The sequence below is a fragment of the Coptis chinensis genome, chromosome 5 (genome assembly GCF_015680905.1).
Source record: "Coptis chinensis isolate HL-2020 chromosome 5, ASM1568090v1, whole genome shotgun sequence".
NCBI classification, from domain to species: domain Eukaryota; kingdom Viridiplantae; phylum Streptophyta; class Magnoliopsida; order Ranunculales; family Ranunculaceae; genus Coptis; species Coptis chinensis.
The window spans coordinates 95,761,390-95,891,342 of record NC_141460.1 but is presented as its reverse complement, the minus strand read 5'-3'; the positions used below and the strand labels follow the sequence as shown (position 1 = coordinate 95,891,342).

Genomic DNA, 129,953 nt, shown 5'->3' with positions numbered 1-129,953 from the left:
TAAACTCTTCTTTTGACTTAACCCCTCGTTTTGGAAATCATTAATGGTTGCCCCCACTCTGTCTTTTTTGTGTGTAACAGAAGTTGGCATTTTCTATATTATCAATTTTGTCCCTACTTCAAATTTGTAAAAACTTCTTATTTTTAACATACATCTTTGACTATTAATTAACTTTCTCAAAAAATCGAAAAATTAAAAAAATAAATCTAAAAATTCTAAAAATTCTAAAAATTGAAAAAAAAAATAGCAAAAACTCTAAAAACTAGAAAAATTCAGAAAATTGAAAAAAAAATCGATTTTATTATTTGTTTCAAAAAATTTGAGTTGTTTTATTATTTTTTTCAAAATTTTATGCATTTTTTCGATTTTATTTTGCTGAAATTTTGTTCGAATTTTTTTTCCAATTTTTTTTTTTCAATTTTTGGATTTTTTTTTTTTTTATTTTCCTTTTATCAAATATTTTTTAATTTGTTTTTGAGTTTTTTTTTTTTTTTTTTTTCAGATTTTTTGAGTTTTCAGAATTTTTTTTTTTCTAATTTTCCAAATTTTTTTGAGAAAGTTGGTTAATGGTCAAAGACATGTTAAAAATAGGGGGCGGGGGTTTACAAATTTGAAATAGGGGCAAAATTATCAATATGAAAAATACTAACTTTCGTAAAAAAATATAAAAATATAAAGGACAATCAGTAATGATTTCTAAAATGAAGGGTTAAGTCAAAAAGGAGGTATACTTTTGAGGGATTAAGTACAAAAAGCCCAAATAAAAACTACACTTAAATGCTTTGGCAACATATGGAAGTTCCTCTTACAGGAGTTTCACGTGCTTTGTAATATACATAATAATATATGGAAGCTTTAGAAAAGCCGCAAGAATAATGTTTCTAGCCATGCTAGTTTTGATTTGCTTTTATGACATTTCCACTTAGATTTTGATCACTTTGCAGTAATATGGATCTATTAGTCACAAACTACCAGGTGATAAACTACTGTGTACATAAGGAAAACTTGTTAAAAAACAATAGGCATTTTATTTGATGTAATTATCATATATATATATATATATATATATTATTATATGATCTCACGTTCTCAGTGTCTATTATGAGCCTTTACATGAGAATACATAAATCAGGAAATACGCTGCAAGATGCGCTATATGTTTCGTTTTGATCCATAAGGAGAGGGTCTTCGTCACCCTATAACAAATAATCAAATACGAGACATAATTGAAGCCAACACTTCAAGTCTTCAATCTTACCTCTATCATTATTTTGTCGTTTTTTGTTTTCCCTTATAATTCATCATTCTTTCTATATATATTGTTTTATTTCGTGTAGATTTTTTCTCTCTCTCTTGTGCATTTCTTTATTAAATAAATATATTTAAGTTTTAAGTTTATGAGATGATTGACTATTAAAAAAATAAAAGGTTATGATCAATTTTTACAATAAATGTTATCTTCTAAATTCTTTGTTAAATTGAAGTTTGCATTCATATGAAATAACGTAAACAAATCCATAAGATGTAACGATTTTATTGGTATATATTAATACTAGATTGTCTTAAGCCGTCCCTGGCAGTTGCACCCCCTGAGATTAGAAAAACAAGAAATTGGGTCAAGGAGCCTCTTTTTGAAAAGTTTATGCTTAAAAGATTGAGGAATATTATTTTATAGATTTACAAATACTTACATTTTTTATATGGTAAAAACTACTTGTACAAGGAAAAAAAAAAAATTCAAAGGTGTTATCTATAACTATCCATGTTTTTTGAAAGTGGGCAATTTAGTTATTGAGATTTGTAACAATTTTATTCTTTTTTTTTTATCCTTATATAACTACCAAACTAAATATTTTCACTAAAAACAATATAAATAAATTATAACCACCTATTTTGTATTTTTAAATGCATATGCATGCACAAATATAAACCACCAATTAGGGTTGTCAATGGATCGGTTTGGGTCGGATTCTGGAAAATTTGAACCCGAACCAATAAGAAAATTGGGAACCCGAAACCGAACCAAACCAATAAGAAAATTGGGAATCCGAAACCGAGCCAAACCGATAAAATATATTTCAAACCGAAACCGAACCGACCCGAACCGAAAACTATAAAATCAATTAAATCCAAAATTAAATCGATTAATTTTAGCCACACAATTGATAAACATATACAAAATTAATCATAAATATTACTAAAATGTCACCTTATATGTTTGGGTTTATATCGGTTCGGTGGAGGGAAAACTCGAAACCAAACCAATATCTTATCGGTTTGGTTCGGTTCAGTTTGGTTTCGGGTCGGTGGAGGGTAATCCAAATTATCAAAACCCAAACCGCTTTTTATCGATTTGGTTGGGGAGGTTATCGAGTTATCGAAACCTATTGACAGCCCTACCACCAATGTAGTAAACTTATTTTAAAATACTAATGCATTTTAAAATGCATATACAAAATGTATTTTATTATTTAGTAGTTTCGACCAATGAACTACTATGAAATGCAATGAGTTGGTTTAGGGTTTAGTGTCTAGAGGTTTAGGGTTTAGGCTTAGGGTCTAGTTTATAGGGGTTTAGGATTCGATGTCTTGAGGTTTAGGGTTTACGCACTTAGGGTTTAATGTCTAGAGGTTTTTAGGGTTCAAGCTTAGGGTCTAGTTTATTAGGGTTTAAAATTTATTTTTAGGGTCCAATTTACAGGGAATTAAGGTTTAGTGTGTAGAGATTTAGGGTTTAAGCTTAGGGTCTAGTGTCAACAAGTTTAATTTGTGAATTGTGATACATAATCCACATCTTAAAATACAAAGTAGGTGGTTGGTTATAATTGAATTCTAGCATTTTAAAATGCATTGTAAAACATTGAGATCAAAATAACTGAATAAATTTTAAAATGTTGAATTAAAGTGCAATACAAAATGTTTACTTTCAAATGCATTTTAAAATTTATGAAATTTTTAGAGATTATGGGAGAGGAAATATAGTTGTTTAGTAGGTGTAAATAATTAAAGCATGATATTTTTGTCAATTGCTTTCGAAAATGGGTTAACATGAGTCAAATTATGGTTTTGATGTAGAAACTAAAAATATTATTCATATGGCTATGGAGTCCAAACAATTCTTAATCGACTCCCTTAAACTAATTTTCTGATTAGAAAAACTCCACTATTACATAATTAATTGTCTAGAAAAATCTTCAAACTATAAAGACTCACACTCCACAAAGTTTTTTGCAAACATCCACTACCACTCCCCAAAGTTTTTTGCAAAGTTCAACTACCACACTCCCAAAATTTTCACAATTATAGCAAGACTATAATCAACAAAAAAAAATAGTATGAAAAAAATATAGATTAAACTTAATGGAGTGCCTCCCCGTGAAAGTGTATATAACAAAACTAGAACCTCATCCTTACAACACAAACACAACTTGGAATTCTTTTCTAATTCCCTTACTTATTAATTATATTACTGCCTCTAGCTATAATCTATACTTCATTGATTGGTGTGAGTGATGATCGACACCTCTAAATGATTTTACTTACCCAAGGCTTGTGCTTTGTGGTAATTGGATAGTGATTCCACTGCTTCAATTTCCTGTTTGAGTCAGACTTCAATACTTCTAAAGCGTGAGATTCACTTGCTACCGGAACTAAATTTTGAGCTTTGTCAGAAACATATACAGTTGCTAGCATGCAAATAGTTAGTGTGAGTGGTTACACCTTTATATAATTTGATTTATATATACTCTATAGAAAGTTTGCAAAGAAGGAACAAAGTGATTGTACCTGCGAAATCCACTGATCGAGATTGAGGCTGATTGAGATTGAGAAGAAAGTAATATGTGAGGAGGTGTTGGGCAGTCTGGATTAGATTTATATAGCCTTGGATCCCGTGGATATATATATAAATCAAATTACTTTCTCATATATATATATATATATATATATATATATATATATATATATATATATATATATATATATATATATATATATATATATATATATATAAGGATTAATATCAATCAATATCTTTGAGTAGTTTTCTAATTGGAATCAACTTACTCTTTAATCGTGCTACTCTACAGTCAAATGTACTGATTGTATTAACTGTTAGTCGTCCGATGTAGGCTTCACACAAAGCGCTTAAAGACCAAACTGTTTTATTATATAAACTAAAATTTAACCCGTGGCTACGCCACTCAATATAAGTCATTATGGGTGCCTTTTACACCCAGTGTGTCAACACTAAAAATTACATCTAGTCTTCGTGGAGGCGATAAAAAATTACATATGTTTCCAAATAATCGTACATAATTGATCTAACTCGGATGACATTTTTACAATACGAATATATAGTAACGTGATCTAGAAATTACCCTTGTCTTCAACCTGAATGATTCTTGATTTTGTTTCTCACCATTTACTTTGTATCTAACAAAGTAATATAAAACCTTGGAATTTATTTTCTCTTTCTTCTCAGCTCATAAAGCTTTATGGATAACAGCCGATGGAACTAATTAGTTATCTCAACCCACCCCGATCAAGAGCATTGATTCCTTAGGCATCTTAATTAGTCTCCAAACCTTAAGTAGCAAATCACTTTAACATGGATTATCATTTTCCTTTCTCTATGAAACACCTACCTGCACACTTGCACTGCAAATAAAATCAGCATATTGAACATTTGCTTACACGAATTGAAATATAACATGTTGTAAAAAGTGAGTACCATTGCCTATTCGTATCATGCTCCTACAAAATTTTGAGTATCTACAAAATGTCTAAATGTTGAGATAAATATAATTAATTATCCATATCCTCAACACATAAAACCCAATTTCACAACGCTCAAACGTTCAATTGATGCTAGTATAACTCAATGACACGGAAAGAGGCAAAATGTAGAATATTTGCACCATCGAACATTCAGTTGTTGCAACATTGGTTTTCCATATATTAATATATATAGACTTCAACTATTTGTTGCAGGCATAGTCTCCATTCCCCAAGCAACTAGAAAAAAAATTAGGGTCACTAACTACATAGACAATATCACCTGCAAGATATGTAGAAAACAAAATTATATAAAATATTACAAATTCATTTGCCATCACTCACGAATGCAGAATAGGGTGCCAATAAGTTTTAGAAAACACAATCCAAGAAAAAAAATGAATTAAAGATTCTTAACTGGATGGCCTAGATATAGTGTGCTAAGTAACAAAGCATCAATTGATCATGGTGATAAAGTGATGCCTATGATAGGTCTCTCATTACTGCGGTATCCAGACTTCCTTTTGAACCCCACAGAACTAGACCATAAGTGGTAATTAACCTAACTACCATTACCACCACTTGGGAATAGAATCCATCTACTGAGTCTGAATGAAGTCAAATTCTTTATTGCTACTTTTGCAGTTGTGCTTCCACCTGAGGCTGTAAGAAGTAGTATTCTACAATCGAATGAAAATGCTTGGGTTCATGATGTTTCGGGTGGTGGTTTATGAACTTCTCGTAGCTGCACTGAGTTCTCAAAGCAATGTTGGAAACTGAAATGTGTGTACCTCTCATACCATGTGTCCTGCTGAACATGAGTGTCCCAATGCTCTCCACAACTGCTTTTCCCGTACTTGTGCACCCAACCAGAGCCATTATGACCTTCCCCCCATGTACGGTTCCACTGCACTCCCCATACTTTCCTTCCCACCACGTCTCTCCTTGCTTGACACCTTGGCTGTATTGATTGAAATTCTCATCCGACTTGTCATCCCATTTTGTCCATCCATCACCTTCTAAGCGCTCAGCCCACTTGTCAGTGTATTTTATACTGCTACCATGCCTATCGTACTTCTCTCCCCACCTGCAAAAATACAAATACGTTAACAATATTAACGTAAACAGAAAACAAACATTGTATAGATTGTGAAGTTTTACAATTCATGTAAAAAAAAAAAATAAAATACCTCGAAATAAAAAGAATACAAAGACGCTCAATCGGTAGTAGAAGTAGTTTGTGTCTTATCCATGCTGAGGAGAAAATGAAAACAATAAAATTTTTATGAGAACATGGCAGACTACAAAATATTTATAATCAATAACTTGTTGAGCAAAAAACAAAATAAATATGACTGCATTAAATACTAATCCCTAACAACAGATTCAAGGGCCATATTTTGGGGAATGTTAACTTGCTTCACCTTTTTTTTCCTTTCCTATGAACAATCTATCTAATCAATAAGTAAAAAGAATTTTTAAAATAACGATTTCCATTTCAGAAATTATTTTGATGTTTCAGGCTTATCAATTGAAGTGTTCTCATATATGGTTCCAGTGTTTATACAGGTGTACAGTGCCACTCAACGACACAAATTCTATGTGTGAAGGGAAAAAATTAATTGCTTGGTGTTTGCTTAGTCAAATAAGCCAACCAATGTTGATAATTGGAATTATGAAAAGCCAATGTAATACATAAACTTTTCCTAATAAGTGTTGATAACGAAGAATTCTTAGATAAGTTAGCGTTGGTAACGAAGAATTCTTAGATAAGTTAGTAGTAATTCCAAAGCCCTTCGTGTTTAGTTGTATGAGTTTATATAGTAAGTGTTGGGAGTTTTTCAATTGCACTAATGCACTATAGAAAGTTTGCGAGGAAGGAAAAAAGTGATTGTACCTGTGAAGCCCGCTGATCGAGATTGAGAAGAAAATAATCTATGAGTAGGTGTTGGGCAGTCTGGAGAAGGCTATGAAGAGTTTGTCGATAAGAAGACGATGATGATTAAGGTTATGGAGAGTTTGTCGATAAGAAGGCTATGAGGATTAATATCATCAGTACGTTCGAATTTAGATAACTTCAGATAAATTTAGATAAGTTAGAATTTAAATAAGTTAGATAAGTTATTTAGATAAGTTTCATAAATTATATATAAGTTAGTAGTAATTTCTTTGAGTACATTTTCATAAAGATTGTTTTTTAATTGGAATCAATTTACTCTTTAATCTTGTCGGTTTACCATCAGATGTACTGATTGTACTACTATTAGCCATCCGATGTAGGCTTCACACAAACCACTTAAAAACCAAGTTGTTCAAGATTGAGAAGAAAGTAATGTGTGAGGAAGTGTTGGGCAGTCTCGAGAAGGAGAGTTTGTCGATAAGAAAGTTATGAGGATTAATATCATCAGTTAGAATTTAGATAACTCTAAATAAATTTAGATAAGTTATAATTTAAATAAGTTAGATAAATTATTTATATAAGTTTCATAAATTCTATATAAATTAGTAATAATTTCTTTGAGTACGTTTTCATAAAGATTGTTTTATAATTGGAATCAACTTACTCTTTAATCGTGGAATCAACTTACTCTTTAATCGTGCTGTCAGATATACTGATTGTATTAACTATTAGCCATCCGATGATATAAGAAACAGACCAACGTACATGATGATGTTAAAATAATCATCTCGAGTGCATCAATATTAAGTTGTACAATGCCTTGAAAATTGAAGTACTTGCAAGTCAGTTCATGAGTTCGCGACTAAAGCATGAGGTGTGAAGATCACGATCGCGCAGCTCCACATAGTTAGAAACTTAGAATTCCTTCGCAGGGATTTTGTTTTTCAAGCAGATTCCAAAGTGTCAGATATGCTGCTGGTTTGACATTGATTCATTTGTGAACAAATAAGAACTCGACTAGCTAGACAATTTGACGTTGTAACGATAATCATGACTGACGTCATTCTTCTTATTAGGATTTAGGAATGCTAGCAAGCAACAGTTTGATGAGCTGCACTGTGCATCTCTGACTATTTTTTTTAACCATATGAGGATTTGCATTTGCCAATTACGGATTACGGATTACTCTACAATCTACAAACTTAAATGCGCCGATGGGGGAGATTTTGTTGTACGGAGAGGGATGGAAAACATAGGAGCAAAACACTTAGAAATTGGGGGCAAATGTGGAATGAATCTGCTTCCGGTCAAGGTTATTTTTAATTTTTTTTTACCAATAAATTTTGTTGAGATTATAATTCTACACATTAATTTTCAATATGATGTCAAAATGGGCTATTTCACTGGCCTAAAAAGTCTATGTTACGCCACATCACTCATTTAAAAAATTGTATACGTGTAAAGAGGCTTGTTAAAATTACAATTTTATATTGGGTGTCTAAAACTTAACCAATCAATATATATGACTGTTCCACTTATCACAAATTGATTTTAAGTTTGATGCATATTTTCAATAAATTATGGACATGGTTATAACCAATACATAGTATAATATTGATGTACTACTGTACCAATACTTTAAAGTTTAAACAGATGCCTATGAAATTTGAATAAAGGGAACTAGTTAGGATTTTTCAGCCTGGGAGTGCCAGAGTATGAGTAACCCATAATTGAACTAGAAAATGCAGTTAAAGTGAGTGCAAATACATCTAGTTATTAGGGCATTTCCAATAGAAAGTGTAAACTATATAAACTATAAAATTGCAAAATCCTAATAGCATCTAGGTGTAATTTTTCTAGCTAACTCCTATTCTTTTGGGGCAGCCTCACACCTAGCTGGTTCTTTGTGTTCCTCTGATCTACTGTATTACACTCTATCATAGGTTGCTTGGTGCAAGCCATTTAGTTTGTTGCGCATTGTTATTCTTCTTGATCGAGAGTAGTTCACCGAAAATAGGAATAATCGAGTAATTGACTGCACTGCCGTTTTGTGTAACTCAAGAGTCAAGAACTGCGTACATTGTAATTGGACTAGAAGTGTAGCAGCTCCAAGTTGGCAACGGACCACAACACGGACTCTTTCTTTCTGTTCTGATCGAGATGGAATCATGAAATATTTATGTGGATCCTTGGGACCGTACCTTTCCATAGGAGAAATACTGTACTAATAATATATATAAATGGAGGTTGGTGACTTAGTGTGTAATTGTGTAAAATCTACCAAAATAATTTTGTGGACATACAACTATTTGTTGTTTACAAGACCTCATGTGCTGATTGGTAGAGAGACTGTCCAGAAAAACTATTTACGTGTCTGAAAAAACTGTTTATTTAGTCCACAAAGTGTTTGGACCAATGAAAAACTGGACATATTGTTTGTAGACAAGTATGTTCACAAATTCGCTCTCAAAATATACTGAAGGCATTACAACCGTTTAGACATATAGTCCTGCACTAAATTGAATCGATCGAACTCAGTATCACCCTTATTATATACTTCTTATTTAGATAATTAGATGGATTCCGATTGGTGGAAGTGTGGAGCTGCGTGAGATGAACCAACATCCAAAAGGGAGTATGATGCGTGAGTTGGCTACTAGCTAGCATTATATTCCTCTACAATTACCAGCTTCTCCAACATAATGTTTTATGTTTTATATGTAGCTAACAAAATTATCTTGGTATTAAGCTTAACAAAATATAGTCTAAACTACTAGCTAGTACTGTAATCTAAAAATTTTGTTAAGCAAGATTGTGGCAAAAAGTAAAGGGTATGAATATATGATTAGGACATCATGATTACCTAAAAGAAGGAAAGATTTTAGACAACATGATTATGATAGTAATGTTTAAACCTAGTATTCGTATTAGTTAATTAATTTACAAGGAGCTTTATAGACAAGAACCTTTACTTTGCTTGTACTGGTTAATCGGTGACATCATTTGGTTGCTGAGGGCCTCACCACGTGTAAAAAGCTTGGCATATATATATATATATATAGATACGGGCTTGCTACGTCGATATACAAAATTGACATACGAATATATATCGGTTAGGCTATAATGACACTCTTATATATATAAGATGAGATTATCAGATCTAATTCTGATAAAAACTCAAAATTTTGAAATTTCAAAAATCAAAAAACAAAAAAATACGAAATTTTTGATCATCTCTCATGGTCTTCTTCTTCTCCACTCCATAAACAAATATTCCGACAAATTGAACCCTTACAAACCCTCGTATATCGGTTTGGCTAGGTGAACAGCCATAACTGAAACAGCCATCGAACAACCTATTTCAAACTGTTGCCTAAACAAAACATAGCAAATGAGAGAAAGGAAGATTGGTAGTTTTCATTTTTTTTCTCTCCCAAACAAATCAAATTTCTCTCATTAACAAATCTCAACGCCTCCGACCAACCTTTTCACTCAGCCCACCAAAGAATTTGAGCTTGTACTCCTCCAAATTCGCAATAAAATGTCAATTTTTCATACATTCTTCATCAAAATCAACCCACCAAAGAAAAAAACCGAATTTTTCTACTCCAACTTGTTGAAAAACATATCTGAACTCCAACTACTCCAATTTTTCTCTCATACATTTTTCATACATTCTTCATACATTCATATTTCGGTGAACTCTGTCAGAAATTTGCCTTGTTTCAGTTATTTTCGGTGAACTCTGTCAGAGTTTTAACTAGCATTTTCGGTGAACTCTGTCAGAATTTTGCCTTGTTTCAGTTATTTTCGGTGAACTCTGTCAAAATTTTGCCTTGTTTCAGTTCTGAATTTTGGCTTGAGTTTATACAATTTTGTCTTGTTTCAATTCTGAATTTTGGCTGTCAGAATTTGGCTTGAGTTTATACAATTTTATCTTGTTTCAGTTCTGAATTTTGGCTATCAGAGTTTTATATGGCTTTCAGAGTTCACGAAAAAATAAAGGTGTAGTAGTGCACTTGACTATCAATTTCATCTCGCATGAATCTAGGAAAAACAAATGGAAGAGGGAAAATGAATAAGTCTCAAATCACCAACAACGGGATATGAATAAGTCTCAAATCACATGTCCTAAGCAAGACGACTAGCGTCAATCCTATATATAGCTCACATCCAAATCCACAACAAAAAATCAGCCTATTCTAAACTGGAATCTTCTAAAGTTGGAGATCGTTTAACCCCAATAGTCTAATACAATAAATAAACGGCAGAGAAAGATAAAACCAATGAACACGAAAGAAAAGAATTACAGCACCAAATCTTGAATCTTTATTAGAAGTGATATATGAACACAAACTACATCCAATGAACATGTAAGATGACACGATCCACAACTATTGATTGACAAGTAGGTTATAGCCAAATCACTTGCCATATTGCTATGATCAAAATCTTCAATGAGTTGAATTACATGACAATATGACCAGAACATACAAAAACAAACTACATCCCAAATGCAGATTTTTTACGAACTCTTCTCACTATAGAACACAGAAGGATACCTCAAAAAACCTAACAAGACAATGTACTCAAATTTTCCAAAAAATGACTACAGTTCCTGAAAAGTTGATAAAACCCATAAAAAATTACAAAGAACGGTAGAGATGAAAGATTTACATCTTGAACTGCACTGTCTTACTTCTTCACTTCTCAAGAAAAAGCCCATTAATCCATTTTCATCGGATTAATGCAAAACTTTAAGCTTTTCCGTAGAAGGAATCAACTTGTAAACTGCTTGTGCAGCTTCCCAGAGATGTCGTTATTCTCCAAATAGAGCTCCTCCAAGTTCCCTTGAGATTTCAGGAGAGCTCCAAATGCCCGCACACCCTTCTCACCCAAGGCATTTTCTGAAAGATTTAGATACCTCAAAACACAATCTTGGAGGGCTGAGGAGAATATTCCTCTAGCTTTCCTACAACAATATCTGACAGGTCTACTTCCTTCAGTTTATCTTTAAGAGATAGCAAGATGGGCTCCGCAACATGAGCTGCATCAACTTAAAAGCTTCTATTGCTAAAACATATTTTAGTGTATGAATTCTCCTCAGCTAGTGGTCTCAGAAGCTCTTCAGCTCCTCTGCTTCGATGTTAACCCGCTTTCCACAGCTGAGCTTGGGTGAGAAGTAACTTTTTCAATCATTTTGCATGATCAACACTCCCTTTCAAGAAAAAAAATATATACCAACATAAATAGCATCAGTCACTTTTTCAGTAAAGAACGCCCAATTAAAACAAATAAATTAAATAATTAAATAAAAAACAAAATCAAATAATTAAATACCTAAAACATTAGTTCTTAAAGGATGATCATTTCTCAAAAAAAGCAAAAACCCCAAGTTGTTTGATAACGAGTGATATACAATAAGAAATACCTTAATTAGCAAAACCCCTAAAAAATACCTTAATTGCTTGATAATCAGAAAGAAAATCAAGTTGGAGTAGTTGGAGTTCAGATTTGTTTTTCAACAAGTTGGAGTAGAAAAATTCGGGTTTTTTCTTTGGTGGGCTGATTTTGATGAAGAATGTATGAAAAATTGACATTTTATTGCGAATTTGGAGGAGTACAAGCTCAAATTCTTTGGTGGGCTGAGTGAAAAGGTTGGTCGGAGACGTTAAGATTTGTTAATGAGAGAAATTTGATTTGTTTGGGAGAGAAAAAAATGAAAACTACCAATCTTCCCTTATCTCATTTGCTGTGTTTTGTTTAGGCAACGGTTCGAAATAGGTTGTTCGATGGTTGTTTCGGTTATGGCTGTTCACCTAGCCAAACCGATATACGAGGGTTTGTAAGGGTTCAATTTGTCAGAATATTTGTTTCTGGAGTGGAGAAGAAGAAGACCATGAGAGATGATAAAAAATTTCGTATTTTTTGTTTTTGATTTTTGAAATTTTGAAATTTCGAGTTTTTATCAGAATTAGATCTGATCATCTCATCCTAAGATCTATGGGACCAGAAAAAGGTGTGAGATAAGAGTGTCACTATTTGGCCATACAACAATAGTCCCGATATGCACGTATAAGAGCAAGTTCAATAGGGGCTATATGGGCTACTAAAGGCAAATATAGTATCCCAACCACAAAAATGTCATTCCAATGGGACTGCTAAAAAGATCTTAAATTTGAAAAGAGTCAAAAACCCAGTCCCAAAGTTAAGACCTTCGCTTCGGGAGACGGACGACATAGTTTCTGCAGTCCGTGTGTTAAATTTCGACGGACTGCAAAAATTGTGCCATTCGTTAAAAAAAAATTCAACTTAAGTTACAAAATAATGAACGGACGGTAGAAACTATGCCGTCCGTATCATTTAGCACTTCAAAATAGAAAATGCGATTGGATTGGTTTTTTTTATTTTGGAGTGCCAAATTTGGCTGGGGAAGCTAAAAGGTCTATGTGACACCTTTTAACAGCCCAATTTAGCAGCTCTCTATTAGACTTGCTCGAAGACAAAACAGTCCCCGACATTAAAGTTTGGGCCGTGCTTTTTGTCTCTTAGTCCGGATGTAATCTTCTTCTTTTTATTTTATTTTACTTATACTTCATATTTTTTTACATTAAAGTTCGATCTTCATTTGTTATCTGAAAACATTGAATTAAAATTCAAAATATTAAAATATCATATTTTCCTACCTATCTATACACCTGAATTGATTAACACAAGTTAAATTATAATATAGATATATAGTTGGGAAAAACCAAATTATAAAGAATCTGAAGTTCTTCAGGTTGCATGACAATATATATATATATTTTTAATTAATAAGAGAAAACCATAGTTTGCCGCTTGCATCATGTCGTTTCAGAACCAACTGTTTGACATGTACAACATACAATATACGCATGGTACAAAATGCCACTAATAAGTTTTTGATATATATGCCTATGTATGATTTGGCTTGCTTGATGTCTTTCATGTTTCATGTGAATGAATTTTATTTGTGAAATTTGAGTTATTGGCTTAGTTAAATTTTGTAAGCTGCCGACACAATTACTGATATTTCACTGTATATGCTGACTTATTGCTAAAAACTCGCTGATCAATGATCGATCTAATATTCTAATGGTAGATTATCAAACACTTTTTTAGGCGAACTGAACCACCATTGCAATCATGCATGAAATTTTACTGGTCTCGAAAAAATCTGGAAGATATAGTGGAAACATTGGGCTAGTCTAAGACTCTAACTGGGTGCATTCTCATATCCACAAAACTTGTCAAAATCAGCTTCTTCACAACACCCAGAGTCCACCTAAGGTTCACTATGAGCCCGACATACGAATATACGATAAAAGCACATCGTATTGTATGCGAGAAATCATTAGTTCATTACTATTATATCAGATCATATTCATTCATTTGTTAAAAGATATGAGAGAAATGGCGATCCTAAAGTGCTCCAGAGTCCAGACATGTCTGGTCGACTCGCACTAAATTTAAAGGAATCATAGCTAGTATTTAACAGGTGAACCAATATTTTGGTGGATTGGTCTTTGTTTGAGTTTGTTCTCTGGGTCAAAAAATATTGGGCTTGCTCCCAAGTCCGAACATTCCTAAAGGTTTCGAAAAACCTGTGAAAAGTCCATTGACTCTTGGAAATTTCGAATTTAAACATACATATCCAACAATACAAGTTTTGTTATACTTTTATTAATTAGGAATAAAAAATGAGCTATCAACAATTTCGTAGCTTGGAAATTGGAATATGTGGATCATACATAAACACTTTCCTAAATTCTGTTGTTTTTTATTTCTAATATGTGCCATCTCAATCTAACAATGTTAATCAGTATCCAACAAATCTTGTGCAAGGTGCTCTGAATGAATAGATGAAGTACAACTGAACTAGTTCGGAATCTTCGGATATGGTGGCTCGTGGGGGGTCATATTCGCCTTAGCCCATACAACTGGAAAATCATACCTTTCTTGGAAATCATATTCGGAATAAATCCATATTAGAGCTTACAACTTGGGTCTAAAACTCAGATCTTTTGCATTTGACCCTTTCAATTATTTACTCCCCGTGGATACCATTGGCGGCCCCCAGCCACCTTTATTTGTGCACATGTGGGGCATACAGTGGCGGAGCAGCCATGTAGAGGCCAGGTAGGGCGTAGGCCCCCCCTGAACATGTGACAAAAAAAGAAGTCGTAGTACTTGTTTAAGCCCAGTGTTACTTTGTTTGTCAATACTAAGGCTTTTGCCTTCTCAGATGCATAGCTATTTTGCTTACCATGCCTTCTCAGTGTATTGTTCTACAATGTAAAAAAAAAACAAGTACTTGTTTAGATTCCGCACTGTACTAATCACTAGGGCCCCCTGGAGACAATTTCTGGCTCCGCCACTGGGGGCATGCCATGGTACTACGTACCCATCTGATCATTTAAAAATGATTTCTCAGTTGTCACCATATCGTCATCTTCATTATCGAAAAAACCCTATTGTCATCTTTTACTATGGAGATTGGAGACCTTGTGCTGGAAACCTGAGATGATTACCAATTCAAAGTATATCAATGCATTCTTGAATCCATGTAAGTTGAGGTTATACTCTTCATTCTTCAACACCTCTTTCATCTTGTTATATTCTTCCGCTGGCGTTAGACCGTATTATATAGGTAGCATGGTAGTAGACCGCTGCTAGGTATCCATCCTTGGATAGCTTATGAGTTATGATGCACACCATGCTTTCAGGAAGAATACATGACAATAATGAATATATATTTATCTACAGAGATTGTTAGTTACATAGATTGTAGGAACCTCCCTTCAAATAAAACAAACAGCTACAGGAATAATCTTTAAGAAGGTGATAACAAACTTAACACCAAATGAAAATGAATGCAGAATGTTCCATTGTGGTACATTCGATTATTAGTAATGTCAATAGGTAGTATCAACTGAACCAACAGGAAGAATAATAGGCAAAATGAACAGTGATAGTTGGCAACTTAGCATACAGAAACTGTAGAAGCTAAGGCTGAAAACATAATAATCATGACCGGCATGTAAACAACTCAGTTTCTGTTATAACTTTGTGGAGCATGTACAGAAAATATAGAGGTGACAATCGATCTGATATATGGGAGGTAATATGGAGTGAAAATTTTGTAAAAGTGAAAATCTATAGAATGATCTTTACATTAAGAGTTTTCCAATTGTACAAGAAGAATTAGCAGAACCGGAAAACATGGAGAAAAAGGGAAAATGGTTAATGGAATACATACATTCATCAGTTATCAGCTTTTGGAGATAGAACTTGAGTTGGTGAGGCAACTAGATTTCCCGCTTTTTCATTAGACTCAATCAACATTGACACAACTTCCCGCATTGTGGGGCGATCATATGGAGACAAACTTGTGCAGAGTAAAGCAATTTTTAAGACAATGATCATGTGATCAATAGTATGGCTATCCTCATCATTCAATCGAGAATCAAGTATCCCCAGTGTCAAAGAATTTTTCTGAATATAATATCTCACCCATGTAACCAGGTCACCTCCTTGATCTAGTGGTTGTACAGGTGTTCTTCCCGTCAGCAACTCCAGTAGAACAACCCCGTAGCTATATATGTCACATTTTTCTGTAACTTTCATGGTGTACGCATATTCTGGCCAAATAGAAGAGAAAGATCAATCTTTAGTAACAACGAAAAAATGACACTTATTCTATACATAGACAAACTGTTTCGTCTCGTGGTTCTAACTATTGGGAATCCCAAGAATATGTTCAGCATCTGAAGACAAAAAACCGTCTTTAGTGCCGGCGCCTTTTTTTTTTTTTTTTTTTGGATAAGTTAGTGACTGCCTCTACGCAACTCACATGGTACTTTGTCTGCTATGAACTCTCCTGTATAAGAACTTAAGAAATAACTTTGGAAGGAAAGCTACCATTGTAAAGAAACAGAAATCCAAGACAATTAATAAATCGTAAAAGATATTAGCATCAGCATGCAAGTTTGTAAGATATAACGACATAGGAAATTCCAGGAACTTACCAGGTGCAATATACCCATATGATCCAGCAACAGCAGACATCGATTTGGATTGAGGCAAGTCTATCACCTTTGCCAATCCAAAATCCCCAACATGCGCTTCAAAGTTATCATCAAGCAGGATGTTGTTAGATTTTATATCTCGGTGGACAATCCGAGGCTTGCAGTCATGATGCAAGTAAGAGAGTCCCTCAGCAGCCCCAAGGGCAATCACATACCGCGTTTTCCAATCCAGGCTACAAACTTCCGCATGCAGCAATTCTCCCAAGCTTCCGTTTGACATGTACTCGTAAAGAAGAAGATTGGAACCCTGGTGATAGCAGAAACCATATAGCTTGACAATATTCCTATGCCTGACCTTCCCGAGAGTGGAAATCTCAGCACGGAAGCTGTCATCGACATTGTCCCCTTCTCTATTAGAAGCAAGCTTTTTAACAGCTATTACCTGTCCAGATAGCATAACAGCCCTATACACTGTTCCACAAGCCCCCCTTCCAATAACAAAACTTTCATCAAAACAATTTGTCGCCTCAACCAGATCTTGGAATGTAAATCCTTCTTTTGGAGAAAAATAGATGTCTGGGACAGCATCAAACTGTTCTTTATCCAGCACAGGGGCAAGAATCTGGACTGGACGCCTCATGAAATAGATAATTATTACAATTAGAATGAGAGAAACTCCACCAATAGAGGCTGCAGTTATTGCAACGATTTTTCCAACAGAAGCATTCGACCCCTGCCAGGTTGGTGGATTTGACGAGGGAAATGGAGATTCATTACATGTCTTAAGAGGTTCACCACAAATCCCAGGATTTCCAATAAAGCTACTTACCTCCATGTTTTCAAACAATGGTATTGAAGGTAGAGGTCCAAATAATTCATTGAAAGAAACATTGAACCCCATCAAACTTGCCAAGTTTCCAAATGAGTCTGGAATTTCACCAGTCAAATGATTATTGTTAAGCAAAAGGAATTCCAGCAAAACAAGACTTCCAAGCTGCGATGGTACCGTTCCAGAGAGATTATTATAGCTGAGATTAAGCGCTATCTGTAAGCCTGAAAGTGAACCCAACTCCGGTGGTATAGGACCAGAAAACATGTTAGCACCCATTTGTAACTCCGTTAGACGGTAAAGATTCCCCAATGCAGCTGGTATATTCCCTGAAAATTTATTTTCTGAGAGCTTGAGCAGCTCCAACTGTGAAAGGGCTCCAAGCTCATCTGGTAAAGCATCTGAGAAGCTGTTTCGGCTGAGATCGAGTCTTTGAAGCATCTTGCAGTTAACAATTTCTGGTGGTATTCGCCCAGTTAGCGCATTAGATGAGATATTGAATGTCACTAACTTAGTCAGGAAACCGATCTCTCTTGGCAACTCAGACGTAAAATAATTTTCTGAGAGATGAAGCCTTTGCAACGTATTGCAGTTCCCAATCCCCGGAGGAATAAGGCCACTGAATTTGTTCTGATCTAGTTCGACTGTAGACAGGTTAGCAAGTTTGCATAAGTCAGAAGGAAAGCTTCCTGTAAGACTGTTACCAACTAGACGAAGCTGCACCAAAGATTGACAATTTGTTACTCCGTCAGGGATATTGCCAGTCAGCATATTCGAACCAAGGTTCAACAAAATCAGGTTAGAATGTAAGCAGAGGCGACGGGGTATTGGACCAATAAAATGATTCTCTGATAGATCAACCACCCAGAGGCGGCTAAATATTCCAAGATTTTGAGGAATGCTTCCACTCAACGAGTTGTTGAAGAGCTGCAGCATGGACAACTGGGTCAAGTATTGAAATCCAACTGGAATAGGACCTGTGAGGTTGTTGATAGAGAGGTCGAGCTTGATCAAATTCCTTAGGCTGCTAAATTCATTGGGAATTACACCAGTAAGCTGGTTCTGGAAGAGGTAGAGCAAATGCAGACCCTTTATCTTACTGATCTCTACTGGTATCTCTCCAGTCAACCAATTTTCTGAAAAATCGATTTCGGTTGCTAGAGAAAGATTCCCAATCTCCTTTGGGATGGTCCCATTCAAGCCATTCCTGTACAGGTACAATTTCTTCAAAAAACTCAGGTTCCCAAACTCCACTGGTATTTCACCAACAAGACTGTTCGCATACAAAGCCACAGTTTCAAGATATGTACAATTCCCCAGCTCCTTCGGGAGAATCCCAGACAATCCATTGTCCCAAAGTATCAATTCCGTTAAGTTCACAAGCATTCCAAGCCCATTAGGTATTCCACCAACAAGATTATTTTGGGCAAGACCTAATACTTCCAAGCTCTCACATTCACTTATGTCAGCTGGTATACTTCCAGATATCGAATTCTGTCCTGCTCGGAACGTTGTTAATCTCTTAAGTTTGCCAAGTGAACTAGGCAAAGGTCCAGTCAGATTGTTACTATACGCAACAAACTGAAGCAACGAAGAAAGATTTTCAAGCTCCTCTGGGATCGAACCAGAGACTTTGTTATTGCAGATATTAAGTACAGACAGGTTATATAGATAACACAATTCAATGGGGATTTCTCCACTGAATTGATTGTTATTCAGATAGAGAGTATCCAACAGCGAACAATTTCCAATCTCCTTTGGTATACTTCCGAAAAATCCATTGAACGACAAGTCAAGGTGTGCCAAATGTGTTAAACCTCCAATACTTGGAGATAAGCTACCAGAGAGGTTCATGGACTTCAGAACAAGAGACTGGACAACTGGATAATAATCAGGCGTGCAGCTCACACCATACCACCTACACGGTGTTTCGTCACTGGAATTCCAACTATCTAATTGGTTAAACTCATCATGTAGGTCACTCTTCAACTGAAGAAGGTATTGCCCCTCCATATTAAGGCCTTCAGAAGAACAAAGCAGTACAGCTACTACTAGTACAAATTCAATATAAACCAAGGCTGAAAATCTCCGAAGTCTAAACTTTGAAAACATTCTAACAAAACCAAAATGAAAGGAAGGCAACAAAAACTTCCAAAGCTTCAGAACCTCAGGTTAACATGCAGGGAATGAGAAGATAAAGCAACTCCTATAATCACCAAAACAAACAACAAAAACCCAAGACTTCAATCATCCTTAAATCCCATCTCAATGACTCTCTTTCGGCCCAGACCAAAAAAAACGTCCACTTCTTCCGAAAACAATCTCAACAACAATGCCAAACTTCTATTACAAAATGAACTAAAAAACTCAACAAATTATCATCAAGACCAAGCAGAAACAATGAGTTTAGACATACCTTTTAAGTCCCAAAATCCACCATCTCAAACTTCTACAAAGATGAAGACCATGGAACAAATGAATGGAACCAGTAGGGGCTCTTTTCTCCAAACAGATCCAGAGACAATAAGATTTTCAATGCAGTGGAAAGATTTGTGGACGGGGAAAGATAACTTCAAGATAGACAAACTCATTCAAGGAATCTAATGATGTATACTTTTACTACAAACTCATGTGCATTGAATACATTGAATACATAACTTTTCTATCACTAAAAGTTAGAAAATCTTCTTAAGTCTATATCATCCAAACACAAAAACCCATGTCAACCTTTTTGTCCTAGACATGCAGTAAAATCTATATGTAAATATTAAGGATGGAAGTATTAGCTCAACTTCTGAAGCTATCATGGCCGACAAGGCATGCTTTCAACTTCCTATTTTAGTTTACTTATGGTACTGCTGATACAGTGGTTTAGAATGTAGCACAGTTATTTTAGTGCACACCAACATTTATATGTCAAGTGGTAATGTATTTAGGGACCACATATATATATATGGTAAAAGTTTTGCAATGGAGCAATGATGTTGAACTGGAAAGAAATGGCTTTGCCAGTTTTTTCTCACTTTTCAATTCAACAAGTTGGGTATTAAAGCATTATTAATTAGGTATGTAGATAGACTAACGTACAATAACTTTGATAAGTGAATGATTATTAATTAACAAGAAAATTATCACCATCGCCCTTATATTATCTTAGTTGTTTGTGGAAATAATAGTATTTAAATAGAGTATTATACGTGCACAATTTTTATTTTTACTTTTGTACGATCCACTTAGTTTAAATTTAAAATATGAAAATGACAATATGATATATACTTATCTAGACTTTTGGAAGTTTTATGAAGTTTGGAGGATCGAATTATACAATTGTTCAAAGTCTTTGACTATTTTTGAAAAATTTTATAATTTCAAAAATTGATTGATTTCGCAAGTATGATCTCCAAGGTGAGGATATCAATCCAAACAAATATCCAGCCATTGGCCCATTTGTTCATTGGCGCATAGCTACTGTCATGTTACGAGAAAGGAAATGTGGATAATATATTTTCCATGGTTTGTATAATAAGCGTACAGATGTATTTGTAATCATATTGATGATAAGTTTACTTATTCTTGAACCGACTATTGTTTGATCATATAAATTTCTAATTTCTAACTTCGTGGTAGATACTTTTTTCTTGGTATATTTGTGGTATATACTTTTTTCAATAACTCTTTTTTTTTTTCGATAACCTACACTTTTAAATTACAAAGAAATGGAAAATAGTCTTCTTTTTTTTTTTGCTAACTAGGTGTCCGGGAAAGAAATGGAAATAGTCTTCTTTTTTTTTTTGCTAACTAGGTGTCCGGGCCAGCTTATCCGCACCACTAATTCTACTGTTACTGCCTTGTCAGTGATTTTTGGAGAATCGAACTAGTGGCTATTGGAGAGCAAACCCAAAGCCGGACCAGTTGTACTACTATTCCAAAGTTGACACAAATACAATTTCGTATTGGGCTGGAAGAAGGCGAATAAAGGGGAACACTAAACTCTAGAGTGGTATTTTGACTATTTTCATCTTCAAAACAAACGTTCAAAATATTTCTCCCTGAGTCCCTGCATCATATATTAAAGATGGAATTTGTCTAATAATTTTGTCACAATAATCTGAACTCCTTTTCATCAAACTCATACATTTGGTCTCCATGCAAATGTTAAGAGTGAGTGCGCTCACATGTGAAACAAAGATTACAGGAGCCTAGAAGCTAGATGATTCACTGGCATTGTTGAATTAAATTACACCCTTGTTAGTGCGCTTCAAAAAGGTAGAGAAAGAGAACATGGATTAGTAAATGCCATGCCAGCAAGCCCAAAGTAAAGCTAAAACAGAACGTGCTTGCTGTGATAAAACGCAACACTCGTTATTATCTTTTTGGGCCAAATATTTCTTCCAGTTTTCTAAATTTAAATTCATTTCTGTGGTAGGTGTGAGGAAACATGACATCAGCGGTACTTGTTCCCCTTGTTAGCTGCAACATGTAATGACAGTATGACACATTGCACTTTGCCACTTTGTTATGCACTTGAGCTCGCCTTTGCAGCACTTGAACATCTGCCTCTCTGGAAAGCCAAGCTTTGGTAAAAAAGCTAAAGTGATCATAAGGATTTTCGAGGAGCTACTAATCACAAACCTACCTAGTTCAGAATTCGTACTTAGGGCGTTAGGGAAACCTGACAAAATAACATAGGAAGTTAGGAACCTCTGAATCAATGATAGTTATCTCATACAGCAAGAGACATAATTTCATGGCCCATGCGTTAACGCATTCTCACATTATAAACTTTATATAGGTGCAATTGCACAATTCTTACAAGATGTACTTACACGTCCTCAATGATGTATGTAAGAACACCTTATTTTTTAACTTTTCTTTCACTGTTTAATTACTGGTAAAGATACACAGTATATCCAAATTGGAGGTTTATCATCAACTAACTAATGATTACAATCAACAATAGACCAAAGTCAAGGGAAGATGCAACAAATAAATGAAGAAATGATGAAAGTATAATATAGCATTAGTTGAATCCGCGGTACAGATGTCATGTTAACACCAAACATCAAGAGCATTTTGGTTTTAATATTCGTCCATCCAGGGTATGCAGCTATTGCTTCCACGGCGATAGCGCAGATACAGACAAACTAACGACTAAATAAACACATTCGTTTGTTTGTTAATTCAGACTGAATAAGAAAAATGAGTAAATAAATCCTCGAAAAGAACAAAAAAAAAACTTCTACTTACTCTTGAGGAACACTTAAAGCGATGATTGTTTAAGGAGTCTTCAATTGGTTCAATACTTTATCATCCTGATTTTCAAATATATAATAATTTCTTGAAAATTGTACTAGTTAGTTGGAGTCACCACCTGCACTGCAAAGCCATTGTTTAATGGTGTATCTAGGTTGTATCAGTTGACCAAAAATAACAGAAAATTGCGGAGTCTTGAATCTTGATTGGTTCTATACTTATTCTATATCTATACTATAATAAGAAAAAAGAAATATTACTTTGTCATAGAAAATAAGATAGTATTATACTATTATAGGTAAGGTGGTTCAATTGGATGAACTAACCATAAATAGAAAAGTATCTGCAAGAAATTGACCAAGTTAATGCATATAGAGTCCAACTTAGCTCAACACCCTTTGCTTGAGGTGTTGTTAACCTCAAAGTTGTGATACGAAAACCTTACAGTAAGTGGCACAAGTGTGGGCAGTACGCCAATACCACAAGACCAAGTCTAACATTTGGACAAGACGAGGAAAATAGCCAAAATGGCAAAACACGGTACAAGAAGAGCAAAATACTGAAAATAGTGTAAAGATCTCATTTATAACTGTTTGAACTTGCAGTAAATACATATATCGGTAGAGTTTAATTCTGTGATGCAGTACACATGCAGTACACGGCTTAGTGGCCATAGGTACTCAAGAAAATCCTTCAACTTGTTATTGCAATAATAAAAAACAACTCACATACAACAATCAACTAATCAAGTGAGCTAATATTCTTGGCCAGAGCTTTCTATTAGTGAAATAATCAAACTACTATGAGTCTATGACCCAGACACGGAGAGCTCAGAACATAATCACAAAATCAAGTTCAAATGCATATTCCAGCAAAATAAAAGTTCATATGCATATGATAAATTGCTTAGCATAGAAAAAGTAAATCAAAGTGCCCAAACATTGGGAACTTTTTTAGGTTTATACTCTTCCACTATATAGGGGCCGGCACACTTGGTTTGCAGAGTCGCACTGCTTAAAACCAAGCTGCTGAATTCTAGTCCTAACTCGACCTAAGTAGCTTCAGGTTGAGTCTAATCACCTAGAACTGAGAAAAACTTCCATCAATAGAACGACAAATCAATTAAATGCAGAAAACTAGGTCCAGCATAGCAGAATAAAGTCCCTCTGCCTCACACGATATCCACTTCCAAAATAATGGGTGTCACTAGACCATAACATTTGCACAGTTCATCAGAGTCTCATGAGCTTTTCTTTCCAAACCTAGTGTTTGGCGATAATACCCTCAATTTGTCTACTGGTGACTTCTAATTTCATTATTACAAACACCTTTTCCACCCAGTGGATAGTGTGAATATTAATTCCAGGACCTTGGATATGGTCCCCCACTGCCAGCCAATATACCCACCCGGGAGGTAGAGTTAAAAAAAGCTTTGAGTGACATGTAAAAACTTCACCTTCTTTAACTCACATCTCAACACTGTACCAGCATAACTTTTTTACACTGAAATAAAATAGAGTAAATTTTGCATCATCTGGCAGTTGGAAGAACTGAAAAACACAAGTATCCTTCCAAGGCTAGTCTTACTAATTGTCTTTCATTTCAACAAAAGTCTTGATGCGTCAGTGGTTTCAACAAGAAGCTAAAAGTAATTCCTACATATGATGAAAAAAAAAACGTAATTACTACATTTTAGTAGGACTTATCGATCAGCATACCCTTTCCCCTGTTCAGTACTCTTTTACTCGGCTAGTACTGTCCCAATACAATGGTGAATACCCCTAAAGCTGGATGGAACCAATCAAATAGGTCTCTTCCCTCTTGCTGAGAACCTTGCAAGAGGCCCAACAGAAGGTGGATATAGAAGAGGTCAGCAAAAGATGAAAAAAATAAGAAGTCAACATGAAAGTGAATCTGAGAGAAACTCTGATGTTTGTTTGATTGAGTTCAGAAGCCTCCTGAGTGTGCAGACTAAGATGTTCTTTCAGAAAACACTTTTATGTAATACTGACGTCTCACAAGTATGTTCTCCTATAGAACAATGTTAGTCTCATTGTTCCACTAAACAGTCCTGTTTCTAGAGTAATACTATTTCTCTGGAAATGCCAAGTTGAGCGATACCCCTAGATCCTCCACCTTCAAGGTCACTTTTTTCAGCAGCAAGAAAAAACAGAAGAAAATCTGAAATTTATCTACTAGAAACATAAAAATTGTCCTTGGTCGTAGACAATGAAACTAACTACATGTCTCCGAATCCTAAGCAACTACTCAGCTCAGCAAAGATTTATCAACCTCTTCTGGTTTGATTATAGAAATGAGTGAACCCAGGTATCTTCCTTTCTTTATATTCATGCAATCCTTAAAAAGATGATCCTCAACGTAGGTTCCCCTGGTACATTTACGTTTTGAGGGACTGGATGTGGCTATTGCCTGGTATATATCTCACCAGGAAACAATGCAATTGATGCCAAATCTAATAAAAAAATTCTAGGTTTGAAATGGCAGCAAAGCTTTTATTAATTGGCATATTCTTTGCCATAGATTTTCATGGACTGCCTACCAAGAAACGTAATAAAGCCACACTCAGCCAATCCAAATTTTGGCTATATTTAATTACATTCTCATCAAAAATAACAGCACACTCATCTGCACCTATTTTTAGGGTATCCTGCATTATTCTGTAATTGCAAAGACTTCCGCACTTAAAAAGTTTCAGGAAAACCAATTGCATTCTATATGATCAATTGCAACCAAAGTATGTAGTAATATATGTTTCGTCAAATATTATCAATCACCCAGTCAAATCAATGTACCCTACTGTAGACCATTATCCCTTCCATCTGGGCCATAGTAACAATTTTTTAAGGCTAGCATCGAACTCACATGAGGTCAAAATGTTAAACTTAAGATCATGCAACTGAATGCAAAGGGCGCAAAATGATTCCTTTTGAAGATTGGATGAAAGAGCTCCTCTCTACACAAAGGAATCAATATCTCTTCACGTACTGATACATTGTCTCACTTGACAGGAACATGCGTTAAAAAATCCCTACAAACCAATGAGCAAGGACCACTTCATTCAAACCCCAAAGTTGCCTTCATTAAATCTGACTTCAAGGTTAGGCTTCCACCTCATTGACACCAAAAAAAATCATCATAACTTCCAAGATGAAGCGGACTTCCCACAAGCTAAAGTCTTAAGGAAAAAGAAACCCACAATATCTCCATCCTTAGTTTGGATCAGAGTGCCAGGGTAAATTCATTTTTTGCAGATGTGACATATCGCCCAAAATATATGTAACCAATTGTCTTTCCAGTATATCTCCGGCCACACGAGTCAGCGAAAAGATAAAGTCTGAACCCTGACAAAGTGGTGACCCCACGCTCAGAGAGATTTCCTCAAGAAAGTAAGTTTAAGATCTATCTTACAAACCTTTTTAGACACGTTAGGACTTATTTTTATTTGGAAGGGAGTAGAGGTTCAACAAATTGTATGTCATGAATGCTTGAAGAATCGAACTGCGGGTGCAAATGCCTAAAGTCCAAAAAAATTCACAAGTGGTCTAAGGAGTGCCAACTAGTTGAATGTCTTAGTCCATGTAACTCCTCTTTTTCCTAACTTTTCTGTGCTTTCCTAAACATGCTCACCATTCATCAACAATAAAGATACTCGTCTTCTAACATCATTCTTCTTCTAAATCAATTAGGAAAAATGAAATTTTCAACAGTGCTTTCAAATCAAACAAGATGACTGACAACACAAACCAAATGTTATTAAATTATTACCAAACAGGATGACCAATGGTTCAAATATTATTTATACCAAGTTCTGATTATATTGTTCTTTAGTACCTCACTATGATGTCTTTCTCAATTTCATATTTAGGAAGTGCAAAAACAAAACAGAACATGAAAAATCATATAACAGTTTTGCACATATATTTCAAACTGAGCCAAGTCTAGAGCTCATATAATTGTAAACGTATGTATCTTCAATCTTTAATTACTACCTAAACCAGCATTTTAAAATGACAAAAATTAAATATGGAAGAAAAAAAAATGTAACAACAAAATCTTTCTTTTCAAAAAGCGCTAAAATCCATTAGAAAGATGATAACTAAAAAACATCAATCCAATACAAAAATTCTACATTCCAAATAACACATTTCTACCCTACCTACCTCTAAATGAACTCTGAAGACGGCAAGAACATCACATCTTTCTGCTTCTGTTTTCTCATATCCAATACTTTCCTATGAGAGTTTGAATGCAGGTCACCAGAGAAAGTCGGGCTACTCGCTGGCCGATACTCTGGCAATAGACGGCCAGACTTGTACCTCACGCCACATGCATTACAAAGTGTCTTCGGGCCAAGCGGCCCCGCTCTCCATTGCGGAGTCTTTTCCGATTGGCAATGCAGACACCGCCTGCCACTCGAATTGGCCATTCCCGCCATTCTTGTCACTCCTACACTCTTCTTCTTAGGTTCATATTGATACCACCATTGTCGACCTGCAAAGTCCGAAAACGAACTCCGTCTTCGTCTTCTTCGTTTGCTTCTTGCTTGCACCGGAATACGAATTATACTGTCACTATTCCCAAGAACCGATATAGGACTCTGGTTCTTTGGGACATTGTTGTTAGGTTTCATAGGAAGAATATCAAACATTTCTATCTGCGGAAATGCGTCTTGGTTCGATAACCATTCAAGTTCTTCTTCAACTAACAACTGCATTAAAAAAACAAAAGTAACATATCAAATACTCACTCAAGCATTATCACTGAGTTAACTCACAATGGGGCATCACATTTTCACGTAAAACATATAAAAATGCAATCTTTTTCTAAGTTAAGCTACACATAGTCTCAAAATAAACGATTTCACTGAGTTATCAAACAATAATGTAAACAAAATGAGTAAACTCAACCGAGTCTAGAGTCAACAAGGTGTTTGCAAAAATGTGTGAGTGTTAAAATGAGAAAGGAAGTGAGTATACTACTTACATGTTGGGGGACCGATTCAGAATGAGTTAACTCAGTGTTGTGGTGGTTGTTGTTGTTATTTACACCCAAAGGGTGGTTGTTTTTGTTGTGTTTATCGTCATCATCTTCTTCACCAATATCTGAAGAGAAGTCAAGAAGGTTGTCAATGGAAAGCGCCGCAGTCTCCATGAAAGAATGAATGAACAACAACAACCAAACAGAGCGTATACAAATATAAGGCTAGGGCTTTTCAGACTATATATTATTATTATTATTATTATTATTATTTAAGACACCGAAAATGGAAGAGAGAGAGAGAGAGGAAGGGCCTCTTTTTTTGGTGCTGTTTGGTTTATATTTACCAAAAAAAAATGATGATTTCAAGTTGGGTGACATTTTACTTATCCAGTTTCTTGGGCTTGTCAAATATTGACATGTGTCAGTGTCTTCATTTTCCTTTTTTTTGTGATTTAAAAAAAAAACACAAAATAGAAAACGTACCAAACAAACAATATCGATGTACAAATAAAATTCAATGCAATATTGCTCTATTTTTCTAAACACTAGCCAATTAGTCCGCCTGCGGCCGGACCTGCTACATTGATAGTTCACCTTATCAATTGCAAAGAGAAAGTATCATAAAGCATAGAAAAAACACCGTCCAAAAGTAAATATTTTGTATCTGTGGAGTTTTATTTTGTAAAATCCAACCGCCCTAGAATGACTCTAATTCAAGTGAGTGATTATAACATACAATACTCTAGTTGAATTCTTTTTCAGTTCATCACTCATTTTATACAAACTTTCAATGTAACTCAGATTTGGAGGTTTAATATAAGCTTTCATATGGCATTTGAATGTTTGTCGATCACTTAGTTCATCTAAAGCTATTCAATAATCCTACTATTATCGCTTTATCATCTATTGTCTTACAAAGAAGTCTTTACTTTTATCTGAAGCTATCTCCCAAAACACAGTATAATCCATATTGTAGCAAGCTGATTTAGACTACATATAATTTCAAAAGAATTAGCTTATTTAATTTAGAGACATAATGTACTGATACAAAGGGTATGTAATTTAATCATACACTTCTTATGCAACTCTATAAAAAAAAAATTATATGTGTGGTTGGAAAACACACCTGGCCCTCTGGGCTCTTCTTCATCCTCTGAAGAAAATAGTCTTCCAGTAGTTTCCCCCAATAGTGCCCAACCTGCTAGCCCTCTTGTAATAACCAAACCTGACCAGAAGAGATGAATGCTTTAAATTTTAGTAAATGCCTACTTCATCACTTAACTTCCTAGAGTATGGAATTTAAAGGCTAGTGAATATTTTTTTGTATAATATAAGTTACAAATGTTGATTAAGGGAATTGGATTTTGAGATTACATCACACATTTGATTGAAGCGTTGGTTAATTCATTTGGAAAGAGTGAACATACTCCTAATTCATATAGTTGTGTAACTTTTTTTTTACTGAAATTTGATAAATATAGTTCCCAGTAGCATATCAAACACATGAACTTCGGTTTATTAGCAACTTTGAAGGTTGGCCAACACTAACCAACAAGACTACGCTTTGACATATTTAGATATCAAATCTGCACGCATGAAATATGACCAATTAGCCAAAACATTCTCACATTAAAACCGACACAAATATCAAAACATAATGAGTGGCCATTAACTAAGAAAGAAGGGGGATCGCGACCAACTAATATCCTTATTTTCACTATACTTGGTACAAAAATTCAAATCTTATGAGCATTCAAGTCATTTTTTGCACATTATACATAGAGATTTCTGATCCCCTCTTGTCGAAAGTCTTCATGCTCATTATCTAAATGATCATTCCGACTGCATTACCATAGCAAAATTCGGGCTCATTATCTAAAAGATCATTTTGACCATACCATAGCCGCTGCCACTTGCACCACCACTAAAAAAATTATCACTGCTACCTCAAGCAGCGGCACCATACTCCCCACCGCTTCCACCATAACCACCAGCAGTAGCACCTCCATCAAAATTGGTTCCACTACCATAGACACCACCTCCACCACCACCATAACCAAGCTTGGACAGATGGGTTTCATGTTAAGTCATAGAATTTACTCACTTTTAACATGTAATTAACTTTCAAATTGATCTTGAATGTCTCATGTTGACCTGAGCTCGTACTTGCACTTTTGTAGTGGTTAAGTACTCTTCAGTAGAATACGGCTTCTTCGTAAGTGATAGCATCTCAATACATTGCTAAATAAGATTTAATAGAAAATTAAAAGACACAGGTTAGAGGCAGAAAACACATTAACCACATTAGCAAAAACCTTAATAAGCACCATAATGTTCTGTTTAAATTATAAATATTCCAAAGTACATACCAAAGTCACATCTACAGAGCCAGATAGCCAATCTAGGCTTTGGCATAATAATTTAAAAAGTGTGTGCAAATGCAAATCAAATGTAGGCTTCAGTCTGCCTATTTATAAGATTAATCATAAACTGGATTGTTTATGGTATTAGCTAGAAGAACTTACAATGGTCCATTTGATCTTAGAGTTAGAAAGTGAAAGCAATCATATTGCGAGGAGTATGTAGACACGTATTGAGCCTTCATCTTTCTTCCAATGATCAGTGTAATGCAATTTTTTGCTGCAAAAGCAAAAAAATAAAAATGATGAGCAAAGACACCAAAAAAATATAGATGAGTTCTAGTGTTCAAACCCTTTTATCCTTCTTTAAATTGGGGAAGAAAGCGGAAGTATTTGGCAAGAAATTGGATTTATCAAAAGCGGTGTTACTAAAAAATGAGAAAAGGACAGTAAAAAAAAATACACTACTGGAAACGGCATCCACTTCCAATCATAAAAATTTTGATATCAATTTTAGAGCACTTACTTGCAATGAAAAATATAAATTAACATGACAAACCACAAACTCATTAACAACTACTAATGGGAAGACTTTAAAAGAGGATTAACTACTACGCACAACAACACTAAAAGGTTAGTTGCACGAAGCTTTCTGACTCGGATTCCTATATACAATGTAGCACCTGATTTTTTTACACAATTGCGTTTTGTTGCCCTTGGTATTTTTTTAAACAATAATTGTTTTTCAAAATAGATGTGTAAATAATTTGCAAGCAATGACATATTGGTGTAATTTTGCTTGATTATTCCTTATGGTCAAAAGTAAAAAAAAAGTTAAGACTACATAGTACATATATAATTAATGGAGTTGATTGCAAATTAATCGCAGATTGCAAAATCATAAAAAAATAAACATTCGAAAAATCCCAGCATCACCAACACAAAGCACTCATTTATATACATATGTTAAGTCATGCATATCATATACTTAAACTGAAAAAGGTGAGCCAACACAAAGCCTATGAAGCTTACCAACTGATGGTCTTTCCTCCTGTGAAAATTTCTCCAGAGCCTCTCGATCTTTGATTGTTGCCAAAGTAGATACTTTGAGCTGGTACCATTGTTTATCGAAAACCCGCAAAGTGATTCAAGGTTTGACGATACGTTTTATAGTGCTGCAACAACAACTATTTCTACAATAATAATTTGTTAGGAAGCAATTTATCAACCTTGAATTCTTGCTTCACTTTCAATGAAACATGATGATTGCCAAGTACAATACACGTTCAGTGAGCAAGACAACTGGTTCCTCTCGCTCACTGCAAGCTTCCTCTCAAGCTTTGCATCAGACACATTTCTTCTCCATTTCTTGGAAAATGTGAGTAGCTACCATATATGAGAGAGTTTGAAACCAAAAAATCGTGAATAAATAGAGGAAAAGGATAAAAGAATAGGAAATTAATAATGATAAGCCATAAACCAAATAATCCGGGATAAATAGATAAATCAGTAAAAATATGAAGTATAGGGGAAATAAGGATATTAAAAACCACACAATCAAATAAATATATACAGTAGGCTCTCAAACAGGCGTACTTATATGGACCAAGAGAAAAAAGTGGAAAGTTATCATGTAATCCAAGTCATGAGTTTGGTCAAACAGAAAAACTCTAATAAAGCCAACGAAGGAAACTCACTCTCTCTCTCTAAGAACCAATAGGTTTGCATCAGAATTGAGGATATATATATTCAAGTAAATAAGTTAATGAGTGTAGGGAATATAATATATATAAATCTATGTATAAATAAAGTAAGAGAAAAAAAAGCATCAGAGACAAAAAAAAAACCCGGAAATCAATGTAAATGTGAGAGCGTTTAGAGAAGAACAAATGGTGATGGTACCATAGTAATGAAGTTATCAAAAAGAAATAGCACGCCTCATCTACGTGAAATCAAGGATGATACCTTAAGGCTGCTGGATTCTTTGGATGAGAAAGACTATGCGATATATGCTGTCGTGTAGATGCTATTGAGGATGATTAAAGTCGAGCGGGTGTATAACAAACTCGTAGAATTCAACTGAAACCAAAAGGGCGTAGATTTAAAGCTAAAGATAATCACCTAAAGACAAAGATTTACATTGTGTACATATTTAAAGCTAATTATTGAGCCCGCATTAACCAAATTTTGAGAACATCGCGGAAACACCACAAACCCGTTTGTTATACTCACTGAAATAAAAATTAAGAGAACACCTAATTAACCATAGAAGTATTACTTATATTGACGTTGAAAAAAAAACAAAAAATAGTTGAGCGATTGAAGAAAAACTATTGCAAGAAAAGCATACCTTGCAATAGAGCGATTGAAGAAGGAGAAAAGTGGCAGTAAGTCACTGCATCCGATATTGGTGCAAGAGATTGAGCAAACGTTAGGAATTCCATCACGTAAAAAAATAGAATCTCTAACACTCAAATCAAATGTTCCTACCTTGCATCTTCCTGGAAGCAATCTCCAGTATAGTCGTCTCAGATCTTCCCTTAACGCAAGAGATATTCAAGCTGATGATTTCAGCTTGTTGGCGGAATTTGAAGCACAACAACAACATCAACATCAGCCGCTCCTCAATGAATTATCATGTTTCTCTCAACCACGGCTAATTCCTACATCTGCCAACCGCCCCATTCATACAAAATCTCTAGCACCATCAAATTTGTAAGACCTCTTCAATCAAGTGAGATGTCCTCATCTCCCCGGTATTCTAATCGGGCTATGTCATCTAGCATGTTTTCAGCCATTACACAAATCACCGTCATCCCCTCAATCAATTCCAGCAAAGAATAGAGCATGCTTTCTCCGATAAACACAAATGTATTCTCCACCAAAAATGTTGATCACTCTCTTTAAGGCTCCGGTCATCTTGTAATACATTCTTGCGAGCCATAAATTAATCGAACTTCATTAGGGATTTGTTGATATATCATTGTAGTATTGCAGGATGGATTCAAGTCAAGTATAATAGGAAAAACAAAACCCCCACAAAAATATCCCACATCCTTAAAAATAAGGAAGTCAAATGAGCAAATGATACTATACTTTAATCTTTTCATGTAACAATAAGGAAGTCCTCATTTTCTTTCTCAGCCATATTTGTACTTAATATAGAATTGAGCATTTGGTGAGAACCTTACCTCGACAGTCGACACGCTGCCAAATACTATACATTCCATGCAAGGACATCTGTTGGATTTCATCTAATTTTCTACAAAAAACTATAACAATACGGCTACATGCAGATAGAATGGATACATCAGTTAATTGATTGGCTAAAAAGAACTTTAGGATTCGTACTATAGAGTAACTATGTTCTATGATCTAAAAAAAAAAACTATGTTCAAGTTGGAGTAGTTTTTTTCAAAAGGGATGAAAAATAAGTTCAGGCTCCAGTCGTCTTGTAATACATTCTTGCGAGCCATAAATGAATCGAGCTTCAGTAGGCAATCTTGATATATCATTGTACTATTGCGGGGATGGATTCAAGTCAAAATATAATAGGAAAGCGGCCAAAGGATCGAAAGTGAACGGAGTACGGCGCAAAAGAGAAGTTTGTATAGTCCTTCAAGCATTCCTATTCTTGCACCCTCCCCTTTCCTTCCTTACGTAAGCCGGAAATCAAACAATTATAAGTCGAAACATCATCATTGCAAACATCTCTTGCTAATGACATTGCACTATGCAACAGAACCGCTTCCTCCATTTTCCTATCCTTGCGGTATGCATCAATCAAGGTATTATACGCACAATTGTTGGAGTAATACCTTGTCCCGCCATACTATGAAACAGCTCGTGAGCTTCTTTCAACATCCCCTTCTTGCAAAACCCCTTAATCAGTGCATTATATGTAACAACATTTGGCTTTACATCCGAAACTAACATATCTTTCTGCAACTCAAGTGCCTCCATTTATAATATAATTATAAGTAATCACATAAGGTCCGGAATCCTTCCGATTCTTCAACTCCTCAAACAACTTCATAGCAGCACCAACCCACATGCAGCAAAACACATTCACCGACTCCATGCTTGCAACAAACTATTGCCAATCCTCGTCATCCGATTTTTCTACGCCGCGAACAAAGAAAACAATGAATGTACGTAACAATGTTTTAAAGGAATAGCAATAAGTTACAAAAGAAGTCCATTTCCCCGAAAGTTTTGTGTCCGGGCATCTTCGAATTATGGCTTTGAAATTGTTGACTTGAGATAATTATATTTTAATGACATTTGTAGCTTATTAAATAAATATCAGATTTTATCTTAGATGCAATATAGGAGGTCGTAAATAGAAGATATCAATGAGGATAAATTAGGACAAACAAAAATCCGAAGGTTACCTAAGGGGGTTTTCTTTATAGAGGAAAGATTATATTTTCTGTACTATTCACATCCACAGGGAAAGATGTACCATGCTTAGTTTTTACCAACTAACCGCCAACTCTCCAAAAAATTATAGGTTGCGAAGAAGCACGCCTTGCAGGAATAAAGGTTTTCTTAGCATCAGAGTCTGAGTCGGAATCAAATGGATTAGAATTGGACGAACCAAGAAATCCAGATTCAACTGAATTTTGTCCTCAAAAATTGCTTGAACTAATCAATAGGGAGTTGATGATAATGAAGCTGACGTTTAATTTTGACATCACTCTATCATTCTTAGTTTAATTTTGGAAGAAGAGAAAAATAAGAGAGAGGGTTTGAAGAGATGAATTTTTTTTTGGAGAGTTCGGAGTGTTATGTAGAATTGAAAAAATAGCGTGGAGAGAGGTTTTTATCTATTTTGGGTTACGAACAATTGAAATCCGCAAAAAACGGCGTAGAATTTCTTTTTTTATGAAAAATCTGATGTGTCAATCTCAGAGAAAAAAAAAGAGCTGACGTGGGTCACTGGGAGTATTTTCCACTACTCAGTATTAATGGTCTTTGATAACGAAGACTAAGTAATTGTCATCCGATTTTTTAAGAGGGCGACTATAATTTTCCAGCACAAAAAATCATTTTCGAAGTCAGTTGTGATTGGCTAGCTAAGAGAGAAAAAAAAGACAGAAAATTTGACTCATTATTTTATTGCAAAGCAACCAATCAAAATCGATTTGGGGTTTTTTTTTGTGCGTGGCAATGTGTTAGTTCTATCCATTTATTAAAATATGTTGACAATCAATTCTTTGAAAAATCAGCTTTACAAGCTTAGTCAAGGCTTGAAAATGAAACGGCCAACATCGCACTCCATTTGCCAAGATAATTTTCTTACATCGTAATTGCTAATAAGTGCACTATCCATCGTGATTTTTAATTCACGTTACTAACTCAAACATATTCTCATGTCACAGTCTCACAATGTGTGCGGATGGTACATCGAATTTTATGACAATATCGTAATTTCCTCCTTATTAGTGAAATACCCATATTGGACTACGATGATTTGTTTTCCTGTGTCTATTTCCATGGTCGACTTTAGGGGTGATTTTGAATCAGATCGGATAAAAGGCTTTCGGAAAAATTTATAATTTTGTTCGCATTATCCTTTTCAAATCCGATCCAATTATTTTCAGGATGATAATTTTTTTTTCAAATTCAGAAAGTTCAAAAAATCGGAAATTTTTTAAAAATTTTAGAATCTACAAAATATGAAAAGAAATCGAAATTTTGAATTTTATAATCGGATTATCTTAGAATAACCATTTTTTATCCAATTAATACATTCATTTAACAATTATTTTGAAATGTATTAATTCTAAAAAACAACTTAGACCTTTTAGCTCGTTCATTTAGCAAATATTTTATTCATGTTAATGCATTAATTCAATAAATAGGGATATGAGATAAATTGAGACATGTATTAGAATGAAAAAATTGATTTATTGAAGTTGTGAGAGATATAGTATTTTACTTCTCTAGGGGTTTTTATTTGGTTTGTAAACTATATGTATTTTAATTTAATAACTATATGAAATAGACCAGATATGTTAAAAATTCGAAAATTAATCGGAAATAGATCCAATTGGATTTTGAAAATATATCCAATTCCAATCCAATATTTTTTTGGAAAAATTGGATATCCGAATTTCGGATATCGAAACACAAATATTATTACCAAATTCGAAAGAATATCATATAGGAATTCGGAAAAATTGGGTTTTTGGAAAAGACTCGAGATCTCTACAACCGGTTACAATCTCTGTAACCGTGTTATCTCGCCGTTGATCTGGATCCGAAATGTGTATGTGGTACAGAGATCAATCTCCATACCTGGTTATAGAGGAACCGGTCTCTTTGGAAAAGAGAGACCCTAGTCGACCTCGAGTGTTCGACACACGCTAAAGTGACTTCTGATCCATCAAATAATTACAACCGCAAATCAACCAGAAAAAAAGTTTAACTCATTTTATCCATATATTTACACGTGGCAACAGCCCAAAGCCACCACCCTTTAAATGTCACGAAAAAGTCTTTTTATATCTTTCAGTTCATCACTCTGTTTTTCTAGGCTGACGAAATTTTCTGAGCATTATAGAAAAAAAAATATTGTAGAGTGAAGCAAAGATGCAAGGGAGAGTGCTTCATTCTCCTGTTGTTCTCTCAAGAGGGAGACTTCCCTTGTTATCTTTCTTTGATTCTTTGCCTAATTTATCAACAACTAAAACATCTCCTTCATGTAAGTGTTTTCAAGATCATATCTTTATTTGTTTTAGTTATAATTTGTGTAGTGATTTTCTTTTTCTTAGTGAGATACAGGAAACTATCGAGGTTGAATTTAGTTCGGGGCACAGTTAGAGCTCAAGCGTCTAATATTAGTATTGGGTCTGGGGGATTTGATGGAAGAGAGGAAAACGAAAACCAGAAGGGTTCTGGCACTCTTCCTGCTAAAGATATATCTAAACCGTAAGTCCAATCTCCAAGTTTTACCTTTGCGTTTGTTGGCTTTCAATCTGGAAATCGACTCATACAATGGAGAAATGTATATAGAGATTGTCATACGTTTGCTTGTGGGAATCATTTGTTTTTGTACTCAAATGAACCTTACTCAGACACACTAATGTTTTTGCAGGGAGAAGCCTCTCATACAAGTTCCATATTTTGTTTCCATAGTTATTGTATTACTTGGATGTGCTCTAGCATTTTCGCTGATTGCTTTTGCAAAAGGGAGTCCTTCAGCAATCTTAGAAGCAATTGCAAAGTCAGGTTTCACTGCCGCATTCACATTGATTTTTGTTTCTGAAATCGGGGACAAGGTGATTAATCAACCTTGCTGACCAAATTGTGAGGTTTCATGGCTTACTTGTATTTTGATTTTACGATTGCATGATCCTGATGACTGCACCACATTATCGTCTGAAATCCTTTGTGTAAATAATCTTTTATTAAATTATCAGACTTGGCATTTGTTAGCTATGTTAAATTCTCTTAACACTCTTTGTTTCCTTGAACAGACATTTTTTATTGCCGCACTGTTAGCTATGCAGTATGAGAAAGGACTGGTAATACAATCTAATCCTTTTGTTTTACCAATTTTTACCATTCCCATTCCACAAATAGTCTATATTTTTATTTTATTCGAGTCGTCGTAGATGAGATTGTATTTGCATGTGTAGAAGAATATGTTTCTATAACTGGAGGTTTTCTTGTAATATATAGAGATATTATCAGGATCTGAGTCGACTGGCCACTGGTTATGACTTAAAATCGTGGAGCTGAATGATGCTGGTCAAGAAATATGTTATAATGAACATAAAAGAGATAGAAGTTTTAAATGGACCAATGAAAACTAAGAGAGATAAACATAGAGACTAGTGCATATGTAAAATGTTGGAGTAATTCTAATTTCTAACCGACAGTTAAATCCATTATCCGTAACTGTCATAAGCCTGAGAAGCTAGTGCCAGGTTTTAGTAAAATTTTTCCTCAGGACAGAGAATCTGATAGTAAGGGAATCTGAGCTGTAGCTGGGAGCTAATACATAATAGCTTGGCAGTCATTACCACATTATACATGGAAATGAGAACTATCATGCCGCCTTAAACTACATAAACCTAAAACCTTTATGGGAAAAACTTGCTTCAAAATGGACATACAATTATACATTTCTTCTGACATAATGTATTGCTAGAGTTAATAAGACTGATCACGAAAATGCTACGTATTACTTACACATATATTCATCAGCGCTTTTCCATGGATCCAGTGGACTGTGCGTTTAGTACTTTCTTTGTTGAGTACTCATGGATTTGTTATTCTTCTTTTTGTAAAACTTCGGTACTGCCTTTGAGCTCACTGTCAAGATTAATTGAATTACATGACATTCATATCGTAATTGCTCGGATGGACAGAATTTGGTACCTATTTGATTCAAGTACATCTATTTACAATTGTTCTTGTGATCTGTTGAATTCACGGAGCAGGTCTTGTTGGGGTCTATGGGCGCTCTCTCGCTTATGACTGTCTTGTCCGTGGTAATTGGAAGAATATTTCATTCAGTTCCTGCACAGTTTCAGACAAGTAAGTTTAGTAGTATATAATAGGACATACATTTATATCAGAGAATTTTTTTATCAAGTGGTACCATGTAACAAGGTCACTCTATTTCTTAAGAACGTGTCGGAGACCATCTCAACGTCTCGTACTTCTATTTCAGACACATATAGAAACTTTAATGGAAAGTTGGTTTCAGGTTCACGTAGGTCAGTCTGTCGATTGCTTTGTAACTTCCTACTTAAACACATATCCATGTAATCGTTAAGTAACCTTCAGTGAATGTCTGGGCAAGATGCTGTAGATAAGTTTTAGTGACTAAACACACTGACAATGCAACATCTAATTTAATTATGTAGATAAGCTTCCTATATAACCTATTGACACACTTCAAGTTCTGTTCGATCTCCGATGATTGGGTATCAATTGGTCTAACTCTTAAGTTCACTTGTCCTTGAGCAGATTTGAGTACTGCTCTGCTGCTATTATGGCACATTCTTTTGCCAAGTGACTTTAACCCATAAAGATGCATATACTTGTCTTGTTCACCACCCTAAAACGTATGTCTGTCTAGGTTCGTTGAATAGATACTTAAATTATCAAAATTCTACTGTAATTTCATGGTCTGAAATGTAATTGTGTGTCGTCTCTTGAGCAGCTTTACCTCTTGGTGAATATGCCGCAGTAACTCTTCTTATGTTCTTTGGTCTCAAATCCTTAAAAGCCGCATGGGATCTGCCAATGAATGTTGTTAAGGTTGATGAAAAAAGCCCTGAACTTGGAGAATATGTTGAAGCTGAGGAACTTGTGAAGAAAAAGGTCAGCCCTTCTAAGCCTGCTTTATTAAAAAAATGGCTTCTGTTGTACTTGTATTATCCTTTTGTTCGTCTAGAGTAGTATTTTCCAAAGCGAGGTTTCCGGTCCACCTTTGTATCCATGGCACTGAAATGAATTGTTTTATGTCTTTCAGATGGCAAAGCGGCTAACAAATCCACTTGAAATCATATGGAAGTCTTTCGGCCTTGTGTTCTTTGCTGTGAGCACTTCTTATCCTCGTTATGCAAACATTTCTAAACTTCAGCATGCATTCCGATTAATATATTTGGCACTTTGGAGATCTTTGTTTTAAAGAAGGAATAAATCATCTCATCGTAATAGTTTTGATCAATAGTTCATTTATAGTAGTTTTTAACTGAAATATAAATGATACACACTCTTTAACAATTGTGCCTGGATGTTTTTAGGATCATTTTAGATAAGGTCTGATATGACTGATTTACTGAAATGAAGGACATGGTGTGAAAATTCACATTTTAATATTTTATTGAAGAAGAATCAGAAGAAAAGGCAAGGGGAAATAATTAGATTTTCACTTGACCCTTTATAAAGTTGCAAACATTTTTGGTGTGGAAGTGACCCGACAACGCAACATGTAATTGCCAAACAGAAGAGTTGTTGCATAGACGAAAATAAAAACAAGAAGAAAAGTCATTGCAAACACATAAGGCACCTTGTAAAAAACAAGAATATCCTGATAATTTAAAAATAATATATTGCACAAGAGCAAAAAAAGGTTATCGTGCATAGAGTATATATTACCGCTTGATATTAGCACAAATTAGATTTGCATGAATAGGGGGCTGGCGGCACAGCCTACATGGCAATATGGCATCTACATCTGAAAAAGAAAAGATGAAGTGCCAGACAACGGTTACAACATATACTATAATGTCCGTCAATCATGATTTCACAATATGAATAGATCACAGATTAACGTATAACAATCAATAGCTATGTAACATGGACACGCTATATTTCTAAAAAAATCCGTGTAAGATACGTATCCATGTGTCCGTGTCGGACACATATTGTATGTGATATACCTCAATTTTTTATATTTCGCCATGTCCGACACTTCACGCATAGTTATCAATATCGTGCTTGTAGAAAGCAAATCAATACGTATCATACTAGTGTATCGAAAGTTTTATGTATCATACGATATAGGGACAATACACAATACATTCCGTATTGAGCGATACGCTTCAAACACATGAAATATTAAAAAAATTAATGAGTTTTTAAGATTTATTTAGTTTTTCCTTCTCCTTTCTAAGCCTTAGAAAACCATCTAAAGTTTTAGGATATGATAAACAACAACTATAATGCAAAAGCAACAGCTAGCTTACTCATCTAACAGTTAGCCTATCCCATTATGTCTAATACTAATTTGGGCCTAGTGGTTGAAAATGATGACATTTTGTACCATACACTAATAGTATTGTATGTGATAAGACTATTTTGTACAAAACTTACATACACATGCACGAACACATATAAAACCATAACCATGAGTCTTCACTCTTCAATCCTTAATAAACTTTCCTGCAAAGTATGAATTTATTGCATAGATATATATATACTCAAATAACTCTTTTATATATATACCGTACACGATACATGATATGATACGATATATGATTTGACAACTATGTCCGTACGGACACACCTATCCCGCTATCCGTGTCAATGTAACTTAGGCCAATAGTATGAGCATCTGAATCCCATCATTTTAAAGGAAGATAATAGAAATAAGATTTGGCTTTTCCAGGAATGGGGGGACCGATCTATGCTTGCAACAATCGCTCTAGGTGCTGCACAGGTGCAACTTCATGAACTTTGAATTGGAGAAATAGGTTTTCGTGTTTTTTACAAAATCTGTGTTTGCTGATGCCATTACTTTCTCCTCTTTTCTTACGTTAGTCTCCTTGGGGTGTGGCTGGTGGAGCAATTGCTGGGCACCTAATTGCAACTTTTGTGGCTATTCTGGGAGGAGCATTTCTTGCCAAGTACATATCCGAAAAACTGGTAGGAAGCTCAGAATCTATTACTTCTGAAATATTGTAATTAGCCTAACATGTTCATCCTTTCTCAACAGGTTGGCTATATAGGCGGAGGGTTATTTATTGTTTTTGCAGTAGCCACTTTTCTAGGAGTTTTCTGATAACCTTTCAGAGCAACCATGGAAGCATTCTCTAGACAACCATAGAGGAAGACATTTTGCGGCTTCACAATAAGACTGCACTAAAGAAGATTTCCAGTGCCACTGTAGATGTTGAGCGGTCATTACTACCAACCCTAAATGGTTGGTAGACTCTGTGCTTAAACATTAAACTTGAGCATCAAGGAAATATTGAGTCTGTAAATTTTAACGTAAGAGTAAACATCGACTTATTACATAATATTAATGTGTAGATTAATTTAAATGTGTAGATTTGTCTATACGGTGATACTTCGGTCTGAATGATTTCTTCAAATGGGATTCTTGTTTATCCAATTGCGGATGTTTGAGGTGTTATATATACATTACCAATATAGCAGGCTAAACGATCGAAATAGAGTATTATGCATGATTACTAATTTAAACATTTTTTTTACATAGTTTGTATGTTTCTAAAAAAACATGCAATTTTATTGTTGGTAAGTTTGATAAGAGAGTTGAGTTTGAATTTTATTGTTGGTAAGTTTGATAAGAGAGTTGAGTTTGAATTTTATTGTTGGTAAGTTTGATAAGAGAGTTGAGTGATAACAAACTTGAAATGAAATTGCATGTTTTATTACCAAGCAACAATCAACACAGCAATCTGATTTACACGAAACAAATCTAATAAGCCCGTTTTGTTTTTACTGGGACACTTGGTCTAGATTGTACCTTATGAAAAGACATAGATCTCTCAACACAGCAATCTGATTTACACACGAAACAAATCTAATAAGCCCGTTTTGTTTTTACTGGGATACTTGGTCTAGATTGTACCTTATGAAAGACATAGATGTCCGAACTGTATGAAGGGGATTATAATGATACATTTTCCATTAGTTTCCTCCAATATCTCTATGCCATTACTCATATTTAACAGTTCCAAAATAATACAAATTGAAAACCTGAAGCTTCTACCAAAACGGAGATAAATTTCCAGACTTTGTGATACAAACTGTTGAAATCGGATAGGTATGTCATCTGAAGTGTTGAGATGCTGAATTTCTAGTTTAAATTTCAGACATTAGACGAAATTGATGTCTATGATTTTTCTTGTGTATGGCAAATTGACAATGCACCACTGCAGGAATGTAAAATTGTCAAAGAACAATTATATATTCACCAGATCTCCCAATTCAACCAGCAAAATTTCATTGGTATGCATAGCAAACGCATTGAATGCCATTCTATTTTGCATGATGAGCACCGTTTCTATGCCCGACCTAACTAAACTTCGAGTGTGGTTCTCATGAAGCTAATCCAGAAAAATCGTGTCTGTTGCCCGCAAGAGCCCTGGAATTGGACTACCCAAAACGTTTAACTAGGAGAGGGAATTTGGCTGCGAATTTAACCAGAAAGATCAAATCATCTGACCTACAAAACTTTTGCACACTCTACATTATACACATGCTTTTGCACGTTGATAGCTCCAACCTGAATTTGGTAACTATGATTTCTATTAAGAACAAGTTTTAAGAGTAAAAAATGGTTCCCTGTATCAAAATAATCTTAATTTGAAGAGAGTTGAGACACATTGCCAAGGAGAAATGAGCAACCCGATTACATTTACAACAACTTCAATTTGAATCAACCAAATGCAAATAAATATCACAAATTGAGAACTCCAAATGAGTGCATCGGATACAAAATGAATTTGCAATTTTTAGCGTGTCATTGGTATATACATTGTTGAGAGCGGAATGTATCATTTGAGAGCAATTCCACTAAACGCCTCTCCAATCTTCTAGCACCTGGACCAGGCCTTAGAATGTCTCTGTCTCCCCATTCTGTACATGGGTCCTCATCAGACTCCCCTAAACACCAACCACCAGGCACGATTTTTCCTTGTTTACGATTCAGGACCTTTTGATCTATGTGATCTAGCACGGGATCATCTGGGAGAAATTTCGAACCAAAGGCAGCTCCGCTCTGAATCATACTACCAAAGTCATTCAAACCAAGTGTGATTTGCTCTTTTTTGGGAGCTTCAATTGATGACACGAAGTGCAGGTTATCATTGATGACAGTCTTGTTGAACTCCCTGGCATTACACAGAACAGTCTGGAAGTAGTTTGCTTGTGATGAAGGCATGTTTGACAAGTACATGAGAATGGTCCTTGGTAAATTGTTTGAACCAGAGATGCAAAAATCAACAAACTCACGACTTAAAATAGCAGAAAAAGAACCTGCATGGGAAAAAAATTCGGTAGACTAATCAACATCTCCACTCTTGCAACAAAATCAGGCCAAAACTGCAACATCTTACTCCTTAATATAGCTGCTGTATTAAGTGGTGTATGATAATTGATAACTTTCCAACGTCGACATGAATATCATGCATTAAGAAGCAGGTCAAACCCATGAACCGGAGGTCTAAATTAGACCCTCTATGTCAGTCGGGTGAACCTAACATTTACGCTTTAAATATTTAAGAATACGCTGGTTGTACTTACATCTAAGTAGTCCACATTGAATATTCACGATAAAACTTTGAACTCTACAACACAAGACTAGCTCGACAAAGCTAAGAAATCCTATAGCTCTCTCAAGGCCTACCTGCACACTAGTTTGAAAGGAATCATAACTGGGAAAACAGCAGTGTCTGCAAGAAGAATTTGAAAATTATGAGCACTACATGCATGACACAGCAGTAGTCAGTATGGAACCTAATAGCATTGAAAGACAATATTCATTTTAATTTGTGTCCCCTACGAATGAAACAGATTGGTTCAGTTAATCAGGCAAAAGAAAATGGAAAGGACTCGTGGATTGGCACCCTCTCTTTTGAACCAATGACCAGCAACATTGCACTTGAAATTTGACAATAACAAGAGAGGTGGAAATTACCTAGGCTTCATAAGGTCTTGGATGGACATGAAGATAACAAGACTGCAACATAACTACTAACTCTCCACTATTTCACTCTGCGATAATGTAACCATTCATTGGCACCACTAATCCAACAAGTTGGTTCAGCTAATCAGGCAAAGTATTAATACATTGGCACCAGGCCCTCTCCTTTTGAACAAATGACCATGCAACATAAGGGAAATGAAAGGAGAGAGATCTGAGTTCCCTAGGCACCATAAGGTCTTGGCTGGACTAAATCTTCTTAGCAATGAGTTAATGCTTGCAGTATGATGCACAACCTATTCTCATCAATTGATCTCAGACTTCACACAGTTTCTCAATATGAAGTGCCGTCAGTATTCCTTGATTCCTTCTTGAGATGGAATGGCCACCACTCTCATGTGTACAAAACCCAAGTTCAATTCGGAAATTTTCTCCAGTAATGATAGGATAAGGTTAGACAATTTAGCCTTGTTCTTAGTCAACCAAAGCTCTCTTCCTTTGTTTAGGCCTTCTACAGTAGGTTATGTTGATTAATGTACTGATACAAAGACACTTTATTTCTGCTTAGTCCACCAAGAGCCCTTTACTCTTAAAAACTGAATATTGTAGTGAAAGGCTTTGTCTGTAATAAATTCTTCACGATTGCGGACACATCTTTATATATCTCTATTAGTATAGTATACCATAATTAACATGGACTTTTAAATTAGACCAACTTTTTTTCTACCATGAAATGCCCTTAATAAAAAATTGAAATCCATTATTCAATGTCTTTAAAAAGGACTACTTAGTCATTTTAAAATTTACTACTATTTATATCCTTAAAATTATATAATAACTTAAGGACGTAAGTGTAAATTCAAGTTGAAAATCAACTATACCCCCTATTCAATTGTGCGCGACTTACCCATCATTGATTGTCCAAATAAATACCTTTTATGAAATTAAAATCAAGATACCAACCGTCTCTCTTCCACTTTACGACTTCCCCTCTTTTGCAAACAGAAAATGCAATGATATCAGCCACTCTCTTCCAATTGAGTTCTCCCACAAATAATCGGACGTCTCAACCAAGCCTTTAACCAATCCTTCAGGCAAGACAATTCGTTCCTTTATAGTTCTTTTAGATTATTTGAGGAGTCAACAACCAATCCATCACTACTTCTTCCATCAGGCTCTTCTTTCTCCTTTTCTTCTCTCTACTACATCATCACTTTTGTAAAAAAAGATTGTTGTTTGATGTGTTACTGTTGTTATTACAGAGTTGATAGATCGATGTATTGGATCGAAAATATGGGTTATAATGAAAGGAGACAAGGAGCTTGTTGGTACTTTAAGAGGTTTTGATGTTTACGTCAACATGGTTCTCGAAGACGTTACTGAATAGTAAGTTTTCTTCTATTTTTTTTTGCCCCTAATCTTATAATTATTAAAAGTACAAATTATTGGTAGAATGAGTTTAGTATTGTAGCTCTTAGTTGTTGCACAAGGAGAGAGAATTTGTTATAATGTAGTGACACTGAGACATAATGTGTGTTTAGGCGAATAATTGCGTGTTTTAAATAAGTGTGTCAATTTTTAGGGCTAGCCAACTATATTTTGTATTACTAGAACAAAAAGAAGATAATGGGGTAGAATGTTTAGGAACTAGCACATTCGGTAGCTAGCAATAAGGTGGTAAGAGTTACAATGGAGAAGTTGAATAATAAGGATTCAGAATTTACACCACATTAGAATTGTGCATTCTTCTGCAAAATACTGTTGATATAATTTAGGCTTTATAAGTCTGAAGCCTTTTATCCAATTGAACTTTAACCATCTTTGTCTCCTCTGCTTAGGTCCGCAGCTCTGAGAATCTGCTAGATGGCTACAACTCCTCCCCAACTTTTGATGTTCATCGAGCCGAATGTTTGAAAGAGCTGGAAGTTCCTTGATTGATGGAAAATGATAAAAACTGTCGAAAAGGCCGAAGCGTATACAAAGGAGCTTGAAGATGTAAGTAACCTATGTACTTTACACTGGTTATAATATGTTACTAACGGTCTAAAGACATCAAGTATTTGACTAAAAAAAAAAGATAGATAGGAGTTATTTAAGAAAAAGCTGACAGAAAGAACGACTCTGGAACACATTGTTGCAAAAGGTATGGTGGTCGCAATCTTTACTGGATGGTCAACTTGATGGATGCGTACTTGGATGGTTTAGATAATGATAGAATGTAAGTGAGTTTTAAAAATGATCAAATATGGACGTCATTGAAGTTGCTCTCCAAGTACTCGACGCTTTTTGTACCGGTTTGGTCATATGGTGGCGCCCGTGGTTCGTTGTAGAACCGCCCAAAGAAACTTTACACATTGTAGATGTCAATCGTTTTCAATAACTTTCAAATTTTAGAACGGATCGGCGTCAATCGCTATTTGTCACCGCAACGATCCGGTACGGGTTTGAGGAAAGTAGCCGCAGCGTTTTCAACCGCTATGGATGTCGCTTAAATTGATCTCCACGCCCCGCGTTTTTTTATCCATATTGGTCGGCTTAGTGGTGGCACTTTGCTTTGGCGCCAAAAAATCCCGTTTAAGCTCATGGGGAGCTTCTAATTGAAGATGTCGGTCGATTTCTCAAACAGATGTTTAGCATTAGAGGTTTTTTCCTAGATTTATCAGTACAAATGGAGCTTGGAGTGAGATGTATGTGCAAGGGAAGGAGGCTCAAACGGGGGTCATAAGGCCATAGACACCACTTGCTACGAGTTATTCTTCTTCGGCAGCGTCAACTTAAGTAACCTCTCCAGGTGTTAGGCCTGAAAGCACTCTGACTTAGACGGCCTACAAGTTTGGCCAATCTTCTTAGTTGGACTCAGCTCTTGCTTATGATGAATATGATGTTGGATTTGCCTTTTATAAAGCCTCACCAGTTGCTTATCATTCTAAATAAGCCCAAGGGACTTACGTGAGATTAGAAGAAAGGGTTATGAAAAAAGTACATGTCAGTCAAAAGCTTTATCAGATTAATTTCGGGACTGTACAAACTCCTAGGTATTATTTGTATGTGTGGCTGATACCTTCACATTTGCCGTTCAAGTTCAAGCCCGCAAGGTTCATACTGAACTTAAAATAGCAAGTTATGGGTGAAATTGATACAAAATCAATTGAATCGGTTCAGGATGCACTATCTTTGTTTGGGCCGGAAGATGGTCAAAGACCGCATAGGTCGAAAAAAAAACACCGAGGTACAATTTACAAAGTTTCATGTTAATTCATGGTTAACACTTGGTTGGACCCGTTTAATAAGACCATTAATGTGCTATTAGTGTTACCGGTTCCACGGATGTCGGTCTACCCAATATATTCGGATGTTGTTTAATGATTAATGATTTTAGCCAATAGATTTTCCTCATTTTTCGTGGTAAGATGAGGTCTTACAATCGAGCTCCCCGCTAACAAATCTTAGCCAACCGAGTAACTATATATGAATATGTAATTTTAATCTTGAACAGCTTATATGTAGAAACTTAATTTGATTTTCTTTGTCCCCGAAATAAGATACCCGGCTTAATAGTTGCTTGATTAGTCCACGTAACCGGCTCCTTAATGTGTTATCATAGTTTTTCTATATTCTTCTCGCTCTGATACCACTCTGCTTGGGTTTAAATGGGTAACTGTTTATTGTTGTGCAGATAGCAAGAGCATCCTTAACACCGTAAACAAATTACATTGCTAAGCCCTCGCGGCATCATGGCTCGATGATTATCTTGTGTGGATGTCTCCGAAGCTTTTGGTTGCCGCAGGAAAGTTTACGAATGAGAGTTCTTGCCACCGATGATCAGTCACGAATTATAGTGTGCTTACATGTATTTCAAACTAAGACTTAATCAATTATGTTGTCGTCATGCTATGAGCAGAGCAGTTTTTTTATTCATAATGGAACTGGCTAGAGTCGCATAGTATACATTTTCTAAACTGAGATCAACCTATGCCCTCATGATAATGTGCCGCATGTCGCTTAAAGGAGTCCTTATGATCTACTAAAAGAGATTTTTTTTTCGTTTTTTCCTCTTTTCTCTAGAATGGCACATAGGTAAACTGGTCTTTAGATTCTTCCTTCTTTCCTTATAGTAAGCTGTGTTTTATGTGGTGTTGTATGTGCCCTCAAGTGTCTTAAGAATTTTTAGAGTTGTAAGAATATTCTGTTTTTCACTATTTTTTTTTTCTTTAATACCCCAACAAATATTGATAGTTCAAACTATTATGACCCTCCCAAGTAAGTGAGCATGACTTTAGAACTGCTTTGCTCATATTTTGTCCGTAAGGCTTTAGCCTACTTTGCTCATACTTGGGCCATAAACAAAAACTGATTAAAATGACCAACTGTATAACATAACTGTAGTTAAATTTTCAGAACTCCAATTGTAAATTATCAGGGTGTTTATTATTTACCAAAGTTGAATTTCCTTTATCTGCAGAAACAAGATGGATTCAATCGGAGCGTATGTGATGAAGCTTATTGGCCATTTGGAGATTGTTGGAATAGTTAATATGCAAGTGTTGGTGGGTTTAGGTACTACTTTGCGAGATTTTGATTAGACATTCTATTAGTATGATCATTCATGATTGATGTAGGCCCCTCATCCTAGCCAGTGTAAGATCTGCGTGTGTTCCATTTGGAGATGACAGATCTAATGAGGACGTGTTTGAAGCTATATCAAGTGCAGTTTTTAATCCAGCAGTTCCAGAAATCTTTGCATGTACAGTTGGGCAGAAGCCAAGCAAGGCCAAATATACTATTTAAATGGCCCAGTTCAGGAGTATGCTTTAAGTGATTTGCAACCAACCTACTAGTTCTACACTCAAATTGCATCACTTAAGAGTCGAGGCTTCAAAAGGGTTTCATCTCTCACTGTACTTAGCAACCGGGTAAGCTCTCTTCTCCCCGTTCTCGATTTCAATTAATTTAATTTTCAATTCAATTAAGAGGAAGAAGTACTACAATAAGATTTTAGAAGATTTGTATTGTAAGCACACACTTAACTAACTTTGGATACAAAGTGCTTTAGTATATTGTAGACCTAAGCCATCTCTCTTAATAAACTCGGATAACATGTCTATTTTTAATGAGCATTTTTTTTTGCTTGATTAATGATTATTTGTCACAGATATCAAACACATTTGAAATTGATGAGCAAGCACTATATAGTGATTGGTCTGCAATATATATTTTGATTGGTTCTTATGCTAGGGTACAAACAGCAGAGCAACGACAACCTTATGTAAAGGACATGATGGACGACTTCTAGGTGCAATTTACAGCAAGTTCAAGTGTCATAATGCTATGCAAGCAGAGTTTAAGGGAGGAGAATTAGCAAGATCAAGTTAGCAAAAATATTACATACAGCCAACACAGTGGTAATAAGTGATAACCAAAAGCTCATGAAGGCTTTTGCAGTAAGGGATGGCAATCTGACATGGAGATTAGAATACCACTGTAATAGCATTCAAAAAGCAATTGAAGAGCATTTTTCAAGTGATTTTATGGTTTTGAGTTTTTTGGGTTCAAAGTAAATCTAATTATAACCCACATAGTATAGCTAAATGGGTAGCTGGGTATGTAACTCTGTACAGCCTATGTTTAATTTAAGTTTAAAGCATCAATGCAAATTTCCTGATTTCATATCTGTGCTCTTAAGACGTGCATGCACGTGCATATTGCTAGTATATATAATAGCAGTCCCTTTTCAAGCCCTCTAAAGGTGTCCACGTCAACAGAGAGATTACTAAAAATTTGGAAAAAAAAAAAGGAAGTTCTCCACAAAACCCGACTTTCTTCTTCACGTTGGAAACCAATAAATCAGGACAAAAAAAATGGAAACAAAACCTACAAAAGAATTCACATACACTATCTAAAACCCATCGCACCTTTTTCCAAAACCAAGCAATGTGCTCTCCCTTCTGTTAAAACGCAAGTCTACAAAGCAATATTCCACAGGATCTCACAAGCCATTGATGCAACAAGATTGTCACAAAGTTTGGTACATCACTCCACCATCTATCAAGAGATTGATACATGTATAACTTCTCAACTGTTTGGCCAAAATCCTCTTCAATCTTCGGTAATTCAAAGGTAAAACGGATTTTACACTTGCAGATTAGAATGTAGATTTCCTCACCGCATAGAATCCGGTAGTGCATACAGCTGTTAGGCGTTAAATTTTGTCACCTAATATCAGATGTACTCAAGTAGTACCTTAATACAGTTGTTGATAATTTTCATGTTCAACTAATTAAAACCTTCCATCGGGTGTTTTGTCTCTTTTCCAGGAGGTGCAACTGATGGTAGAGAATTTCATAATATGATAATAGCATCTCTACGTGGACATATCACGTGTATATTTGCCTACACCATTCTGAATTTCGCGAAAAACCATTTGGAAAACCATCTCCAATGTGGAGGTATCACCTGTTTAGCTGCATTCGCAAATGCAGTTTCGGATGTGGATGTCGCGTGGTAGTGACAATGTCGCATGGGTTCTTTTTTTGACTTTTTCAATTTGGCGCGACCAGTGGAAATGTCGCGTGTTTTTTTTTTTTTTCCAACCTGGGGCGATATTGGTAATGTCATGCGACAGTATCAAAGTCGCGCAGGTAGACCCTATTCTAAATTTGCGACTGTTATTTGCTTCCACATAGAGTTGGTCAAATTTTGCAGATACTTATCTCAAATTTCGGTCTCAAACATGCAGGTGATATTACCACAACCTAGAGATGCTCTAACGTGCGTCTTTATTATTATTTTTTTAAAGAAAAAGTGTTGGTTTTTATTTTGAAAAATATAGTGATTTTCGTTCGTAATTTGTTAGATAGAGTTAAAGGACGATAGTTTGTCTGCAAATATATTGTTTTTCATGGGTTGCTTATAGTTGTATCTTTTTTCTCTAAACCTTTCAATTTAAATTTCATACCTCTAACTATAAACTCAAAGCATATTCAAGACTTCATATGAAACAAAAAAAGAAGCCTACAAATCAATTGACTAAAAAATTTGAATCAAAGTTTTCCTTCACTATATGCTCTGAACCTAAAACCAACTGAGTCGTGTATGTATTTAAATTCCAAACATAATTTTGTTAGCCAAAATTCAATAATAAATTTTGAAATAAAGAAATAAATGTTGTTCAAATTCAATTTGATGCACATCTTTATAAAGTACAAAACTTTATCCATAAACCTCAAACCCTGAACTCATATATACCTATAGTGTAGTGGAGAAGATCATAAAATAAATATGTAACATTTAATGATTTTCTAATTATTGTCTTAAAATCAAGATTTTGTCACCCAATGTCAACCAAATTTTCGTTAATTACTAAAAGTTGACCAATTTTGACCAACTAAATGGTTCATATTAGCTAACCAAAACGAAAGAGGTTAGTCTGGTCGAACCGTCTGTATCTGAAATGGTTGGTGAAATTGAATTTTGGTCCACCCATCCAATGTATAAAAGATTAGCCTAATCTAAACATCTTTTATTTTAAAGTAGATAAACCGTTCTTAATGCAGGACCAACTAACACAATCTTCTCTCTTTGTAAGATGGTCCAGTCCAACCATCCAATACAAAAAAGGTTAGCATAATCTGAATGCCTTTTCTTTTAAAGTCGATTCCAATAAACTCTAACTACTTTAAAATTTTGGCAAAACATTTTAGACCAATACACATAAACAATGAAAGTCGAAACATCAATTTAAACATATAAAATGTTTGGTTCCAAAATATATAAGAAATTCAATTCCATTCTATCAAAGTCTTTACAAAAATTATTCCTTGCAAAAAATATTTCTTTCATGTATCATCTGTAAAAGTAGAAAGTATTTCAAAGTTCAAACATCTATTTGTCAAACTACATTAGTCAACAAAAACTGGATCTCCTTCAAAAGCTTCCGCTTGAGCAACCATTGGAATGCTACCACATGACTTTTCACTAAAATTTCCCAGCTTTTTGCTATTCCTAGACTATTCCTGCTCCAAAACAATACTCTTTTTGGAATTGGGCAACCATCTTCCAAATCTAGCTTAATGTAATGGTTACTATTAACATAACTGATCCCAAGCACATTAACATTGTTTAGATCCATGAGAAAACTTGAAATGATACTTGTAATTACCAATATTACATGCAAGGGGAGGGGATAATGATATACTGTACAATTCTGGCCATCCTAAGTCAAGCAGCCACAGGTTTGTTTCACCTCGTCGCATATGTACAAGGAATTCTAAGCACTTTCCTCATCCGTATACCATACAAACATACAACACTTCGAGATCAACGACGTTGGTGATAAAGCTAAAATTCTACAAAGATGTTTAGATCCTTGAATTACTTCGACACTAGGCATGTTGCAGATACAGGGGTATTTACTCGATCACAACTCTGCTGCAATGTGAGGACTTGGAGGATAACACCCTAAGAAGTTCACACTTCTACAATATAAGGCTCTAAGCATAATGGGAGAGGAATGGTTGCAAGATCTATCTATGAACTGTATGGTATTGGTACTCGGGCAGACACATTTTTTTCTTATAGCTGTTAAACCTAACATCCATGTAACTGGACGAATCATCAAACTAAATGGATTGGAAATATATATCTACATTTTATTCTTTCTTCGGCTATCCACCAATCCTTCAAACAAAATAAAACTTCTAATGAACTTGGAAGTAATTATCATCTATATTTGAATATAATTATTTGATGTGATTTAAAAATAGATGGACTCGGAATGAACTATAGACACATGATCACGTGCAATTACTAAAAAAATTGAAAATCCCGACATAATTTTTTTTCATAATCCAATATATTAAATAACTCATCATTGTAAACATGAATGAGATTATAATCCAAATATTTATCTAACTCATTATTTTATATGAGATTAGTAGTATGCAATTGAAACCGAATTTGGGGTTCGATTTCGGTCTGGGTTCGATTTCGGGGTTTTTAGCCCTTTTAACGGGTTCAGGACTAAATTATCGGGTTGGGCTCAGGTCGGTCCGGGTTTAGAGAGTGTGACCAAACCCTACCCTATGTATTTCAGTTCGGGTTTTGTCAAGATTCGGACAGGGTTCGGTGCGGGTATTTTGTTCGGATTTTGGGCGGGTTTCGGGTTTCAGGCAAGATGGACATCCCTAAAATTGCCTACTCGACAGTGGAGAGGGGTTCCTAAATACCCGGCTATCATATAATTACTTATATGAATATTTAAAAAATGACTCGTTCGTGCGGTATTTTTGTGTTTTTAGTACACATTTTTTAATAAAACTAATAAAACATAGTATAAATAGTAAATATCTTAAGAACCGAAATGAAAAACTAGAACGGTAAAATTAAATGGTTTTTGTTTCTTACAACACTAAGAACCGGACCGTTGACACCACTAAATACACCCTAGTCCAAAATAATTTAGGTGGTATATGACAAGAAGTAGGTGTTGTACTAGGCTGCTAGCCTTTGTTTAGGCAGAACCGCAGAAGTAATATAATTATTTTGGCCTGGGCTGCTACGAGAATATCCTCATAGGGATGTAGATAAGCTTCCTATATAACCTATTGACATGCTTCAAGTTCTGCTCGATCTCCGATGATTGGGTATCACTTGGCCTAACTCTTAAGTTCACTTGTCCTTGAGCAGATTTGAGTACTGCTCTGCTGCTATTATGGCACATTCTTTTGCCAAGTGACTTTAACCCATAAAGATGCATATATCTTGTTCGCCACCCTAAAACCTGTGCAGTTAAATCGCTACTCGTTTGAAGAGCGAGTAGCGAGTAGGTGTAATCGGTCGGGGATTAATCAGATTAATCGGACGATTTTTATAACACTATATTTCTTTACAAATAATTATTAAATATATTTAATTTTGAAATACCAACATAATGAAGCCAATGAAGAACCCAATCAATCAATAAACAATTAAAACACTCAATCAACTAAAATAAATATGATTAAAGTGTATAACTTTACAAAATTGAGGGTTGGTCGAATCGGCGAAATGTCGAGTTCAAAGTTTAACATTGAGTAGTGAGTACAATTACTCGGCTAATAAACTAATCGGGCCTAATCGGCTGAGTACTCGGGGAGTTTTTGAGCCCGATTGTGATCGGGGATTAAATTGTTAGTCAGGTCGGCTAAGCAGCAAGTAGTGAGTACTCAACGATTTAATAGCCCAGCCTAAAATGTATGTCTGTCTAGGTTCGTTGAATAGATACTTAAATTATCAAAATTCTATTGTAATTTCATGGTCTGGCATGTAATTGTGTGTCGTCTCTTGAGCAGCTTTACCTCTTGGTGAATATGCCGCAGTAACTCTTCTTATGTTCTTTGGTCTCAAATCATTAAAAGCCGCGTGGGATCTGCCGATGAATGTCGTTAAGGTTGATGAGAAAAGCCCTGAACTTGGAGAATATGTTGAAGCTGAGGAACTTGTGAAGAAAAAGGTCAGCCCTTCTAAGCCTGCTTTATTAAAAAAATGGCTTCTGTTGTACTTGTATTATCCTTTTGTTCGTCTAGAGTAGTATTTTCCAAAGCGAGGTTTTCCGGTCCACCTTTGTATCCATGGCACCGAAATGAATTGTTTTATGTCTTTCAGATGGCAAAGCGGCTAACAAATCCACTTGAAATCATATGGAAGTCTTTCGGCATTGTGTTCTTTGCTGTGAGCACTTCTTATCCTCGTTATGCAAACATTTCTAAACTTCAGCATGCATTCCGATTAATATATTTGGCACTTTGGAGATCTTTGTTTTAAAGAAGGAATAAATCATCTCATCGTAATAGTTTTGATCAATAGTTCATTTATAGTAGTTTTTAACTGAAATATAAATGATACACACTCTTTAACAATTGCGCCTGGATGTTTTTAGGAACATTTTAGATAAGGTCTGGATATGACTGATTTACTGAAATGAAGGACATGGTGTGAAAATTCACATTTTAATATTTTATTGAAAAAGAATCTGAAGAAAAGGCAAGGGGAAATAATTAGATTTTCACTTGACCCTTTATAAAGTTGCAAACATTTTTGGTGTGGAAGTGACCCGACAACGCAACACGTAATTGCCAAACAGAAGAGTCGTTGCATAGACGAAAATAAAAACAAGAAGAAAAGTCATTGCAAACACATAAGGCACATTGTAAAAAACAAGAATATCCTGATAATTTAAAAATAATATATTGCACAAGAGCAAAAAAAGGTTATCATGCATAGAGTATATATTACCGCTTGATATTAGCACAAATTAGATTTGCATGAATAGGGGGCTGGCGACACAGCCTACATGGCAATATGGCATCTACATCTGAAAAAGAAAAGATGAAGTGCCAGACAACGGTTACAACATATACTATAATGTCCGTCAATCATGATTTCACAATATGAATAGATCACAGATTAACGTATAACAGTCAATAGCTATGTAACATGGACACGCTATATTTCTAAAAAAATCCGTGTAAGATATGTATCCATGTGTCCGTGTCGGACACATATTGTATGTGATATACCTCAATTTTTTATATTTTGCCGTGTCCGACACTTCGTATCTGTACACATAGTTATCAATATCGTGCGTGTAGAAAGCAAATCGATACGTATCACACTAGTGTATCGAAAGTTTTATGTATCGTACGATACAAGGACAATACACAATACATTCCGTATTGAGCGATATGCTTCAAACACATGAAATATTAAAAAAATTAACGAGTTTTTAAGATTTATTTAGTTTTTCCTTCTCCTTTCTAAACCTTAGAAAACCATCTAAAGTTTTAGGATATGATAAACAACAACTATAATGGAAAAGCAACAGCTAGCTTACTCATCTAACAGCTAGCCTATTCTGTTATGTCTAATATTAATTTGGGCCTAGTGGTTGAAATGGTGACATTTTGTACCATACACTAATAGTATTGTATGTGATAAGACTATTTTTGTACAAAACTTGCATACACATGCACTAAACACATAAAACCATAACTCTTCAATCCTTAATAAACTTTCCTGCAAAGTATGAATTTATTGCATAGATATGTATATACTCAAATAACTCTTTTATATATATATATATACCGTACACGATACACGATATGATACGATATATGATTTGATATACGATTTGACAACTATGTCCGTACAAACACACCTATCCTGCTATCCGTGTCAATGTAACTTAGGCCAATAGTATGAGCATCTGAATCCCATCATTTCGAAGGAAGATAATAGAAATAAGATTTGGCGTTTCCAGGAATGGGGGGATCGATCTATGCTTGCAACAATCGCTCTAGGTGCTGCACAGGTGAAACTTCATGAACTTTGAATTGGAGAAATAGGTTTTTGTGTTCTTTACAAAATCTGTGTTTGCTGATGCCATTACTTTCTCCTCTTTTCTTACGTCAGTCTCCTTGGAGTGTGGTTGGTGGAGCAATTGCTGGGCACCTAATTGCAACTTTTGTGGCTAGTCTGGGAGGAGCATTTCTTGCCAAGTACATATCCGAAAAACTGGTAGGAATGATTATATCAATTTAGCTCAGAATCTATTACTTTTGAAATATTGTGATTAGCCTAACATGTTCATCCTTTCTCAACAGGTTGGCTATATAGGCGGAGGGTTATTTATTGTTTTTGCAGTAGCCACTTTTCTAGGAGTTTTCTGATAAACCTTTCAGAGCAACCATGGAAGCATTCTCTAGACAACCATAGAGGAAGACATTTTGCGGCTTCACAATAAGACTGCATTAAAGAAGATTTCCAGTGCCACTGTAGATGTTGAGCGGTCATTACTACCAATCCTAAATGATTGGTAGACTATGTACTTAAACGTTAAACTTGAGCATCAAGGAAATATTGAGTCCGTAAATTTTAACATAAGAGTAAACATCGACTTATTACATAACATTGGACATGATACAGAATTTAAATGTGTAGATTAATTTAAATGTGTAGACCATACGGTGATACTTTGTTCTGAAATGGGATTCTTGCTTATCCAATTGCGGATGTTTGAGGTGTTATATATACATTACCAATATAGCAGCAGGCTAATGATCGGAATAGAGAGTATTATGACATGATTACTAATTTAAACATTTTTTTTACATAGTTTGTATGTTTCTAAAAAAACATTCAATTTTATGAGTCCGAATTTGTTGCACACTGATAAATCAGTGTGTTTGTTAACACTTTTTCTGATTGGTCCAGATATTAACTTCTTCCACCTCAGCATTTGAATCAAACAAAGAGACGAGATAATGAGACTCATGAGACGAGAAAACGGAAAAAAAAAAAAGGAAACAAAACTTTCTCCCTCCGTCACTTTCCATTCTTCAATTTTTCGCACTCCATATTTTTCGCGAGAGACATGTTTTATGGTCAAATATATCATTGTCTTCATATTGCACCATATATTGTGAGCTAGAGAAGTCGAGTTTTTAACGATTTGTTTAAACAAAGTCTGATAAAAAAATTTAGTTCTTGATGAAATATATCATTGGTAATGACCAAGACTTTATTTGAAAGTGCAAAATCTGATTATGTCACTTCCTTTCCCTTGTCGCTAATAGTCATGCTTCAATTGCTCACGAGCTTTTAATGATTTCGGAAAAGACGGCTAGTGATCTTGTCGATATTACTGTTGCTATTGATACTGTGGTTCACTAGAGAAGCGGTTTCTACCACTGTTGTCAACCATTCCTTCGCCGTTACTAATGATGCAGCTCCATTTGTTGCTCCCAATGAGACTTCTACTGCTATTAAAACTCATACTTCCAATGTTTCCAATGATGATCTAGTTTCAGTTGGTAACTATCCTGATCCTTTAACAACTGTTTTATGATGAGATTTGTTTTTTAATAAAATTGTAGATGGCGTACTAGTACCCGCTTGCTATGCCAACTTGTATCGTCAAATTTTTATGAAGCATGGGCATTTAGAGACCACTGAAATTATTGAAGTGAGATCGGTTTCGAATGCTTTACTTGTAAAGCTTCTCAGAGTTATTTCTGCTACGAAGAAGGTACATTTTAGTGGATTGACCATTGCCATTCTCAATGATTGGGAAAGAGTTATTTCTGCTGATATGTTGGCTAGAGGGAGTTGTTCATACCTAAAGAAGGTATGAACAATCCGTGTTCATACAAAAAAAAAACATGAATCTATAACAAATATGAACATTGATTGTTCATACCCAAAATATATATGAACAATAAATGTTCATACCCAAAACAGCATACGTGAACATTAATTGTTCATACCCAAAACATATATGAACATTGATTGTTCATTTTTCGAGTAGCGCCAGCAGCGTCGCTGCCGGGAAACGCGGGCATACCCATACCCTTTGTATACAAGTCCATTTAACTTCTTTAACCATCCCTGATACATTTCACTTGAACATGACGTGCACTTCATTTCAGGCTTTCTAATTCCATTGTCTTTTCTCCTTCAAGTTCTTGTAATCTTTAAGTCTGTTTAAAAGCATAATCCAAAGCCGTCTTTTCCTACATAATTTACTCGCTAATAAGCCCATAAAGAATATTTGTCGTTGGAAAGCATGGGGTGTGTGACCATTTCTTCATATATTTTATCACATATATAACTTCTCAATCAACTATATAGTTGTTCTTCATCAACTGTTTATTAAAACAGATATGAACAATAACTGTTCATACTCCAAATTATGAACATTAGCTATGAACTATGTTGCATGAACACGGATGCGGACGCGGACACTGACGTAGACGCAGACACTGACGCAGTGACTCGGTTATATCTCAAAAAAGTAGGACGCGGACGCGGCAAAGGACGCGGAAACTAATTAATATTTATAATCTTATTTTATATAAATTAAACATTAAAAACTTAATTAAATGTATCAACATTCATAAATTCAAAACTATTAAAGATAAATAGCCACAAAATTAAGTTTAATATTTCCTAATCAAACTTTAAAAACATGTTATAAGTCTTAACAAAACAAAAAAAATGAAAAAATTGAGTTTTTTAATATTATTTTGATTTATTTTTTATTTTTTTAGGTCAAAATCCGCGTCCTGACCATGTTGACCGCGTCCTGACCATGTTGACCATGTCCGACGGGCCCATGTTTGCGGCGTCGGTGTCCATATGTGACGACGCGGACACAACCTATTAGGAGATGCGTCCGTGCTTTAGAGGCTATGAACAATAGGTATGAACAATAAATGCTCACACCCAAAAAAAACATGAACCCAAAACAGACATGAACATTGATTGTTCATACCCAAAACATATATGAACAATAAATGTTCATACCCAAAACATATATGAACATTGATTGTTCATTTTTTCGAATTAAGCGCCCAGAAGCGCCGAGGTCTCGTGGGCGTGGCGAGGGAAAAAACTTCAAAGATTGGTGGACGTTTTTCTTTGATAACACGAGGTCACATTTTCAAATAAAAAAAATATAATAAAATGAGATAGGACAAATTTGCGGTAGACACACCTCGGCACCCTAAGGCTAAACAAAGATCAGTTGATCATGGTACTAAATAGGGGTGTTCATGGGTCGGTTTTTACTGGTTTCGAGTTCCATTCTATTTTTAATGGTTCCTATCAGGTTTGGTTATTTTATTTTATTTTTAAGAAAACCCGAAACTATACCCATTAATTAAGTTGGTTTCGGTTTTTTCTTGGATTATATATTATTATTACTAAAATTACGTTTTTAATTACATAACAGATATAAAAGTTAGTTTTTAGTGCGACAATAACACTTATAATGGTCATAAATTCGATAATCTTTGAATTTTTTAGAAAAACTTTAAGTACAACTCATAAATTGTGCGTACACATGTATTAATTTCCATTTTAAATTGAACAAGAGTACATTATACTATACATACATACATACGATCTATATAAATATATATTACACACTAAATTTTAACATATATAGTGTATTAATTAATTCCAGTTCGGTTTTAATTCCGCTATTAACATTTTTAAACCCATAACCGCTATAAACAGTTCTAATTCCGATTCGGTTTCGGGTAATTAGATACCCATACACACTCTAGCTCCCAAACATATATAGGATACTCACAAAGTAATATTTTTTTTGCTTGGGATTAAGAAGAGATAATCAAAAGCTCCTGCACATAACTGCAAAGTTTGGTGGATGTTTTTGTTTTGTAGCAGGTGGACACATTTTAAAACAATAGAATTGAAAATTAAGAAATGAGATATGACAAAGTTCAGGTAAACACACCTGGGCAACCAATGGATAGACAAAGATTGATATGTGTACCACATAATGGTTATGAACAATAGGTATGAACAAAACAGATATGAACAATAAATGTTCACACCCAAAACAGATATGAACATTGATTGTTCATACCTTTTTTAGGTATGAACAATCCGTGTTCATACAAAAAAAACATGAACCCAAAACAAATATAAAACAACATGCTGGATTGCAGAGTAGATAATGGAATGTAAATACAAAAACAATATTCCCCATCAATGTTTACACGACAATAATTATATTTTTTTCACCAAAAACAAAATTCACAAAAGTTTACAACTTAACCAACAAATACTAGCAGCACTATCTTCAAAAAATGCATATTCCCAAAAACTTTCTTTGTGCCCCATATAATTTTTTTACCAAGCCATTTACAAAACACTCTTTATATAAACCATGTACTAACGTATTGTACCATCTATGGTATCGATGAATCTAGAAAAGACAATCGTCGAGCGATTCGTTGAGCTTCACAAGAATCGCGTGAAAATACTTGCCTACAAAAACATTTGAAGCATAACTTAGTCATTGAGATGGAGAAGCTAGCCAACAAAATATAAAGATGTAATGTATTTGCTATTTTGGATACCTGTTGAGATGTGGAATAGTCACTAGGAAATAGTAGCATAGAATGACAGACATCATTCGGTGGGAAAAGGCCAAGAAATGGAGGTACTTGATTTGGGTTGTGTTCATATGAAGGTTGATGTACCAGTACTTGTCGATACATGTCTAATGTTGCGCCCATGTTATTTGAAATTTGGCTATGTGATTGTTGGTGAATCTGCCCAAGTCCCAATCTAAATGGATCCTACACAACACATATGTCAGAATTCATAATCATCTTCTATATATTGATATACTACAATGGACATCAAAAATACTTACCACCTGCACAACTTGATAAGCATTTAATGTTTCTCCGATATTCCATCTATTAAAGTTATATTGTTGTTCATGTGCCTCCCATACAAAAAGAAATGACTTACATGATATATCATATATCTTAAGATCTTGAGCAATTCAATACTTTAAAACTAAGAATAAAGCAATACATACCATAGTTGGGTTAGTTGTGTTATCCACATTTAATTCCCCTTCTATGTCTTCTGTAATAGGTATTTCCTGTGTCTCTTGGTTACCTATATGATACACTCACATTCAAAAAAATAGAGCAAGTCATGTAAGTTACAAATAGATAATTAAAATATCATTGATATGTAAGCACAAACCCTTTGGTTTAGATGAAGTTCTCCTTCTGGATGGTCTAGTCTCGAAATGGACCTTTTGCTCTTTTAGCTGGGCCACGACTTGGTTTTCTTTTTGGGTCTCGAATTTGTGCATCCTCATTCATGTCGGGTAAAGAAACTCCATGTGTATCAGGTGTGTTCTTTTGAGATCCTTGTCCTTGGTTCACATCTTTAATGGCTAATGCATCCAGTTTCGCCTCGACTTGTAGTAACTCTGACTTAGCAACTAAGCACAAATCACTCGACGTCGCACCCTTTGCAATAATTCTTTGCAAAATATGTGACAACTCACTATATCGAGTTGCAGCTTCCGGATCAATGTCCCTTAGGATCGCTTCTCCATAATGAAATCAAAAACAACTTCATCAATGACATTCTTTGTCCATCTTTTCAGATAATACTTGGAGAGCAAACTACAAAAATTCAAGTCACGAAACAATTTCAAAGCATGGGAGCAAAGTATTCCTTGAAACCCGAACTTTCTACATGTACAAAACACTGACTTTTCTTATTGATTATATGTAAGAGTACGACTCCTTCTCTGACTTCCTATTTCCTCCACTCTATATTTACAAACATCTCCGTCAGTTTCATCCAATTCCATTCGAAGATCAAGAGTTTTTTTGTACTCTTCTTGAAATATATAAAATATTTTTCTTGTATAAACTTCGAAGCTTCACGCCCACGCACCAATTAGACCACAAGCTAGGTGCAGTTTATGGTCCTATAGTCCTCTTCCTTTTCAGATTCACGACAAGTAGCCATAGCCTTGGCATATTGATCTACAAACTCTTGAAGAATCATCTTACTTCCAAAGAATGCTTTCAAAAACTTGTTTATACTTTCACTCCTTTGTGTCGTGGTTACACCTGCACAAAAATGGATACGAGCATACACTTGAGCCCATTTTTCGCGTGACTTGTATAACCCTTGCAACCACTTATTATCTTCCAAGTTAAAATCTTTGAGAAAATCAGCCCAAGTCTCTTGAAATTCTTCAATCGTTTCTCCTTCATATATGCATTCTCTGAAACGGCGATTAAATTCATAATTGCACTTGCGAAACATGTGATTCAAGTTTGTTAATGCATTATTGTAAATGTGCCAAAGACATAGTCCATGATAAACACCAGGAAACACATCACTGATAGCATTCGAAATCGCCATAGCTTGATCTGAAAAAATGGCTTCAGGTTTTTTTCCTCCCATAGCATTCAAGAAAGTAGTGAACAACCATATAAAAGACTCAGTTGTTTCTCTCTCTATCAAACCACATCCGAAGATAGTTGTTTGCCCATGATTGTTGACACCAACAAACGGTGCGCAAAGCATGTTGTAGTCATTTGTTCTAAATGTTGTATCAAAACTCATTACATCACCAAACAACGCATAGTCACACCTTGACAATCCATCACAGAAAAAGACCCCACAAATTTCATTATCATCATTGGTTCGAATAGAATAATAAAAATGCTTGTTCTCCTCTTTTTTTGCTCTAAAATAATCAAGTAGAGATAGTGCATCACCTCTTTTACGAATTTCTGCATGTTGTCTTTGAAAGAAGTTATTGAGATCAGTTCTTGTGAAATTAAGATATTCAAATCCTCCCAGCTTCTTCAATTTGAAATATTTGAATATATCCGATTGTCGAATTCCCGAAGAATACATTTTACTAAAAAGTCTGCTTGTGAAAACATAACACTTCTCTCACAGACCTCATCAAATGTGCACTCTTAGTCACTGCGACAACTTCATGAGTGTGTTCTGCAATAAACTTGACCAACTCATATTTCCCCTTTTTGTTAAGCTTAACAACAAATTCTGCTTTACAATTAAATCGTCTTTCATCTCTCTTTTTTATTGGAGTTTTGATCTTAGTATAAGTACCTTCACAAGAACAACATAATGTATATCTCAATATCTTCTTTCGATCAGCTGCGCTTTTATTTGTTCTCCGTTTTCTAACACTAAATCCAACAACTCTTGCGTAGTGATTATAGTAATTGTACGCCTCTTCTGTAGTGTTAAACTCCATACCAACTTTGGGATCTTCATCAGCCAAGATGCTACTTTCTAAGTTATACTCATCATGCTCTGCCATATCATCATCAGACCCCAACTGTGTTGGGTCGAAAGCCTCCGAACTATTATCATCAAAATCAAGGGAATCTAGGACCTGGAAATCTTCACCATCCATCTACAAAAGAAAGGTAGTATATCAATATCAAATATATTTATTTCATTTACATTGACATTGAACAAGTTTAAACAAGAAAATATTTATTAAAAATAAAATCTGTAATGTTGAGCAAAAAAAACAAAGTTTACAATAATGATCACTTCAAGAAACTAGCTTGAAAAAAAAATTAAAAGGTGATGTTTTAGTAGGAAAAAATTGAAGTAGTGATCCATTAATTAATGTGGACAATAGTTTTGGAGGTGAATATGGAATGTGAATTGATGAGAGTTGGAAATGGTGAGTGGAGATACCTTTAGCGATGAGAAAGAGTATTGGTGACAATTAGATTATGCTGAAACATAAATTGAAGAATGGAAGAATGGAAAGTGACGATACAGAGAATGGAGGGAGACAACTTTTGTTTCTTTGTGTTTCATTTTCTCCTCTCATGAGTTGTGAGAAACTTTATCTCGTATTTTTGTTTGATTTTAAAGTCAAATGCTGAGGTGGAAGAAATTAAGATGTGGACCAATAAGAAAAAGTGTTAACAAGCACCCTGATTTATCAGTGTGCAACAAATTCGGACTCCAATTTTATTGTTGGTAAGGTTGATAAGAGAGTTGATAATGGTACTTGGTCAAGAAGTAAAAATTCACTTCTTTATTTGACGCTTGAATTTAGCAAGTAGGCAATCAAAACAGCCAATCTGATTTACACACAAAATTAATAACCTATTAATTACTGGTTTGGTTTTTACAGTTGGGTCAGTTGGTCTAACAGTTGGGGCACTTGGTCTAGATTGGCCCTGAAAAGAAATAGACCGGCTGAAGTGTATGAGGGGGATTATAATGATACATTTTCCATTAGTTTCCTCCAATATCTCTGTGCCATTACTCATATTTAACCGTTCCAAAATAATACAAATTGAAAAACTGGAGCTTCTACCAAAACGTCGATAAATTTCCAGGATACAAACGGTTGAAATCGGATATGTATGTCATCTGAAGTGTTGAGATGCTGAAATTCTAGTTTAAATTTCAGACATTAGACGAAATTGATGTCTATAATTTTTCTTGTGTATGGCAAATTGACAATGCACCACTGCAGGAATGTAAAATTGTCAAAGAACAATTATATATTCACCAGATCTCCCAATTCAACCAGCAAAATTTCATTGGTATGCATAGCAAACGCATTGAATGCCATTCTATTTTGCATGATGCGCTCACCGTTTCTATGCCCGACCTAACTAAACTTCGAGTGTGGTTCTCATGAAGCTAATCCAGAAAAATCGTGTCTGTGGCCCGCAAGAGCCCTGGAATTGGACTACCCAAAACGTTTAACTAGGAGAGGGAATTTGGCTGCGAATTTAACCAGAAAGATCAAATCATCTGACCTACAAAACTGTTGCACACTCTACATTATACACATGCTTTTGCACGTTGATAGCTCTCAACCTGAATTTGGTAACTATGATTTCTATTAAGAACAAGTTTTAAGAGTAAAAAATGGTTCCCTGTATCAAAATAATCTTAATTTGAAGAGAGTTGAGACACATTGCCAAGGAGAAATGAGCAACCCGATTACATTTACAACAACTTCAATTTGAATCAACCAAATGCAAATAAATATCACAAATTGAGAACTCCAAATGAGTGCATCGGATACAAAATGAATTTGCAATTTTTAGCGTGTCATTGGTATATACATTGTTGAGAGCGGAATGTATCATTTGAGAGCAATTCCACTAAACGCCTCTCCAATCTTCTAGCACCTGGACCAGGCCTTAGAATGTCTCTGTCTCCCCATTCTGTACATGGGTCCTCATCAGACTCCCCTAAACACCAACCACCAGGCACGATTTTTCCTTGTTTACGATTCAGGACCTTTTGATCTATGTGATCTAGCACGGGATCATCTGGGAGAAATTTCGAACCAAAGGCAGCTCCGCTCTGAATCATACTACCAAAGTCATTCAAACCAAGTGTGATTTGCTCTTTTTTGGAGCTTCAATTGATGACACGAAGTGCAGGTTATCATTGATGACAGTCTTGTTGAACTCCCTGGCATTACACAGAACAGTCTGGAAGTAGTTTGCTTGTGATGAAGGCATGTTTGACAAGTACATGAGAATGGTCCTTGGTAAATTGTTTGAACCAGAGATGCAAAAATCAACAAACTCACGACTTAAAATAGCAGAAAAAGAACCTGCATGGGAAAAAAAATTCGGTAGACTAATCAACATCTCCACTCTTGCAACAAAATCAGGCCAAAACTGCAACATCTTACTCCTTAATATAGCTGCTGTATTAAGTGGTGTAAGATAATTGATAACTTTCCAACGCCGACATGAATATCATGCATTAAGAAGCAGGTCAAACCCATGAACCGGAGGTCTAAATTAGACCCTCTATGTCAGTCGGGTGAACCTAACATTTACGCTTTAAATATTTAAGAATACGCTGGTTGTACTTTTACATCTAAGTAGTCCACATTGAATATTCAATGAGATAAAACTTTGAACTCTACAACACAAGACTAGCTCGACAAAGCTAAGAAATCCTATAGCTCTCTCAAGGCCTACCTGCACACTAGTTTGAAAGGAATCATAACTGGGAAAACAGCAGTGTCTGCAAGAAGAATTTGAAAATTATGAGCACTACATGCATGACACAGCAGTAGTCAGTATGGAACCTAATAGCATTGAAAGACAATATTCATTTTAATTTGTGTCCCCTACGAATGAAACAGATTGGTTCAGTTAATCAGGCAAAAGAAAATGGAAAGGACTCGTGGATTGGCACCCTCTCTTTTGAACCAATGACCAGCAACATTGCACTTGAAATTTGACAATAACAAGAGAGGTGGAAATTACCTAGGCTTCATAAGGTATTGGATGGACATGAAGATAACAAGACTGCAACATAACTACTAACTCTCCACTATTTCACTCTGCGATAATGTAACCATTCATTGGCACCACTAATCCAACAAGTTGGTTCAGCTAATCAGGCAAAGTATTAATACATTGGCACCAGGCCCTCTCCTTTTGAACAAATGACCATGCAACATAAGGGAAATGAAAGGAGAGAGATCTGAGTTTCCTAGGCACCATAAGGTCTTGGCTTGACTAAATCTTCTTAGCAATGAGTTAATGCTTGCAGTATGATGCACAACCTATTCTCATCAATTGATCTCAGACTTCACACAGTTTCTCGATATGAAGTGCCGTCAATATTCCTTGATTCCTTCTTGAGATGGAATGGCCACCACTCTCATGTGTACAAAACCAAAGTTCAATTCGGAAATTTTCTCCAGTAATGATAGGATAAGGTTAGACAATTTAGCCTTGTTCTTAGTCAACCAAAGCTCTCTTCCTTTTTTTAGGCCTTCTACAGTAGGTTATGTTGATTAATGTACTGATACAAAGACACTTTATTTCTGCTTAGTCCACCAAGAGCCCTTTACTCTTAAAAACTGAATATTGTAGAGAAAGGCTTTGTCTGTAATAAATTCTTCATGACTGCAGACACATAATTACCAATATTACATGCAAGGGGAGGGGATAATGATATACTGTACAATTCTGGCCATCCTAAGTCAAGCAGCCACAGGTTTGTTTCACCTCGTCGCATATGTACGAGGAATTCTAAGCACTTTCCTCATCCGTATACCATACAAACATACAACACTTCGAGATCAACGACGTTGGTGATAAAGCTAAAATTCTACAAAGATGTTTAGATCCTTGACTTACTTCGACACTAGGCATGTTGCAGATACAGGGGTATTTACTTGATCACAACTCTGCTGCAATGTGAGGACTTGGAGGATAACGCCCTAAGAAGTTCACACTTCTACAATATAAGGCTCTAAGCATAATGGGAGAGGAATGGTTGCAAGATCTATCCATGAACTGTATGGTATTGGTACTCGGGCAGACACATTTTTTTCTTATAGCTGTTAAACCTAACATCCATGTACCTGGACGAATCATCAAACTAAATGGATTGGAAATACAGATCACTGTGAAGATAAACCTTGAAATCTACCTAATATCCATCACTTAATTGCAATGTCGTCAAGGCGCAAAGAGGCGCGAGATGCGGAGAGGCGCACTTTAGTGCCTCACCTCAACCAAGGCGTGGGTGCACACATAAGGCGTGTACCTTTTTGTGCCTTTTGTTGAGGCGCGCGCCTTATCATCATTTGCAGTTTTTCTTGTTTTTTGTACACTTTTAGCTATATGTGACACATCCACACTCAATCCAATAGTTGTATGGTACAATAAAACATACAATTTTTTATAAGTTTTATATTAGGGTACACTCTAAACTTGTATTTTTACAAGTTTTTGTTAAGATGAATGGATTGAGAGAGAGACACAAAGATGAATTAAATGAAATTTTATGAGTTTCCAAAATTTGAATCATGTGTTCTATTTTGTGATGTCCATTTGGTTCAGTTCAATTTGTTTGCTCTTTTAGTTTATTGACGTTGAGCTAGATTGTTTTGAGAGATACAATTTTCATTTTGCTATTTAATTGTTGCTTACGCTTTTTTCTTTTAAATGATCAATTACTACCTAAACGATTCGTGATTTTTACGGGTGTTGCTCAATAGTTGACAAGTTTACAATCCCATAGAATTGATTTTATTGTTTAGCCATGCAAATCAATGATAATTCATGTCATATTTTATTTTTTTATTTTTTATTTTTTTTTTTTTTTTATTTTTTTAATTATTGCGCGCCTCACTTCAATAAGGCATGTGCCTTGCGCCTACGGCACAAAGGGAGTGATGCGCCTTAGGTGCGCCTTAATGCCTTGACTATAGTGCTTAATTGTTAGTAAATATAGACATTCACAGCTATAAGCATTCATACCAATGACAATATTACTAATTATTAATAAGATATACATCTAACATTGGAAAATATCATATAAGCATTTGCTATTTAGTTAACACCTTAAATTCCAGCATTTACAATGTGAAATAATTCATTAAGAGTTCATGAATATACTGACCAGTAAACAACTTATAAGCATCAGGCAGCTCCCGCTTTTGCGTGGCGTAATATATTTCACTCTTTGTCGATAGATAAAGCCCTGGATCGACAGTTATATATTTCATTCTCCGATACCTGCAAAATCCATCACATTCATTATCTCAAATTCACAAACTAAGTAAATGAAACTAAAATTGAGTGTCAGTCAAATGTTCATACTCTCTCAAGCCAATGTCACTACTATGATTCATAAAGTTGAATTCTTTTGGTAGATATGACAATATATGTAGAAGATCTGCAAAAAATAAAATGTGCCCCCGAGTTAGTAAACTAGTATACATCATTAAAACAATGCCCAAGTCAACTTATCAAAATTGGAACATACCATCTTGCGTGACAAGTGGGTAATCAGAAGCAGAGAGATTAATAAACCAATCCCAAGAAGAAGAAACAAGGAGAAGAATAGAAGCACCATGAAGAGTAGAAGAAACAGAAGAAGGACCATTATGGTAAGCAAAATCAGCTTTACCAATAACTTGTACATTCTTCATTGTTTGAAAAACAGGAACAGATTGTATAGCAAGTGCAAGATCTTCACGTTGTGACTGAGGAGCAGTAAGTTCTAAATGAAGAAGATATACATTTCTAGGATGGTAAATGGAATAAAGAAGACGTAGAATTCTATGAGTATCATTATTTGAACCAGAAATGAAGTAAGCAATGGAAGGTGGGATTGGAGAATGAGGTTGGGTTTGAGTAGATGATTGGCTTGGGTTGTTAAAGAAGAGTTTTTGACGGTGTTTTGGGATAGTGTATGGTGTAGAAGATGAGTTGTGAGTTGAAAAAGAAGAAGAAGTGAATGAGAGAATGAAGATGAGGGAAAAAAGTGAAGTGAATACAAGACAGTAAAGATTTCTGCTTTCTTTTGTTGTTGGTGATGGTGGTGTTGGTGTCACAGGTGATGGTGAACTCAGCATTTTTTCTTTTCTCTGTTTTTATCTTGCTCTGTTTTCTCTGTTTTTTTTTTTTTTTTTTGGTTCGTCTTTGAAGTGTTCAATGTGTAAGGGATCAGCAATAGAACCTGGTTACGGGCCTTTATCTCCAAATTTAACGGACCCTAGAGAAAAAAACTGCCTCCAACGCGCCCATGAGAGCAAGTCCAATCGAAAGTTGTTAAATTGGGCTGCTGAAAGGTGTCACGTCACATATGCATTTTAGCATGCCCAGAAATCAAAAAATCATTTCAATCACACTTTTTAACAGCTGTTAAGTTTGGATAACAACGGTAAAAACTTCGGCTGTTTCTGTCATCTGTACATAAATAACCAATAGACGGCAGAAACTATGTCGTCCGTCTCTCAAAATTTATTATGGCAGCTGCTAAACAAGACTACAAATTTGGTTGGGTTTATGACACCTACCAAATTTATGAGCCTCTAACAGCCCCATTAGAATGATATTTTGGTGGTTGAGGTGTTATATGACCCTTTAGCAGCCTATATAGCACTCCATTAGACTTGTTCTAAATGGGCCTCAATTTAATCATCCTGCGTCAATTGGCATTTTGATTTTTGCACCCATACCCCTTAGCCCAACAACGTTTGCTCTGCTCACTCAATTAAAAGTGTTAATCGCTAGTTTCACTTGTGAACAAATATGTACAATTTCATAAAGAATTATGGATAGCATACATGATGACAATGCATAGTAGGTGACTTGTGACCATATCTTATTTTTTTAGTCTTTAATACACCTAAGGGTCTCGATGGGTACCCATTTAACTGGAACCAGAATCAGAACCTAAACCCATAGAAAAAAAATCATGGTTCCGGTTCTTATTTTTAGGAACCGTTTAACGTTTAACAATCGATACTAAAAAAACTGGACCATATAGAACTGGAACCGAATGGTTTTTAAAACAAAAAAATCGGACTAGAATCAGAATCAGATCGAAACTGAACGTTATCGTACTTTTAACATAAAAATATTGAAATAAATAACATAAAAACTCAAAACGTTCATTTATATATTATATCTTCTACTATACGCACAATAAATTTTGGTTTTATATATTACTAAATTTTATTTATTAGTGTAATGTGTAGTTTTTATAGTATTTAATATTATAAATAATATAAATATATAGTTTACAATCTTAAATATATAGTTTTATTTAACTTATTATTAAATGATATAATTACTTACAAGTATGCAAACCATGCTGCGCATTGGGTTTTTTTTTTTCTAAAGTCTTAAAGCCTTGAAACCGTCCCTCGAGTTCGATAGTTAATATGATTTTTTTGGATTTTAATTGTAATTATGTTGGAAAGGCTTATCTATTTTTTTAATAGAGAATAATTATGTTATTTAAGTGATATTAGAAAGATTTTTCTAAATTATTAATAAAAGAGAGCTTGTTCTAATATTAGCGAGGGAAATTGGGGATAATTATATAATTTAAGTGATATTAGGGAGGTTTTTCTAAATTATTAATAAATAGGGGGTTTGTTCTAATTTTTGTGAGGGAGGTGTTTCGAAATTAAGCAACTATGGAGATTACAAATTGCGGTAGGGATGTCCAAACGGGTACTCGACCCGGTCCGAATCCAAATTTTCGGGTTTTGAACGGATATCGGATTATCCAAACCCAGACCGGTTTTCAACAGGTCGGGTTCGGAGTCGGGTATTTTGTTGAGAAGTGTGACCAAACCCTAACCTAACCTTATATTTCGAGTACCCATCGTGCTCGGATCCGGGTTTCGGGTAGGATAAAGCCCGGTAAAAATTAAGAAAGAAGACAATAAGAAATTTTATTTGAAATATATATCTACATTTTATTCTTTCTTCAGCTATTTACCAATCCTTCAAACAAAATAAAACTTCTAATGAACTTGGAAGTAATTATCATCTATATTCGGACATAATTATTTGATATGATTTAAAAATATATGGATTCGGAATGAACTATAGACACATAATCACGTGCAATTACTAAAAAAATTGAAAATCCCGACATAATTTTTTTCATAATCCAATATATTAAATAACTCATCATTGTAAACATGAATGAGATTATAATCTAAATATTTATCTAACTCATTATTTTATATGAGATTAGTAGTATGCAATTTAAACCGGATTTGGGGTTCGATTTCGGTCTGGGTTCGATTTCGGGGTTTTTAGCCCTTTTAACGGGTTTAGGGCTAAATTATCGGGTCGGGCTCAGGTCGGTCCGGGTTTAGAGAGTGTGACCAAACCCTACCCTATGTATTTCAGTTCGGGTTCGGGTTTTGTCGGGTTCAGACAGGATTCGGTGCTATTTTGTTCGGGTTTCGGGTTTCAAGCAAGATGGACATCCCTAAAATTGCCTACTCGACAGTGGAGAGGGGTTCCTAAATACCCGGCTATCATATAATTACTTATACTAGTAAACGGGCACGTGCGTTGCACGTGCTAGGAATGAATAATGGGGCGGAAAAAATGAAAGGAAAGAATTATGTAAAATGTAAAATATTACATATTAAATTTGTCTGAATGAAACTTCAATAAGAAAAAAAAACACTTTAAAACGCTAGGTGTATTCTTTGTTCGATTCGATTTTTTATGCTCTGTAATGTTGCGAATACATATATTCGAAGAGGCATTTAACCACCTGTAATTTAGTAAATATATAATTATTAGTGCATATGTCACAAACTAATTTAACATAAAAATAGGTATTGGGAAAAATGCTAGTGTTCTTCATAATAAAAAAATTGTTGGACTGATATTAAAAACTCTAATATTGCTTGCAATAGATGGAATTTCTGTATGTCAGAGGTGTCATGTTGAATAAAAACCTCATCTACAAAATTGGGGTGGAGAAAATCAAAGGAATGAACGCATGTAATTAAATTAGAATACTAACACATTACATTTGTTTGAATGGATTATGTAAAATGTTTTAGAATAATACAGGCCGGTTGAGGTCTGACAAAAAACTTAAATAAGAAAAAAACATTTTCAATACGCTAGTTGTACTCTTTGTTCGTTTCGTTTTTTGCTGCTCTGCCATGTTGCGAATAAATATATTCGAAGAGGTATTTAACCGTCTGTAATTTAGTCAATATATAATTATTACTACATATATCACAAAATAATTTACCAAAAAAATAGGTATTATGTTAATGAAGTTAACCTTTGTGCTGCTAGTTGTGTAATTATCTTGTCGAGCATTTATATGTGATTGAGGAACATTGTTGGATTCATATGAGTGTACTACCTGTAAGATATAAAAATATTATATCATGGTGTGCAACATAGTTGTTATTCTACACTGGAGAATAAAATATTTAAAAAAAAATGCAAGAAGAATAACATTTTTTTTATCATTGTCATCAAAATAATCTAGCGAATCCATTAACTCTTTTTTTTTGTCGGTTTAAATAAGTATGTAGCTTGGAAAGAGAGAATTTGTAGCTAGATAACAAAAGCAATTTTTTTTTATTATTATTATTTAGAAACGAACACATTGGAAAGCAATTAGAAAAAATGCATTTGACACTTTTAATATTTGTTCTATATATCTATTAAGTCGGATATAATATATAAAGTGAATTGAATCTGTAAATAATAGCTTTTCAGAAGATGGCTATGTGGCAAGTTTACAATTTAAAAGCTTTCAATATAATGTGGATCTTATTTTATGTGTATGGAGATTGAATGAGTCAAATGATAGAGTGTTGATTTTTTCAAACCATCTGTATGGAGTTGACAAAAGGACGAAATTATAGATGCTAGCTAGTTGCATCGCTGAATTACATTTGTTTAACCCAATTGACAATTTGACACTCCCAATTGACTACAGTAGTTCCTTCAGTTAAGGCTTTAGTGACACATTGATTGTCTCCAAATAGGTTTAGTTGTTGCAGTCCTAGCCATTGTGCATGGTTCATGTACAAATAGATTTATATATAGCCTTTTGGGCACGCTCGTTGAGCGTGAACTGGTGAGGTGGTTTTGAATAATTGCTTTTATTTGACTGAGAACGTTGGCTCTGGTATTTCACAACATCGATCTGTTGACATGATGACATGTGCTGGAGAACGTAGACATAAACAAAAATTTGAATATTTAAACAAAATCTTCTTTGTGTATCTCAAATACATGGCGTTCAACTTTATTGTTGTTGTATTGGTGTGTGTTTGCGCTAGAAAGCGCGAGAAGAGAGACAGAGAGCGGCATCATTGTGTTTCACTTGTACTATAAATCTTATTATAGAAAAGTAATACATACCAATTACATTAAGACATGTCTTGGATCTTGATCAATCATGAACTACTTCCATTAATAGTCGCAGTTTTTTGTCCTGGATTAGGAGCATTGAAGGCAAAAGCTCCAAGCTAAATAGATACTGCTTGACTAAGTATGAGCCTGAATTAACCAGTACCACACACCTTCAATCAGGAAAAAAAAATAGCTAAATTGGCACACCTATCTGATCTAGCCCCCTGAACCTCTTAGACATACATTATCTTGAGCGATAAAACAGTACAATTGTCATTCATCAGTTACTTTCCAGATCCACCCACTACCACATAGCCCTTGCCTTTGCCTTTGCCTTTGCTTTTAGAACACCTATTAACTGTGGTGGAAGTGCCTGCATTATGCCTTTGAAATCCCCCATCATAAGTGATGTCCAAGCCAGCATGCTGTGAACTCGTAATACGGCCATCCTGACTGACCTATAATTGTTGGGGAACAACAGGATGAGTCCCGGGAATTCCTGAAGGTACACCTTGAAGATTCAAATCATTAACAATAAAAATTTTCAAACACATTACACACCTGAGAGCTTTGTTCAGCATATCATTGTAATACTGGAATTTCATATTACACGAAAGACATCCAGTCCAGAAGGTTGGTCGGTCTTGTCCTGGTCTGGGCCTGTTCCATCCTCTCCGTATCCACTTCAACGTCTTCTGGATCCAAAAACTCCTCTATTTTATATGTGTTTTTCATTTTGCAATTCCGACTGTGTTTTTCATTTTGCAAAACCAGTTGGCTAAGGATGTGCACTACATTAATCCTGGCAGTCCTTTAAATATTAGGTACCATCCCTACGTCAAGGATGATGAAATGAGGTCAGCTCGAATCAATTTCAGCTGGTTATGTATTCAATTGTGGGTTGTTTTATGAGAATAGAACAATTTTTTGTTGGGGAGATAAGACGGCTAGTAATGTTATCAGCTTGATTCCAAAAGAGATAAGGTTCAGGAAGATTTCTTCTGGTGGTTATCATGTTTGTGGAGTTGTAGAACGTAAGGATTCTAGAGTGTTTTGTTGGGGAAGGAGTTTGGTTTTGGATGAAGCAATCTATGTTGTGCCCTCTACAGGTGAAGGCAATAATGTGGACTTAGTTCCCAAGGAACCAATGGTTTCTGTTATAGGAGGGAGGTTTCATGCCTGTGGAATTAGATTGTCAGATCATGGGGTTATTTGTTTGGGGTTTCAAGTAAGTAAGAGCAGCCCAGCCCCAAGCGAAGTTAAGGTGTATGAGCTTGCTGCTGGGGATTACTTCACTTGTGGTGTAACTGCTGAGCAATCTTTTCATCCTGTTTGCTTGGGTCTTGGTTCCCCCTCTTCTCTCCCCATGGCGGTCTCACCTGGCATCTGCACGCCTTACCCTTGCAATCAAGGTTTCTATGAATACACCGATAGCAAATCTTGCAAGTCTCCTGACTACAGCTGCACAAATGAGATGTATCAAACGAAGTTGTGCATGCAAATGCCTGATCGCCGTTGTGAGTTCAACTGCTCGAGCTGTATATCTTCTCAGTGCATGGCCAATTGTTCTTCTATTTCTTCTTCTCCCATTACAATGGTAAAGAAGAAGAATGAAAGGTTCTGGTCGCTCCTCCAGATGCCTATCTTTTTTGACAAACCTGTAAGTCTTTAAAATAAATATGTAGAGATATCTTTAGCGACAGGCAGCCTTGACAGAGTTCCCCAAGCATTAGAAGCAAAGTCAATGAGCTGGTCCAGCATCGTCATAGGCAAACTACGACATTTTATGGTTTTGGGGGCAACATATTAATTTCCCCTTCCTCTTCTGCGAACCAAAACTGGTTAAATTGCCTAAAGAAGATTCCATCTATTATTCTGCATTTTGTGCTAAAACATTTAAAGAAAATCTAGTACCTTGCATTTATATCTATTGGCACTGCTTGCAGGAATCACACAGTCGTGGAACTCTAAAGGAATTTTCGACTTTAGCCTTTTGAGTTCATCGGGGAGTGGCACAATGATCTGTTCCAATTGAGAAGGTTCCATGGATTCATATAAGATATAACAAAGACGACAAAATATTGTGATAAATTATTCATTGAAAGAAGTAATAAGTGCACCAACCTGACATCCTCTTCTGCACAGTGCTAAAGCTAATACATAACATGTTTTGGTAGTATGTCCTGCCATGAAAACTTGTGTGGCTTCTTCACGAATAGCATTTGACACAACCATTTTCAGTATTCAGTTTATTTAGAAACACCTTGTCCTCAAGGTTGAAAGAGTGGAAATCGCTCTTTAAGCTATTCCCAAACCTCCCATGTTGCATCTTCAACTGGAGCATTTTCCCATTGAACTAAAACCTCTGTAACAGCACGAGTACCCTTCTTTACCATCCTCCGTTCAAGTACAACATGTGGCTGAATTTGCAAAACACTGTCATCGGTAATGTTTGGGAGTTAGATACTTGAACTGCATGAGTTCCCAACTTCTTCTTAGTAGGGAAACATGAAAGACAGGGTGAATTTTGGCTGAAGCAGGTAAGGACAGCCGGTAAGCAACCTTTCCAATCTTGTCGATAACTTGAAATGGTCCATAAAATCGGGGAGAGAGTTTCATTGAAGCTCGCACCACAACTGAACTTTGTCTATATGGCTGCAACTTTAAATATACCCATTCACCAACTTGAAATTCCTGTTCAGAACGATGTTAGTCAGCTTGTTGTTTCATTCTTGATTGGGCATGATGAAGATTTTCTTTTAGCATACGGAGTTTTTGATCCTTTATTTTAAGTTCATCCTCCACATGAGCAACTTTTGTTGATCCAGATGCATAGCTCAGTAGATGAGGAGGCGGTTGTCGATATACAGCTACAAAAGGAGTGGTTTTTGAAGAGCCATGATAAGTGGTGTTGTACCACCATTCAGCTAAGGGAAGCCATTGAGAAAATTTCTAGTGGATGATACTGGTACTGTTTCAAAAGTTTTTTTAAAAAGTAACATTACCTGGTAGTGGCTATCACGGGCATTGCAAGGAATGCTGACACATGGAAAGTCATTCAAAACACTTATCCCGGACTTCAAAGAATTAAGCTTTGGGCATTCAATAACACCATCAACATCCATGGGTGTTGGCCTATCCACTGAAAAAACAAAGAAATGTGTTAAAACTCCAATTTATTTATTTTCAACTAACTAATGCACTATGAAGTTTAGAATCTGTTCCATACATAATAAACATTCTAAAATACATAATAAACATACTAAATTTCGTACACACACTTCACTTTATAAACATGCTTAAAGAAAACAACAATGCTGAGCAAACCTGCTGAAACAGAAAAGATATCCAAAATCCCCAACTAAACCCCATCAAAGTGCAGATCCAACATAGCAAAAATAAACAACAGACATCAAACCAAACAAATCCAAACTTGATAAATAAACCTAAAACTCAAGGCTTTGAAATTTCTGTCAAATCTTGTAAGACCTTACTCAGTTTCCATAAACGTGGATGAAGAAGATTCAACGTCTACATCAATTTCAATTCCCCTAAACTGATATAATTTACGATCCCCAAACTCAGAAGCAGCAAACAAATACACATAACGTACATGAACAAATACACATAACTGCAAAGTGATTGTCAAAATACTTGAACTTCAACTCAGAAAAGCGGTCATTATCATGCTCCAATGGTCATCCTATTCTTATCCCACCTATCGATCGAAAATATTGCCATCCCACCCCAAGAATCCCGGATTTGAGTCTATTCCGATTTTGCTATGAACAGGCACTGCATCTGGGACATCCGGAACGGAATCACAATCACTTTGCAGTTCTTCATGAAACGGATTTATCTCAAAGAATCGCCTCTTTGATGCATCAATCGATTATGAAAAAAAATGTAAAGGCGCAGAGATAGAGAGTTGAGAAAGAGATTGGTTTAGAGAAAATGACCGAACAGTTTAGCTTTTCTAATTTTGGTAAACTGCTTGAAGCGGTGCGTCTGTTTGGGTTATTTTTCGGGTGACAGCTAATTACAAATGTACCCTTTCAATGAAGAACAAAAAATAAGTGGCTGTCTAACTTTCCGGTACCTTTCCCATTAAAAACCTTGGTATAAAACCGGGAATACGGGAACTAATTGAGAAATCTGGTATCCGCTTTATATATAAGATGAATATTTAAAAAATGACTCGTTCGTGCGGTACTTTTATGTTTTTAGTACACATTTTTTAATAAAACTAATAAAACATAGTATATATAGTAAATATCTTAAGAACCGAAATGAAAAACTAGAACGGTAAAATTAAATGGTTTTTGTTTCTTACAATACTAAGAACCGGACCGTTGACGCCACTAAATACACCCTAGTCCAAAATAATTTAGGTGGTATATGACAAGAAGTAGGTGTTGTACTAGGCTGCTAGCCTTTGTTTAGGCAGAACCGGAGAAGTAATATAATTATTTTGGCCTAGGCTGCCACGAGAATATCCTTGTAGGGATGAGGGTTCCGAGACTCTTGGATGTGTGATCCAACAGTCTCGGATCTCGTCCCTATGAGGATATCCTCGGGCAGACCAACTCATTTATTTTTTGGTAAAACAGAAGCACAAATTTACCCACGTCAACACCTGGAAGCCGTAAGATAGAAGGGTGGTGACACCGCACGGCCCTATCTTCTTTTTTTTTTAAAAAAAAAGATTAGCGGGTTTTGACTGACCCTAACTTGTATTCATTTAACTCTGATATAGAAACATCTGTTAACATCTTCAGCTATTATTCTAGATAGCTTTTGCTCTAGTGGACCTACACATTACCTTTTCATTTCCTTAGTTACAATATTTAGCTACACAATCTGCTGCTCGATTTCCTTCTCTAAATATATGCTCCACCTTTAGCGCATTGAAGTGTTGCTTGTGGTTCCTGATTGCCTGCATAATATTTAGAAGGGAGTAGCTTCTGTCTCATTCACGATGTTAACTGCTCTCTCAGAATCTGAATTAATCACCACCTGGCCCTATCTTCTATATACTACAAATAGTACTTTTAATAATTTCCCATCTCTGGTACAACTGTACAAGTTTGGCATCATGCACAATCGCACACACACCGCTTCATGCTCTAAAGTTCAACCACCACGAGGAGAACTTACCCATTCACACGATTCAGCAACCAAAATCAACCACCTTATTACTTCGTTCCTTTTATAGCTACATTATTATTCGTAGTATATAATAGTCCTTGAATCGAAGATCTTATTAAAACGGTTCACTAGAGCAAAAGAGGATAGATATGGACAGTGCAAGAGAGCTCCATGTAGTAATGTTCCCATTTTTTGCATTTGGGCATATAAGTCCATTTATACAACTTTCCAACAAACTTTCTTCTCATGGTGTTCAAGTCTCATTCTTTTCTGCTCCTGGAAACATCCAACGCATATCACTTTCACTAAATACTTCATTACCTCATGTTCAAATCATTCCTCTTAAAATCCCAGCTGTTGATGGTTTACCTGTTGGAGTCGAGAGCACTGCTGATATGACACCTACGATGGCTGAATTACTTAAGAAAGCTCTCGACCAAATGCAACCTCAGGTTGAATCTGTCCTCGCAGATCTCAAACCGCATTTTGTTTTTCACGACTTTGCTCAACCTTGGCTTCCCTCCATTGCTGACAAACTTGGCATCAAATCACTCTTTTTCTCGGTTTTCAGTGCCCTTTCATCCGCGTACTGTACTGTTCCGGCTAGGAAACCAACAGGTATGCATTAATTCGAGAAGATCGTAGATATATGCTATGCAAAGTCTTTCAAATTCGTCCAACGTTGCACACTTGCACCACTAGTCCCCTTGAAAACAGTTTTAATTTGGCATTAAGACAATAATCCACTTAAAGTGGATTAATGATCAAAATATTGTTTTTGAGGTCATGCGTACGTGCACGGTGCACTGTGCTACATACGCTTTGCCAATGTGCTTTGTTTGGAACTTAATGAGTCCTTGATGAATGCGAGTTATACTGAAAATATGAATTACTACTCAATGGAGAAGCACTGCACTTAGTTGCGCTTGAAAAAAAAAACACGAGAATATTGTATTGTGCATTTCAAGAGTTCGAGGTGGAACTCAATCCGATCAATTCCCTTTGTTCCCGAAATTTACATAAACAAAACTACACTGTTACAAAGAAGCCCTTAATTCCACACGTGAACACCATCACCTGTATTGTACTTTTTATAGGTGAGTTAATCGGGCACTCATTAAATTGTATTGGGCAGCCTCCGACCCAAGTCTGACAACTAAGTCCAACAACAATAGCCCAATACACTCCCCACCTCAACGTATACTGGCTACTGCTTTTTCAAACTTTTTTTCTGGTATCATCTCTCTCGAGAGGCTGAACCCAAAAAAAAAAAAACTTCGAGTTTTCTGTCGTGTTTATACTTCGAGTGTTGAGTTGTGAATTAACAATGGGAATTGAAGTTGGTGATTTCACCCAATTCGAGTCATGTTTTGTTTGAGTATATACTCAAACTTGATTGGATTGATTAAACTTGATTAGGTTGATTAAATTTGATTGAGTGGAAAATTGGGTTGATTAAACTTGATTATTTCAAACTTGATTTTTTTGGAGTTTGGGTGAAAGATTGAGTTGATTAAACTTGAGTTCGAGTTTACCCAAGCTTGATGAAAGTCGTTTTGAGTTTGAGTTCAAGTTTGGGTTGATTAAGTGAAAGTTAATTTTTAAAATAAACATCGTGACAAACAAACCGAATTTTTTAAGTCTAAACGACCCCACCATGTCGCCCAAGAGAGTCCCAAAACAACCCCGTCATATTGTCTTGGAGACTGCCTAAATGATCCCGCCATATCGTCTAGCTAAAAACCAAGAGTTTTGTCTCAAATGACATGCACACACCACTTGAGTGTACGCTCAAACTACATGGCTAGACCGCTTGAGTATATACTCAAACTACATGGCTAGACCGCTTGAGTATATACTCAAACGACATGACTAGACTTGTAACGACCCGAATGTTTCGTTATGACGAGATCAGTTGGATTGGGTGTTGGGCACTAGGGCCTGGAATTTGATAGCAAACTTATAATATAGCAAATTTGTAATTTTTTTTTTTTTTTTTTAATTTGTCTAATCCAAATTTGATAAGTGCCCAATACCTTTTATAATGTGATTGTGCTTTGATCGAACCCAAGACTTTAAATTTTGACCAACTCAAATCACCATCAGTCCATCACTTTAACTTAAAATCTTAAATCACCATAGGACCATTTTTTTTTAGATAAACGGACACATCACCATAGGGACCACTGTGACAGTGTGATAAACTGTTTGTTTGGTAAGATATACTATTATACTGATGACTGTTGAGTGTCGGCAATGTGAGTTAATAATGTAATAACTATTCTCTCTCTTTTTATCTAGAGGTTTACCTCCCCCGAAAAATCACGCTACATCTAAATCAATTGTTATCAATGCATGTAAAAAGACTTTATTGTCTTTTGCCCTTTTAATAGTTTTCTAGCTTTATCCTCCAGAACTTAAGCCAATTAGTTTTATCCCATCAGTTTTTTTATCTAGAAGTTTAGCCCCCCAAGACCACAACACATTCAAGTCAACTGAGTTTGACCGTAATGTTTTTGGTCAAGATAAATGAAAAGACTCTAATGCCTTTTTCTATGTATAATTACATAAATACCCTGTGACTTTGGCAAAAACAAAATTAGAATTCAAATCATCTATGACACATGTCATGATCTTGTGAACTCTATTCGACAGCCATACACCATCATTGTAGTATTATTTTCTCAAAGCCATACACCACCACCACATAAAAAGATTTCATTGCCCTTTCACGGTTGGTTTTCTCCTAGCATACATGTAGTTTTTAACAACCGTGAGGTTAATTATGTAATTTCATAATGTTAAGGGTGTGGATGTCATTTGATATGGATTGGTGGTAGTCGTCGGATAGAGTTCACAAAATCATGACATGTGTCCTAGATGATTTGAATTTGAATTTTGTATTTACCAAAGTCATAGGGTATTTATGTAATTATACCTGAAAAAGGTATAATAGTATTTTCATTTGTTTTGACCAAAAACATTATTGTCAAACACAGCTGACTTGGATGTGTTGTGGTATTGGGGGGATAAACCTCTGGATGAAAGAACTGGGGGGATAAAGCTAATTGGCCTAGGTATGGGGGGTAAACCTCTAGATGAAAGAACTATGGAGATAAAGCTAATTGGCTTAAGTTCTGGGGGGTAAAACTAGAAAACTACTAAAAGGGCAAAGGATAATGACGTTTTTTTACATGCATTGACAAAAAAGATAACAGTTGACTTGAATGTGGTGTGATCTTGGAGAGTAAACTTCTAGATGAAAGAACTGAAGAGGTAAAACTAATTAGCCTAAGTTCGGGGGGGGGGAGTAAAACTAGAAAACTGAAAAAGATAGAAATACACAATACTTTTTAGAATAAGTATCCGCACCACCTTCTTCATTTCTCCCTTATGTTAAACTAGCCTCTTTGTACGTGTCTCCGCCACGTTAACAATCTCCTATTTTATTTTATTTTTCATTAATTTATGGACGTGAAACTACCATTTTATCCCTGCAAAAAGACAAAATAAAAAAAAATAAAACAAAAAATAGCATGAGCTGTAATATTCGTGTTTGGCAAGAGGCAAAATTGGAAAAAAAATTAATGGCGTGATGAATTTACTGTTGAAGCCCTCGTTTTCTTTAAAGAAGTTAGATACTACAAGTCCATCCAGATTCCAGAGCCTTTACAATTTTAAAGGTAGTTAAAATTGGGCTTAACCCATAAACTTTTTAAGGGGGACAAAAATGGTAAACAATCACCCCCAAATGCTAAAGGTTGAATTTGGCTTCATCTTAGCCCACCATTACATGCCAATAAACAACTATTTATCTGCATTTGTTTGAACTTTGAACCATGCAGGTGAATCACCTACGCTCAACGATTTGAAGAAGCCACCCCCAGGTTTCCCTTCAGATTTCAACAAAACGATGACAACACACCAAGCTCGAGACATGCTGTACTTGTTCAAGATCTTCCATGGAAACTATAGTGTGTATGATCGCGTTGTAACTTGCATGAAAGCATGCTCAGCAATTGTCATCAAGACTTGTAACGAAATTGAAGGACCTTATATAGAGTATGTCAAAGCCCAGTTTGGAAAGCCAGTTCTTTTATTGGGTCCACTCATACCGAATCCACCAACCGGAGTCCTCGAAGAAAAATGGGCCGAATGGTTAGACCAATTTCCAAAAAAGTCCGTGATATTTTGCTCTTTTGGAAGTGAAACATTTCTGGAAGATGAGCAGATTAAAGAACTTGTTCTAGGCTTAGCATCAACGGGTCTACCATTTTTTGTAGTGTTGAATTTTGAGGCGAATGCCAAAAAAAGATTGGCGTCCGCCTTACCAGAGGGATTTGAAGAAAGGTTGCAGGGTAAAGGGGTGGTGCACACAGGGTGGGTGCAGCAACAACACATACTGGCACACGATAATGTTGGCTGTTTCGTGTGCCACTCGGGGTTAAGTTCGATTACTGAGGCGCTAATGAATGATTGCCAACTGGTTCTTTTACCACAGAAAGGTGACCAGTTTCTGAATGCAAAGTTAGTGGATGAAGATATGAAGGCCGGGGTGGAAGTAAGAACAAATGATGAGAATGGGTCTTTTAAGAAGGAAGATATCCATAAGGCTGTTAAGACAGTTATGGTGGATGTTGATGAAGAACCTGGTAGGACTATTAGAGCAAATAATGATAAGTGGAGGAAGTTTATGGTAGATAAAGAGATTCATGAAGGATTTGTTAAAGATTTTGTGAAGGAAATGAAGGAGATGGCCTTGGGGTGATAAAGTTTCCTACCAAATGTGATCAAGAAAAGTGGAGGAAGGTTGAAATGTTGTTGTGCTTTGTTTTTGCGTGTATGGATATGTTAAAAGGCTTTAAGCCATCTAAATTGTTGCTATTTAGGTGAGACCGTGAGAATAATGCTGACCGGCCATCAATAAATTCCTTTCTGAGCATGGTTTTCTTTTCTATAAAAGTTCAAAATTGCTTATCAAGGGACGTGCATCAGTTGTTTTGTTTAATTATATTATGAATCAAGATTTAGGCAGGACATAAATCCATTGAAAATATGAGAACAAATGTAAAAATGTGAGATCATATTGTTGAGCTGTTTTCACCTTAATTTAACAACTCTACTTGTACACTAATTTATAGATTGCATATATCCCAATGGAGAGATGTATAATTGACATGCATGTGCCCCTTTTTGGTTATGCATCAAGATCACAAGGTGAACACCGCCCGCAGCACTTTTCTAATCTTATATATAATCTTACCTGCTCATTCCGCTCGTTAATGGCATATATGCTGATATGCTTTCTTATCTTTACCTTTAATTCGTACTTCTTTGAGTGAAATTCAATTAACTAACTGTACATGGCTCAAGGTGAATTGTTTTGGATAGTCATTGTCATCCCTTAAATTTTTTAGGATTTGTACCATAGCCTATGTATTTATCATTTTGGTATCTTGACAAAGTCTATATATATATATATATATATATATATATATATATATATATATATATATATATATATATATATATATATAAGATACCAAAATGATAAATACATAGGCTATGGTACAAATCCTAAAAAAATTAAGGATATATATATATTCTAACAAAAAAAAAAAAAAAAAAAAAAAAAAACTGATGAATTACCCTTATGCTAAGTGGAAAACCAGGGATCCTGCTATGTCTTGTCGCTCATCAACATACGTATATACAAAATTTGTGTAGGAATGGATATCTTGTTTTAATAATTAAAGTAAGAATGAATATATACAATGTTTTTTTTGGAGACTTGACTTTACAATCTGTCTCTTTTCTCTTCTACAGCCTTAACCTATTATATACACAATCTAAATATTCTCAAATTTTCATTTGAAAAAAAGAATATAAAAAATTAAAAAATCATGATATGCTTTGGAATGGCCTTCCAATGAATATGAAAGGTCAATTCTTGTAAACACAATTTCGATCTATCATGCAAGAATTTCTTCATCAGCACGCTGCTTTAAGCGATCGAAGGCTTTGTCAACCTACAATAAGATTTTCAGTGGTGATTAGCTTTTAAAATTAGCATACTATTAGATAAAAGGAAAAATAATCAAATAGAGACTTTGCTTACTTCTTTATCCCAATCTGTCGTTGCAACTACTATGACCAGAACTAAAGTTTGTAGGGAAAATCCAAGTATTACTCCCCACCAAATTCCCTGCACACACAACAAATTTGCAATCAAGATCTAATAAGGGTGAAAAGAACTCCTACATAATTGAAGGACTTTAATAGTTGTAGCTACTTACCGCTACACCTAAATATGTCATGAAGCCAAGAGCAAATCCCACAGTGAGACCGATGAGGTAGTAGTTACATGCGTAAAAACATACAACTAGCCCAGGTCGTCCAATCCCAGTGGCCACACCTATAAAACAAAACAGATCGAGAATGTAAGAAAGATATCTCGAGTCCTTAACTGAATATATTATTAATCATAATCATGGTAAAATTAGCGTGAAAAATGTGAATGTAAAAGAATACTTTACCTGAGAGGATTGGTTCAACTCCGTTCAAGAAAACTGAGATAGCTAATAATGGAGTGAATTCTGAAACTGCCTTAATAACCTCATCATCACCAATGAAAGCTTTGCCTAATGTGGTGCCACATGCAATAATAATTGTGCTTAAAATTATACTGATGAGGATGCTAGTTGCATTGACAACCATAGCTGAGAACCTTGCAACCCTCGGGTTAGCACATTCTATTTCAGTACTGACTCGGATGCTGCAGTCACAGAAACAATGAATTAGACAAGCGTTTATATAGGACATAGAGATGAAGAGAATGCCAACTCTATACAATTATACCATGTACTAAATTAGCTTGCAACTTACATGGCGGCTGTACTCATGCCCAACATGAAGGTGAGGTCCAAATTCAAGTAGTTAATGCTGTATTGAAAGCGAAATGGTGTAAGTAAATAAATTTTTATTCCTCAAGATTGAGATAAAGATATAATTGAGAAAACTTGAAAAGAGGTCACTAACATACCAGATAGCAAAAGAAGCCACTGAAACTGTTGTATTAGCAAAGTAGGCCGACGAAAGCACAATTCCCAAACTGTACCATGATTCAAAACTGCACATAAACATGACCAAAAGCTGATCAGCTAACTTTTGCATACGTCAATTCAAAGGATTGAAATCAAAACTGATGATAGAAGAAACTTTAAATTAATTAGTTGAGGTATACCTCAACATGAAAATAGCTGAAAGTGCCAGTTTTGAGTAGGCCCACAATCCTTTGAAAGCATTTGTAGAGAAACCTGTCCAAGATTTCTCACAAGAAGGGCTTAGAATTATGTAAAGCCCAGTAATGATGACTAACAGCCACCAAGAGAAACCCAGTGTGAGAGCTGCTCCCAAAAGCCCATAATTGAACACAACCACGACAAGCCAAGTGAGAGCCGAATGAAAGAGCAAGACCCCAATAGCTGAGTATGCCAATGGAGTTACTATGTTTTGTGCTTGAAGAAACCTCTGCATTGGGAAACTGAGGGCGTAAGCATAGAGTTGAGGGAGTAATCCTCGTGCAAATATCTGGGTTTGATCGGCAATGGCTGCCCAAAGGCCTAACGTTTGCAAAACTGTGCCCGAGTACCAATACAAAAATGATAGCATGACTGCTGCTCCCAATTGCACTATCACACCTTGTTGGCAAATAACACCAAGGGAATCATATTTCCTCGTTCGATAGGCTTCAGCACATGAAGTTTGCACCGCGATAGCCATTCCAGACTGGTGGAAATTGATAAGATCGAATTAGTTCATTAGAATGAATTACATTTACAGATCGAACTCAAAAAACATGCAGTTATCATGAGATTGTAAATGCCCTATAAATTAATTAATTACCATGACAATGAAAGCAAAGCCTTGAACTTCAAGAGTTGCCATGGATGCACCAGCAAGCGCCATAGTTCCAAGATGGCGACCAACAAACATCTGGGTGACTATACTAAGCATGAGATTGAATATAGAAATAACGATGTAAGTTCCACAAAGACTCCACATTTGTCTCAATTCCCAACCAACAAGTAAAGCCCACCATTCACTAGGTATGTTCTTCTGATAAGCAAGGAACTCTTCAATGGCATCAGAAGATAGTTCTTGAAGCTTATTCTTTCTCGAATTAGAATCAGCAGAATGGCGTTGCAACAACGACTCCGATAAATCAACAATGACGATCTCCTCCTCTGGTGTAATCATTTTTCTGTTAATTAAGTTTAGCTAGCTAGCCAGAGAAGTTCTATATATGGACGTGCAATTCAACAGGCTAAGTTTCGAACAATTGTTTATGTATATATATGTTAGAATGTTGGAATGTGTTGGAGAATAAGATATGGTTCAACGAGTGCTGCTTCCTTGAACTGACTTATATATACACACCATCAATGACTACATATAACATTGCAACAGAAAAATGGATAAGTTGAGAAGGAAAAAAATTCACTGTTTCAAAGTTGGTTGGCCAGGAATGACAAGTTCAAACCTGACGTATAAGACAAGGAAGAAAATGGTTATGTGTTTCGAATTTAAAATCAGTTTTATAAAGTTTGGTCATTGAATTGAATATGATATTTATGTTCATTGCTTTAACGACTCTCAGTCTTAAGTAGTTAAGTCTCAACTCTTAAGTTCTTACTCGCGAGCTTTTTCCTTTTCTTAGTTGCCAAGTCATAAGAGAAACACATTTAGTTTATTCTCATCCGAATAATTAAAGTGCCTTAGTGATGAAAGAAAGAGGACCAATAAGGTAGCTTGTATGACCAGGCATTCAAATGAAGAAATTGGTAGGTTACTTTTACTATATACTACTAAGATTTTATAAGAAAATGGATTATCATATCTTTCCTGATGCCTTGCTTCAAGTCTAAATGAAGTCACTCTTAGTTAATTACTGTTTTAAAATACTCTGCACACAAAATGTTAATTAATTAGTTGAGCTAATTGACAACCCGAATTAACAATTCTCTTGAGTATATATGATATGATGCTAGCTAGCTGAACTTTTGGTACACCAATTTCTTAACCATTGACTGATTCCAAAAGCATTGGGCCAGCTCTTGACCAAGGTCTGACTGATAACTGTTAGCCATGCTGATTTTGATATTTGGGCTCACTGTGACAATTTCTACAAAGCCAATTTCATCCAAATTAGGTCTTAACTTTAGTAATTACGAAGGTTATGAAGGGTGGATTGGAGGAGGCCGGGGGAATAGTACTACAACTAATTTTGATTGTGTCGAAAACTTTTTTTTTACAGCTAAAAAGGGTAACATATGTCACGAGTGCATATATGGCAACTAAAACAGTAAAAGGGTGATGAGTTATAGTGTCCACACAGTACTAAATAAAAATTAAATTTGAAGTAGAATTGTGACCAGAATTGCGTGGCTCTCTCTCTTAGTTCGTGATTCCGAACGAAACTTCAGAATTTCGTTTAAAATTTTGGTTTTTCAAAAAATTGGAATTCCAAATATAAAGTCAAAATATCTGAAAATTCAAATTATCTGAAATTCCAAATGTAATTGGAGTTGAAATTTAATGAATTTTGGTTTTAAATTTGTCAGAATTCAAAAATTCCAAAATTTCAAACTATGCTCTCTCCACAGTACTAACGACAGTCGGCATGCTGCCTTTAGACACTAGGGATATACAACATGTCAAAGGTAAGCCATCTTTTCGATGATGCTTATGAAATTTCGTATGGCTCTGCTGCTCCGCGACACTTCCTTATGTTTGGTACCAATCTCGCTCCTTCTGTGAAAATAGGAGGATAGTTTCTCTCAGCCGCGAATTAGAGCAAGTCCAATGGAGGACTGCAGGCCTTTTAGCAGTCCTAGTCAAATTTGACACCCGAAAATCTAAAAACCAGTTTAATGAGACTTTTTCGCAGCTGTTAAAATTGGGATACGGATGGCCGAGTTTATGTCGTCTCTCTACCGTCTGCATAGTCCAGACGCTAAAACACACAATTCTCTTATCTTGAAGTACAGACGGCAAAGTTTCTGCCGTCGTCTGTCCATTTAATTAAAATGGGAGACAGATGGCAAAGTTTCTATCGTCTGTCCACAAATTACCAACAGACGGCAGAAACTATGGCGTCCGTCTTCCAAAACTTATTATGACAGCTGATAGCGAATTGAAAGTCTTAACTTTGGCTGGATTTATGGCTCATTCCAAATTTAGGAGCCTTTTAACAGCCCCATTGGAAACACATTTTGGTGGTTGGGGTGCTATATTTGTCTTTAGCAACCCATATAGCACCCTATTAGACTTGCTCTTAGACGTAAAATTCATCAAGACACCTATGACCTCTCGATCTTCTGTTTCGTTGGTTATAGAAGATACGGCAACTCTAATATTGATTTGTGCTCCTCTAGTCCTCTCTTTGCAATTTTCGTAGTAATCATAGACAAGAATTTCAAAGTCTTAAAGTTCTAACAAGCTCAGGTCCAAAATTCAAACCTACGTTTTGTCACTCTTTGGATACATTTCAAAACACACACACGAAAGTGAATCCATATACCTTTTCATAACAATTGCGAGCTATTCAACGTAATGTGTTCCCTGATTTTAACATACTTCAATTAAGTAGATTATTACAATCTACAAACACAGGGTGTCAATTATACCTTATTGATAGGTGAGTTTTTTTTTTTTTTTTTTTTTTTTTTTTTTTTTTAATGTAAATTTTATTGATAATGATAATTGAGTTTTACAAATAATTCAGACAAGCGTTCTGTTTGGTTTTGGTTTTGGTTTTGGTTTTTTTTTTTTCAGATATTTATGCAGATATATGCACAAGATATTTGTGTGACAGGATAACTAAAAAGCGACGCAAAAGGCTATGATATGTGCCTGCCAAAAAGACAAGTGACTTAGAAATGTTATCCTGACGATGGCCTTTCCTTGGGCATGGACAACAATGTCAGCTTCAGCAGCATTTAATTCCTATTAATTCCCCGGACCCTTGAATTTGGATGCTTGGAAAAATTGTTAGAATTCAGCACATCAACCTGAAAAATAGGGACTTTTCTCAAGCTGCTGGGGTCTCGTGGTATTGGACATTTGGACTTGGGCCTGATTCAAAGTATTTGTCATCAACGGGTTTGTCAAAAATAGCACAAGTCATTGAGTGGAAGATCACTATCCCGGACTTCACGTGTAATATGGCAACTGCGCAACTGGTAGCTGGTATATTGTTTGAGCTACCTATAGTTTTACTTTGATGAAGATTAATCATTAATATGAAGTTATGAACTAACTAATTATTACTGATTCCAAAATCTTTAAAATGTTAGTGATATATAACAGTAGAACACCATACCCATTATACAGTTTCACCCAGTCTTTTAGAGCATTTCTTACAGTTGGCTCCATACTGATCAAATTCTGCGGTGCTTGACAAACAGAAGGGCAGAAGGCCCATACACTAAAAAGGGCCTTTGTAATACAGTATGACAGTGACGCCTCCAATTCAAAGGGAAAGAAACGAAAAATCAGAAATTATCAGAGCAAATTCCCAAGTTAAAATGATATACGTTATACCTGATATCCATTGATGTCTTAGCCTCTTAAGTATCTACAGTCTACACATCCGTTGTATCTTTTGAACACTTGCTCTATAGGTATCATTAGAACTTTCTAAAACTCCACTCACATACCAACACAAATTAAGTTCCGGGATAACAATTAATCAATAGAATGTGGCTTACCTGTGATTCATCAAACGGTAAATAAATCTACCAACTCTTTGGATTAAAAAAAAATCTCAATGCATGACTCATTCTAATAAAATGTTTAACATATTTGTAGGTTTATATATAGATTGTAGTAGTTGTTTCCGTATCCTTTCTATTTTAATAATCGACATTCACATTGGCAAATCACCGTACAATGAGTATTTTTGACCAATAAGATTTGTAGAGAATTTGCTTACGTTCCAACTTCCAATTACAGTATGAATTTCGATCTGTGAAATCAAAATCAGCAAATTAAAGCGGGATATTTAAACTGTAATACAAATCTCTTTTAGAAAGAAAAAAATAATTGAGACTTTCAGAGTCACCTAGCTTGTATTTGTAGTAAAACAATACGTGTGAACATGGCTGAAGAAAAGTGTAGGAGAAGTCCCATAATCAATCAACAAAATGGGTTGTTTAGTTGGACCTTGTCAAATACGTCAGCCTTTACTTTGCAAAAACAATGCAAATTCTACAACAGTACTCAGTGACTAGTATGGCTATAGTGTCTGGTATGTGATATTCGCATTCAAAATTTCCCATTTCCACCTGAGAAACTATACGTCACTTTCATACAGTTAAGTTATTTTTTTGGTAATTCATACAGTTAAATTCTCCAACAGTATAAGTTATAAGAAATAAATATTAATTATTACTTGTACTTTAAACGTTTAAAATTTGTATAAAAAAGGACCACTTCAGCATATATCTTATTGAATGTGATTCATATGGATCAAATTCATATCTTTCATTGTTTGTCGTTTTATTCTAATATTTTTAGAGAGAAACCAAAAAAACACTAAATTTTTTAACCAAACCAAATACAGAACCAAAAAAATACCAACCAACTTCAAGAAAAACATTAAATATTTGATATCAAATCACGCGGTTTTGGATAAACTGCGCCATATAGTTTACACGGCTTTCTCAAAATCACGCCACTGAAATCCATCTTAAAAGTCCAAGCTCATGCGGTTTTCCAGAAACCGCGTGATGTATCCCATATTAACTTTTTTTTTTTTTTTTTTTTTTTTTCCAAATTGCTCGCGCGGTTTTCGTAAAACCGCGTGATTAAAGCTCACACTCTAGCCCAATCCCATGCGGTGTTAAAAAAATCACACGGTTTTGAAAACCGTGAGAGAAATTTGATACAACACCAAAACTGAAACTAAATTTTAGCCGATTTAGTATTTGGTTTGGTGTTTTTTTTATATTTTCATTAACATATGTCTCCTAAAAATAAAAAACACAATTGTTTTAATGCTAAGATAGTTTATGGCCTAAAGATATTCTTAGTCGTCTCAAAATCCTCCTAAACTAATTAAACACGTGTAACAACATGGGCATGCACAAAAACTTGGGTTATTGGGTACTGCCGTACTGGCTCTAGCTACCTTGCGGAATGCAATGCCATTGTATTGGGAATTGAAACTGCTATTGAGAGGGGGTGGTTATCTGTCGCGTGCAAAAAAATAACCCACTCAATAGTAATTGGGTAGTACCACTGTACCACTTCTTCACTCTCTCACGAGTCCTGAACGAGAAAAAAATATATATTCCCTATCCAAATCCCTTTATTATCCCTGCGGCCCTGCCAAGTCTAACCATATCTGTAAACAGTTGAACTTCTCTAACCCCACGTCACCCTCTCTTCTTCCCCGTACATGTTTCGTGCAGTGAACCAGGGAAATAGCATGACCAAAATCACATTCGACAAGGATTTTTGTAGTCTAATTTGTCAAAGGATTTTTATTATGATAAGGAATTAACATTCAACATCTCACCAAAATCTGGGCCGAATGCTTAGATTTGTCTGTAGCTAGACTATGACTAATTGGTTTAAGCTTCGGGTTCGAGTATTCGTCCTAAAGTAGTTCAAATTTTGGTGCATATTCTGTATTTCTAAGAATCTAATGTATATAGTTGGATTTACTCATTTACCAGCACAATGAGTAGGAGAGTGACTGGGTGAGGCTTTGAGAGAGACGAACAAGGAATCTGTTTTGTTGCACATGAGAGACAGATAGTCACGTCAGCCGCTCATAAAATACGGTCCAAATATTTCCTTGAGAGGGACAAAATTTAATTTCGTTGGACCTTTGTTTATTACAGTTTTCAATAGACTCGAATGCATTCAACTCTAGGAAGACAAGGATTTCTAGTCATTCTAGCTTAACCTTTATTTTCATGAAAAATATACAAAACACAGGCCAAATTCATTAGAACACGTTTGTGGAGGCATTATTCATCAAATTCTTGTCTACCATTCAACGCTTCTTTGTCATTTTGTAACTGATGAGGTTGAATGCAATTTATCTTCAGATTTTATGACTCACACCTGATTTTTCTGAATTATTTTACACACTATATTTATTCCTGTTTTTTAACAGCTAAAAAAAAAATACTATACGTGATATGATCGGATTACTGATGACTTCTTCTCAAACTTACTCTCTTTGGTTGAAGAAGATTCACATTAAAGATTCTTAAGACCCGATCTTTAATTAGCATAAAATGACATCATACCACTAACAAAAGGACCATCAATAGATGAGGATTATTACACAATGTGCAAATGACACACATACTAAGTCAGCAAAAATTTCTAAAACTTGTTGTACTAATCAATACCAATACCAACATCAATATATTAATATTAAAACTCTCATAATGAGTATTTTTTTAGCTCTATGAAAATTCAACGTCATCAACTCTTATTAAAATGAAAATTCATCTCATATTGAAAATTAAAACGGGATCTCTCTTCCGATTATAAAACGGATTTTTAAAACTTAATTAAAATAATTTGTTAAGAAATTAAAACTGGTTTTTAAAACTTGATCAAAACAATTTGTCATAAAATTAAAATGGGTTAATAACAAAAATATGAATCACGATTTGTTAAAAAAAATTTATGTGTATAGTTATGATTGTTGAGCAAGCTTTTAAAAGAGCTGGTGCTTATGCACGGGGCTACTTATAGTATTAATATTAAAGCTCCCACAATATGTATTTTTCTAGCTCTCTTAAAATTTCACGTCATCAATTCCTATTAAAATGAAAATTCATTTTCTATTAAAAAGAGAAATTATAGCACTTATAATTAAAATGGGAATAATTCTCCTATTATAATGGGAATTCCGTCCTCCCCTATTGAAAAAGAAAAATATAACACTTATAATTAAAACGAGAATCACATTTCTAAATTAAAATGGGATCCCTCCCTAATTAAAATATGGGATTTTAAAACATAATTAAAACAATTTGTTGAGAAATTAAAATGGGGGTTTTAAAACTTGATTAAAACAATTTGTTAGGAAATTAAAATTGGTTAGCGTTGAAAACAGGAATCACAAATTGTTAGAAAATTTCTACATGTATAGTTATGATTGTTGAGCAAGTTTTAAAAAAAACAAGGGATTTTAAAACATAATTAAAACAATTTGTTGAGAAATTAAAATGGGGGTTTTAAAACTTGATTAAAACAATTTGTTAGGAAATTAAAATTGGTTAGCGTCGAAAACAGGAATCACAAATTGTTAGAAAATTTCTACATGTATAGTTATAATTGTTAAGCAAGTTTTTAAAAGAGCCAGTGCGTATGCATAAGTCTACTTTCTAGTCTTAATATTAAAGCTCCCACAAATGGTATTTTTCTAATTTTCTTAAAATTTCACGTCATCAACTCCTATTAAAACGGGAATTCATCTCCTATTGAGAAAGGAAAATCTAACATTTATAATTAAAACGAGAATCATTCTTATATTAAAAACGATAATCACAATTCTAAATTAAAATGGGATCCCTCCCCCCAATGAAAAAATGAGCTTTTAAAACTTAATTAAAATAATTTGTTGATAAATTAAAACGAGTTTTTAAGACTTGATTAAAACAAATTGTTAGGAAATAAAAATAGGTTAGTGATGAAAACATGAATCACAATTTGTTAGAAAATTTATATATGTATAGTTATAATTGTTGAACAAGTTTTTAAAATAGTTGATACGTATGCACGAGTCTACTTTCTACTTCAATAATAAACTTTGTTGAAGTTTGATGGTCAAAATAGTAGTACGGTGTGTTCAATTTTATTGCTATATAATTAATTGGTTGGTAATGTGTTCTACAAAATATGTAAGAACAAAAATAATATTAATAGAAATAATAATAATAATAACAAATGATTGTAAAATCAATAGCCCAAATTTTATGAAATTAGGAGTAGGATTTATGCAAGTATTTCCCAAAAGCCAAGCCCCTATTTCTCATTTTTCGAAAAATATTAATCTAGCATATTTTGCTTTGCCCAAACTCGAGACTTTAATAACACGATTGATGTGAATAGAAAGGTTATAATGGATTGGCTCATGCATTTGATTATCTCCTTTGAATTTGAAGAGATTGATTTTCCATGTGGTTCTTTTTTTTTTTTTTTTTTTTAAATTAATGCTTAGGTAAGCTCAAAATTGAATTGCAATCCTATATGGTCGAGAAATGTCAAAATAATTTTTTAAAAGAGCATCGTGTGTCGTGTTATTGTTATTATTGCATCATTATATAACATCATCATATCTTCTTCCAACTAATATTGATTATCTGTATTGTTTAGAGGTGCAACTTAGAGAAATCATCTACAGAATTGTTCAAGTGACATAATGTTCCTACCTATCCACAGAAGAGACGGAATCGGGATTTGATGGTTGGGTGCGGTAGTAGAACTTTGGTAAAATTATTGGGGGTGTGAGTCAATCAGTACAGTTTACATTTTTCTAGTTAATTACTAATGCAATAATGGTGTTTTTATCCAAATCATAGGCACCCGCTGGTTCCATCTATACCTATCCATCATGAAAAGACAGTAAAATACAAGTAATAATAATAAATGTGTGGGCAAATCTGTTTTAAAAGAGATCAGTAATTCAGTTGTGTGTAAGGGTTCAAACTCTAGACCTCTGGTTAAATTCATTTACAAGAGTTTCTAGCTCAACTGGTTGTGTATCCCTCTTCTCATGGGAGAGGTTGCAAGTTCGAATCTCACCAAGTGTGCTACGATTGGTGGACCGAGGAGCAAAAACAAGTCTTCATAGACAAAGTAGAGGTGGTTGGGTCTACTCAAAATGGCGTATCAAGACCCTTCGGGCGGGCGGAAAAATGGCGTATCAGCGAGACCCTTCGAGCGGGCTAGGGTCCTTCAATGTAACCGGTAATAATAATAAATACACATAACTCAGTCAGAACTCATAAGTCATCGAAAAGGAGATATAGAACTCGTAAGTCATCGAAAAGGAGATATAAATGATAATTGAGTATGTAATTGACTTAGGTGTCGAGAAATTGATAAGAATATGGTTTTATTGATGCTTATTGGTTTTTTTTTTCCGATAATCATTGATGCTTATTGGTTACAAACCATTAGACCCTTGTAGGAAATATATAGAGAATTACATAGAATTGATGGATAGAACTCAAGTAGAATAAAATCCCTGAACTTTTCTATTCTAGAATATATTTTCCATAGATGATATATTTTATATTTGACTAAGTATGTACTAATTGATATTGTCAAATTAATCTTCTATATTTTCCACCATTCCATTATTTATTGATAACGATTCAATGCTCCTCATTTCACTGTATACTTCATCACTCCTAACCATTTAGTATGAATGTTTTTTTTTTGATAACCAGAATGAATGTATGATACGTCAAAACACAAGAACATCAGGAATACACAGATACACATTTTTAATTCGATCTGTTAACAAAAAATCGTTGTTCTAGGATTAAAATTTAAAATTAAGACCAAATCAACGAAAGTGACCGATGATTTCAACAATTTTGACTTGTAGACTGTTGATTTCCAGTTGGTTTGGCTAACTGGTTGATTGTCTTAGGCTGGAATGCAAATAACACGAGAAACACCGAAGTGGCTAAAAAATGCAAGGAACATTCAGCTCATGGCAAAATTATCCTCTGATGTACGTCTTTGTGTACTATGTAAATAAGTGTTACCCACAAGACATTAAGAAAAAAAAAATACATATATTCTTTTAGAGAATTAGAAAGTTTAGCTGCTGTACGTAAATAATGTTGGTAACTTGTTCTCGTTTACTTATCGTTATCGTATGTTTCTTCCTCTCGCGTCACAACCTACCAATATGCGTCTTATTATCTATTCTTTTTCTCTTCCAAGTTCCAACGATTAACATTAGGTATGCCGTGGTATATACTGCATGTTTTTTTTTCAATCAATTAGTAGTATTCAGAGTGAATTTTACAGAGTTTTCTTAAATTGCGACATCCAATTATAACATGACGTACTAATGATCTTTGAAATCAAAGAACCAGCAAAGCAGGATATATAGACCGGAATGCAAATATCTGGGGAAGAAATGTAGAAGTTGTGGAGAGTGACATTCTTGTCCTAATACGTGGGTATAAGGCTAAGAAACTTGCGTGGACTGGCACTTGTACGATTACCTCTCTTTTACAAGGCAACATTGCACTATTACAGTAAATCTACAAGATTAATGCGCGCATATCGTACATTATTGAGTTGCCATGGAATGACAGGGAAGCCTAATTAAAACGGTAGCTGGATTTCGTTTTCTTTTATTTAATGCTCCATTATGCATGGACAAAATTCTTGTTTCATATCTGAATTTGTTCTTTTCGATCATACATACTGGCCTCTTTCTAGTTACTTAATGATTTTAGATGTTAGCTAGATTGATATCTTCTATCCATATATAAATCTGGCATTCTGGCTTCCACACGTACATAACTAAGTCTGAAACTACTTGATAATGTTTAACGCAAAAAAAAAAAAAAAATAAAAAATAATAATAATATCAAATTTTGTACTTTTACAAATGAAAACTCTTGAAATACATATATATATTTTCAGTTTTTCTCCCTCATTGAACATTTCCTCCATAAAAAAAACGTATATCAACAATTCAACATGAGGCTTCATATATTATAAAATTCTTGTTTCAATGTGCGCCTTCATCCTTGAATTAGAAGGTGCGGGCTAGGATTGAACAAAATGAATTATGTTGAAATTAAATTATTGTAATAGCAATTAATGTATGATAGTACTATGGACAATTATTTGATCTTCACCAAAGGTCTCATTCTGTTTGTATGTAGGTCTTAAGATCTCGTAGGTCATATACTCCACAGTTCCAGCCTTCCAGGATGGTAGCTTGAAATAGATGGTAGATATATAGTAAATGCGTAGATATGGACTTCTATACATGTTAGCTATTCTTTAATTCTGCATAGTAGACTAGACTGAAATTTTCAAATGTACCAAAGCAGCAGCCAGCCAGCTTTGACACATGGCAATTTCTAATGAAAGAAAAGCTGATTTTAATTCTCAGCTAGCATATGAACAGCACTCAAAGGTGGTGTATATATATATAGGTGTAAGCTCGTAAGTAATTCTCACTCATATCCTACATTATAGGACTAAAACATAACAAGTTCCTATATATTCTTTCTAGCTTTGCATGCTTTCTTGCTAGCTAGCTAGTTGAAATTGGAATATATTTGAGTTCTTGTTTTGTTCATTTGAGAACTTCATTCTCTCGTAATTAGCTGAAAAACAATCACTACATACCAATGGGTGAGAGTGTCGTAAACTTCACAGAATCGTTATTGCACCACCATTCTGATGAGACTGCCTCTCAAAACAAAAGGCTCAAAGACCTGTATTCTGATTCCATTGAAGAGTTTCTTGGTGAGGACAATATACCTGGTGAATGGTGGGCTTTACTTGTTGGTTGGGAGTTGAGACAACTATGGAGTGTTTGTGGAATTTATATTGTAGTTGCCATTTTCAACTCAATGCTTAGCATAGTCACCCAGATGTTTGTTGGGCATCATCTTGGAACTATGCAGTTTGCTGGTGCATCCATGGCCATTCTTGAAATTCAAAACCTCGGACTTATCGTTATGGTATTTAAATTATTCTAAGAACACATGTTATAAAATGTGAACCTTAGTTATATACTGTTAATGTCTTTATCATTATTTTTCCCTTAATTTGTTTTCTCTGTTTTTATTGATTTCCACCAGTCTGGCATGGCTATCTCTGTACAAACTCTTAGTGGTGAAGCCTTTGGAACAAAGAAGTACGACACTCTTGCTACCATTTGCCAAAAAGCTATCATTGTGCAGTTGGGAGCAGCAGTCGTACTCTCCTCCCTCTATTGGTACACAGGCACGGTCTTGGAATCATTGGGCGTATGGTCAGCCATATCTGATCCAAGTCAGATATTCGGACGCGGATTACTCCCACAACTCTTTGCCTATGCCCTAATTTTCCCAATGCAGAAGTTCCTTCAAGCGCAATACATTGTCTACCCCTTGGCTTATGCAGCTGTTGGGATTTTTGTCTTGCATTCGATTCTCACTTGGTTGGTTGTGGTTGTCTTCAATTATGGGCTTATGGGAGCAGCTCTAACACTAAGCTTCTCTTGGTGGCTTCTAGTTATCATAACTGGGCTCTATATACTTTTAAGTCCTTCTTGTGAGAAAACTTGGACAGGCTTTTCTACCAATGCTTTCAAAGGGCTTTGGGCTCATACCAAGCTATCACTTGCATCTATTTTTATGTTGAGGTATATATATCTTAATTTTGAAATTTTCACCCTCTAATCAGTATATATCGGTGTCCATCATTTTTCCTCAACTGATGTATTTGGTTATTTGTGAAATACAGTTTTGAGTCATGGTACAGTGTGGGACTTGTGCTTTCAGCAGCTTATTTCTATGACCCTGATGTCTCAGTTAACGTTGCTTCTTTTGCTATATGGTATTTGATTATCTCTACTCTATGGCGTTTTTGCTAATTTTATCTCTATGCTAAATTCAGCTGGTTTTTATGCTAATTTATGTATTCTTCCGTACGCAGCATAAACTACTTGAATTTGGACCTCACGTTCATGTTGGGCCTGAGTACAGCAGCCATGTAAGTCACAAACTATTCAACTTGTCTTTGAACAGATCGTACATACCATTATTTTGTTAATCTGTGTGGTTGTTCTTCCTGTTTCTATACATATATTCATCTCTTTACTTTTCCGCTTGCAGCATTAGAGTGGGAACTGAGATAGGAAGCGCTCACCCAAGGGTTGCGAGGTTCTCAGCTATCGTTGTAAATGCAACTAGCATCCTCATCAGTATTATTTTCAGTGCGATTGTTTTGGCATTTGGCCCTGCATTAGGCAGAGCTTTTATCAATAACGAGGAGATTCTTAAGGCAGTTTCAGATTTCACTCCATTATTGGCTATCTCAATTTTTCTGAATGGAGTAGAGCCCATTCTCTCAGGTAACTAGTGTGTTTCGACTTGAGTAATATGTACACTGTACACATCTTCCATACAGGTCTTCATATATTTCCTACCGTCACTAATTATTCCATCTTTCTCTGTTATTTTTAAAGGTGTGGGAATCGGGATTGGACGCCCTGGCCTGGTAATATTGTTTTATGGATGTAACTACTATATTATCGGTCTCACTGTTGGATATTGTCTTGCCTTCATGACAAGCTTGGGTGTAGCGGTAACTATCTAAAGACTCGACTCATTGCATGCAGTACACCTTCATTCCATATTTTTTTAGTATGATTCTTATGTATCTCTTTGTGCAGGGAATTTGGTGGGGAGTGATACTTGGATTCTTAGTACAGACTCTAACTCTGGTTATATTAATTGTGACAAATTGGAATAAAATGGTAAGCTACTGAACATCCATTATGCTCATCTCATTCTCTAATTAAGCTTCTTTATTTTTACTAATCACTTGGTTATATGCTTATGTAGGTCAACAATGCTTTTGATCTGTTAAAGACATATGATGAAGAACAAACTCTGCCATGATGAGTCAAGTCATGACTAATATGATCATGATAGACGTTATTCAGATCAATATTGTAGGATAAATTGGAAAACATGGATTTTAAGCTTGGAGATTGTCAAGTCATATCTCTTAGTAAGAGAAAATTTTGTGTTTCTCGTTCTTTAATAATTTTTAGCAAAGCATTTTATTTAGAAAATTGTCATCGGTACTTACCGACAAGTGAGTGAAGAGAATTGTCTGTTTCAGTAGAAAATACTGAACTCACATACATGTATTCAATTTTTCAGCAAAGAATATATCAATTGAGAGAATTTTATATAGGAGGGTTTCCCTTTTCCTTTCTTTCTTTCTTTTGAGGGAAAGTCAATTGTTGAGTTCATTAATTTGACTGTGTGCAACAAAAGGAGTTCAACAACTTGGGCATTTCGGCAGCTGCCCAAGCATGAATCTGTGTTCAAGCGCTGTATATATAAGACCTCAGAGGCTAAGAGCTTGGCAACTCTTCTTAACCTCTTTAAATTGTGATTTTGTAAATTCTTCCTTTAAAACTTAAGGGGGAATAATACAAAACCGATGAGGCAAACATTTTATAGTTTATAGTAATTAGTATTCAAGCAGCACTTTGATTTAGCAAGCAAATAGTACAAAGAAATGCATGTTAAAAGATAAACAACACAGAATCCAACTCGACATGGAAACTTCTGGTACATCAATACACGAGGAAATTAACACGAACAACAACTCGCAACCACTCACTCAAAAATGCAGATAGTTTACCATAGTGAATAGAATCATTAGAATGAACTATACTCTCTGCCTTCTGGGGTACTAGAAATGCAATTTCACCTCATTTTGGAAACCGTGATCCATGAACATCTTGACTGATCTAATTTACCAACACATGCAATCTGGTCCCCAAGTCGCAGCCAAGGTGGAGGCTTCAGTGCTCATATCTCTACCAGATCGAACAGCATTCTCACTAAATAGTTGCTCACTTTGCCCTGTTTCGCTGGTTTTAGCTAGATTACTCTACGACACCACGCTGCACAATTCTACTGCAAAAGTGCTTTCCTACATCTCAATGTTGGATTGTTGGCTTCCTTTCTCCTCTTGTTCAACCGTAACACTCTTGATTCATGCATGTGTCCTGATTTTGGACAAGAGAAAATGATGTAATCATGTAGATTGTAGAGTTGTTCCAAATGCCTTTGAATAAGGGCAAGTCCAATTGGTTTTTGACCCCAACACCAATGAATGGTCTGCGTTGCCTTGTACACTTCCTTTACGGAAAAGTGAAGAAGATGTTTGCGTCCTATAGTAGTGCTGGCGTCTGTTGTTTTCACGTTGTTACTCAGACATGGGAATGAAACGTGGAGTTATCCACCTGTGGTTGTTGGGGATGGCTTTTTGTTGTGGATGGGGACCACGAATTGTTGGCTTGCGACTTTTAGTTCCCAACAGGAACCAACATGGTTTTAGTGTATGTCTGGTTTAGAGAATGTCCTTCTGTGCCTTGTTTGGACTTCCTTCCAGGATATTACGTCACTGTAGAGAATTCATACAATATCTCCTAACAGTCGAGACTTGTTTGCCGTTGATGCTTATTCGAACCCTTGCTTTAATGCCCATTTCTGGTGATTTGCTTCAAAGATATGATATATTTGCATCATTCTTCTCTAGGACTTCATTCATACAGAGCAATTTATCTTTGAAATATCATGTTTCTGTTATTATATATATCTTCTAGTCAGAATCATGGCGCTGAACCAATTACATTGCGTGGTGCTTGGAAACTGATAACACGATATGAAATGGAAGTCTCAAATTGATGTACGTGGAAGCGTCTTTTGGGCTGTTTTAGTAGACTAAAGATGGCTGTTTGTGTATTATAATAGACTAGAGATTGCACGTAATGAATCTGATTTCATACATTCATCATCATCATCGTTATCATCCTTAAAAATTTATGTAAATTTGATCAGGAACATGGATGTTTTGAGCTAGAATAGCGTTGTTTCATGGTACGTTGTTGATATCTGTTGAGCAAAGGCTTGTATTGATTGGGCCTATATGGCCAAGGCTCACATATAAATAATACAGCCCAAATAAGTATTTCCATATAAATTCCAGTCCTCATTTCACCTAAAACCCAGACTTCACTCTCTTCTCTTCAGAGCTCTTATTCTCCAGTGCCAGGTAAATTTTTCTCATTTTTTGTTTCTTCATTTTCACTTAGCTTTTTGCATTTAGTAAAGTTCGAAACTTTGTCAAAATTTCTGCAAACAAAAGATAGCCTTTGTTAGAAAATTGAATTTTATTGATTGGGTATCTTTTTTTTGCTATTCAGAGGTTTAACATTCTGTGAAGATTTAGTATAAGTTTCGGTAAATAGTTTATAGAATGCCGCTAGGAATAATTCAAGGGATAGGAAGGGCGATGAGAAGGAAGAGAACATCGTCGTTAAGTATTCTGTCATCTAAAAGAGCTCCCAGAGATTACTACAAGGGAAAGAATTGCATACCCACCGGTTTCCATACGCGCAAAGGTACATTCTGTACATCTATTGCCAAAAACAATCTTTATCACTTTATGCGTAGGGTGAACTGAAATATTTGATAGTACCATAGTCTTGATACTTTAAAGTCAGTTGCAATTTAGAATACTCGTAAAGGGTTCCTATTGTGCATTTACAATCTGTTAATCCACAGTGAAGATTGGAACCACAACTTGGTAGCTTGAATGGAAAAATTTGTAAGATATGAATGAAATATGCATCATTTCATTGGCCCTAGCTGCTAGACATTTGAGGGGTCCTATTTGGCAATTTTCTATTACTGACTTACTGTATCATTGACACTTAATACACGGACTTTGCAAATCATTCCTGGATTGTATATATCACGTATTACTTCCTCGCTATAGCAAAGTACTCATAGTTTCACTGGTAAATATGTCTATAAAAATCTTTCCCTTTTTATTTTTATATTGCTTATCTCATATGCACTAGTCACGTGTTAACGCTTACTATGACATGTTCCTTTGAGCGTACAGAACTATTTCGTTTGTAATTGCTGAATATTCTTGAGATTTTTGAATTACTATCATTTTTACTAGACCATGCCGAACTGCTAACTAGGGGAGTGAGAGGGGTTGTGTGTTTGCATATGCAGATGATGTTATGCTTTAGGGAAAATTCATATCTTACACCTGCTATTTTAAGTTTGTTTTCACTTCTGATGGGACTGATTTTAGAAAATGATTCACAGCCTTTCTTGAGTTGGTAATTGTATTGATAAAGTTGATTGCTAAGTAGATTATCATCTTTTAATGTCTCGGAAACATAAGTTTCTCAACCTTTAAAATGACTCTGGTTAGTAGACAAATAACAGGATCTGTGCCTTCCTCCTTATTTGACCAGAACATTTGGGAGTATCTTCATTGTTTAACTCAAGTCTCATATGTGGCATAAACTGGTTGTTGATGATACACTTTTGCATTTTGGTGCAGGTGGGTATGTTTTGGTGCAGGAAAAACTGCCAAACTATGTTGTTCCTGATTTGACTGACTTCAAGGTACTCATTCCTCTATTAACATAGATTTGTGCTGCTTCAGTGTGTTACTTGTACTAATGTCAAGGATATCCACCGCTGAAGGAAGTTAGTCAATAGTAACTAGATCTAATTACCTTTTGTAATATTTCTTCTTTTAACCATAAAATGAAATGCTGGGAAATTTCTGTTTTGATTTATTTTTAACCCTGTATAAGTCCTGATTGATGGAAAGGCAATATCCATTTCCAGTTTCCACTTCTTCAGTTAGCATAAAGAAGTTTAGTCTGCTAAGGAAGCTTTATTTATTTTTGAGCTTCAAATATGAATCAACTGCCTGAAACCCAAACCAGAAAATTTTGTTTCATGTTCCATCCAATTGCACGTCTTTTGTGGTTACTTTGTGTTGGAATTCATCAACTAATCAAGGTTTGAACAACAAATATATCCTGCACATAGTACTTAAATCGAAAATAGAGCAAATACAAAGCTTATGGTGGTATACCCTGAATCAATGTGCTCTCCATCACCAAAAACTTTTAGTTGTTTGAATGACTAGATAACACTCGCTGTTTGATTAAAACTTTAAGTGTGTTCTTTTTGCTATCTCCTTCTATTTATATATGTATTGATTGTATATGCAGCTGAAGCCGTATGTTTCGCAATGCCCTAAGGAAATGAAAACTACAGAGACTACCGAAGAGGCTAACTAAGATGAAGAAGTCATCTAGTACCTCATTGACTGCTTTTGTTGTTCAGCAACTGTTTACTGAATGTCTTTTAGTTTATTGCTCATAGCCTTGGTTACCCTTGTTTTTATTTCATCTGCGTTTTTCATCGTATTGAAAAAGAATATGTTGTCTTCAGTCTTTGACAAACTCACAAGCCGACAGCAGAGAGCTAATGAGAGGATATGCCAATATTCGGCTTCAGCATTTAACAATATTGAAATACCAAGTGTTTTTTCTCAAGGATTTGAGGTTACAGTACATGCACCATCTCCATTCTTAATACCAAAGATGTCTGAATTGATTTCAGAAGTTCAAAATTCATGCTTGAACTCACCAACTTGCACATCTGAGCTCAATAAGACAATAATGGATAGTAGGGATTAAGGAATTTGGAGTAAGGCACAAATGCATACAAAAAAAAGCACTTCAGGATTGAATGCAGCATTGCAGTGAATACACAGTTATTCTCTGCGGCTGTTTCTGATGCAATTGTTCAGAATACTGTATATATAAGTCGAAGTTCTGCGCAAGTATGTTATTCGCCTAATTTGAGGTCTGCCTTTGCGAAAAAAAAGTACATAAACCACCGGAACCAAATGATAAAATGACTAAGGTGCATTGTGGTATTGTCTACCCAAATATGAACCACTGTTATCTAGTAGCTATTCAAGATATGCATCATAATGCAGAGCTGTAGATCATATTGAAACGAGTCCCGACCATCTTCTCCTAAGATCTAGATGGACATATCGTTTCCTCAACTCCTCGAATAGACTGAGTTTTGTGGTAGGAAGGGAGAAGTCCATCTGTCCAAAGAGCAGATGTTACCAGATCAACAACTTCATTGATTTGAAAACTCCATACAAGCCTTATTGCGTGGATTATTCATCTGGCAATCAGGACTTCTTACTGCCCCTACGTTCTGTTTCTGCATTTTGGAAACACTCTAACGAACATCACTAAAGAAGGCGAACATACCTTTGTCATCTCTTGTATGTGGAACATACATTATACAAGAAAAGCGGCTTAGCATATTGTAGTTGGTTAGTTGGTGAAACACAAGAATGTCCGATTAAGACTTTCTGTTGCCATACTGTAACAAACATCACTAAAATGAAGGCGAACAAAACTTTATCATTTCTTATATGTGAAATATACATTATACAAGAAGAGCGGCTTAGCCTCATGAAGTTGGTGACACACAAGAAGAGTGCGCACTTGGGAACTGCTTATAAAAGCAATAGTGAAGAGTAAACAGGACCAAACGAAGGTAAATAACTCAATTTCCAAAAATGGAATTGTGGTACCTCCTCAGAAGCGCAGTCTACTCATCACTTGAGTTGCCTAAGCTACCTTTAAAGCTATTCTTGAAGAGTTGGAGGCGTATAAAGTTACAGGTCCTAATATGGGAAATGCAAGGTCTAAATCCGAAGCTTGTTATCCCAAATGCCAACGATATAACTACTCTTTATGAGTAGTCATCATCCAGCCTAGAGAATAATAGATCCCCGTGTAAAACCTATCCTGCTCAGTGCATCTTCAAAGTCGTTATGAAGTCATTATAAAGTATCTTTAAATTTGTATTCTTAACTCTTTTATGTCATACATCTACTTTACTTCGTTCCCAGATGAATTCGACTGTTCAGTTTTCACTTGTTTTTGCTTAACATCCTTGAGCTACATAACACAGGCTTCATCATTTAATTATGCTTTTCATTCTAGTGGCAAGTTGGCAACATAAATAGCTCAATACTTCAATCAACAACTCAATCCCAAAACGATATTTAGACCTAATGCGAAATGTTTTGCAAGCACTATTCAACTTAGATGGTCAAGACTCTCTGGCTCGGTAGTAGAGCCACTTTGTTGGTTTCTAAATTCCAATTGGTTGCTTCAAATTTATAGTCAACATTGAAAGGTTACAAGTGTAAACTGACAAAACCAATTCCCAATCACCGTGCAGTGCCTTTCATACACACAAAGGTAGAATTCCACAAGTTTGGTCTTTTTCAGGACATGGCCATAACTTCTTGTAAAACAATGGTTTTGGTCTTTTGGAGATTCAGTCCAGACAGAGGCACAGAGCAACATGAAAAGTGGGATACTTAAAAAAACACAACTCTACCCTTTGGGGGGGTTTTATCTAAAAAACCATTTCTTATAACATTGTGTAGACTCAGGGTCAAAAACCCCTTTCTTATAGCAACTGAATACAGATGGGGCTTCTATTGGGAACCCAGGATATGCAGGTGGAGGATGTATTCTCAGGGATTCAGCAGGTAATTTTATAATGGGAGCATCGATTCCAATTTTCTTCGCAACCAACAATGAAGCGGAATTTGTAGCTCTATTATATGGACTTCAAATTGTGGCAGAAGCTGGATATATGAAGGTTGAGGTAGAAACAGATTCTCAATTGCTGTTTAAGGTTTTAACGGATGAAAACTTAAACTGTCATTGGTTATTAGCTAGAACTGTTACTCAGATTAAGATAGTGCTGACTAAATTTCAAGAAGTGCATTTCAGTTGGGTTTATCACGAAGCAAATGGTGCTGCAGACGCGCTAGCCTCACATGCGGCGGCTCAAGTAAAGAATTTTCGTCTGTTGGGGCAATCAAATGTACAATTCTCAACTGGGCCTGTTGGAGACTTGGCTTTCCTTCCGCCATACTCGTCTGTATGGTGGCATCAGGCGCCAATGGTTGTAAATATGCAAGTCTTTTATGATGTACTGGGCATATGTAAATTTCGTTTGGTTTAATAAAAGGTTTACATTTACATCAAAAAAAAAAAAAAAAAAAAATACAAGCATCAGAGTCTACACTTCGTTGAGGTCTGTTCCTTTCGTTCTCGTTGGAACTAGTCTGTGGCCACATCCCGAGTATGTTTCCGTCAACTTGGAGGGATCTGATCAGCCGTTAACCCTTACAACAGTTTACAGTCATTTAGAGCTCGTTAGTGTTACTCCCTTAACATTTCTCCAGGCTCTAGGCTCTAGCTAAAGCGTGTCATAATAACTTTCTACAAAGAGGACAAGTAGTTTTTCGATTCTTCAAAGTTTGTCCTTTCACCCATCTTTCGATACAGCTGCTATGGAAAGCGTGATGGCACCCTGTCTTGCTTGCTTCCTTACCGTCTTCAAGCCTATCCAAACAAATTGGACAAGCTTCCCCACTAAGTATGTGCACCTTTGTAAAACCTTGAAGTATTTTTCTTACTATCAATTGTTGTTCATACACCGGTACTTCAGAAACATTGGGTGTGAATTGTTGCAAACTCCGACGATACTCTCTCCCCGTCATACGACGAATAGCTAGTGTCTGAGTACTCATTGCTGAATATTGTGTATGTATGTAGTAACTCACGTTTTTCTTTGTCTTTATATGAAGAAGAAAACTGGTTGTGAGCAGAGCAGCAGGGAAAGAATGAATAATGTGATGTGATCGTTCAGCCCAAAATTTATTATATAGGCTTTGGTAGTTTCTAAAACAAAAGTGCACGAGTACTTTCCTAATTCGGTGTCTTAGCGCGTGAAGACTTGAGTCAAGAAATAGAGTGTTCTCGGATAGTTGTCAAAGTCATAACCGGATTCTGGATTTGGAAAGATTCTCTGCCATGTAAATACACTGCTTTGGTTGGATTCTTATTTTCTATCATCAATTATCACTTGTCGATCGTCAACGGTTTACAGTCACTTTGACGCAACACAACGCATAAAGGTTCCTATTGGTGAGATGTATGTTTAACTGATAAGACCCCTCCAAAAGGTAATAACACAACGCACAACGCAACACAATCTAATAAGAAATGGTTTTTTGGATAAAACCCCTCCAAAAGGTAGAGTTGTCAATGACAAAAATATGAATGTCAGAGAAACATCAGTACCAATGGGGTTAAGTGTCAAAATTTGAAGGGTTCAAAATTTGTACCAAAAACTTTTGCGGGGTTTATCTAAAAACACTTACCCCTTTGAAAAGGCAATTTGTCACCTTTTATATACAAACAGAAGTCAACATGTGAATATTTATGCGTGATCACTAATGTAACGAATTCAAGATACTGAATTTTTACCGACCCAAATATCTCAGAGAGATGACAATGTCAGCTAGACAGAAATCCTATCCACGTTACAATTGATATTGCACATCATCCGAGCCATGTTCATAACTATATGGTTGAGCTCTGCTTTCAAATCAAAATATAAATCACTGATGCATATGATAACCACACCAAGACAGATAACACAGAAATAGTTTGTCATATATCCAAATTATGCAAACAGGCAAATAGCAACCCACAACAAAGTCAGGCTGGATTACCAGACCTACCAACTAAAAGTTAGAAATACTTAAAAATGTGCTTAACACCACAATTCACAAGTACAAAGATCACTGTCTTAAGGAAAACTACAATAATAGAGAACCAGAACAAGTTCATGAGTTTCAACTAATCGTCCAAGACCATTATCGCCTGTCACTGCACCAAATCAAGCCCTCTCACCACGAATTCTCCTAGCAAGCTGGATGTCCTTAGGCATGATTGTGACACGCTTGGCATGAATGGCACAAAGATTTGTGTCTTCAAAGAGTCCAACCAAGTAAGCCTCTGCTGCCTCCTGAAGAGCCAAAACAGCATGGCTCTGGAAACGCAAGTCCGTCTACACACCACACACAAACCACAAAGAACCATTACACATCAAAAGTACACAGAAATCAAGTACAATGAATGTGATAACAAAAATCCAGCATATAATTAAAGCTTCCTTTCTAGCAAGTGAATGTCATTCACCTTGAAGTCCTGGGCAATTTCTCGGACAAGCCTTTGGAATGGCAGCTTCCTGATCAGCAGCTCAGTGCTCTTCTGATATTTGCGAATTTCACTGAATAAGACAAGATAAACAATGAAAACTCATCATCACACACAAAATAGCAAATCCACTGAATGCAGAACAAAAAACTAAAAAACACGGAGCTCCAGTAGACTCCAACAACCTACCGAAGGGCAACAGTTCCAGGACGGTATCTGTGGGGCTTCTTCACTCCTCCAGTGGTTGGAGCAGACTTCCTAGCAGCCTAGTATACAAAACATAGATAACAACCACATCACTAACCAACTTTATCATACCAAGCAATTCTGATTCAATTTCCTAAACTGGTAGAAGAAACAAACCTTTGTGGCAAGTTGTTTCCTTGGAGCCTTTCCTCCAGTTGACTTACGAGCAGTCTGCTTGGTACGAGCCATCTAAAATAGCAAACGGCTCATCAAAATTAACACTCCGCACAATCTCAACATTAAATAACTTTTGACAGAAAACACTAATCACTGAATATTACAGTACACAAACAATAAACGCAGAAATCCATGAACATTATGACATAATGAGATACACACATTATGCTTATAAATATTTATTAAATCAGGAAAGGTAACAACTACTCCGGGTCAATATAAAACACAAATGATTCATACACAGTAGTTACCGATGTAATTACGCAAGGCCACAAGGTCTACCTATACATATAAAACACTGATAAACCTCAAACGAGACAATACACCCATCTCGTTTGTTCAACAACAAATCAAATGATAAAGTTGAAATAAACTACAACGTTACAAAAACTAACAACACCCACAAGAAATTATACATGAAATCACTAAAATATTAACAAGAGATGAAATTATACATGAATATGTTTAATGATGAAATAACAGCAAACCCTAGATTCTCATAAAAGAACACTTTAACAATATTATTAAACATGGGTGAAATAATACTCATGGAAATTTAGAGGAAGATTAAAAAAAAAGTTTACCTCTCTGTTGATTTCAGAACAAAAACGAAGAAGGAGAAGAAGAGAAAACGAGAGCTTTTCTGTTTTTCAAGTTTTGTGGAAAGAAAATGAATTAAAGCCAGGTGATGAGTTCCTATTTATAGCGTTCTCTCTCTTAAGACCTTCATTTTGTGATCTGACGGTTGTGATTCATTTTATTTGGTTGGATTGGACGGGTGAGATTGCAGTTTTATTAATAGTGTGTTGTTGTACGACGGTTGAGGTGTCGTCAAGGCAACAAGATAAATTGGAAATTAGGTATAGGTACACAAACGCAAATTTTTTAAGTTTAGAGGAAATAGCAAACTTTTTTTTTATTTTTCCTTCATAAAAATTGAAATTTAATAATATCTGTTTCAAATTTCAGACTGACTTTTACAATTTTGACCTCTTTTATTAGTCCCAACTACTAACAAAAAAAAACTACAAATTAAATTAGTTACCAAAAGAGTAGTGGGTTAATCAAAATAACTAAAATTCATCAATCTACAAAATTCTAATTAAAAGTGAGATGAATTTCTGGAGAGACCAAAACAATGTGGAAAACATCAACTTCAAAACGGAAAAAATGTATGTTGATTCTGTTAATTTCAATCTGAAACTTTAACAATTTAAAATACATCTCGATAATTTTGAATAAGATGTTTAAGTTTGATGTAATTCAAATTGTGAAATTATAAAAAAGACAAATGGTTTTTTTTAAGACAATTGTATTATTTGATTGCAGACATCTTGAAGCAATACACACGCACCCTTGCAAACGGCAACATTTTTGTATTATTTTATTTAAAGAAATTGGCGATTCTGAATAAAAGGGTAAAAAGAGAAATAAAAAGTTTTAAAACAGTTAATACACCCAAAAAAGTGACGTGTTGTCGTCAAAAGATAATATTGGTCTTTCTCTAGACAAAAAACACACTAAAAAAAGTGTCTAAAGTCCAATTTCTAGATTGTTTTTTATTATCCCCAAAGTCCAAGGAAACGGCCACGTACCAATTTGAGTGGGCCTAAATTAGTACTGGTCAAATATCACAGTAGTAACTTAACAAGGACACTGACAATAACTTTCTAATATATATCATGGTAAAGGGTACTTATTGGCACATTTTAAATGAGCATAAATTGTCAAAGGATATGAGATCCAAGATATTAGCAGGTCATTTGCGCAAACCACAGACTTCTTATCAAAATTGAGACAGCAAAACTAAAAAGCAATGACCTTAAGATTCAGCTCATCTTTATTTGAAATGTGGGTAGAAAAAACTCAAAAGGTACCCCTGTATTTGCAGTACTAAAATGTAATAGCTCATTTCAATTCCCTTCACTGCTTAATAACAAACCAAAATTAAAAAAATGACAAAATGAATGCATAAACCAAGCGGTGATTGGCATCAGCGCTAGTTTGTCTGATCCTCTATATAGATCTGGTGTGGCAACAACAAGTAAGCAAGATGTTTTATTAACTAAGTTGTTTAAATAGGACTCTTCCTGGCGTTCATGAATTCTCCATTTCAGAAACGCCTCCTGAGAAGTATCGCGTCAATTGCACAGCTCCTCAATAATATGTTTACAAAGGTCCTGGAAACGTTCCATTCTCCTTTGCTCGTTCCATCTGTCTACCTGCATTATAAGAGTGGCAAACAATTCTTTCAGAGAGGTGAACTTTTATAGACCGTTTTGAGCAGGAACTACACAGGGAAAACAAAACTTTGGGGACAAATTGGCCAAAAAGTTCTGAACTACGTAACAGAAACAAAGTCTAGATCACGTTAGAAAACTATTCTAATGATCATAAACATACTTGTAAAGTTGTATAAATGGATCAGGGACCTTGGCCAAATTATGATAATTCTGCTGAGCAGTGATTGTCAAAGACTGTCATTACATACAACCAAGTAACACAATAGCGTAAACGTGATGTCCTTTCCTAGGGAAATCATTAGTGCCATTGTCGACATAATATTGTAAACTGAATTACCCTGCCATTCTATTTCAGTAATATACCAGATGTATTTTCTTTTATTAACTTAATATTTTGTTCCAAGCATGGAAAGCTTTTCTAAAGTTCTTACATATCCCTAAAAGCGCGGGAACTTTTTTTCTATCCTCAACGTTGATTTAGTTTCCTTTTACATATGTGAGGCAGAGGAAAGAAGAAACACATTCATGCTAATTGTTGGTGACCCACGCGTCAATTATAGTTATTAGATCAAAATCCCGGTGTTTTGCTGAAACTCTATACTCAGCAAAAGCTTTTTGAATGTAAATTTCCCTATGGATGTGCATGGTTCTCTCAGAATTTCAGCAACGAAATATACTAATATAGAACCTGATTTAGTTAGATGAGTATAACAAGACACAACAACATAGTTCTATATGTGCATCAAACAAATCTGAAAACAACAATACTCTGTGATCATCAATGGCTCATTATACGTTAGTGAATGTGTGTTGTTAAATGCATATTTTATAATTATACGTTAAACAATTGTATCATAGATTGTTAATAATAATGTCAACGTGTATATTATGAGTTAACTAATATATTTTATATTTATTAACTTATGCACGTGTATATTTAAATAGGATACACATGCTTTATATATTGTGGTACACACACTTATTATAAACCAATATATAGTGTTCATGTTAAAAATTATTGATGAGATGTAATTGTAAGATGCATGTACTCGCATGTTCGATTTAAAATGCGAGTTAATACACGTGTACAAATATATGTGTATGCACGTAAAATATATCAATGTAACAAATATATGTGATTGTACGTGTACATGATCGAGTTAATACAAGGAAACAAATATATGCATATGTACGTAAAAAAAATAAAAATTATAAAGTTAGATATTTGATTATTTTAATTTCTATATCAAAGGTTTAAATTATCACATGAATAGTAAATGTTTTAACGTGTATAATTGATACATATTCATAAATTTATGTAAATATGATTGTTGATACATCACTAATTATATATAAAATATTATCATGTAGGAAAATAAAAAAATAAAAATAAAAACAATGCAAGTTTTAGTATTTAAATGATTGAAATTATTTAATAATTATAATAAATAATAAAGACCCGAATTAGAACTGAAACCGATAAAAATCCATGGGTTTTTATGGTTTTACTTGCATGGATATCGATGGTGGATTACTACGTTCAGATCGGGAATGGTTGCCAGTCCATTCAAAGTTGATCGACTGTCTTGCATTTGCATATGACTATTGTCCCAAACTGTGATTTTGTAATTATGAAGCTTATAGTTGGATTATAAACTATTCATCATAACAAAGTTCTTCACATCCGCTTGAAGAATGTGGATGACGTTAATAGGTCCACCACAGCGCTTGTCCTCGGAAATTGCTAACTTCACCAAGTCTTTTACAAATTGTTCACATTTTTCTCTTGATGACTTTGGACTGATAACAAACGTACGGGTGAATTCGGCTCCGGACCCAAATCGTACAGAGTTTGGAACAATTGTTGCTTTCCCTTCCTCTATAATGTAGATGTAATGCTTATCTTCAACTGGGTTGTATCCAAAAATTATCACTGTACACCCAATTTTTACTGGTTTTTTTTCTTCATCTTTGTACGCAGGATCAAGAAGTTCTTTTTCTACAACTTGTACAATTTCTTGAATAGATGGATGCACTTTTGTTGTTTTTGAAGTTTGATCACAATACTTGGTCAATCTTGAAATAAGCTTGTATGTGCAATTGCGAGCTCCCGACTTTAACAAATAACAATATGGAGTCAATTTAATACATTTCTCAGAATTATCCCTGAAAGGTTTTCCAATATATTGTGAAGGTTTTGATGCGCGTGAATCGCACGCAGCTACAATACCCCCATCGTTGCAGTAAGGGGCACATATAATTGTGCCATGTTCATCATCTTCAAGTGCCTATACAATAACGTAACAAAATTCAACTATCCACATAGAAAAATTAAACTTCATAAAAAGTAACATGGACGAAACAAAAACTTTAGTTAAAGGTTTTTATCAAGGCAATAACTTATAAAAAAAACACAAAAAAAAAAAAAACGCGTTTCAAATTCCAACCGTATGTTTTTTTGGTTTTTTTCGGCTTCCACTTTTAGGCCTCAGTAATCCAGTATAAACCAAAGTATTTTATGGACAAAAATGCGATATGATTCCATAAATACTGTGAGAAAGACACTGCAAAAACAAAAAACAAAATGTGAAAAAGAAGAAAACAAAAATGAAATTAAAGTACTCTTCAGAAAGATGCATGGTCCGTTCCATATTGACGTGAAAATATTTTTTTTGAGAAAAAAGCATGTTCCATATGTTTGGTGAATCTTTCTAATTCTTATTTGAAATTTGGGTTAACTAGTCACGAAAAAAGTGACCAAGAGTCACACTTTTTTTCATTATAAATTCACTATTGTTGAACTGTAATTAGGAGCGAGATTTTTAAGGTAGTAAAGATTTGTTTATGTTGGAGTAAAACACAATCGCATATTTCACCACTAAAAAATATATATAAAAATAAATAAATAAATAAATAATAAAAATCGCATATTTCATTATTTTTACCGATTCAAACCAAAATAGTGAAATACTCATATTACACTTAAATACCAATTTGAATCCCTTGAATACCCAATCTATCTAACCCCAGTACACCCTCCATTACTTCATATATCCAAACCAAAATACGACAATTTAAACTCCAATTTGAATCTTACCAATCTTGTCGAAGTTGAAGCATTTGCTGGTATTTTATAGACAAAAATGCGATATGATTCCATAATTACTGTGAGAAAGAAACTGCAAAAACAAAAAACAAAATGTGAAAAAGAAGAAAACAAAAATGAAATTAAAGCACTCTTCAGAAAGATGCATGGTCCGTTCCATATTGACGTGAAAATATTTTTTTTGAGAAAAAAGCATGTTTGGTGAATCTTTCTAATTCTTGTTTGAAATTTGGGTTAACTAGTCACGAAAAAAGTGACCAAGAGTCATACTTTTTTTCATTATAAATTCACTATTGTTGAACTGTAACTAGAAGCGAGATTTTTAAGGTAGTAAAGATTTGCTTATGTTGGAGTAAAACACAATCGCATATTTCACCACTAAAAATATATATATAAAAAAATAAAAATCGCATATTTCATTATTTTTACCGATTCAAACCAAAATAGTGAAATACCCATATTACACTTAAATACCAATTTGAATCCCTTGAATACCCAATCTATCTAACCCCAATACACCCTCCATTACTTCATATATCCAAACCAAAACACGACAATTTAAACTCCAATTTGAATCTTACCAATCTTGTCGAAGTTGAAGCATTTGCTGGTATTTTATGGACAAAAATGCGATATGATTCCATAATTACTTTGAGAAAGAAACTGCAAAAACAAAAAAGAAAATGTGAAAAAGAAGAAAACAAAAATGAAATTAAAGTACTCTTTAGAAAGATGCATGGTCCGTTCCACATTGACGTGGCGAATCTTTCTAATTCTTGTTTGAAATTTGGGTTAACCAATATTACCCCACCCCACTAGATGGGAAATTAGGGTCTCCCCCCTAAATACACAAAAAAAAAAAGTCAAATTGGGTTGACCGATTTTTTTTTGTGTGTATTTAGGGGGGAAATCCTAATTGGCTCATCTAGTAGGGGGGTAACACTAGTTCACCCTTGAAATTTTTATGCGAAGTATGTCTTACTTCTCATGGTGTCTCTTAAAAACCTTTGTCTGGGTTTGTCAAAGTTTTTCCTCTTTCATCCAGTTTATGCTATGATATCAAGTCCATCTTTAGGCATTCAACAACCGAAGTGGAGACCGTTGCTGATATTTTACATCATTATCCAGAGTTTAAAGCTCTGGAAGATGAGTTGGTGAAATATGCACATAATGATATTGCTACTGATTGCCTTATTGATGGCTTGACTGATGGTTCAAGCAATTATTTAAGGACTATGGAGCAATTGTTTCTATCAGGTAATACATATATAGCTGCATAGCCTTATAAATGGATTGCCGTATACATAGCTTGCTTCATACGTACACTTTATTGTCGAGTCTGCTTGTGCGACTTTTAGATGTTCTTTTTGCTTAGGGAGCCTTGTTTTGCTCACACAAGATTAGTTTGTTTGAACTAGTTCTAACTTAGTTGTTTTTTATTTAATCCTAGTTTATTTCTTTTTAAGGCATTCAGATTGTGACTTCATTTTTTTGTAACTAAGAATTAAATTGACCTTTACAGAGGAAAACACACCTTCCAGCAGCCTCAAGTGTATTCTGCTCATCTTGAAGGAAAGGAAATAATGATACAACTCAGCAATCATACCTCGTATTCGGGATTTGAAACTAGATTTAGTGAGTTCATTATGCATAACCTAGAAGCATGTGTGATGTAGGATTACTAGCCCCTCTTTCTAACCATAATTCCTTCTTTTGTGCTAAGATTATTATTTTCAAAGTATGTAGAATTATTATTTATTAGGAATTTGGAATATTTAGTATTTTCTATTTAGAGTTTAATTAGTTTTAGAAGTGTAGGTTAGATATAGAAGTTTAGGTTTCTTGGTTATCAAGTATGGCTTATCTATATAAGGAGGCCATTGTAGTTTAGTTTAGGAATTGAATTATCAATTATCAAACTATCAAATCTCCAAAACCTAATATACTTTTCTCCGTCAACTTCTACAATTCTTCTATTCAATCTTCTTCCTTCTTAAATCAATCCTCCCTTTTGAAGATCTCCGCATCTTTTCTTCTAAATCTCGTTTATTCCGCATCCATTGGTATTAAGAGCCCCACTTTTTAGATTCTGATCTAGAAAACGATCCACTACCACCACCACCACTTCCGCAAACCACCAAATTTTTTTTTCTCTCAATGGCTGAATATGTTACGAAGAAAGAACTAGTAGACACTATCGACGACACTATCTACAAGCTTAAGTTCGAATTGAACAATGATTCAAAACTTGAAGCTTTGGAGACGAGACTCATGAATATGTTCAAAGAAGCATTCCCTTACACTATAGCTTTTACAAACCCTAACACCACAACTTTTACAAACCCTAGCATCTCTACAATAATCCATAAACCTTTGTTCCTATATTCCCACCGAAAAATTTCCTCACCACTCCAATTATACCTCAACCAACACCAGTCTATACTCTTCAAGAAGTTGAAACTATGAACAAAGAAAATGTTGTTTCTTATGTTGGTTCTTTACAAGTTACAAAGAATACTCTACATATTGCTTATGAAGATTCCAACTTTCAAAGTCTACAAATTGGACAAAAATGTGAGATTTTCAAAAGATAGAGTTTTTTCAAGAAGGGGAGTGCACACCAACTTTTATCTTTCCATCTTATGAAGATCAGTTTGCGTTGTTCTCTTCTCCAATGGTTACATGTTATTTGAAGAAGCGCAAGAAATATTGTAACAAGTGTCGTCGAAAGAAATTCATTGAAAGTACGTTTGAAGCTTCTTTTGGACATGTATTTACTTCAAACAAAAGACTACGGAAATTTCACCCAAGAAGTCGAAAGAAGTGTTGGAAAGATTGTGAAAATATTATTTTTGACAAAACAATGTTATTTTTTTTTTCTTATCATCAACTCAAGACCGAGTTTTTCAAAAGAAGGGAAGAATGATGTACGATTACTAGCCCCTCTTTCTAACCATAATTCCTTCTTTTGTGCTAATATTATTATTTTCAAAATAGAATTATTATTTACTAGGAATTTGGAATATTGAGTATTTTCTATTTAGAGTTTAATTACCTTTAGAAGTGTAGGTTAGATACAGAAGTGTAGGTTTCTTGGTCATCAAGTATGATTTATCTATATAAGGAGGTCATTCACTACGTCATAATAGCCTATTTAAGACATCTTATATCTGTTGAGATTGCTCAATATCGACGGCTACTGACTGTCTCATAAGCTGTCGTAAAAAATGGTGTTGATTTTATTCTCGACTGTTAGTAGTTGTCTAATATTTAAATTAAAATGACAGCTAGAAGCCGTCGATAAATGTGTTTTGTGGACGGTTAAAGGCCATCGTTTAGTGATTAAAACAACAGTTTCAAGCTGTCTAGTGCTATGTCCTGGTCCATCAACAGTGTTTCAATTTCTTATTATTGACGGTTCATGCCTATAGAAAATAGATCCAGACCACCTGCAGTTTTAATATGATTGGGTACCAAAATAATTTAAATTTAAACTGCACTACAATTAAGAAACCATAAGAAAACTGAACTACAAAACATCTTTATATCATTCCAAAGAGATCTCCATTCCAAAATGTATACATTGAAGTATACCATATACAATAACCCTGCAAGTCTAACATATATAGTACCAAACATATATAGTACCAAAGTACTTGAACTCTTGTTACAAGACAAGCATTCAATTGCAAAGAACCAAAATAATACACCATGTACTTGGATTTACAAGGCACACCACAAGAAGATACATTCTTATCGATTCAGATCATTTCTATCTCCATGATAATATATATACATTTCAACGGTTTCATCAATGAAAAATCACGTAATTCTGTGGCCAAGTAATGATGTCACCAAGCACAATATCTCCAAGTTTTCCATCTCCTTCATACAACGGTGCAAAATCATCAAGTATCTCATCGATTTGGACATTATACGAATTTGGAGGTGTCGTTAAGTAGGTGCAGATTTCTCCAATTGCAACAACAGTCTTTGTTAAGAAACTCTTCAAATGACAAGTTGTAGATTGAGGTCGGATATCGCGTGAATCATCACGAACTGGTGATTGTTGTATTTCCTAAGAAAAAACAATTAAATTAATGTAGCGTTACTCTTTAAATAGCTTACTGAACACAAGAACCAAAAACACCCAAGTTTGTTTTTCCTAAAATTCTTCAAACAAATAAAATCGAACACATGTAGCAATAGGACCCAAAAAAAAAAATCAACATAGCAAATAGGACCTGGACAGAAAACCTAAAAGAACACTAGATATGATTATATGAATACTTGAATGTAGTTGTTTCGTTATCACAATGTGCACATTTGATAATATATTGACCATTGAACTAGATTTAACATAAGTTATAAACTTCGGTTCCATGTAGGATTGTTGCAAGCGTTTTTGGTATACTTCCAAGACACTGCTCAGCCTTTATGGTGAATACATATCCACTGGTCGATATAAACTCCTTGAATCAGAAAAACACCCTGTAATGATCATACCCTTGGGTACACTAGAAAATTTGTCAGAGTGAACACTGTGCTAGCCTACTAGGTATTGTCAAATGTGGTCAATATTAGGAATGATCATAGTTATACACCACAAGCTATGTTTCATGAATTTCCAAGTAATAGAATTTACAACTCAATTCTCATCAAAGAAATTAGAAATATAAGAAAAGGGGTCACCATTACCTCACTGTAAACTATTAGGAAATTGGTAAACCAATACTTATTCAAAATCCCTCAATACAGTTAGTCATACATGTGAGGGATACACCCATGTCATAGAAATAGAGATAATCTATAACTTGTAAGAAAAATGAATGAGTACACAGCTAGTATCTCATCACACTTCAAATTTCTCAAGCTTATATTTTGTGGATTCTACAATAACCATGAAATATATGCAAGAGGGATAAAGTTCCAAAGTATGAATATCATGGTTCTTGGCATCCAAGAAGCTTGGCATTGACACCAGGCACAATCATATATGTTCTTTGCCTTCCATCTAACATAATCAGTGCGAGAGAACTTTAATGAAACCCCACTTCCTCACAAGAAAGATCATGATAGACACCAAATTGAAAATATTTGCAACCTTCCATGTATCTATCACTGAGCCAACATCACAAGTGATGAAGGCTGCAAACGTTGGTTTAACGTTTGTGCCAGACCACATCCCTAGTCATCTAATTAAGGAGACTGAATCCCTATTCATGCATTGACTAATTCTAAATCGTCGCAACAGGAATGCGTTTACCATCTCCCAAAAATATTGTGAAAAAATAACTTACATGCATGCTATACGTACATAAAATAATCTAAAACTTGCACCAGAAACTCCAGTATCATGGATATACTAAATATAAGGAGAGTCCCCATATAATCTTACCTCGGCTCTGAAAATTGTGGCATATGAGGCTGAACTAAAATCCTTTACAGTGATCTCAGTGGTTTTGGCCCTCACTGTCAAGTCATTTTCAAGTGATGCAACAAATCTACCAAAGAAACAGTAAAGGTTAATACTAATCTTGAGAAATAAAAATAGCACAAAATTGTCCCCATCAATAAAAGGGAGAAAGATGGCTTATATTGGTTTTAAACAAGAGGATCCATAGGCCTGTGTGTACAGAAGATACAATAGGGAAGAAGAGAGAGGAAGTATGAATACCTAGAAACTGCTGGGCAATAGAGATGCAACAAATCTACCAAAGAGAACTTCCTGCACCAAGAAGTCATTTAGTTTCATATGGCTACAAAGTCGAAATGGAACTAATTCCAATCCCTAATATAAGCATGCTAAAGGTAAAATCCCAAAGCTTAGTAGTAGAATTATTCCGGACAAACAATTGAGAATTTGCAATAGAGACTTACATGACATTAGATTTTGCGGGATCTGTCTCTTCACTGTTAAACATATCAATGCCTGGCTTTGCAGTTGATATATCTGTGCAGGCATCAGATTCCTTTACACTCTCACTATTTTCATTTTCTCTTCTTGAAGAATCTCCATCCGTCTCATCATTTTGCTGCACATTTTTTTTGCTAGGTTGAAGTTTCTGGTGGGTTGCACATATGTCAATGGTTCTCAAAATAAATATATAATCTAGGAACAAGAGAAAAATACTCTGTAAAGGCTCCATCAATCACTCAAAATCACACACCATCAGAGAGAGTTTTCTCTTTATCCTCTTTCTAATAATTTACTTTACCTTTGTAAACTAGTTATCACACTTAAAATTTTAAAACTCAGCATAGCATAAGAATGTGATTTAATGCCATCACTAGCACAAATACAATGAGATGAGTAATTGATGTACAATTGGGAGACAAACACTTCAGAAAGTACATGATGAGCTCCTTAAAAATTTAACTGGTTTCATATCTTTATTGGTCAAGTATCTTGTTTTTCTTTTCTACGTGTGCAGGCATAAAACATTTTCAAACAAGAGGAGATTTCAAACAAGAATCCAGAAGCTGCATCCCATAAAACATTTTTAATTAGCAAAATTTTTAACAATAACAAAACTACGTGTGCAGGCATCTGACACGGATATGAGGTGTCTAACATTCAGACACTATCAAAACACAAACTATGATACAGCGTTATCATCCTTTTTATCTTTCTAAGGCCTACTATGCATGTATTTCTATAATTAGTTCTCTCATGCGTCAAGGTGGGGGCTACTCGAGCACCTCATGTCACTTGAAAAAATTACACTACCTTGTAATTCAAATACATAAGACAAGAATAATGCATATGTAAGTGAAATAAGTATATAAAAAGGTGAAAATATATCTAGCTGAGCTGAAAACAGGGTTTGTTTAAAACTAACAGTGTTTCAAGAGAAGTACAAGAATGTGTGGGGAATTAGCTTGTCCACCATAACCTTAATTATATTTTAAAAAAACCTAAGAAAAATGTCTTTGTAGTTGCTTTCCCCCTTTGCCTCGCCATGCCATTAGATCCATAATGACCGGCGAATTGGAATGTGTACAAATACAACCGGGAGTGCCAGACCGGCCTATTGAAGAAAGATATCAAGCCTACTTAGCCATACCGTAGGGCAGGGAATCTCAAGAACAAAGGATTACCACGGATCTGCCCTTTTTTCGTCTATCCTAATCGGAATAAAAATAAAAGAACAGGTCAAGCTCAAGCATGAATGATTCCCAAATTATTTTAATAGAGAATATCAAAATTACCTCAAAAAACCTTTGCTCGGTGTTTCGCCATAAAAATAAAAGGTTCTAGTAAAGCATAAAGCTTTTCATAGAAATTCGGATATTCTAGACCATGTTGTGTCATGAGAATGTAAAGGCTGCTAAGAACCATGACACTTGTAACACCCCCAACGTCATATGATCTTGTTAAGAAGTCGCTGCATATTTCAGATTTAAGTCAGACTTCACTCGGGTTCTAGGGATGCTAGAACATAATATAAATACATCGAAGTGCATATACAATTTTACCATAGCATTATCGGACTTGACAAATGAGGGATAATTGTCTGATGAAGAGTGACAAGAACCTGCATTTAACAAGAGAGGTCAGACAAAATACATTGAATTGAGATATGAGGTATTAATCTGTGTCCGTAGGAGGAGAGATATAAATAAAATATAATGAATAATAACCATACTCTACATTATATAACTTTTAGGGAAAAGTGATTGCTCCAAAATATAAAGGAAACACATAAAAAAAATCATGCATGTTGTCGGTCTAGCAAGTCAGGGGTGAGTTGGTAGTTCACCGCCTTGGTAGAAGAGTTGTTATTTTTCTGGATCATGAGTGTTCACTACCTTTATATGATTTTCTTTTCTTTCTTTATTTTGATACTCAATAATATATATTTTTGATTGAAAATATATATATTACCTTGAGAACACTAAAATCAAGTAGCAAAAGTTTCTTCAAGTCTTTTGTACAGTAAAGACTTAAAGAAACTTTGGGTTTGAATCAAAAACTTTACTTTGACATTTTGAGAAGTTAAAAATTACCTTTTATATCTTAGTTATCTGATAACATGTGCGAGGGCATGGTCTAGTAGGAAAACAACAATGTCGGATGAAACTTAAAGCAAGATAATAATCTTTCCAATAATATCATTCCAAAGAGATCTCCATTCCAAGTTACATCTACTTCTATCATCACGTAATAAGATTTTGTTCATGTACCACATAAAAGAGCAACAACCAAATCAACATCTAGTTCTTAATTTAAATGTTACAAACAAAGAATAAATAAAGTTAAATTATTTTATACCTAGCCTTAGAGAAGCAGTGAGAAAGATTCAACCTTTCCTTGAAGAAACAAATATTAAGCCAAACAATATTTGTTTACTTCCCGGTAAACATACCAGTTGATTCAACTACGCATTCAGCTCCAGTCTCAGTCCATGGAATCTCCTTAGGGTTCCTGACCAAACAATAAAATCATCCAACTGCCAACCTAAATCCAAAACAATCAACTCACACAGAGAGACGCGTGTGCATACCTAAAGAAAAACACATGCAGTGGTTTAACTAAGAGTGTAGCTCGCAAAACTCTTCAACAACTACAACACCCCATAGCTTAAATTCTTGAATTAATCGAACCCCATTGACAATAAACAAAGAGAAACTTCAGTTTAAGTGAGAGAAACTAATTTCAGTGAGAGAGAGAGAAGTGAGGCACCTTATTTTTTCTTCGCAAAAAGAAATAAGTGAGAGAAAGAGATGGTATATGGGTAACATGGAGAATTGAGGGGGAAACACAAAATTAGCTCAATTGTTTTGGTGGGAAATGGTTTTAGCCGCTCAAAAAGAGAAAGGGTGGCCTCAACAACGTGCTTAAGGTGGACATAGATAGACGAAGACCGACAAATATACATCGACTGATAATGGATGTCCAATACTAGAAATTAGCCATGGTTTATTACTAGAATTACTGCATAGCAGTGGGGAAGTGAGCGTAGCAAGGGTAGGAGATGAGAGGAGGTGGGAGATGAAGAGAAGGGCGGAGAACAAAGAGAGTGAGAAGAAGAAGATGAAAAGAGAAGCATAAAAAGAGAGAAACTATAGGGGGAGGGGCACAGACAGAGAACAGCCAAGTGTCATTTTACACCCTCTCCAAAAAAAAAACCATAAACTATGCAACTTCTCAATATAAACCAAAGGTAAATATAAACAAAATAAAATAAAAATCTGCCAACCTGTTAACACACTCAACCTATCTCAGGCTTCTAGTCCCGCTTCTCTGAATATGTACTAGAACATAATACATCTATTCTCTCAAACTTCAGAAGTAGTAGTAAGATGTCGAAGCATCTCAGCAGAAGCATAGAACTTAATTGACTCAGAACACACAACTTGCACCAATGAATTCCATACGGAAACCTCTGGGCAGTTGCCTTGGCTTGCCATCTCTTCCAACCACAACACAACTTCATAACTCCTACCCTCGGAACACAACCCTCCAATGAGCCTATTGAAAGCAGTAGCATATGGCCAATATTTGTGCCCCAACATCTTTTCAAAAACTTTACAAGCTTCAACAAATCGACTTTCAAGACACAACCCATCCACTAGAACATTGTGAATCTCTTTGTCGGCCACACAGCCCACTTGCTTAGCCATCTTGTCCAGGTATCTAATCCAAGCCATAAACTTCCCTTCATCACAGAGGCCCTTCACCATTATTTTATAAGTGTACACAAGCTTTGTCAGTTCATATGTTTCTAAAGGCTGCACTTTATTAGCTCCTTTATTAGCTCCTCTGAATGCATAAGGTATTTATTTTTTTCCGTATAGGTAATTGCCTATAGCGCTAAATTGAAGGGTATGCAGAATTGCAGACTACATTCCTATAAGTAACTAAGTAAGACCACCTTAATGTTACACAGAGTATCATATCCATGGAAGTTTAGACAAATAACTTCCATTATAGGTGGAGGGCCGACTGTTATGCTTTAAAAAACAAAGAAAGCTTACCATTTGCAGAGTCAAACGAAACCAAAAAAGCCAGTTTTGCTCAGTTTATAACTGAGCATGTTTTCAATCTAAACACTAATCTAACAAAGTTAGTATTTAATTCAAATGAATAAAGAATGGGGTAAAGGGGAAAACCCAAAAAAGGAACAAAAAGCAATGGAAAAGTTACTGATTACCTTTAGCAATAGAAAGTAGAAACCAAACGGACAAGAGTCATTTTACACACTTAAAAAAAAAAAAAAAAACTCAGGAACGCTCTCGCATACGCTCACTTGAAGAATGTTTATACAGTTAGGCTCACTAATGTTTATACAGTTAGGCTCACTTGATTATACAGTTAGAAGCCGTCTTATTCTTATTCTGGATGTCATGCCTGTCATAAAACCTCTGTTTTTACTTAGTGATTGTAGTTTAGTTTAGGAATTGAATTATCAATTATCAAACTATCAAATATCCAAAACTTAATATACTTTTCTCCTTCAACTTCTACAATTCTTCTATTCAACCTTCTTCCTCCTAAAATCAATTCTCTCTTTTGAAAATCTCCCCATCTTTTCTTCTAAATCTCGTTTATTCCGTATCAATGTAGATTGATATCCTATTTTTTAGGTGTATGATGTGTGTATTTATCATATCAATCACAAAGTTGAATATTTCTTAGATATATTATTTATATGCCCTTGTTGTGTATAGATATTATCCCACACCACAAACGCTATATGGCAACAATTTTGATAGACTTTTTTTACAAGAGCAATCAAACATACTATCAAAGGCTTTTTTTCTAGTAGTGAAAACTAGTGATATATTTGCATTTATCAACTATCTTGTTTCCGTCCATTCCCTTTTGAGCAGATGATGATGCCAAGATAAATTTGATTGCCCATGATTTTGCAGCTGATTTGGTTATTAATAGTGATTTTGGTAACCTTTCTAAATGCTAACATGTGATGAGGAAATTGTTGTTGAGTATGGTTGAACATCATCAAATGATCAGGTCGAAGTTTCTAAGTTTTCGGTAGGAGCTCGTTAGTGGAGTATGGTTGAACATCATAAAATGATCATGTCGAAGTTTCTAAGTTTTCGGCAGGAGCTCCTAACTAACGGTATATTGTTTACATTTTTATATTTGATTATTTTTCTTGATTTTTTTTTTGTGTTTTGGTCTCATGATTGTTCTCTATGACACATTTTATTCATGAAAATTGGTTAATCTAGATCACGAGTTCTATGATATAATGTTGTACGGTACGGGTTTAAAACGGTGTATTTGAAAAAAACTTAGTTCGTGTTTTAAACGGAACGTCTCGGGAAAAAAACGGAAAAAAAAACGTAAAAAAACGCGGGGCATAAAAAACGGGTTTAAAACGGTAAAACGGGTTTAAAATGTATAATACGTAAAAGAAACGGTAAAAACCGATAATAAAGAATATAATAAATAAAGAATTTGATTTTTTTTTATAAGAGTGGGAAAAAAAATTGACACATAAAATAAAAATAAAAATAATACAAATGAAAGAAAATTCAAATACATGAAAGTATCAAATTATCATTACTCATCCAAATATTAGAAGTTTTAAATTCAATACCAAAACACGACTCTAAATAAGATACTACTAATTACCAAACCATAATGGCATAATCAAATTCTACAAATAAGTTAATTACTTTAAAATTTCTAAATAATTATTAATAGTCCAAAGCAAAATAGAACTATCTCAATAAGTCAATCTAACGCACACTCTTCAAAAAGGTAAACTCCAAAACCCCTTTTTCTTCTTTGTGTTTTCTTTTAGATTTAAAAAAAAAAAAAAAAAAAAAAAAAAAAAAAGTTTTAAACGGGAGATTTTTAAAATCTCGGGTTTTAAACGTTTTTTAAGTTTAAAACGGGTTGTTTTTTTTAAAAACCCGGGTTTTAAACTGGAACCAGACGCCTTGCCAATATCTCGGGTTTTAAACGTTTTTTTTTCAAAAAAATGTCGAACTTGGTGACAATGATTATCACCATAACTAATAACTAATATATAATATAGTATAGTGTAGTGGCTGCACTTTTGCTCAAAGCTGCCTACGTATCCAAATCTTTCAATATTGGAATCAAGCATTCGTAGTTTTTATCAGCCACATAGTCAATATTATAGTTTTTCCTACATTCATCTAAATGACATGTAACTTAATTATTTAGAAACTAGGGTATGTAGATATATTTTTCATGTAGAACTCGAAGTCCCAACCTTAGCCCATCTAGAAGAAAATTTAGGTCGAAAACGGTAAAAATCTTAATCTTCAGCAAACTAGATTTCTGATGGACTATTTTCCGAATGACACAACTCTTTCCACAGGTATCCAAACGAATCGAGGCTTTTTGTGTTGAAAAGCTGACACACAGAACTTACTTTATTATGTTTTACAAAAATACTCAATCTCATTCTAAATATTTGAAAACTAGGTTCGAACACAGTGCGCAGAAACTGATTTCTGACGCACTGTTTTCTGCCAGTCAAACTTCCAGACACCATAATTAATTCCCCGGGACTTTGAATGCGATGAGGCCAATTGGAATATAAAGCAGACTTCCAAATCTTACTTTTTCATGTTTTCATAAAAATCTAGTTCAAACTCTAACTAAATTACAACTGGACTTGAACACTGTGTAAAAACTTATTTCTAACGCACTGTTTTCTGTCAACCAAACTTCCAGACATCATATCTACCACCACAGACCTCGGAATGCGACGAGGCCAATTGGGTTCGAAAGAAGACTCATAAAACTCACTTTTTCATGTTTTGATGAGAGTTTGAATCTGACCCTAACTAGGTGAAAACTCGATTCCAAACTAGGCACAGATTCGGCCCAAAACAAACTCTAACCCAAAGCCCATCTAAATTAATAGAATCCGGTCCACTTAAAATAAAAAGGACCCGGCCCACAAAAATAATAGAAACCAGCCTAACAACTCAAGGCCCAAAACCATAAACTACTTAAGCCCAAAAATTTATAAAAACAACTCAAACCCACCATTCAAATTCGGCCCAAGCCCAACTGAAAGAAACTAAAACCCAGCCCACTTCAAGTCATCTTCTACCTCCCTCTTCTTCCCCAACAGCCCACACCACCACCGAAACAACCACCACCCCTCTCACTCACCACCACACCAAAACCATTCGGTTTTGATCCCACTCAAAAACCTAACTTTTTGCCATCTTCAAAACCCAATTCCATCACTTAAAAAAAACAACCTCGACCCCATTAATGACAATATGGGCGACTTCAACAGCCCCACTCGACATCAACCAACAAATCTCACATTCTAAACAAACCAACAGTTCCAATTAATTACAAATCAACAGTTCACACAACACAATCAAAACCATCAATCAAATCAAAATCAACCCATTCAAACTTTTAAACCCCCCAATCAACAGTAATCAACAATATATATATATATACACAATTTGAGTCTGTTAATATTCGAATTCTTTTTATTTTCATAATTAAATATTTGTTTCAACTGTTACTCAAGAATAAAAACATAACCTCATGGTTTCGATAGAAGTTGTAAATTATACATAAATTTATGGTTTGGACAAAATACGCAAATTTTAAAGAAACTATCATAAGTGTCGATAATTTCAGTGAAAGATAAAAATATCTACTCACCTGTGATACGCTCCTGCTATC

At 35.1% G+C, this 129,953-nt stretch overlaps 12 protein-coding genes, 6 long non-coding RNA genes and 1 pseudogene across 39 annotated transcripts; 6 read left to right on the top strand and 13 right to left on the bottom strand.

Moving 5' to 3' along the window:
• Nucleotides 1-10,982: 10,982 nt before the first annotated feature.
• Nucleotides 10,983-12,612, bottom strand: LOC147500495 (uncharacterized). The gene is made up of 2 exons (XR_015194685.1): nucleotides 12,136-12,612; nucleotides 10,983-11,894 (listed from the first exon to the last, which is right to left on the bottom strand). It is a non-coding gene; the product is annotated as an uncharacterized LOC147500495 (long non-coding RNA).
• Nucleotides 12,613-15,835: 3,223 nt separating this feature from the next.
• LOC147500494 (uncharacterized) lies at nucleotides 15,836-20,384 on the bottom strand. Of its 2 annotated transcripts, XM_086562112.1 has the most exons (3): nucleotides 19,971-20,384; nucleotides 16,726-19,760; nucleotides 15,836-16,338 (listed from the first exon to the last, which is right to left on the bottom strand). In XM_086562112.1, the coding sequence occupies exons 2-3, from the start codon at nucleotides 19,664-19,666 to the stop codon at nucleotides 15,962-15,964; spliced, it is 3,318 nt and encodes a 1,105-aa protein (XP_086418238.1). In that variant the 5' UTR covers nucleotides 19,667-19,760; nucleotides 19,971-20,384; the 3' UTR covers nucleotides 15,836-15,961. The 2 variants fall into 2 exon arrangements, with proteins under 2 accessions (XP_086418238.1, XP_086418237.1); XM_086562111.1 differs by having other exon boundaries at nucleotides 16,726-20,384.
• A 1,203-nt stretch (nucleotides 20,385-21,587) lies between these two features.
• Nucleotides 21,588-28,163, bottom strand: LOC147500493 (GATA transcription factor 1-like). Of its 6 annotated transcripts, XR_015196398.1 has the most exons (5): nucleotides 27,812-28,156; nucleotides 26,989-27,536; nucleotides 22,802-22,925; nucleotides 22,191-22,226; nucleotides 21,588-22,115 (listed from the first exon to the last, which is right to left on the bottom strand). XR_015196398.1 is itself a non-coding variant. In XM_086562109.1 (4 exons), exons 1-2 carry the CDS (start codon nucleotides 27,977-27,979, stop codon nucleotides 26,991-26,993), a joined length of 714 nt encoding a protein of 237 aa, XP_086418235.1. In that variant the 5' UTR covers nucleotides 27,980-28,156; the 3' UTR covers nucleotides 21,588-22,115; nucleotides 22,191-22,226; nucleotides 26,989-26,990. The 6 variants fall into 6 exon arrangements, 4 of the variants coding, with proteins under 4 accessions (XP_086418235.1, XP_086418234.1, XP_086418236.1 ...); XR_015196397.1 differs by having other exon boundaries at nucleotides 21,588-22,226; XM_086562109.1 differs by lacking the exon at nucleotides 22,802-22,925.
• A 1,512-nt stretch (nucleotides 28,164-29,675) lies between these two features.
• LOC147500492 (uncharacterized) lies at nucleotides 29,676-31,304 on the bottom strand. The gene is made up of 3 exons (XR_015194683.1): nucleotides 31,201-31,304; nucleotides 30,334-30,448; nucleotides 29,676-30,049 (listed from the first exon to the last, which is right to left on the bottom strand). It is a non-coding gene; the product is annotated as an uncharacterized LOC147500492 (long non-coding RNA).
• On the bottom strand, nucleotides 31,303-32,900 carry LOC147500491 (uncharacterized). The gene is made up of 3 exons (XR_015194684.1): nucleotides 32,659-32,900; nucleotides 32,519-32,563; nucleotides 31,303-31,554 (listed from the first exon to the last, which is right to left on the bottom strand). It is a non-coding gene; the product is annotated as an uncharacterized LOC147500491 (long non-coding RNA).
• A 3,676-nt stretch (nucleotides 32,901-36,576) lies between these two features.
• Nucleotides 36,577-57,604, top strand: LOC147500487 (protein PAM71-homolog, chloroplastic-like). 2 transcript variants are annotated; one of them, XM_086562103.1, is made up of 10 exons: nucleotides 36,577-36,877; nucleotides 36,948-37,104; nucleotides 37,271-37,454; nucleotides 37,653-37,700; nucleotides 38,622-38,718; nucleotides 39,350-39,510; nucleotides 39,662-39,727; nucleotides 41,303-41,353; nucleotides 41,455-41,559; nucleotides 41,630-42,049. In XM_086562103.1, the coding sequence occupies exons 1-10, from the start codon at nucleotides 36,766-36,768 to the stop codon at nucleotides 41,693-41,695; spliced, it is 1,047 nt and encodes a 348-aa protein (XP_086418229.1). In that variant the 5' UTR covers nucleotides 36,577-36,765; the 3' UTR covers nucleotides 41,696-42,049. The 2 variants fall into 2 exon arrangements, with proteins under 2 accessions (XP_086418229.1, XP_086418230.1); XM_086562104.1 differs by lacking the exons at nucleotides 39,350-39,510; nucleotides 39,662-39,727; nucleotides 41,303-41,353; nucleotides 41,455-41,559; nucleotides 41,630-42,049 and adding exons at nucleotides 54,913-55,073; nucleotides 55,226-55,291; nucleotides 56,880-56,930; nucleotides 57,032-57,136; nucleotides 57,223-57,604 and having other exon boundaries at nucleotides 36,667-36,877.
• On the bottom strand, nucleotides 43,202-45,241 carry LOC147500490 (uncharacterized). Its single transcript, XR_015196396.1, has 2 exons — nucleotides 44,185-45,241; nucleotides 43,202-43,917 (listed from the first exon to the last, which is right to left on the bottom strand). It is a non-coding gene; the product is annotated as an uncharacterized LOC147500490 (long non-coding RNA).
• On the top strand, nucleotides 45,709-48,351 carry LOC147500489 (uncharacterized). Its single transcript, XR_015196395.1, has 4 exons — nucleotides 45,709-45,758; nucleotides 45,847-45,970; nucleotides 46,423-46,579; nucleotides 48,261-48,351. It is a non-coding gene; the product is annotated as an uncharacterized LOC147500489 (long non-coding RNA).
• On the top strand, nucleotides 48,429-50,253 carry LOC147500488 (uncharacterized). Its single transcript, XR_015196394.1, has 2 exons — nucleotides 48,429-49,497; nucleotides 49,820-50,253. It is a non-coding gene; the product is annotated as an uncharacterized LOC147500488 (long non-coding RNA).
• A 5,268-nt stretch (nucleotides 57,605-62,872) lies between the features above and the next one.
• On the bottom strand, nucleotides 62,873-63,835 carry LOC147500486 (protein FAR1-RELATED SEQUENCE 5 pseudogene; annotated as a pseudogene).
• A 2,004-nt stretch (nucleotides 63,836-65,839) lies between these two features.
• On the bottom strand, nucleotides 65,840-70,425 carry LOC147500485 (beta-glucuronosyltransferase GlcAT14A-like). Of its 2 annotated transcripts, XM_086562106.1 has the most exons (5): nucleotides 69,740-70,425; nucleotides 69,574-69,649; nucleotides 69,374-69,489; nucleotides 66,931-66,976; nucleotides 65,840-66,554 (listed from the first exon to the last, which is right to left on the bottom strand). In XM_086562106.1, exons 1-5 carry the CDS (start codon nucleotides 70,329-70,331, stop codon nucleotides 66,527-66,529), a joined length of 858 nt encoding a protein of 285 aa, XP_086418232.1. In that variant the 5' UTR covers nucleotides 70,332-70,425; the 3' UTR covers nucleotides 65,840-66,526. The 2 variants fall into 2 exon arrangements, with proteins under 2 accessions (XP_086418232.1, XP_086418231.1); XM_086562105.1 differs by lacking the exon at nucleotides 66,931-66,976.
• A 4,126-nt stretch (nucleotides 70,426-74,551) lies between these two features.
• On the bottom strand, nucleotides 74,552-78,727 carry LOC147500484 (uncharacterized). 14 transcript variants are annotated; one of them, XR_015196388.1, is made up of 7 exons: nucleotides 77,947-78,727; nucleotides 77,625-77,761; nucleotides 77,182-77,313; nucleotides 76,744-77,055; nucleotides 76,534-76,641; nucleotides 75,181-76,285; nucleotides 74,552-75,077 (listed from the first exon to the last, which is right to left on the bottom strand). XR_015196388.1 is itself a non-coding variant. In XM_086562102.1 (5 exons), exons 3-5 carry the CDS (start codon nucleotides 76,852-76,854, stop codon nucleotides 75,995-75,997), a joined length of 510 nt encoding a protein of 169 aa, XP_086418228.1. In that variant the 5' UTR covers nucleotides 76,855-77,489; nucleotides 77,625-77,761; nucleotides 77,947-78,727; the 3' UTR covers nucleotides 74,552-75,994. The 14 variants fall into 14 exon arrangements, 1 of the variants encoding a protein (XP_086418228.1); XR_015196385.1 differs by having other exon boundaries at nucleotides 76,744-77,489; nucleotides 77,947-77,980; nucleotides 78,109-78,727; XR_015196383.1 differs by having other exon boundaries at nucleotides 76,744-77,489; nucleotides 77,947-77,980; nucleotides 78,114-78,727.
• Nucleotides 78,728-79,402: 675 nt separating this feature from the next.
• Nucleotides 79,403-84,709, top strand: LOC147500483 (anthocyanidin-3-O-glucoside rhamnosyltransferase-like). The gene is made up of 2 exons (XM_086562101.1): nucleotides 79,403-80,385; nucleotides 83,613-84,709. Exons 1-2 carry the CDS (start codon nucleotides 79,917-79,919, stop codon nucleotides 84,533-84,535), a joined length of 1,392 nt encoding a protein of 463 aa, XP_086418227.1. The 5' UTR covers nucleotides 79,403-79,916; the 3' UTR covers nucleotides 84,536-84,709.
• Nucleotides 84,710-85,485: 776 nt separating this feature from the next.
• Nucleotides 85,486-88,292, bottom strand: LOC147500482 (protein DETOXIFICATION 41-like). The gene is made up of 8 exons (XM_086562100.1): nucleotides 87,673-88,292; nucleotides 87,011-87,555; nucleotides 86,810-86,896; nucleotides 86,653-86,709; nucleotides 86,304-86,542; nucleotides 86,064-86,182; nucleotides 85,886-85,972; nucleotides 85,486-85,796 (listed from the first exon to the last, which is right to left on the bottom strand). The coding sequence occupies exons 1-8, from the start codon at nucleotides 88,024-88,026 to the stop codon at nucleotides 85,740-85,742; spliced, it is 1,545 nt and encodes a 514-aa protein (XP_086418226.1). The 5' UTR covers nucleotides 88,027-88,292; the 3' UTR covers nucleotides 85,486-85,739.
• A 10,749-nt stretch (nucleotides 88,293-99,041) lies between these two features.
• Nucleotides 99,042-101,751, top strand: LOC147500481 (protein DETOXIFICATION 41-like). The gene is made up of 8 exons (XM_086562098.1): nucleotides 99,042-99,527; nucleotides 99,648-100,192; nucleotides 100,294-100,386; nucleotides 100,486-100,542; nucleotides 100,665-100,903; nucleotides 101,018-101,136; nucleotides 101,225-101,308; nucleotides 101,397-101,751. Exons 1-8 carry the CDS (start codon nucleotides 99,192-99,194, stop codon nucleotides 101,451-101,453), a joined length of 1,530 nt encoding a protein of 509 aa, XP_086418224.1. The 5' UTR covers nucleotides 99,042-99,191; the 3' UTR covers nucleotides 101,454-101,751.
• A 1,765-nt stretch (nucleotides 101,752-103,516) lies between these two features.
• On the top strand, nucleotides 103,517-105,952 carry LOC147500480 (uncharacterized). The gene is made up of 4 exons (XM_086562099.1): nucleotides 103,517-103,629; nucleotides 103,781-103,978; nucleotides 104,941-105,005; nucleotides 105,626-105,952. Exons 2-4 carry the CDS (start codon nucleotides 103,834-103,836, stop codon nucleotides 105,692-105,694), a joined length of 279 nt encoding a protein of 92 aa, XP_086418225.1. The 5' UTR covers nucleotides 103,517-103,629; nucleotides 103,781-103,833; the 3' UTR covers nucleotides 105,695-105,952.
• A 3,997-nt stretch (nucleotides 105,953-109,949) lies between these two features.
• LOC147500479 (histone H3.3) lies at nucleotides 109,950-111,756 on the bottom strand. The gene is made up of 5 exons (XM_086562097.1): nucleotides 111,526-111,756; nucleotides 110,882-110,953; nucleotides 110,708-110,784; nucleotides 110,501-110,591; nucleotides 109,950-110,369 (listed from the first exon to the last, which is right to left on the bottom strand). Exons 2-5 carry the CDS (start codon nucleotides 110,951-110,953, stop codon nucleotides 110,199-110,201), a joined length of 411 nt encoding a protein of 136 aa, XP_086418223.1. The 5' UTR covers nucleotides 111,526-111,756; the 3' UTR covers nucleotides 109,950-110,198.
• Nucleotides 111,757-114,833: 3,077 nt separating this feature from the next.
• Nucleotides 114,834-116,816, bottom strand: LOC147500478 (uncharacterized). The gene is made up of 3 exons (XM_086563648.1): nucleotides 116,800-116,816; nucleotides 116,282-116,363; nucleotides 114,834-115,472 (listed from the first exon to the last, which is right to left on the bottom strand). Exons 1-3 carry the CDS (start codon nucleotides 116,814-116,816, stop codon nucleotides 114,834-114,836), a joined length of 738 nt encoding a protein of 245 aa, XP_086419774.1.
• Nucleotides 116,817-119,930: 3,114 nt separating this feature from the next.
• On the bottom strand, nucleotides 119,931-124,718 carry LOC147500477 (uncharacterized). The gene is made up of 6 exons (XM_086559344.1): nucleotides 124,566-124,718; nucleotides 123,770-123,828; nucleotides 122,171-122,325; nucleotides 121,968-122,018; nucleotides 121,689-121,794; nucleotides 119,931-120,368 (listed from the first exon to the last, which is right to left on the bottom strand). Exons 2-6 carry the CDS (start codon nucleotides 123,770-123,772, stop codon nucleotides 120,102-120,104), a joined length of 582 nt encoding a protein of 193 aa, XP_086415470.1. The 5' UTR covers nucleotides 123,773-123,828; nucleotides 124,566-124,718; the 3' UTR covers nucleotides 119,931-120,101.
• Between the last annotated feature and the right edge of the window lie 5,235 nt (nucleotides 124,719-129,953).

Excerpts from the sequence above, each read along its gene's own strand:
- LOC147500494 (XM_086562111.1), bottom strand. The coding sequence starts at position 19,666 with ATGTTTTCAAAGTTTAGACTTCGGAGATTTTCAGCCTTGGTTTATATT. Across the intron at positions 16,339-16,725 it reads ATATGGGTATATTGCACCTG|AATATGCGTACACCATGAAA; the intron begins GTAAGTTCCTGG and ends CTATTTGGCCAG.
- LOC147500493 (XM_086562107.1), bottom strand. The coding sequence starts at position 27,979 with ATGGAGACTGCGGCGCTTTCCATTGACAACCTTCTTGACTTCTCTTCA. Across the intron at positions 27,537-27,811 it reads CTGAATCGGTCCCCCAACAT|TTGTTAGTTGAAGAAGAACT; the intron begins GTAAGTAGTATA and ends TTTTTAATGCAG.
- LOC147500487 (XM_086562104.1), top strand. The coding sequence starts at position 36,766 with ATGCAAGGGAGAGTGCTTCATTCTCCTGTTGTTCTCTCAAGAGGGAGA. Across the intron at positions 36,878-36,947 it reads AACTAAAACATCTCCTTCAT|TGAGATACAGGAAACTATCG; the intron begins GTAAGTGTTTTC and ends TCTTTTTCTTAG. Across the intron at positions 37,455-37,652 it reads TTTCTGAAATCGGGGACAAG|ACATTTTTTATTGCCGCACT; the intron begins GTGATTAATCAA and ends TTCCTTGAACAG.
- LOC147500485 (XM_086562105.1), bottom strand. The coding sequence starts at position 70,331 with ATGCTGAGTTCACCATCACCTGTGACACCAACACCACCATCACCAACA. Across the intron at positions 69,490-69,573 it reads AGTGACATTGGCTTGAGAGA|GTATCGGAGAATGAAATATA; the intron begins GTATGAACATTT and ends TGGATTTTGCAG. Across the intron at positions 66,555-69,373 it reads TGCTTATAAGTTGTTTACTG|GTTCTTTTTCTGCTATTTTA; the intron begins GTCAGTATATTC and ends TTTCCCATGCAG.
- LOC147500484 (XM_086562102.1), bottom strand. The coding sequence starts at position 76,854 with ATGGTTGTGTCAAATGCTATTCGTGAAGAAGCCACACAAGTTTTCATG. Across the intron at positions 76,642-76,743 it reads TGTGCAGAAGAGGATGTCAG|ATCATTGTGCCACTCCCCGA; the intron begins GTTGGTGCACTT and ends CAATTGGAACAG. Across the intron at positions 76,286-76,533 it reads CCAATAGATATAAATGCAAG|ACTTACAGGTTTGTCAAAAA; the intron begins GTACTAGATTTT and ends TTTATTTTAAAG.
- LOC147500483 (XM_086562101.1), top strand. The coding sequence starts at position 79,917 with ATGGACAGTGCAAGAGAGCTCCATGTAGTAATGTTCCCATTTTTTGCA. Across the intron at positions 80,386-83,612 it reads TCCGGCTAGGAAACCAACAG|GTGAATCACCTACGCTCAAC; the intron begins GTATGCATTAAT and ends TGAACCATGCAG.
- LOC147500482 (XM_086562100.1), bottom strand. The coding sequence starts at position 88,026 with ATGATTACACCAGAGGAGGAGATCGTCATTGTTGATTTATCGGAGTCG. Across the intron at positions 87,556-87,672 it reads GCTTTGCTTTCATTGTCATG|TCTGGAATGGCTATCGCGGT; the intron begins GTAATTAATTAA and ends AATTTCCACCAG. Across the intron at positions 86,897-87,010 it reads TCAGCTATTTTCATGTTGAG|TTTTGAATCATGGTACAGTT; the intron begins GTATACCTCAAC and ends GTTTATGTGCAG.
- LOC147500481 (XM_086562098.1), top strand. The coding sequence starts at position 99,192 with ATGGGTGAGAGTGTCGTAAACTTCACAGAATCGTTATTGCACCACCAT. Across the intron at positions 99,528-99,647 it reads ACCTCGGACTTATCGTTATG|TCTGGCATGGCTATCTCTGT; the intron begins GTATTTAAATTA and ends GATTTCCACCAG. Across the intron at positions 100,387-100,485 it reads GTTGCTTCTTTTGCTATATG|CATAAACTACTTGAATTTGG; the intron begins GTATTTGATTAT and ends TTCCGTACGCAG.
- LOC147500480 (XM_086562099.1), top strand. The coding sequence starts at position 103,834 with ATGCCGCTAGGAATAATTCAAGGGATAGGAAGGGCGATGAGAAGGAAG. Across the intron at positions 103,979-104,940 it reads CGGTTTCCATACGCGCAAAG|GTGGGTATGTTTTGGTGCAG; the intron begins GTACATTCTGTA and ends ATTTTGGTGCAG. Across the intron at positions 105,006-105,625 it reads CTGATTTGACTGACTTCAAG|CTGAAGCCGTATGTTTCGCA; the intron begins GTACTCATTCCT and ends TTGTATATGCAG.
- LOC147500479 (XM_086562097.1), bottom strand. The coding sequence starts at position 110,953 with ATGGCTCGTACCAAGCAGACTGCTCGTAAGTCAACTGGAGGAAAGGCT. Across the intron at positions 110,785-110,881 it reads GGAAACAACTTGCCACAAAG|GCTGCTAGGAAGTCTGCTCC; the intron begins GTTTGTTTCTTC and ends TTTGTATACTAG. Across the intron at positions 110,370-110,500 it reads AAATTGCCCAGGACTTCAAG|ACGGACTTGCGTTTCCAGAG; the intron begins GTGAATGACATT and ends TGTGGTGTGTAG.
- LOC147500478 (XM_086563648.1), bottom strand. Across the intron at positions 115,473-116,281 it reads CTTCAACTTCGACAAGATTG|GCACTTGAAGATGATGAACA; the intron begins GTAAGATTCAAA and ends GTTATTGTATAG.
- LOC147500477 (XM_086559344.1), bottom strand. Across the intron at positions 122,019-122,170 it reads CCCGCAAAATCTAATGTCAT|GAAGTTCTCTTTGGTAGATT; the intron begins GTAAGTCTCTAT and ends TTCTTGGTGCAG. Across the intron at positions 120,369-121,688 it reads CCACAATTTTCAGAGCCGAG|GAAATACAACAATCACCAGT; the intron begins GTAAGATTATAT and ends GTTTTTTCTTAG.